Below are 144,179 nucleotides of genomic sequence, written 5' to 3' on the forward strand. Positions count from 1 at the left end.
GAGCGTTATTACCTTGTTCCCATTCTGAAACGGCCAGGTCTATGGAGACCTAGTACCATGAGCGCCTCCTAAATAGAAGCCTCCCATCCTGACTGGAAGCAAGAAGGAAGCGAGATGCTGGTGCAGAGAGGGTGACGAGGACGAGCGGCAAAGAGGCCCACAGGGCTCCGAAACCTAGCAAGATGACCACCTCGTCCTGGAGCTGCAGCAACACGAGGTGTGATCAGAATCTGCAAGCCATATTTTCTTCGATGCGCAAGTCTTGGAGCAGATTTGATGATTTCGCATACAAAAAAAAAGAGGCCGCGCTGCTACCAACCAGAAGAACCAACAGGTCGCGAGAGGACTTATGACAGGGGCAGGCTGCTAACGGCAAGGGTGCTGAAGGCCGTGGTGCTGCGCCATCCCGTCGCATCGTCTTCCTAAGCTGGGAGCTCTGGCGCTCAGCCACCTTCGGCTCAATGGTCGCGGCGTTGCCGAGCCGCCAGTCACCTGCGTGGGAGAAATCGTGTCGGTGACTTGGCAGGACCCACCATGCACCACCTGAGGCCGCCGTTGTCCACCAACAGCGGCTGCCGAATAGATGAAGAGAAAAGGCTGAACAGAGGCCACTAATGCTCTTCAGACCTGGAGAATTTAACATCTGAATCAGAGACATCACTAAACCCTATAAGTGCAGCAATGGATAAATGTTGCATAAAGTACCATCTGTAACAACGGGGAACCTGACAATTTATTCTTCCTCGAATTGATATACGTTGTATAGTAAGGAGGAGTAGGAATGAAGTAAACTGGCTAGTTTACAGGGTGTACAGCTCTTACATTGTTTTCCTGCAAAATCCCCACCCTGAATCATGAAATCATTTGATGATTCGGTGGAAGTAGCAGCCCTTGTATACATCCCCTTTTTCTCCTGCCCCAACCAAAACAGAGAGAAACGATGCATGAGTCCAGATACATACTACTGGACACACTTACTGACATAAGGAATGGATTTGCTCTCAAAATTGGGGCGTGGGGAGAGCTAATTTGCATAGTATCAATTAGCCTGATATACCAGTGCACAGGGCACGGAAGTTGTCAATCATCTTTGGGACGACCTCGCCGAAGAGCCCGATGACCACCTTGCCCACACGCTTCCCGCCGATCTCAACCTCGAAGAAGAATTTGCTCGTTACCTTGGCCTGGAGCTCCACGTCACCCTGCAGCAGCATACCAAGGCAAATTCAACCACCAAGCAAAGGCTAGCGCCGAGCACAGAACTGCAACAGCTGGTACACGGTCTCATGGAGGGCGAACAGGTGCGCATACCGAGCCTGAGCGACCCCGCGGAGCTGATAAAAGAAGAGAGAAAATTAACCTGGAGTCATTGACCATGTTTCTTGCCATGGAAGCCCCCCTGGTCTTGCTGGAGAAGATCTCGAGGCCCAGGATGCGGTGTAGTCGATTGGCGTGCCACCGCTGATGCCCTCTTCTGGGACGTGCTCCTTGAGCTCCTCCTTCGCCCGCGTGCCACGGTGGCCACCCCATCCGGCTCGATCCGCACACCTCCACCTCTTCCAAGATGCGCTCCACAAAGGCAATTCTATGTAAGGCTGAATGAAAGGAACCAAGCATCAAAGTGCAGAATCGAAGTATCCAAGTATTAGAAGTAATGAGCAGAGGAAACATAGCTTAAAACAAACTGAGTTCAAATCAAGAAAACAATTATCAAAGTGCAGAATCAAACAAACCAAGTATCGAAGTGCAGAATCAAAGAAAGGATGAGCTGAGTTTCATAGTCATGAAAATTAAACACACACATAGCACTCGTCCTCTCCCTATGCTTTTAGTTCAGGATAATATCAGCATGCTATTTCTCTCGCGTGGAACATTCTTCAGTCCAAACGGTCTTGCTAATCATTTAGGTGCAACGGGAGAAAACAGAAGTGGCACAATTAACACAGCTAAAACTAAAGAATAATAATGCTTATAGAGCTAAGAATAGGTCTATACAGTCCCTCTAATTATTCAACTACAAAGAGAGAAAATAACAGTGGCACAATACCCAGAACTAACCACATTCTGAAACTCATCATCTTTAGAACCAAAATGACAAGAATCCAAATTGATCATGTGTACATGCAAATATTAAAGCACGCAAAATTTAGCAAATAAAAAATGCAGCTGACTGCAAATACATGATCAAACAAAAAAATTCTCTAATTCATTTTATAGAGTAAAAAATCAAACAGACTTGATCAAAGATTCCTTTGATCTTTTCAGTTTGGTTACACAGTATAAATGAGCACGGTGATGGTGATATTAAATGAAGCTTGTATGCCCACACCAATAGGGTATTATGAGTGGAACTCCAAATACTTCAGGACAATACAATACAATAGGTCATGCAGTATAGTAAAGTTAATTATAACAGTAATACCTTTGTTTCACTCATGCCCAGAACTGTCTTGGTGATGCTACTCCTTTTTTTGAGAGTGCAGTAAAGCTACACCTAAGAATAGCAGAAACCATTGTTAGTTATTGCCACTGACACTGAAAATCTGGGATTGAGCATTATTTAGCAGACCACATACTCATAAACAATACTGCTCACACCGCATCTCTCTTATCATCTTTGAGACAATAAATCTGAGGTAGAGGCACTGTGGTGGAATGGATATAGCATATTAAAAAAAAAACAAATCTGCACCAGGATCCGAAAAACTCACAATCGAACAAATTAATACATTTTGAACTGAGACTACAAACGGAGAGTGCAAGGCAGATTATAATATTCTAATAAGCCATCAATGCTATTGAATATTTAAGTAGGGATTGGTAGAGCACCCCTCCCTTCTACTAAACGAACTGATTGCTGTCCTTTTTTTGTAAGGCACACATCTGCTTTCATCTATATGAAAGCGGAACAAATTTTAAGAGAAGCACCCAATAAAAGAGAACTGCTACAAGATGGGAAAAAACAAATCAGAAATCTGCAACTCACAGTGCTTTGCCCCTTTCATGCTAGTGGTCGCCTGGGAACTGGGATGATGGTCAGCGGCAACCTTCTTGCTTTTGAGCGGAGTCGTCCAGCCGTCGCAAGTGCCGCGCGAGGTCGCGTGCGGCCGGCTTACCTGCACTCCCGCCCCACAAAAACCTGAGTAAGGAGAGAGAAGTCAGACCATGGAGGCAAATCGAGACGAGGCCGTTGTAGCTTCAGTTCCTGACCTCGGCCAGGCGCGTCTCCACCTTCGCGTCCGCCGCGGCCGGCATCGCCGCCGCTGCCTCGACCTCAACCTGCTGCTGCTTCACGCGGCCTCGGGCGCCGCTGCCACGACCCTCGTCGCCCTCCTCCGGACGAGCACGGCTGCTCCTCCAAACGAGGCCGGCCGCCGACCAAATCGAGGAGGGACGGTTCCCCTCGCCGCCCGCTCTGCCGGCCTCCTCCGGGACGTGCTCTTGCAGCACCTCCTCTCACCCGGCACTGGCTCCTCCAAGTTGCTGCTCTGCTGCTTCGGCTTTGACCCCGGCGTCGGCCTCCACACGCTCTAGGTTTGCGGAGGAAGAGGATTGGGCAGGAGGGAGGCAGCGGGTTGGTGGAGAATTTCACCGATCTAGGTTTTCACCATCTCCTGCCCTCACGCGCACAGAAACGAAGGAGACGCGAGGGAACCGGCTTCGCTGCCTCTGGCTGTGGCTGCCCCACACGCCCTCGGACCCAGCATACAGGGACTCAGAACGAGCAGCAGCGGGTGCAAAAAAAATGATTGCATCGAACGGCTGTGGTGAAAAGTGGGGAACGAATTTACTGTGGCAAGGCCAAACGAACGGATCAGATGATTTTGCCCCTCTCAGACCCCTGGCTGGCCGAGTAGTGTTGGAACATTTATAGGAAGAATACAACAGAAGATGCAATCTGGGGGGGTCTCGCACGCGAAACCACGGCGACACATTCCGGCAGGTAAATTGATCTTAACGCTTTCCACATCTTCCAGTATTCTGCCTGTGTAACAGAAAACAACTTATTATTCATATTAGTCTCGGTTGACAAACTAAGTAGATTCATACAACAACATACAAGTACACAATCACTCAGAAGAGGTGGAAACGAGAGTTGGTTCCTATAACTTGTTCATGGAGAAATTACGTCTATGGCAGAGTAGGTTTTCTGAGAGTAGGTACTTTCTGAGAGAGGTATACACCCAGCCCAGCAATCGACTTGGGGTAATCTGAAGCACGAATTATTGTGGCGGCAACAATAGATCATCACCACAAACGTTACCAAAATAAGCCAAATAAATTATACCCTCCACTTTTTTGCATTACTAATTACCGAAGGCTCCAGCCCTGGATCCCAGGAATCAGCCCCATGTCTCTCATCCCCAAAAATCTAGTATTGCCCAAACAGGCCATGGATCGACAAACAGCTCTGAAGAAAGACCGAAAAGGGAAAAAAAACGCCAGAAATCAAGAGCTCTTACCTGACGAAGGCACCAGCGCGGAGAGGGCGAGGAGCAGCGCAATGGAGGCACCAAGGCGCAGGAACAGCAGGCCCGGTCTGAACGCCATGGCCGATCGAGAGCTTGCTCAAGAACCAGCTGCTCACCCTGATCACTCCCTCCTCCAGTATGTGCTTAATTTGTGCAGGAAATTTCAGAGAAGTGAGTCAGAGAGGAGGGCTTTATGGGGTACGCTGATATGCAGACATGGTTGAGCTATTCTCGTGCAAAGCTTTTCCCCTCTCGCTTCCGCGGGAGTGCAAGAAGCTAGCCGCTACCTTCTGGATCACCATTACTGCCATCTGTGTTTCCTGTTTCATTTTTCCTTTCATTGTTGCGTCTCTGCCTCCCTGTTTCCACGATTGTTTTAAAGCTTTGCTGTCATATTATTTTCATGAAAGATTTCTGGTCCCATTCAACCACTGCATTGAATCTAATTTTACTGAGACTTTACTATTACGTAGGGACCGAAATGGTGGTACATTGGCACCAGTTCAACTATCTCCGCTTAATAAACTAATTAAGCAATTTGGTAAATCTAATATTTGTGAATCCACATATCTAAATGAGCATGATGAGAATTTACCCACACCGCCTTGGCTGTTCCTCAATCCTCACTAGTAATTAGTGATCCCTAACATCATTCTTTTTTTTCAATAAAGCGTAACACCATACTTGTGCCCTAACAACAAACTTAGAGCATCTCCAGCCGCGTTCTCAAAGCGGCCCCCAAACGACACCGGATTGATCGTTTAGGGAACGCGTTGGCGTGGTGCCGTGCTTGGGGCGCATCTCTCCCCAGTCAGCCCCCATTTAGAGGCCCCAAAATAATAAAGATTCACAAAAATAAAAGTTTTCATTCAAATTTGATTATATTTACAAATTTGAATGAAAATGGCTAGGATCATCCAAACCCTAGCCTACTGGCCGCCTGGTGGTGCGTTCCACGGCCCCGCCCCGTCACCGCCTCCCCTCTGCTGTTGCTCGTTCGCCGCGCGCCGCCTCTCCCTCTGGAGCGTGACGAACATGTCGTTCTGCCGTATCCTCGAGGAGCTGTCGCCACTCGTCCGCGAAGAAGCCACGGCCCGCCTCCTCAACCAGTGCCCGTTGGATCATTGTCCTCCTCGCGGGCACGGGCGTCGTCCTGCAGCTTCTTCTGCGACTCGAAAGACTCGATGATCGCCCGCTGCTGCGCCACCTGCTCCTCCGGGTCTAGTCCGTCGTCGGACCAGTCGATGTCATCCTCATCCTCCACTACCGCCTCCTAGACCGCCAAATCCGCGGCCGCTACCTCCTCCCGCAGTTGCTGCTCCAACTCCTCCTGTCGTTGCCGATGCTGGAGCTCCTGACTCCGCAGCCGCTGCTGCAGCTCCTCCGCACGCCGCCGCTCGTGTAGCTCATCCCGACACCGCCGCAGCTCCAGCTCTCTACCCTCTACGCCTTAAGGCGGAGACGCGACTCTTACGCCGCGGTGGAGTTTGCCGCTCGAGCGCGACAAACTCATCGATCGGCAACAACCGCCTCTATGGCGGCCGCTTGCGCCGACTCCTCGCACTCCTCGTTGTCCACCAGCTCCGGGTCAACGTCGAACTCCACCGGTGGTTGTGGTGACGGAGGTGCTGGTGGAGACGGTAGTTGAGGCAAGTAGCCGCCGCCGGTGCGGCTCGGCATTGCGTAGATGGTATGCAGGTGACTGATGGCGTGTAACTCACACGTTCGTTGGGAACCCCAAGAGGAAGGTATGATGCGCACAGCAGCAAGTTTTCCCTCAGAAAGAAACCAAGGTTTATCGAACCAGGAGGAGCCAAGAAGCACGTTGAAGGTTGATGGTGGCGGGATGTAGTGCGGCGCAACACCAGGGATTCCGGCGCCAACGTGGAACCTGCACAACACAACCAAAGTACTTTGCCCCAACGAAACAGTGAGGTTGTCAATCCCACCGGCTTGCTGTAACAAAGGATTAACCGTATTGTGTGGAAGATGATTGTTTGCAGAAAACAGTAAAACAAGTATTGCAGTAGATTGTATGCGATGTAAAGAATAGGACCGGGGTCCACAGTTCACTAGAGGTGTCTCTCCCATAAGATAAAAGCATGTTGGGTGAACAAATTACAGTCGGGCAATTGACAAATAGAGAGGGCATAACAATGCACATACATGACATGATAAATATAGTGAGATTTAATTGGGCATTACGACAAAGTACATAGACCGCTATCCAGCATGCATCTATGCCTAAAAAGTCCACCTTCAGGTTATCATCCGAACCCCTTCCAGTATTAAGTTGCAAACAATAGACAATTGCATTAAGTATGGTGCGTAATGTAATCAATAACTACATCCTTAGACATAGCATCAATGTTTTATCCCTAGTGGCAACAGCACATCCACAACCTTAGTACTTTCACATCGTCCCAGATTGAATGGAGGCATGAACCCACTATCGAGCATAAATACTCCCTCTTGGAGTTAAGAGCAAAAACTTGGCCAGAGCCTCTACTAATAACGGAGAGCATGCAAGATCATAAACAACACATAGGTAATAACTTGATAATTAACATAACATAGTATTCTCTATCCATCGGATCCCGACAAACACAACATATAGTATTACAGATAGATGATCTTGATCATGTTAGGCAGCTCACAAGATCCAACAATGAAGCACAATGAGGAGAAGACAACCATCTAGCTACTGCTATGGACCCATAGTCCAGGGGTGAACTACTCACTCATCACTCCGGAGGCGACCATGGCGGTGAAGAGTCCTCCGGGAGATGAATCCCCTCTCCGGCAGGGTGCCGGAGGAGATCTCCGTAATCCCCGAGATGGGATTGGCGGCGGCGGCGTCTCGCAAGGTTTTCCGTATCGTGGCTCTCAGATCGGGGGTTTCGCGACGAAGGCTATTTGTAGGCGGAAGGGCAGGTCAGGGGGCCACACGAGGGGCCCACACTATAGGTCGGCGCGGCCAGGGCTTGGGCCGCGCCGCCCTATAGTCTGGCCACCTCGTGGCCCCACTTCGTCTCCTCTTCGGTCTTCTGGAAGCTTCGTGGCAAAATAGGACCCTGGGCGTTGATTTCGTCCAATTCCGAGAATATTTCGTTACTAGGATTTCTGAAACCAAAAACAGCAGAAAACAAAGAATCGGCACTTCGGCATCTTGTTAATAGGTTAGTTCCAGAAAATGCACGAATATGACATAAAGTGTGCATAAAACATGTAGATATTATCAATAATGTGGCATGGAACATAAGAAATTATCGATACGTCGGAGACGTATCAGTGACGAGACATGTTTTGCGATGGAGAAAGGAATGTCGGTGGCTATGGTGACGTCCATTAGTGGAGGCAGCCTTTTATAGGCGGCGACGGCGTGAGAAGAGGCGCGAAGAAAGCGCATGAAGAGTGAGAAGGCACGGGAAGAAAGCATGCGAATTAACGGTGGCGTGCGAACGGCAGCGACGCGTGGAGGAGGCGCAGCACCGACGAGACGTCTCGCCTGCCCCTCCGTGGTCATTAAGGCAAAGCTGCAGCGCTTCGTTTCGTGTGTCAATGAGAATTTACCCACACCGCCTTGGCTGGTCCTCAATCCTCACTAGTACTTACGGATCCCTAACATCATTCTTTTTTCCATAAAGCCTAACACCATACTTGTTCCCTAACAACAAACTTAGAGCATCTCCAGCCGCGTCCCCCAAAGAGGCCGCCAAATGATGCTAGATTGAACGTTTGGGGGACGTGTTGGTGTGGTGCCGAATTTGTGCGCGTCTCTCCCCAGTCACACCCCACATTTAGAGGCTCCAAAATAATAAAGATGCACGAAAATAATAGTTTTCATTCAAATTTGATTATATTTTACAATTTTGAATGAAAACGGCTAGGATCATCTAAACCCTAGCATGCGGGCCGTATGGTGGTGCGTTCGACGACCCCGTCCCGTCGTTGCCTCTCCTCCACCGCTGCTCGTTCGTCGCGCGCCACCTCTCCCTCCGGAGCGTGACAAGAACACGTTATTCCGCCGCGTCCTCGAGGAGCTGCCGTCGCTCGTCCGCGAAGAAGCACCTGCCTCCTCAACTGGTGCCCACTTGATGGAGAGTTTGACGGTGCGGTGCCACCTCTCATCGTTGCCCTCCTAGCGAGCACCGGCGTCGTCCTGCAGCTTCTTCTGTGACTCAAAAGACTCGATGATCGCCCGTTGTTGCACCGCCTGCTCCTTCGGGTCTGGCCCGTCGTCGGACGAGTCGATGCCGTCCTTGTCCTCTTCCTCCGCTTCCGCCGTTGCTTCTGCCATATCGGGTCCTGAACATTACCATCCCCGGTACAAAGCCAGGAAGGAAAAGAAGAAAGCCCACGAAGAAATCCAGATGAAGCAGAAGATATCACGTTAGGAAAGTTAAGCCTATATCGAGTAAACCGACTTGTAATGTAACTCGACATCGAGGTGGACTCTGAGACCTAGCCCACCATGTAAGGGCTAGGAGGATCCACCGAGAGGAGACATATTCAACCAGACGAGACACCTTGTAACGCTAGTTCGACATAATACAATCTCGGCGATTTTCTCTTGATCAGAATATTCGGCGGCTGCCTAGTTTGGTTGACCGGTTTGTTGATCTGTCACTGTCCTCCTTCATCGAAATCCAAGTCCATCATCATGGACATTGATAAGGTTAACCCTTTGTCAGCTTCCGCCTCCTAGGCCACCAAATATGTGGCCGCCGCCTCCTCCCGCAGTTGCTGCTCCAACTCCTCCTGTCGTTGGCAATGCTGGAGCTCCTGCCTCCGCAGCCGCTCATGCAGCTCCTCTGCACGCCGCCACTCGTGCAACTCATCCCGACGCCGTCGATGCTCCAGCTCCTCCACCCTCTGCGCCTGGCGGTGGACACGCGACTCTTCCGCCGCGACGGCGTTTGCTGCTCGAGCGCGACAAACTCATCGGCGACAAACGCCTCTATGGCGGCCGCTTGCGCCGACGCCTCCCTCTCCTTGTTGTCCGCCAGCTCCGGGTCAACGTCGAACTCCACCGGTGGTGGTGATGGAGGTGCCGATGGAGACGATGGTGGAGGCAACTAGCCGCCGCTGGTGCAGCTCAGCATTGCGTAGATGGTATGCAGGTGACGAGGCATGTTTTGCGATGGATAAAGGGATGTCGGCGGCTATGGTGACACCCATTGAGTGGAGTCGCGAGAAGAGGTGGGAAGAAAACGCGGGAAGAGGCGGCGACGCGTGGAGGAGGCGCAACACCGACGAGACGATCTCGCCTGCCTCTCCGTGGCCATTAAGGCAAAGCTGCATCGCTTCGTTTCGTGTGTCAATGACGCATCAAGCCCGCCACACGTTTCGGCGCTCTGTCCAGCGCGCCCGTAGCATCCACTGTAGAGCGAGAATGGCCTCAAGGCGCCGGACACCGTATTAGGCAGCGGGGACGAAAATGCCCTTTGAGGCGCGCGATTGGAGCTAATTATATGTCCGGCCCGCGCCTAATAAGTTTTGAGGACCGCTTTGGGAGACGTGCTGGAGATGCTCTTAGGCATCTCCAGCGGGCCGACGCATTTCGGACGTCCGAAATGTCCGTTTGCGTCGGCCCGCGGATGCGTTGTGGCCCAGGGCGACCGTTTGCGTCGGGGGTACCTCCAGCGGTGCGGACGCATATTTTATCCGGGGACAGCGTCAAGGTCGCTAATGGCGTTTTACGTCCCGTCGAGGACTGCCGCCGGCGATTAACTGTTCCCGCGCAACTACGATCGTTCCCGCGCGCGCCCAATACATTGGCAAGTTTCGCCGGCGTTTCGCGCGCGCGGGAAACGCCCTGCGCGCCAACGCCGTTTCCCGCCCCGCCGTGGCTATATATGGTGGACACCGCCGGGGGCGACGGGCACACCTCAAGCTAACCCTACCATCCATCCATGGCGGACCACATGAGTTGGGAGCACGTTGTTCACATGTGCCGCCAGCTCCACCCGGAGGAGGAGGAGGAGGACGAGGTAGCCGCGGCCGGCGTTGAGGCCCAGCAGTTTTAGGTTAACTCGACTAACCATCTCTGTAAAGATGGTCCTTTTGGCCAATCAATAGTAATGAAAAAATGTTTTTCTTATCTACACTCACTGCTGACCGGGCCCAGATGTACCCAACGCGGACAGATTCCGCGACCGCCGAGCATCCGCACAGACACAAACCTGGCGCATATTTGGGCCAGGTTTGCGTCTCCACGGACGGCCCGGTCACTTTGCGTCGCCCCGCTGGAACAGGTTCCAGACGCATTTCCGGTCACGGCGGACGAAAACGGTCGCTGAGCAAACTTGAGTGACATTACCCAAAAGGAAAACAAGCGCCTGTACACTAAACATCAAATAAAATTTGATGCCACTCTGCACCAGTGCAGAATAAACCAGAGGTACCATATAGTTTAGCAATAATATATTCTAGCAAACGAAAACTACGCCTGTTGCTCCAAAAAAAAAAAAAAACTACGCCTAACTGAGAGCGAAAGCCAGAAAGAAATCTGTACTACTTAAAAAATGGGAACGTGTTCCGTCGTCAACCAGTCCTCGCGGTACGTCGTTACTTTGGTCACACTCTGTCCTCCATCGCTAGCACCCAAATGGGCCAAAGCCCAACAAATCATGCACGCGATTACACCGCCTTCCCTACCAGACGCGACTACGATCTGATCCAAAAAAAAAAAGACGCGAGTACGCCGCCGCCCTCCATCGCAGCGCCGCCACCCTATCCAACTTGAGGACGCCGCCTCGAGCGAGCGGGACGCCACCTCCGCTACGTCTGCCGTCCGTGTCCAAGTCGAGTGCAATCGCCCTGCCCAACTCGAGGGCAGCATCCGGCAACACCACCCTCCCCGAGACCTCTCCGGAACCGCCCAGGCTCGCCCAGGTGCCTCTCACGTCCTGCCCCACCTGCCCTTCCCTTTAGATTGACATATGCAAAGAGTTGATTCTTGCTTCAGTACTCCCTGGTTCCAAAATCTTGCTTTGCTACAAGCGTTGCGGCTAGGAAATCCAGACGGTTTGACTCAATATGCAAATCTGGGTCATGCTCTAATGCAGCCGCCTCTGGCAAACGTCACCAAGCAGAGTTGTACCAACGGCGAGATTTTTCTCACGGCACTTGGTACTGTTCACGGAAGGATATTATTAGAGAGAGCCTGCACCGGTAAGCAAATGTCCAGTGAACTCTAAAGGTCTATTTCTTCTGGGTATTATCATGCAGGATGATTTCGTGGGCAGTGGGTGCAATACTAAGTTATGTTCAGTGAACTCTAAAGGTCTATTTTGTTGCTCCTAAACTGAAGATCGCAAGTGATCGAGTGTGTGTGTGTGCGCGCTAGAACTCAAGAAGAGAGGCACTGAGGTTTTGTCCTACCCTAAATTCCGCAGCTTTTCTGATTGTATTTCACTTCCTTTTATTCTCGGTTACAGAAAGGAAAACGTTCCCACCACCCACATCGTTCATGCCATCCCACGAACAGGTTATGCTCCATGCGACTCACTCCGATCCGTTCCAACAGAACCGGAGCTAAACACTAACCAGAAAACGGCTAAGTCTAACCTGACGAAACTGACGAAAAACAACAGCTAACACTGAAACTAAAGACAGTGGCAAGGTTTATTCAACATATTTCTTGTGGGTATTAACATGCTGTCCGATTTCGTGAATGCAATACTAAGTTTCGTGAATGTAATATTTTTCCCGAAGCTAATGGAATGCCTTGTGATCAGACTTTGTTGGTTAATTTTTTACAAGTAGGTGTACGGAAATATTTATAGGGTCAGATAACCGCATAATCTGTTCTTGCAAGATATTAGTCATAACAAAAATCATACCCCTGGTATATTTTCAGAGTTACTTTTCTTTTGTAATACTACGCATTTCTCGTCTTCAGCTAATCCATGGGTTCACTAGGTCATGTTAGTTTGTTTAACTTTCTACTAAACTGATTTAGCCACTGAATAGGGAAGGAGAAGTGCATGGTCATATGATTCTACGCGACCTCAAGTTCCACCTACAATAATAAATGCAGAAAACTTATCAAAACTGAGGCGTTGGAAAGAGAGGAAATCAGGAAAGTCGTTTTAGTGCTATTCACCTTCTTAGAGTTCTTGTGTGGTTTCTGAATCGGCTGTTAGAGAACAGAGGATAGTTGTAACAAAGAAGTATGGGACAAACTTGTGGGGCTACTGCATCCATGGTTTCCAATAGATTGTAGTATTCTGCCATGGGTTTAACGCCTCCAAGGTACATAAATATGTTATCATCAGATGAAATTTGCCTTATCCTCTTTAAGATAAGGGCATGTAAGTTTCATGTTACTGTGTCAGATGTTGTGAAGTAAACTGTCGCAGTAATAATTTCTATCACCTGTATAATATTCTGTCATGCCTTCCATTTTCTACATAAGTATGTCATCACCAGATGAAATTTGCCATGCACAGATAGGAGAATTTCATATGTTCTTACTGATGCTGGTAGTTGTGGTTCAGAGTTGGTTGCTTCTCCAAGTGAATTCTTGGGATTACATAGGATTATTTCCAACATGCGCAGCGACAACGGGCAGCCCTGTCATTGGTATGTAAGACGTTGGAAGCCTTTGGGATCATATTTATCTTCTGAACTAGGACCTGTCGATTACAGATTTTTTGGCATGTTCCTCAGGGACATCTCAAGAATATTTTTTTTGTACCAATTTCCTGATACTGAAGTCAAATTGGGAAAAAACCTGCACACCTTTTCTCTGAAAACTTGGTTGTTTGAACTTTGAAAACATTTACTATTGATTTGGCATTGCAAAACGTGGTCGATTATCAGAGAAGTATGTCCAGGGTAGAGATTGAAGCTCATTTAGAAGCCATGTGTGAGGCTTTAATGAAAAACTATTCTATTTTGCTGTGAAAAAGTGCTTCTCAGTGATAGTTTGTTCTAATAACCAATAGCAATATAAGTTCTCAGGAAGCACACCTATCTTTTGTCTGTGTGTATAATTTTGTTTGTCGGTTTATTTCATGCATTGCTATAGTACACGGATTTGTCTTGGAGGATATCATTCAGTTTTTATGCTTCATTATGGTCTGAGAAGATGCAAGATGTCATGGTGCGGGGGCAACACTAGAGGTGTGCACGTAGCACTCTGTGTTTTAGTTCACCTTCTCACATACTGAATTCTTTGTTGAGCTGTAGATTCATATCATACTGAATTGTAGTTTGTTTCACATTCTTGGCTCGAGCGTAATGCAGGGTCTTCGATGGCATCACATCCAACTTGCACAATAATCTCTTTTGTGTTTTCTGTTCCACTACCGTCCCAAAGCACGTGATAGTGTTGTGGTCTGCCTCCTTCAGGTCTAATTAATTCCAGACGTGGACTTTGTTTTCCCTCTTAAGCTTAATGAAATAACACCATTTAACTCCCTTTTGTTTCATATGTGTTATCTTATTTCATTGTGGCCTGTCCATGTATAACTTAAATGTTTTTATCACCTTCAAAAACAAAGATGGGTTGCTTTGCTTTCTTTTATCTAAGAAAAAGTATGTTTCTAAATAAAAACTCTAAAGCCAATCCAAATTAATTCTAATGGAGGCTGGTTCTTGGTGTTCTAATTAATATTCTCTTGGTTCCAATGCATTCGGTCTATTAGAACAAATGCATCAATGCAAAGACACTTCATTAATGTATCAAAATGGTGCAAAACTTGCGCTCTATTCTTGGAGATTGTTGGATTCAGTGCAAAGGAAGAGTAATTTTATAGGAAAAGTACATTCAAGATCGAAGGCAAAGACAAAGGTAGATGCTTATTACTGCTTCTCCCTCACCCCTGGCGCCATCTACAGGCAGAGTTTGTGTTTGTTGGCTGGAACCGGGCAAGAAAGACGACAAGTTGCAGTTGGGTCTCCATGCACTGATGCGCCCACGTCCAATTTGTATAGTATTTCTACGCATACGAGTGATCTGTTTTGAAATATTATGCAATTATATATTTCATATGTGTGAATTTTCAGATGCATCATATTCACCAGTGAGGCTGGAGGAACATAATTTGAGTGGCAATGGCAACGCACGACCACTAAACTTATTGCCCCGGATGATTCATATTTGGTACACATTCGATTGAGTATCAGTTTATATTTGATGAAAAAAGTTTTTGGTTCGCAATGGAGCTCTCCGCTTCTCAAGCCTAAATTCGTGAAATAAGGCCTGTGAGATAGACTAATGCACATGTTTATGTTTGCTTGTCTACTACCACCCGTTGTCTGCTCAAGTACAGCTCATGCCATACTTGTCTGTTACTTGTCTGTTGTACAAATAATGTTATAGGTGGCTGATGTGAAGTTCATATTTTAACCATCTTTTTAATGTGTTCACGTGTAATATTGCCCGTAGCAACGCACGGGCATTTAACTAGTATATATAGATAGTAGTATCTCGTCCTGCCGTCTAGGTATTGAAAGCCTCCTCCGATTCCAAGCCCGATAGGAGTGATTCCTGGAGGAGGTTCCTGGAGCCCCTGCAGAAGGAGAAAATGTAGAGATAAGCATTGACCCACAATAATAATAACAGAGGGCGCTATCTTTTTAATGTGAAGCACAGTTCCCACACCTGATCAAGTGATGGCAAGCAGCCATGCCACATTGATTGGCTTATCGCCTGCTTGTCTTTCCGATTCCTCGTTTCCCAGAGAAGAGATGCTTCGGTCTCAAGGTGGGGATGACACGGTCCGCCTCTCCACGGCGAGCCTGCTTAGAGCATCTCCAGTCGCGTCCCCCAAAGGGCGCCGGATCGAGCGTTTGGGGGACGTGTTTTGTTCGTGCCGCGTTTGGGGGACGTCGCTCCCCAGCCGCGTCCCCCAAACGCCGGCTCCAATCAGAAATTCAAATAGATGCATTCAAAAGAGATCGTTCCCGCCGATTCGTCGCGATCAGAGTAGCGGCGATCGATCAAAGTACTGGGATCAAAAGAAGGGGTTGGTCGACGGCGTCGTGTCCTGAGTCGACGCAGGCCCGTCGAGCACGACGACCTCGTCGCGATCTGCCTGTTCCTGTGCATGGTGCGTCTGCTCCGTCGCCGACGCGGAGGCCGCCGCCATTTTGGCTTCGATCTCGTCGAGGATCTGGCCTTTGAAGAAGTTGTGCGCCGCTCGCGTCCGGGGAGACATTCCCTCTGTCGACGTTCTCAGCAGGGACATGTCGTCCCTGCGTTTCTTGAGCTCCAGCTTCTCCTCTTGCCTCTTGAGCAGCTCGGCCCACCTTTGGTCGGCCTTCTTGTCGCGGGAGATAAAGGTCGAGGAGACGTCGGCGAGGCATTTCGTGATCGACGCCTGCGTCTTCTCAGACGACGCAGCGTCGGCCAAGGCGGCCTTGGCAGCCTTGTTGCCAGTAGGACGCCCTGTCGAAGTTGCCAGCGGCGCGTCCAGATCAATGGCGTCCTTCCCCTTGGACAGCGACAGGCGCGTCAGCCGCCATTTCTCATTCACTTTGAGCTTGCCATAGCAATGCATCAGCGCGAACGGCTTGTGACCTTCCGAGTTCTTGGCGTACATTTCCATGGCCCGATCAAACTAACCAAAGGAAGCAGAGTCATTTCATCGAACACAATGTGGGCGCTACGGATTATGGAAGAAACAGTCGTACCAGTTGGGCGACGTCGGCGTCATTGCCGCCTCTGGTCTCTAAGTCCTGATGGTACCCATGGAAGGAGTTCACCGACGCCTGGATGATGGCCCATCGCGTCGACATTGCCTTTTGGCTCCTCTTCATTGTCACTTTCTGGTAGTCGCTGTTGATGAGCTTGCGCTCATCGAACTCGGTCTTGATCCTCGCCCAATACTTCCCGCCTTTTTGGTTGGCGCCGATGATGGAGTCATGGCTCACCGTCGCCCACGACTCGCACAGGCAAAGATCTTCCAGAGGCGTCCACTTCGGGCCTCGTGTGCCCGACGCCTTCTTCTTCTTCTTCTTCTTCGTCCTCACGCCGTCCGCGTCTACCTCCACGAGATCATCGTCACCGGCACCCTCGTCGTCCTCTTCGTCGCCGCCCTCTTCGTCCTCATCGTCGTCCTCCTCGTCGTCCTCCACCCCCTCCTCTTCCTCGTCGTCCTCCTCAACCCCGTCGTCCTCCTCAAAGACCGGCGCCGTCGTATTCGAGCGGACCCCTGCGGCCGATGAAAGGGTCGCCGTCCGGACCGGGGCCTGGCTCGCGCTGCTCGTACGCCGGGGAGTAGAGGTTGTTGGGGTTGAAGCCGCCGTGCGGCAGCGCATCCTGGTAGTGCGGCGACAAGTTAGGCGTCACGCACCCGGGAGTGGCGGAGGGGCCGTCGTTGTAGAAGGCGGCTTGCGACGGAGAGATCACTCCGGGAACGTACACCGGCATGGACGTACTCCATGGGCTCGCGTTGGTGGCGGCGATACACCCGGCCATTACGTGCTGGTGCTGGCGCGCCGCCTGAGCCTTCTTCTCCAGCTCCACCGCCCTCCGTCCTTTCCGCTCCGCCGTCGATAGCTTCCGGCGCAGGCAATCTTGCTGCCATTCATCGTCGGTCATTCCTTCAGGCTTCTTCTTCGCAGCCGGCGCCTTCCGCGGCTTCGCGAACGGCGCTTTCGCCCCTATCGTCGCATTGCCCGGCGGCTTCTTGGCCGCTTTCTTCGCCATCTTTTTGGGGGCTGTCGGCGGCACCATGGAATGGGGAGAGGGTAGCGGCGGCGGGTGGACGGCGGGAGGGAGAAAGAAATCGGCGGGATAGGAGAAATGAATCGGTGGCGGGATGTGTTTTGGGAGGCCTGTGCGCGGCGGTATAGGCGCGATTTGGCGGGAGCGGCGGGATTTGGCGGGAGTGTGAGACGAATTTTCCCTGTGCCGCTGACGCGTCGGCCCCGCGCCTCCTCGCCTCTCATTTCGTTGTGTCCGGCGTCCCCGGAGCGTCCCCTGTGGGACGGGGACGGGCTCGGGGCGCCGGACACCGTATGGGGCCGCGCCGGACAAAAATGGGATTTGGGGGACGCGGCTGGAACGCTTTTTTTGTCCGGCGCGCCCCAAATCCCTTTGGGGGACGGTTTGGGGGACGCGACTGGAGATGCTCTTATTCCTCTTCTTCACAGAGTCCCTTGATTTCTTGATGGCCTTCTTCTTTTGAGCAGAGTCCCTGAGCCCTTCGCCTGGTATGACCTCCTCCATCGGTCGCGATTGGAACCTAGACCGAGACCTTGTTCGCAGTTTCTTGTCAGAGTGCTGGCCATCTACCTCCATGTCGTCACCATCAGCTCTGCTCAGTGACCTCTCACGCTTACGCCCTCTTGACTGGCTGTGAAGTCGGTTCACAGCCGCAGTAGGATCAATGCCCATGGATGAAAGTTGCCTGCCCATTCTCTTGGTTGTGAATTTCCGATCTTTGTCATGCTTCCTTGGAACAATAGGACGGCTCTCTGCAGTACTCTTGTTCATCCTATGCTCTTGGATGAGCATTGCCTTCTTCTTCCTGATCTTGCCCAATATTTCACGCTGCTCTTCAGTTAATTCATCATGGCCATCGATCATGAAAGCATCCTGAGCAGCTTCCTCTTCAAGACAGAGACCCTCCTCCCTTTCCAGCTCTTCACACCTTTCCAGGATATCTGGATCCAGGAAATCAGCAACATTATGTCCATCCAATATCTCAGGGAGAATGTCTTCCTTCCATTCATCACTGGCCAATATGTAATGCTTCTTGATACTGGCAGAATAGACACCAGCACCTCCATTCTCATTCTCAAGGTCCCTCTCAAGTTTCTCCTCCTTTGCAGCAGCAACTGCTTCAGCTTCCAGGACAGCCTGAGGGATGCAAGTAGGCCTCTCCCTGTTGTCACGAGCCTTGGGCAAAGCAACATGGAACCTATTTAAGCACTCATTGATCTTCTTTGATTTCATCTTGATCTCCACCCTCTGCTCAAGAAGCCTCTCACATGCAGCATTTTTAACAGCCATCACACCCTCATCTGTTAAAGCACTCATGGTCAATAGAACACCCTCCTCGTTAGGATCTCCGCCTTGAGGTATAGTCTTCATAGCCTCTGCCTTCATCTCCATTACAAGCTTCATGTCCTCTTCAGAGAGCCCATCAAGCGGCTGCAGATCAGTCTTGTTGCACACAATGACTAGAGGCTTATTCATGAACAAGGATTTTATACTGTGGAAGAGTGCAGCTTGCTGAGCAATAGTGTACCCACAAGACCCAGAGATATCCAAGAAGAAGAGCACAGCGGCCCTCAAGTGGGCAAGAGTAGTGATACTGCACATTTCTATGATGTTCCTGTCCTCAAAAGGCCGATCAAGGATACCTGGAGTGTCAATCACTTGGTAACGCAGATACTTGTAATCTGCATGGCCAACAAATAGGGATTTTGTTGTGAAAGCATAAGGCTGTACATCCACATCTGCCCTTGTAACCTTGTTCATGAAAGAGCTCTTCCCAACATTTGGATAGCCACAAATCAATATAGTACGGGTGTTTGGGTCTATTGATGGAAGTCTGGCCATGTGCTGCCTGATCTGCTCCAGGTACGCCAAACTAGGAGTGATACGCTTCAGAACAGTACACATGCGACCTAGTGCAGCTACCTTGAGGCACTTGCAACGGTACAGGGTATCTCCATACTTGAGCAGCCTCAGATAGTCCATGGAGATCTTTGCAATGATATTTCTTGCAGTATAGATCTGACCCAAGGCAAGTTTGTAGTGATCCTTGTTATAGAGCACATGAAGGAGATCGCCATAGAAAGGGTGGATGTCATCCAGTCGGGGAAACTCGTCAGTGATGGTGGACAGCTTTTCATAGAAGTTCTGCTGGGTATACCGAACTTTCCGCAGATAGAACTGGCGAATGCGTTTGATAGCATAACCCTTGTGGACAACAGTTGGTGTTTGCCTCTGAGTGCGGGACAAGATTATGTCAATGAAGTCCTTACCAGGAGGGACAACAGTGATCTTCTTGAAATTATACTGCACCATCTTGATGATATTAACCTTGGCTACCTATTCCTGTATACAGATATAAAATATCATGTCAAACCAGTAGACAAAAGGAAGAGATCACTGGACTTGAAGAAAACAACGAGATTTCAGCAGCATATATGGCAGTTAAGAGCTGCCAAGCAAAATCAGACATGGAACACAGTGAAAACATTTCATCATGAAAGATTAAGAAAAAATAGCTGCTACCTCAAGTGGATAGATTACAACGGCAGCTCAAGAAGGCTAATAAACCCACAAAATACACTGCTAGAACTATTTCAAGCGATAAGAGGAATACAACATCAGCTAAGGAACAGAAGTCGTTAGCAGATCAATAGTCCGCAATAACTATATTAACGGTAGCAAGTATTATCATGTATGCACTTCATGAAGACCCAGTGGAAAAGGCCAAACCCCTTTATCTAGGCAAGGCCACGATGCCTTTTATCAAAGTTCTACACCATCACTGTTTTGAAGATTAAAAAAAGTAATTGCCTACGTGAAGAGGAACAATTGCGATTTACATCGCCCATACAACATATTCAAACCAGGTAACTTAACATCATATAAGCTAGCAAAACATGGCTACAATCCAATGGAGTGTTCTGAGTATACGCTACAAACAAGACAAGTAACCAGCTACACCATCTTCTTTCTAAAAGCAACAAAAAAAAAAGATTAAAATAGCATGCTGTGATTTCCCCGCAGGTTTGGCAACATGAAACATGCAGATGAACTTATGAACAACCCACGTGCAGTACAAGAAAATGACAGCATCAGCAAAATAGCAGTGAAATTATAACAAATTCACAGACCGCCTTAAGACCAAATTTATTCCACGAGATGCACTCAGACTATGCACAAGATTGAATGATCAACCTATGCATAAGATTGTATGATCAACCTATGCATAAGATTGTATGATCAACCTATGCATAAGATTGTATGATCAACCTATGCACAAGGTAGACCTGACTGGAAAAGCATGCAATGATTTTTCCTACAGTCTTTTAGAAGAAAAAGGAAGGCAGATGGAACTAGTGAGTAATGACGAGCCCACGCAGTACATACAACGGATGAAAACTTGAGCAAAACATAACGTCTCTTTGTAGCAAATAAAATGGACAGGCTGTCATAAATCAAACAAAATTACCCAAGATCGATGAACTAGCTAACCTATGCATAGGGCTGTGCTGATCAGATGCTCGTACACTACCGAATTCCCAGTTGATAAGGATCATAGTCTTAAACTTAGCAACCCTTAACTACCGATGTGCAAAAAATCTCAAATACCACCTACGACTACAGGAGAGCGGAAGCAGAGAGCGGAGGGGAAATTCTGGCGCAGCTTACGTCGGGAGCGGCGGCGGCTTGAGGAGCAGGAGACGGTGCGTCGGCTCGGTGGCTGCGTCGTCCCCTCCGCGGTGGCGGCAGACAGTGGGGGAGGAGAAAGATGAGGGTTTAGGGGTTAGTTTCGTAAAGGAAAGAGGAGGGTCCGGATGGGCTTTTTGTCGGCCCATATAACGGCCGTTTTTAGCCCATTTATCTCTGGCCCATATTGGAGGCGGCGGTGGTTCGAGACTCCACCCTACCGCCGCTTCCAGAAGGTTCGTCTCCTCGGGGCCTCCCCACTCCAGTCGCCGTCGCCGTCGTCGTCTCCCTCTCCCCTTCCCGCCGTCGTGGAAGGTGACCGGCGGCTCCCTACCGCCGCTTCCGGAAGGTTCGTCTCCTCGGGGCCTTCCCATATCCGTCCCTCGCTGACTATGTGATCCGACCAGCTTTTTAGAAAACCTAACAGCTCATTCACCTGACACCCCAGCCCGAGTCCCCTCCAGCCTGAGCACGGCCAGGCCCTCCACCGAGCTCGCCGCCCTCCCCAGACCCTCCACCGACGCTCTCTCCCTCGGTGAGCTGCCGGCCTCCAGTTTACCCTTTTTTTCTGCTACGTATCCCACTGTGAAATAGCTTAGCCACTGCTGCTGATTTGTACGTATATTCCCTGCTAGGTGAGGTGATTTATAGTGTTGTATAAACAAAGTTATCCTCCTGATTTGTAACCAATTTTTATAGAAATTAAGATGGCATGAATGTTTATAGACAACAGAACCCTAATTCTCGGCGAAATGCGCAGGCCGCACGCACCAGCGAGTGGAGCGTTGTCTCAAGCAGCGGGAGGTGACCAGGTTTGCCCCCTCGGATCATCCATCTCATCTCTGAATCGAATCTTGGAATGTGAATGGTGACTTGATTTCAGACCAATTCGCAGATCTCGTTATGTCATTCGCCGGTGTATCTGTCATCACCGACGGAAAGCACTGCACAACGTCGGCCGTCGATACCGGCACGGACAGTGGGTACCACTTACTTGTGGTCAAAGACTACTCTCGTACCGTACAAGAGATACCCAACGGCGAGATGATCTCGTCTGGGCCTTTCATGGTAGGAGGCCATCAATGGTGCATCCAGTACTTCCCTAACGGTTGTGATCAGAGTTGTACCGACTATATTTCCTTCTGTGTTTTCCTTGACGATGCCGATACTGAAGAGGCTGTAAAGGTGCGCTCCAGGTTTATGATTGTTTCACCATCCGGTGGGACGTCATGGTTTGCAAGGACCCCAGTACCCAGGATGTTGGTGCCACCATATCTGACATAGGCCAGCATCTTGACTATCTCCTTCAAAGTAAGGTGGGTGCTGATGTGACATTCGAGGTTAGTGGTGAGACAATCCCTGCACATCGCTGTGTGCTTGCAGGCCGATCTACAGTCTTCATGGCACTACTCTTTGGCCCCATGAAGGAAGGCACTACGTCAAGTGTCATACAGATTAAAGACATGGAAGCAAAAGTGTTCAAGGATTTGCTTAGCTTCATCTACACAGGCTCATGCCAAGATCTGGAAGATGGCAAAGAAGAGGAAGACGTAGAGTATGTAATGTGGCTGCACGACTTGTTTGTAGTAGCAGACAGGTATGATCTCCCAAGGCTCAAATTATTATGTGAAGAGCACTTGTCTGAGCATATAGGTGTGAGTTCGGTGGCGTCCACTCTTGCTCTAGCTGAGCAACACCACTGCCACAAATTGAGGGAGACATGTTTGAAGTTTATCCAAGTCCAGTCTCCCCCATGTTTGGAAAAAGTAATGGCGACTGATGGCTGGGAGCATATAACTACAGCCTATCCCTCTGTTTTGAATGAGCTCACTGCCAAGCTTGCATCCAATCAGAAGGACAAGAAGAGGAAGCGGTAGAGGATGTAATGTGGCTGCAAGTAACACTATTATGTTATCGCAAAAAAAAAGTAGCACTATTATGTGATTGGATCGTCTAGGTAGATGGTAGTTTGCGTGTCTGTAATGCATGCAAGACCTGAACTAACACTTATGTTTCACCATGTCGTTTGCCTATATGTTGGATCTTTGTTGAACTGGAAAGGTCGAACATATGGCAAATATTGAATCGGATGGTCTTCAGTTTTAGGCGATCTGTGCAAAGTCCCTAGCTAGTCTTTGTTTTGTTGCTTTGTGTCTTCCCTGTCATGTAAAAAAACCTTTTCTAGTGGTTATCAAGTACTATGCCAATGTTATCTTCGGGGGGAAGAATTTGGAATACTTGACCGTGCTTGTTTTGTCTCCTCGGGTGCTTGATTTATGTAGGCAATTGTTCCTGCTGCTCTGTCCTTTCTCCTTGGCTGTTGAAGCTCTACACTCATTTATGCAGGATGAATCCGAGCTCAGGTAAGCACCATTTATATATGTTGGCAGATGGTTCTGCCGCGGTTTGTTTTCTATGTTGGTTATCAAATGTGCTTATCATAGAAGGGAAAATATGATGATGATCTGATGTGAAAGTCGTCATGTTACTCATGCAAATCTGGTCAGTGCAATGCATCATGTTGTATTTATTAGTATGATATGCGTTAGATTGGTCCAGTTCATCATTGTAGATAACTGAATTGTGTTCTCAAGAGAAAGTGTCATGTTGGTCATTAAACAACATCAGCTCACTTCTGTGACCTCTTACGTTATTAGCGTGAGAAGCTGAGAACTGCTGGGCGATCTTGTATTTCCATGTGTATTAACACATTTTTTTCTTCACTCGTTAGTAATGACCTATCAATCGTCCTAATATTTTTCATTCTCTTTAAAAATATATTGCAGGCATTAACGCATTGTCTCTGCTGCCAAACCTTTTTGTCAATTTAGTTGGTTTCTGCTGCCTGGTTCTTTCCAAGCTATGCTCGTATTAGCATCAGTATGAAGTAGTTGGTGTCTACCTTGCTGAAGTGTTAATACAGTGCACGTTATAAACGATGATGACAAGTCCATTAGGTAATTGTCACAGAAGTCTTCGATTAATGATGACTAACTGATAAAATTGCTAATTGGGTTATTCTTCACCACAGCATTGCTAGGTGTACTATCTTACTGTCCGTTGAACCTCTCCCAAGTTGTTGGGTGTATGATAGCTACTGCAAATCTCCCTGTCACTACAGTAGCCTCACATACACTTTTTTTTCGTCTCAAGAACTTATATGTAGTAGTAGTACTCCATGGGCCATGGCTACTGGTATGGTTGTGACGTGGCTCCGTGGTGAGCAGTGCTGTCCGCTGTCTGAGTTGAATGTGTGAGAAGATATCATCAACATTCGCAAGATATGTCTGACAAGGCGCAAGAAGAGGTGAGACAACACTCCTCGGCAAACTTGTGTGAGAAGATATCATCAACAAAGAGACGCCCATGTACATGCAAACAATGCAGCAGGCAGTGGTTAATGTCATATCTTGTACAGTAGCTGAGTTCTAATCAATTCTCGTTGACACTGGATATATATCTTGGTATACATCCGAACGAGCATCTCTCACCGTGTCAGGTTCTGCTCCTCCATGCTATGTGCTCATCAGGCCTAACCAAAACGTTGACAATCATACACAGCGAAACAACAAGATCAAGCTAATCTGTGCAAAAACGAGCAAAGTTTCCAAACATTCAGGTAGGAGAAAGAGGGGTCCATATGGGCTTTTTGTCGGCCCATATAGCGGTCATTTCCAGCCCACTTATCTCTGGCCCATACTGGAGGCGACGGTGGTTCGGGTCTACTTCGGGACTCCACCACGGCTCAGCCGCCTCCCACTCCACTCGTCGTCTCCCTCTCCCATTCCCGCCGCCGTCAACTGGCCGTCGTTGAAGGTGACCGGCGGCTCCCTACCGCCGCTTCCGGAAGGTTCGTCTCCTCGGGGCCTTCCCATACCCGTGACCCGTCCCTCGCTGACTATGTGATACGACCAGCTTCTTAAAAAAAACTCACCTGACACCCCAGCCTGAGCACGGCCTCCACCGAGCTCGCCGCCCTCCCCAGGCCCTCCACCTCCGCTCGCTCCCCCGGTGAGCTGCCGGCCTCCAGTTTGCTGTTTCTTTTTTCTGCTACGTATCCCACCGTGAAATACAGAAATAGCTTACCCACTGCTGCTGATTTGTAGATCTCCTGTAGGTGATTTATAGAGTTGTATAAACAAAGTTATCCTCCTTATTTGTAGCCAATTTTATAGACAATTGCTATTTTCCTGATCTATAGTGTAGTATTGTAGAAACTAGTTGGATGCATGTGCGTTGCTACGGTCTTTTTTTAATCCGCAATTCATATAATGCATGTGAATATTCACGTGTATAAAAAGATAGCACATAGTATTTTAAAAATATCAAGATTCCACTTTACTTAAACTCTCATCGACACACTTTAGATATTCTTGTACAATACTATATATGATGTCTTTGCCTTCATTTGCTCGGTTATTAAGCAATTGTTTCCAAATTTTATTCCTTGTCTTGTAACCACCCTACACGAGCACTATTTGTCATTAATAAGAAGATTCCACGTGGGAATACAAAAAAATGTGCAATATAGAATGTTCACCTTGCAAACTGAATAAGCCACCCTTTAATTATGATCATTTATAGAAGGATGATTCTCTCTTGGATTCTGTAAAACCCGCTAAGTCTTGATTCCCTTCAAGTCAACCATCATCGGCGTCAGGATATTTTTCTCCATAACCAACTTTGATCTAAAAAAACTATATGGTAAATGAAATTTTTTTAAAAAAATCCTTGAATTGCTACAGAAAGAATAAAACTTCGAACAATTAATTAATCATAAGAGCTAGAGGCCGCTTGTTGCCTCGTCTCCAATGGCCTAGCATGGCATCGCCCCTCTGTCTCCTCTCCCATACCTTGTCTCTCAAGTTTTATGCCAATGCTGCCGGTCTCCCCCAAATCGACGGCATCTCGCTTTGACCAAACGGGCATCCGACACGTCCCTCATGGGTCGGGCGACAAGGTAGAGGGTTCGATGTGTGTGTGTGTGAGGGGGGGGGGGGGGGGGGGTGGGGTCGCTGTCTCCTCACATTAATTTGTACGGCAAGGTTTACAGGTGCAAGTTTGAGTATCTATCTCATTTACTTGTACAAATACGTTGATTAAAATAAGATACGGCACTGTTAGAAATAGGAAACCAAGGAGAGACATATTAACCCAATCGTGAAACTTTCTAGAGATTCCCTTATACGCCCAGCAAGTAACAAAACCTTGGTTACGGGGATTATAAGGCAGATGCAATATGATAAATTGATAATAAAGTTATAATTCACAAGCATTGAAAAATATGATAATAAAAATTAAATGAAAATTTTAAAGACCTAGGCGCCTGACCCGCTACACCTGACTAAGGACATATGAAACATTTTTTTACATAATTGGCGACCGAACGGTGCACCTTACGAAGCATACATGAGATGCCTTGTTGATAATTCATTACTTGTTCATCTGCAAATAACAATAAACATGTTTAACGTAGAAAATCAAATTTTGTAATGCTAATAGAAACATCATGTATGCTATCCTTCTGTGTCCAATTAAAAAAATTGTAGAGGAAAACAAAGAAAGAGCAGAAAAAAAAATCCGGAGCAAAAAATAAATTATATTATGCTATCTCCACTGTTTTGGATCACAAACCAGATAGAAACCAAAGTGAGCATACATGTTTATGGTAGTACTGTATGATACAACTTACATGGTATATTTGATGAAACAAATTTGCAAAATGGAAATCATTGAAGATTATCTGTAGAGGCTAGGGTGCAAGAGGATCGAACAATTGAACCTATAGATTTGAACACAGACTCCACCCAATTATGTAGTTCTGCTTTCGTCTTTCCTCCTGAATATGTAAAGATAAAAAAAAGTGCAAGAGTCTCTGAGAAAATGGAGTAGCTGCACCGTGCCAAGCAACTGAAATGTTACATAAACATCATGCCAAATGGCTTTCATATATAGCTGATACAAAAAAGTAGAAAGACATTGCGGTACCTCCTATCTCAACCTTCTCCCATGACTGAATGAAAATGTGTATGTGAAGTAGCAGCACAGGTTCGAGCTTCCACTTGGATTGAGCGTTTTCTTTGCCCACAAATTAGATGCCGAGATGGATTAAGAAATGGACAGAGAACTCGAAGTTCAACCACAAAGGACTGAAAATCAAATTTAAATGAGCATCCAGCCGAATGGGCTTGCTGTGGCAGCAGAGCGCCAGCATGCAGGCGGCGCACATCTGGTGCCCGAAGTCTTGCACCTCGATGCTGCACACCTCCAGGCTGTCCTTTTCCACGTTGTCGATGGTGTCGTAATCGGAAGAAGAGGATGGGTGCACGCCTGGACGACGACAGCGGCGATACCCCTTGAGGATCTTCTCGCACCCCATGTTTGCCTCCATGAGCGCCACCTCCAGGAACGCCATGGCTTCCGTCTCCAGCTCGCCGGTGAACTTCAGCTGCAACGGCCACACCATGGGCTCCGCGGTCGCCAGGTTTAGCAGCGCCGTGCACGAGTACGAGGAGCCCGCTGTCTGGGAGAGAAGGTAGAGCTCTTTCCGTAAATTATTTCCATAGGTGTAGCATTATCGGAGCTAACCCTCGCTCCGGTCTGTGTCACAACACACATTCATTGGAAGAATAGGAGGATGGTATGTGTAAGGAAACCAGATCTCAGTTGAGTATACGGGGAAAGATATTATGCACCACATAAATTTTGTATACCGGAGTGACATACACGGCAAGAAAATATCTCATGTTTAATTTCTATTGATTGCAATTCAATACCATGATTAGAGGCAATAAGTGGAGGATCGTGACTTGCCTTGAAAAGCGATTGGACGAATAATGTTAATCAGACCGTGAGATTAGATCGACTTAGATTGGACGGGCAAGATGATTCAAATGACGACAATCAAACGCTTTGAGTGACAAACGACCAACTCCAATATAATAGTATAGACTAATGTTGATAGAATCTTGTTACGGGAGCAATTAATGCAAGCAAAAGATGGCATGAATTTTTATAGAGAACCGAACCCTAACTCTCGGTAAAATGTGCAGGCCGCACGCACCAGCGAGTGGAGTGTCATCTCTCAAGCAGCGGGAGGTGATCAGGTTTGCCCCCTCAGATCATCCATCTAATCTTTGAATCGAATCTTGGAATGTTAATGGTGCCTATGTTTCGGATCAACTTGCAGATCTCGCTATGTCGTTGTTCACGGGTGTTTCTGTCATCACCGATGGAAAGCACTGCACCACGTCGGCCGTCGATACTGACACGAACAGTGGGTACCACCTGCTTGTGGTCAAAGACTACTTGCGAACCCTACAAGAGATACACAACGGCGAGGCGATCACGTCTGGGCCTTTCATGATAGGAGGCCATCATTGGTGCATCCATTACTGTCCTAATGGTTACGAGCAGAGTTCTACTGACTATATTTCTTGCTATATTTGCCTTTGCGATGTCGATACTGAAGAGGCTGTGAAGGTGCACGTGGGGTTTAGTTTCGTCGACCAGGTTGAGTATCAAAAACCGATGTGCATTCGTGCATCTGAGCCACGCAGTTTCTCCACAAAATTTTATAGTTGGGGCTCTGAGAACTTCATGAAAAGAGATGCCCTTGAACGATCAACTCATTTGAAGGATAATTGTTTCACCATCCGGTGCGACATCATGGTTTGCAAGGACCCTAACACCCAGGATGTCGGTGCCACCATGTCTGACATAGGTCAGCATCTTGACTATCTCCTTCAAAATAAGGTGGGTGCTGATGTGACATTCGAAGTTAGTGGCGAGACATTCCCTGCACATCGGTGTGTGCTTGCAGCCCGGTCTACAGTCTTCATGGCACAACTGTTTGGCCCCATGAAGGAAGGCACTACGTCAAGTGTCATACAGATTAAAGACATGGAAGCAAAAGTGTTCAAGGATTTGCTTAGCTTCATCTACACAGGCTCATGCCTTGACCTGGAGGAAGACGGCAAAGAAGAGGAAGACGTAGAGCGTGTAATGTGGCTGCACGACTTGTTTGTAGCAGCAGACATGTATGATCTCCCAAGGCTCAAGTTCTTATGTGAAGAGCACTTGTCTGAGCATATAGGTGTGAGTTCGGTGGCGTCCACTCTTGCTCTAGCTGAGCAACACCACTGCCGCAAATTGAGGGAGACATGCTTGAAGTTTATCCAAGTCCAGTCTCCGCCGTGTTTGGAAAAAGTAATGGCGACTGGTGGCTGGGAGCATATAACTACAACCTATCCCTCTGTTTTGAATGAGCTCATTGCCAAGCTTGCATCCAATCAGAAGGACAATAAGAGGAAGCGGTAGAGGATGTAATGTGGCTGCAAGTAACACTATTATATGTGATTGGATCATCTAGGTAGATGGTAGTTTGCGTGTCTGTAATGCATGCAAGACCTGAAGTAACATTTTCGTTTCACCATGTCGTTTGTCTATATGTTGGATCTTTGTTGAACTGGAAAGGTCGAACATATGGCAAATATTGAATTGGATGGTCTTCAGTTTTAGGTGATCTGTGCAAAGTTTCTTGCTAGTCTTTCTTTTGTTGCTTTGTGCCTTCGCTGTCATGTAAAAAACCTTTTCTAGTGGTTATCAAGTACTATGCCAATGTTATCTTTGGGGGAAGAATTTGGAATACTTGATCGTGCTTGTTTTGTCTCCTCGGGTGCTTGATTTATGTAGGCAATTGTTCCTGCTGCTCTGTCCTTTCTCATTGGCTGTTGAAACTCTACCCTCATTTATGCAGGATGAATCCAAGCTCAGGTAAGCACCATTTATATATGTTGGCAGATGGTTTCTGCCGTGGTTTGTTTTCTATGTTGGTTGTCAAATGTGCTTATCTTAGAAGGGAAAATATGATGATCATCTGATGTGAAACTGGTCATGTTACTCGTGCAAATATGGTCAGTGTAATGCGTCATGTTGTATTTATTAGTATGATATGCGTTAGGTTGTCCAGTTCATCATTGTAGATAACTGAATTGTGTTCTCAAGAGAAAGTGTCATGTTGGTCATTAAAACAACATGCGTGAGAAGCTGAGTACTGTTGGGCGATCTTGTATTTCCATGTGTCTTAACACATTTTTTTCTTCACTCATGAGTAATGACCTATAAATCGTAAAAAAATTGTTGTCATAATATTTTTCTTTCTCTTTAAAAATATATATTGCAGGCATTAACGCATTCTCTCTGCTGCCAACCCTTTTGGTCAATTGTGTCTGCTGCCTGGTTCTTTCCAAGCTATGCTCGTGTTAGCATCAGTATGCAAGTAGTTTGTGTCTACCTTGCTGAAGTGTTAATACAGTGCACGTTATATATGATGATAAGTCCATTAGGGCATCTCCAACCCTGCGACCCAAACGGACGCGTTGGGCCATCCGTTTTGAGCCGTTTGGGTGGCCGCGCAGACACCCGGACAGCGTCCCGCGTCCGCGTGTCCGTTTGGGTCGCCACGCTGCACCCAACGCGGTGACCCAAAAAGCCGCCACGTGGTTCGTCTTCAACGCGCGGCTCTGCGCCATGGCAGGCCTCGACGGGACAGCAATGGCGGGTGGGAGAACACGCAGGAAAGTTCCCGCGCGCACTAGGGTTCCTACGCGCCAAGTTTCCCGCCAAGGCCGCCGGCTATAAAAAGACGGCGCCGGCCTCACAGACCTTCACGGCTTCTCCGCCGTCCTCTCCCCCTCTTCCTTCTCCGACGCCCTCTACACCTCCATCGCCATGTCGCGCACCCTGCAGGCCACGTGGGCCAAGCTCTCCCTCGCCGCCCGGGCTAGGTTCCCGCGGACGGAGGAGGAGGAGCGGGCGAACGTGCGTTGGGTCGCCGACGACGAGGCACTCCGCGTCGCTGCCGAGGGGACGGCGAAGAAGGAAGAGGACGCAGAGCTGGTGGAGGCTACCGCGGACGGATGGCACGAGAACGCGGACGGCTGGTACGAGGCCGTGGAGGAGGAGGCGGAGCCCGCCGCGGAGGAGGAGGCAGAGCCCGTCGACGCCGACGACTTGTTCGACGACCTCGCGCTGACGAACATCAACGTCGCCATCGAGGAGTGTCTCGCCGACCTCACGCGCGTGACGAAGGAGCACGAGGCCACCTGCCGGGCCGGCCGCCACCGTTTAGGAGACCTCCTCGGCCAAAAGAACCAGCTCCTTGCTATGCGAGCAGCCCGCCACCTCATGCGCGCCCGGGAGGCTACTGCGTCGGTGGAGCGCGGCCGCCAAGAGCGCATGCGCCGTCGCGAGGAGAACCACCAGGCCCAGGCCGCCGGCCGCGTCCACCTGGAGGCACGGACTGTTGTGGAACGCGCCGCCCTTCAGGAGCTCGACGTGTGCGGGAGGCGGATGGTGACGCCGCAGGAGGCGGAGCGCGAGCGCGCCAAAGCTGCGCGGGCGGAAAAGAGGAAGGCGGCCGCGGAGGAGCACCGCAAGAGGGTCGCCGCCGAGCCACCCAGCTGTTAAAGCTGGAGTGGAATCCTCACGCGTACAGACCGCCCGCGTCGAGTGAAATCCACAGCCCCGTCGGCGAGTCGCCGGTGAGGCCGCCAGCCCCGTATGTAGCTAGACTAGTAGTAGTAGATTTAAGAAAAACTGTAATGGTTAACTTTAATGCAGAAAAATTCTATCTCTCTATGACACGTGGGCCAGAGGCGTACAAGGGCGGACGCGAGCGGCCAACCATCGGCGTCCGCAGCCACGCAAACTCGTCCCAGATTTAGGCTGGGTTTGGATCATCCCGGACGGCGCGGCCATCCGTTTTTGGGATGGATCCACGTGCTGGGCCGCGTTTTTATCCGGTTGGACCCATTCGGACGCGAGGCCGCGGGATGGGTCGCCGCGTTGGAGATGCCCTTACAGCATATGTAAATGTAGCCATGAATTAATTTGATATATATGTTCTTACAAAATATATCTTTTCGGAAATTAGCACACGATCATAGGCGGAGCTACTTGAGCACACAGATGTACACCCATTATTTTTGAAAAAAAAAAAGGCTATGAGCCTATGGCTAGAGCAATGCACATTAAATAAATCTAAAAAAACAATGTAAAAACGTGATATCTTAGAGACCATGTACACCCATTCTCTGGCTGCCGCCTCCGCCACTGCACACGATGGACGCAAATCCAGGGAAAAGTATAGGGGGGAGATGAAGGGCGCGTTTAGTAGTGTGGATACCCATTGGCTCGCATCGGCCCAACCAATTTCGGTCCGTTTGGTTACCTGCAGGTCACCGCGTTCTTGCATGAACCGGGTTTTAAAGCACCTTCGAAACAGGTCTGGAGGAACGCTCGGAATGGCAGTTTCTTCGGGGCTAGGCTCGTCGCGGCCAGAAGACTGCACGCGTGAGGAAGGGAGGCGAAAACTCCGCGTCCCTTCGGAAACACGCGTCATAATTAGCCTCACCGCTCCCCTCTCCTTTCTCTCACTCGCGACCGCACTCTCACCTCCCCCAAACTATCACATCACCCAGCGGTTCCCCTCCCGCCGACCAATCCGCCGGACCGCCACACGGAGGAGCACCGGTACCGGAGGAGGAGACGTCGGCGAGCAGCACCGCGACATCGGCCGCAACCTGATCTGCAGTCTTCATCGGCATCTCGAGTTCGTCCGTGACCTCGAGCTCGTCCTCGGCCGGAACAATGGCGGTAACGACCTCTCTTTCTCACCTTCATACTCGTTCTGCCAGAACATGCCATTCTCGGGCATTTGCGACGACATGCACATTATATCTGCTAGGGTTTCCATTAGGATAGGGTTTTGATTGATGTTTGCAACGTGCTCATCGCCATTGCTTGTTGTTCTTGTCCAGTTCTTGTTGTTCACAGTCCCGATTTTCTTAGATATGTTACTCTAATCTCCAATCGCGGTAGATCCTTCATAGACCGGGCTTTGGATTGGTGAAACTGCCAGATTGTATTGTGCATGCATAGAGGGGAAGTTTTTTATGTTCGGGTTTAGCATGTTGTGATTGTTGTGCGAAAGATTAAGCTAAATCGCGCTAGTTTGTTCAGACGCAAGAGGAGTGGGAGGACTTGAAGAACGAAGTTGCTATGCTCAAGAATCTACAGAGAACACAAGCACAAGTGATGGGGCTAAGAAACAAGAATGGGATGAAGGAAAAAAGGCTTTGGAGACTGAGAAGAGAAAGCTAGAGTATGACATATACGATCTGCTTCAAGTGAACTTTGCAATCAAGGATAAACTTAAGAGGATCAGGGCTACTTATGAGGAGTGATGAATGTGTTTTAGATGTACTGTAGGAGAATTTGTAATGTGACCTAAGTAGAATTTGTAATGTACCCTAAGTACCACTCGTAATGTACTTAATTTGAACTGCTACTTGTGTTGTTTCTTGATTGAACTAGGCCAATGATTATAACCTGGGATCATAGTATGAGCAGATGATTGATCAGAACCTATGACATGACTTAACATGACCATGCCATTGGTTCTGGTCAAACATCTCCTCCATATGTCCTAATTGTATGAGGCCTCTGATACCCTGCTTTGCATGTTTCTGCTTCTTCAGTTCTGCATTGGCCAGTGATTTAAGAAAGGCACAATGGAAGGCAAGGTGCTTTCTTCAAACTTAGTCGTGTTTGCCATATTCGTTGCACACTAGACTTAGTTTGGGGACAGTCCCTCTGCCTGCCATGTGACAAAATGTATGAGGCCTCATTTGTGTTGGCCAATGATTCAACAAAGGCACAATGAAAGGCTAGGTGGTGGCCTCAAACTTAGTCATGTGTGCCACAGTTGTTGCACACTACACTTAGTTTATGGCCACTCCATATGCCTGTCGTATGAGCAAATGTATGAGGCCTTACTAATGTTATCAATGTCCATTTTCAGGCCTTACTACTCGTGAGCTGGCACACCTCTAATGGCGTCTGTTCTTCTGGCAGACTGAGAAGATCATGCTTGGGTCACCTACTGAGGTTCCCGCCGAGGGACCAGCGAAGAAGCGTCGTCGAAGGCCGGCTAAGGTCGGCTGATACGTCTCAAACGTATCTATAATTTTTTATGTTCCATGCTACTTTTATGATGATACTCACATATTTTATACACACTTTATGTCATTATTATGCATTTTCCGGCACTAACCTATTGACGAGATGCCGAAGAGCCGATTCTTTGTTTTCTGTTTTTGGTTTCAGAAATCCTACAAAGGAAATATTCTCGGAATTGGACGAAATCAACGCCCAGGGTCTTATTTTTCCACGGAGCTTCCAGAAGACCGAAGAGCATACGAAGTGGGGCCACGAGGCGCCGCCACGCCAGGGTCGCGCGGCCAAGGGGGGCCGCGCCGCCCTAGTGTGTGGGCCCCTCGTCAGCCCTCCGACTCTGCCCTTCCGCCTACATATACTCCCCGTTGCGAAAACCCTATTACCGAGAGCTACGAGACGGAAAACCTTCCAGAGACGCAGCCGCCGCCAATCCCATCTCGGGGGATTCAGGAGATCGCCTCCGGCACCCTGCCGGAGAGGGGAATCATCTCCCGGAGGACTCTACATCACCATGATCGCCTCCGGATTGATGTGTGAGTAGTTCATCCTTGGACTATGGTGTTGGAGATATGCCCAAGAGGCAATAATAAAAGTGGTTATTATATATTTATGTTTATGATAAATGTTTATATACCATGCTATAATTGTATTAACTGAAACATTGATACATGTGTGATATGTAAACAAACAAAGAGTCCCTAGTATGCCTCTTAACTAGCTTGTTGATTAATGGATGATTAGTTTCATAATCATGAACATTGGATGTTGTTAATAACAAGGTTATGTCATTGTATGAATGATGTAATGGACACACCCAATTAAGCGTAGCATAAGATCACGTCATTAAGTTATTTGCTATAAGCTTTCGATACATAGTTACCTAGTCCTTATGACCATGAGATCATATAAATCACTTATACCGGAAAGGTACTTTGATTACATCAAACGCCACTGCGTAAATGGGTGGTTATAAAGGTGGGATTAAGTATCCGGAAAGTATGAGTTGAGGCATATGGATCAACAGTGGGATTTGTCCATCCCGATGACGGATAGATATACTCTGGGCCCTCTCGGTGGAATGTCGTCTAATGTCTTGCAAGCATATGAATAAGTTCATAAGAGACCACATACCATGGTACGAGTAAAGAGTACTTGTCAGGAGACGAGGTTGAACAAGGTATAGAGTGATACCGATGATCAAACCTCGGACAAGTAAAATATCGCGTGACAAAGGGAATTGGTACCGTATGTGAATGGTTCATTCGATCGCTGAAGTCATCGTTGAATATGTGGGAGCCATTATGGATCTCCAGATCCCGCTATTGGTTATTGGTCGGAGAGAGTACTCAACCATGTCCGCATAGTTCGCGAACCGTAGGGTGACACACTTAAGGTTTGATGTTGAAATGGTAGATTTTGAATATGGAATGGAGTTCGAAGATTTGTTCGAAGTCCCGGATAGGATCCCGGACATCACGAGGAGTTCCGGAATGGTCCGGAGAATAAGATTCATATATAGGAAGTCATTTTATACGATTTAAAATGATCCGGAAGTTTCTACGGAAGGTTCTAGAAGGTTCTAGAAAAGTCCGGAAGAAATCACTAAGGAAGGAGGAGTCCCGGAGGGACTCCACCTCCCATGGCCGGCCAACCCTAGGAGGGGGGAGTCCACCTTGGTCTCCACCAAGGGGGCCGGCCACCCCCCCACATGGAAGGGGGGAATCCCACCCCAAGTGGGATTCCCACCTTGGGTAGGTTTCCCTATCACATGGAAGGTTTTGGGTTCGGGTCTTATTCGAAGACTTGTAGTCCAACACTTGGGGCTTCCATCTATATAATGAGGGGCCAAGGGGAGGGGGCCGGCCACCCCAAGACCATAGCCTGGCCGCACCCCCTTAGTGGCCGGCCACCCCCTCCCAAACCCTAGCCGCCCCTCTCTCCTCCAACGCTCCCGCACGCTTAGCGAAGATCTGCCGGAGTTCTCCACCACCACCGCCACCACGCCATCGTGCTGCCGGATTCAAGGAGAAGCTACTACTTCCGCTGCCCGCTGGAACGGGGAGGTGGACGTCGACTTCATCAACACCGAACGTGTGACCGAGTACGGAGGTGCTGCCCGTTCGTGGCGCCGTGATCAAGATCTTCTACGCGCTTTTGCAAGCGGAAAGTGAACGTCTACCGCAGCAACAAGAGCCTCATCTTGTAGGCTTTGGAGCTCTTCAAGGGTGAGTCTCGATCATCCCCTCGTTGCTACCATCTTCTAGATTGCATCTTGGCTTGGATTGCGTGTTCGCGGTAGGAAAATTTTTGTTTTCTATGCAACGAATCCCTACAGTGGTATCAGAGCCGTGTCTATGCATAGATGGTTGCACGAGTAGAACACAATGGTTTTGTGGGCGTTGATGCTCTTGTTGTCTTTAGTTTGAGTACTTTGCATCTTTGTGGCATAGTGGGATGAAGCGGCTCGGACTAACTTTACATGACCGCGTTCATGAGACTTGTTCCTCGTTCGACATGCAACTTGTATTGCATAAGAGGCTTTGTGGGTGTTTGTCTCTCCTACTATAGTGAAGATTCAATTTACTCTTCTATTGACAACATTAGTATCACCGTTGTGGTTCATGTTCGTAGGTAGATTAGATCTCTCTCGAAAACCCTAAACCACGTAAAATATGCAAACCAAATTAGAGACGTCTAACTTGTTTTTGGAGGGTTTGGTGATGTGATATGGCCATAATGTGATGATGAATATGTATGAGATGATCATTATTGTATTGTGGCAACCGGCAGGAGCCTTATGGTTGTCTTTAAATTTCATGTTGAGTAGTATTTCAAAGTAGTTGTAATAGTTGCTACATGGAGGACAATCATGAAGACGGCGCCATTGACCTTGACGCTACGCCGACGATGATGGAGATCATGCCCGAAGATGATGGAGATCATGTCCGTGCTTTGGAGATGAAGATCAAAGGCGCAAAGACAAAAGGGCCATATCATATCACATATGAACTGCATGTGATGTTAATCCTTTTATGCATCTTATTTTGATTAGATCGCGACGGTAGCATTATAAGATGATCCCTCACTAAAATATCAAGATAATAAAGTGTTCATCTTTAGTAGCACCGTTGCCAAGACTTGTCGTTTCGAAGCATCTCGTGATGATCGGGTGTGATAGAATCAACAAGTGCATATAACGGGTGCAAGCCAGTTTTGCACATGCGGATACTAAGGTGGCCTTGACGAGCCTAGCATGTACAGACATGGTCTCGGAACACGTGATACCGAAAGGTAGAGCATGAATCATATGGTTGATATGATGAACACTTTGAATGTTCGCCATTGAAATTACACCTTGTCTCGTGATGATCGGACTTAGGTGTGGTGGATTTGGTTCGTGTGATCACTAAGACAATGCGGAGGATATTGTTTTGAGTGGGAGTTCACCTAGATTTTTAATTATGTTGAATTAAAATTTGAACTCAATTTGTCATAAACTTAGTCTAAACTATTGCAAATATATGTTGTAGAGATGGCGTCCCCAATCAATTTTAACCAGTTCCTAGAGAAAGAAAAGCTTAAGAGCAACGGTAGCAACTTCACCGACTGGTTCCGTCATGTGAGGATCTTCCTCTCTGGCGGAAATCTGCAATTTGTGCTTGATGCACCGCTAGGTGACCCTCCTGCAGAAACTGAAACCGATGAAGTAAAGAATGTTTACGCGACTCGGAAAACTCGGTACTCTCAAGTTCAGTGTGCCCTTCTGTGCAGTCTGGAAGCCGATCTTCAAAAACGTTTTGAGCACCACGATCCTCATGAGTTGGTCAATGAGATGAAAGCTATATTTGAAACTCATGCAGCCGTGGAATGCTATGAAGCATCGAAACACTTCTTCAGCTGCATGATGGAAGAAGGCAGCTCCGTTAGTGAGCACATGCTCGCCATGACCGGGCATGCGAAGAGACTCAGTGACTTGGGAATAGTGATTCCTAATAGACTGGGGATTAATCGTGTCCTTCAATCACTGCCACCAAGTTACAAGAACTTTGTGATGAACTACAATATGCAGAACATGAACAAGGAGTTACCTGAACTCTTTGCCATGCTAAAAGCTGCTGAGATTGAGATCAATAAAGAGCACCAAGTGTTGATGGTCAACAAGACCACCAGTTTCAAGAAACAGGGCAAGTCTAAGGGAAAATTCAAGAAGGGTGGCAAGAAAGCTGCCACGCCTCCTATGAAACCTAAGAACGGCCCTAAGCCTGATGCTGAGTGCTATTATCGCAAGGAGAAGGGACACTGGAAGCGTAATTGCTCCAAGTATCTGGCTGATCTGAAGAGCGGCCTTGTCAAGAAGAAGAAAGAAGGTATATCTGATATACATGTTATAGATGTTTATCTCACTGGTTCTCGTTCTAGTACCTGGGTATTTGATACTGGTTCGGTTGCTCATATTTGTAACTCGAAACAGGAACTAAAGAATAAATGAAGACTACTGAAAGATGAAGTGACGATGCGCGTTGGAAACGGATCCAAAGTCGATGTGATCGTCCAAAGACACTTCCTCTACATCTACCTTCGGGATTAGTTTTAAGCCTAAATAATTGTTATTTTGTACCCGCGTTGAGCATGAACATTATATCTGGATCTTGTTTAATGCAAGACGGTTATTCATTCAAGTCTGAGAATAATGGTTGTTCTATTTTTATGAATAATATCTTTTATGGTCGAGCACCTGAAAAGAATGGCTTATTTCTGTTAGATCTCGATAGTAGTGATACGCATATACATAACATTTATGCTAAGCGAATTAAATTGAATGATAATTCTACTTATATGTGGCACTGTCGTCTTGGTCATATTGGAGTGAAACGCATGAAGAAACTCCATACCGATGGATTACTTGAATCACTTGACTTTGAGTCACTTGATAGATGCGAAGCATGTCTAATGGGAAAAATGACTAAGACTCCATTTTCTGGTATGATGGAGCGAGCTACTGACTTATTGAAAATCATACATACCGATGTGTGCGGACCAATGAGTGTAGCATCGCGCGGTGGTTATCGTTATGTTCTAACCTTCACAGATGATCTGAGTAGATATGGGTATATCTATTTCATGAAACATAAATCCGAAACTTTCGAGAAGTTTAAGGAATTCCAAAGTGAAGTAGAAAATCAACGTAACAAGAAGATTAAATTTCTACGATCTGATCGCGGAGGTGAATATCTGAGTTATGAGTTTGGCATGCATTTAAAGAAATGCGGAATACTTTCACAATTGACACCGCCGGGAACACCACAATGAAACGGTGTGTCCGAACGTCGTAATCGAACTCTCTTAGATATGGTTCGTTCTATGATGTCTCTTCGATTTGCCGTTATCATTTTGGAGTTATGCATTAGAGACAGCCGCATTCACTTTAAATAGAGCACCATCAAAATCCGTAGAAACGACACCGTATGAATTATGGTTTAATAAGAAACCTAAGCTGTCGTTCCTTAAAGTTTGGGGTTGCGAAGCCTATGTAAAGAAGTTACAACCGGACAAGCTAGAACCCAAAGCGGAGAAATGCGTCTTCATAGGGTACCCTGAGGAAACTATAGGGTACACTTTCTATCACAGATCCGAAGGCAAAATCTTTGTTGCTAAGAACGGAACCTTTCTTGAGAAAGAATTTCTCACTAAAGAAGTGACTGGAAGAAAAGTAGAACTCGATGAGATTGATGAATCTATACTCATTGATCAGAGTAGCGCAAGATCGGAAGTTGTACTGTACCGCCTACACCGGCAACAGAGGAAGCTAATGATAATGATCATGAAACTTCGAACGAGGAAACTCATCGAACCTCGCAGATCGACAAGGGAACGTACCACTCCTGATTGGTATGATCCTTGTCTAAATGTCATGATTGTGGATAACAATGATGAGGACCCTGCGACGTATGAAGAAGTGATGATGAGCCCAGATTCCAACAAATGGCAAGAAGCCATGAAATCCGAAATGGGATCCATGTATGATAACAAAGTATGGACTTTAGTAGACTTACCTGATAGCCGAAAGGCTGTCGAGAATAAATGGATCTTCAAGAGAAAAACAGATGCTGATGGTAATATTACTGTCTATAAAGCTCGACTTGTCGCAAAGGGTTTCCGACAAATTCAAGGAGTTGACTACGATGAGACTTTCTCACCGGTAGCGAAGCTAAAATTTGTGAGGATTTTGTAAGCAATAGCTGCATTTTTCGATTATGAGATTTGGCAGATGGATGTCAAAACGGCGTTCCTTAATGGAGACATTGAGGAAGAGTTGTATATGGTACAACCCAAAGGTTTTGTCGATCCTAAAAATGCTGACAAAGTATGCAAACTTCAGCGTTCAATCTATGGACTGAAGCAAGCATCGAGAAGTTGGAACCGACGCTTTGATAAAGTGATCAAAGACTTCGGGTTTATACAGTGTCATGGAGAGGCCTGTATTTACAAGAAAGTGAGTGGGAGCTCTGTAGCATTCCTAATACTATATGTAGATGACATATTGTTGATTGGGAATGATATAAAACTATTAAGCAGTGTAAAAGGTTATTTGAATAATAGTTTTTCAATGAAAGACCTTGGTGAAGCATCGTATATATTAGGCATCAAGATTTATAGAGATAGATCAAGACGCCTAATAGGGCTATCACAGAGTACATACCTGGACAAGATTCTAAAGAAGTTCGTAATGGACGAAAGTAAGAAAGGGTTCTTACCTATGTTACCAGCAAGGTCTTGAGTAAGACTCAAGGACCGGCTACTACAGAAGAAAGAGAAAAGATGAGTAATATCCCCTATGCCTCGGCGATAGGATCTATCATGTATGCCATGCTATGTACTAGACCGGATATAGCACATGTCGTTAGTTTGACTAGCAGATATCAAAGTGATCCAGGAATGGAACATCGGACAGCGGTCAAGAATATCCCGAAGTACTTGAAAAGAACTAAGGATATGTTTCTTTGTTATGGAGGTGACCAAGAGCTCGTTGTAAGCGGTTACACAGATTCAAGTTGGAACACCGATCCCGATGACTCTAAGTCACGGCCTGGGTACGTGTTTATATTGAATGGTGTCAAAGAAGTCGGGCAAGCTCGAAGCAGTGCACGGTGGCGAAGTCTTCAACAGAACCAGAGTACATAGCGGCTTCAGAGGCTTCATCAGAAGCGGTATGGATGAAGAGGTTCATTGTAGAGCTTGGTGTGGTTCCTAGTGCATTGGACCCACTAGTCATCTACTGTGACAACATGGGTGCCATCGCCAATGCACAAGAACCAAGGTCACACAAGAGGCTGAAGCATATCAAGCTGCGTTACCACTCGATTCGCGAGTACATCGAAGATGGAGAAGTAAAGATTTGCAAAGTACATACTGATCTGAATGTAGCAGATCCGTTGACTAAAGCTCTCCCTAGGGCAAAGCATGACCAACACCAGAATGCCATGGGTGTTAGGTACCTTACAATGTAATCTAGATTATTGACTCTAGTGCAAGTGGGAGACTGTTGGAGATATGCCCAAGAGGCAATAATAAAAGTGGTTATTATATATCTTTATGTTTATGATAAATGTTTATATACCATGCTATAATTGTATTAACTGAAACATTGATATATGTGTGATATGTAAACAAACAAAGAGTCCCTAGTATGCCTCTTAACTAGCTTGTCTATTAATGGATGATTAGTTTCATAATCATGAACATTGGATGTTGTTGATAACAAGGTTATGTCAATGTATGAATGATGTAATGGACACACCCAATTAAGCGTAGCATAAGATCACGTCATTAAGTTATTTGCTATAAGCTTTCGATACATAGTTACCTAGTCCTTATGACCATGAGATCATATAAATTACTTATACCGGAAAGGTACTTTGATTACATCAAACGCCACTGCGTAAATGGGTGGTTATAAAGGTGGGATTAAGTATCCGGAAAGTATGAGTTGAGGCATATGGATCAACAGTGGGATTTGTCCATCTCGATGACGGATAGATATACTTTGGGCCCTCTCGGTGGAATGTCGTCTAATGTCTTGCAAGCATATGAATAAGTTCATAAGAGACCACATACCATGGTACGAGTAAAGAGTAATTGTCAGGAGACGAGGTTGAACAAGGTATAGAGTGATACCGATGATCAAACCTCGGACAAGTAAAATATCGCTTGACAAAGGGAATTGGTATCGTATGTGAATGGTTCATTCGATCACTGAAGTCATCGTTGAATATGTGGGAGCCATTATGGATCTCCAGATCCCGCTATTGGTTATTGGTCGGAGAGAGTACTCAACCATGTCCGCATAGTTCGCGAACCGTAGGGTGACACACTTAAGGTTTGATGTTGAAATGGTAGATCTTGAATATGGAATGGAGTTCAAAGATTTGTTCGAAGTCCCGGATAGGATCCCGGACATCACGAGGAGTTCCAGAATGGTCCGGAGAATAAGATTCATATATAGGAAGTCATTTTATAAGATTTAAAATGATCCGGAAGTTTCTACGGAAGGTTCTAGAAGGTTCTAGAAAAGTCCGGAAGAAATCACTAAGGAAGGAGGAGTCCCGAAGGGACTCCACCTCCCATGGCCGGCCAACCCTAGGAGGGGGGAGTCCACCTTGGTCTCCACCAAGGGGGCCGGCCACCCCCCCACATGGAAGGGGGGAATCCCACTTGGGTAGGTTTCCCTATCACATGGAAGGTTTTGGGTTCGGGTCTTATTCGAAGACTTGTAGTCCAACACTTGGGGCTTCCACCTATATAATGAGGGGCCAAGGGGAGGGGGCCGGCCACCCCAAGACCACAGCCTGGCCGCACCCCCTTAGTGGCCGGCCACCCCCTCCCAAACCCTAGCCGCCCCCTCTCTCCTCCAACGCTCTCGCACGCTTAGCGAAGCTCCGCCGGAGTTCTCCACCACCACCGCCACCACGCCGTCGTGCTGCCGGATTCAAGGAGAAGCTACTACTTCCGCTGCCCACTGGAACGGGGATGTGGACGTCGACTTCATCAACACCGAACGTGTGACCGAGTACAGAGGTGCTGCCCGTTCGTGGCGCCGTGATCAAGATCTTCTACGCGCTTTTGCAAGCGGAAAGTGAACGTCTACCGCAGCAACAAGAGCCTCATCTTGTAGGCTTTGGAACTCTTCAAGGGTGAGTCTCGATCATCCCCTCGTTGCTACCGTCTTCTAGATTGCATCTTGGCTTGGATTGCGTGTTCGCGGTAGGAAAATTTTTGTTTTCTATGCAACGAATCCCTACATATGGGTCCATAGCAGTAGCTAGATGGTTGTCTTCTCCTAATTGTGCTATCATGTTAGATCTTGTGAGCTGCCTATCATGATCAAGATCATCTATTTGTAATGCTACATGTTGTGTTTGTTGGGATCCGATGAATATGGAATACTATGTCAAGTTGATTATCAATCTATCATATATGTGTTGTTTATGTTCTTGCATGCTCTCCGTTGCTAGTAGAGGCTCTGGCCAAGTTGATACTTGTAACTCCAAGAGGGAGTATTTATGCTCGATAGCAGGTTCATGCCTCCATTGAATCTGGGACAGTGACAGAAAGTTCTAAGGTTGTGGATGTGTTGTTGCCACTAGGGATAAAACATCAATGCTTTGTCTAAGGATATTTGTGTTGATTACAATACGCACCATACTTAATGCAATTGTCTGTTGTTTGCAACTTAATACTGGAAGGGGTGCGGATGCTAACCCGAAGGTGGACTTTTTAGGCATAGATGCATGCTGGATAGCGGTCTATGTACTTTGTCGTAATGCCCTGATTAAATCTCATAGTAGTCATCATGATATGTATGTGCATTGTTATGCCCTCTTTATTTGTCAATTGCCCAACTGTAATTTGTTCACCCAACATGCTATTTATGTTATTGGAGAGACACCACTAGTGAATTGTGGACCCCGGTCCATTCTTTTACATCTGAATACAATCTACTGCAAACATTGTTCTCTACTGTTCTTCGCAAACAAACATCATCTTCCACACTATACATTTAATCCTTTGTTTACAGCAAGCCGGTGAGATTGACAACCTCACTGTTACGTTGGGGCAAAGTATCTTGATTGTGTTGTGCAGGTTCCACGTTGGCGCCGGAATCCCTGGTGTTGCGCCGCACTACACTCCTCCGCCAACGACCTTCACGTGTTCCTTGACTCCTACTGGTTCGATAACCTTGGTTTCTTACTGAGGGAAAACTTGCTGATGTACGCATCACACCTTCCTCTTGGGGTTCCCAATGGACGTGTGCTTCACGCGTATCATCGGCCACTTCCACGAGGATGCGGGGTCGGACCACTTTCTCTGCATCATCTTCAAGCCCGCCTTCGGTCGGCTCGTGATCCCTAAAGCTTTCGTCAAGTGGTTTGGAGAAAGTCCTTCCAACATCATCGTCACCACCAACACTGGATGCAACTGGAGGATGACTACGATGAGAGAAGGAAATGATGCATTCGTCGACCAGGGATGGACGGCCTTCGCCATCGCCCATCAGCTCAAGGTAGGCCAGTTCTTTACCTTCAGTAATTAAGGTGTCCTCCTTTGAATTTGAATACAGTGTGGTCATCTTCGACCACACCTGCACTGAGGTGGTGAGCAGGTGCCCGTACCATGGCGATGATACCAGGTGTGTCATTTCCGAGCATCATGTCTGAAGCTAACCTGGCACCATGTCGTGTCTAGTTGCTATTCGTGTCTAGTGTGTTGAACTATGATCTTGTATGCCGTGTCTAGACCTATAATCGTGTCTGCAAAATGGTGTGTCGTGAACTTGTATTGTCTACGATCATTGCTACGTTCTCTGTCGTATGATTGTGTTCTTGCGTGTGTTGTTGATCGTTGCAACTAAACAGTACTGGCGCCGTTCTAGGATGCTACAAGGCCTGAAAACCGACCTACCAAATAGGTAGAGCCCACATCTCGACGGGGCCGAAAAAACTCTGTGCAGGTCACTAAAGAACGTGGTTTTTATTGCCCATGGCCCGTTTTGGACGCGCAGGAGGCTTCTTCCCACTATGTCAATGATGCAGGAAATAGCTACAGGTTACCAAACACGCCCGAACAGTTTCCGTAAATAGAGAAGCAGGTGCGAATAACTCTGTTCAAGCTTGATTCTCAAACCCAGCATAAAATTACAAGGTTTAGAAAAAATGACTTTGCCCGTTTATACTGCATCTTTAAATCGATGTGTGGACTTGGCCCTTTAGGTAATTGTCACATAAGTCTTCGATATAATGATGACTAACTGATAAAATTGCTAATTGGGTTATTCTCCACAACGGCATTAATAGGTGTACTATCTTACTGTCCGTTCAACCTCTCCCAAGTTGTTGGGTGTATGGTGTTGTATGATGCTACTTATTTTCGTCTCAAGAACTATATGTAGGTTCCTGGTATGGTCGTGACGTGGCTCCGTGGTGAGCATTGCTCTCCGTCTAAGGGCATCTTCAGTGGCACGACGGAAACGGATGTTGAGCGACCGTTTGTATCCGCGTGGATCGGAAATGCGTCTGGCACCCTCACCAGCGGCGCGACGCAAAGTGATTGGGCCGTCCGCGGAGACGCAAACCTGCCGCAAATATGCGTTAGGTTTGCGTCTCTGCGGACGCTCGGCGGACGCGCAAAGTGTCCGCTCGCTTCCCCACCGGGCCCGTCTGGCAGCGAGTCTGCATCGAGGGCATCGCTTCGGCGGTCAGCGCTTCGGCGTCTGCGTCGCAGCCTTCACCTTCAATGACGCGGCTGCCTGTTCTGCACGCGCACTGGCGGGCGGCGGCTGGGCTTCTGCGCCGCCTTCAATGGCATCGTATCCCGCGTGTGGCCGCCCTTAAAAGACCACCGGCCGCGTTCCTCCTTCGCCCACACCTCCACTCGCACCACCACCGCCGCAGCGCCATGGGGAAGAAGAACGAATTCGAGGCCTCCAGCAGCGGCAGCAAGAGGGTGCCGCTCCCCGTCACGCTGGGGAGGCTAATGCACGGAAAATGGATGCCGTGCGAGGCCTGGTCGGGCGTGCAACTGCCTGGCGGCTGGCGGCTCAGCTGCCGCCGGGTGCCCATCCCTCCAGTCCCTGCGCGCGAGCCTGACCGGACCGCGGAGATCCGGCGAAGGAGGCAGTACTTGCCGCCGGACCTCCGCGCCGATCCGGCGTACACCATCGACTCCGACAGTTGGCGTACGTATCTGTTGACCGAGACGGATAAGAGAAGAAGGGCGGGCTTCATGGGCGACAGGGATTTTCCCTTCGGGGTTGCACCGCCGACTCGTCCACGAAGATAGGAGGCGCCGACGCGTCGTCAGTAGGCACCGACGCGCGCGCAGTACAACGACGATAACGACCACGGCGACCACGACGACGCCTACGCCGCCTACGACGACGAGGACGACTACATCGAGGCGCTCGCGTACCATAACGAGGAGGTGAAGGACGACAGCGACGACTACGTCGCGGCCGTCTTCCACGAATGGCAGCAGGCCGCGGCGGAGGGCCGTGTTTTCGAGTTCCCGGAGAACATGACGGACGACGAGATGGCGAAGCTCGGCGTCCTCGTCTCCGAGAACGACGCGCCTGTGCAGCCGCCGCTGCCCCGCTACGTCACCGGCGTCATGCCGCCGGGCCTGTCGGAGGATGAAGCCCTTCGACTGGCACTACAGGACTCGGCGGCGCCAAAACCGCAGCCCTGGGCGCCTCCTCCACCGCCGCCACAGCCGCAGCCCTGGGCGCCTCCTCCACCGCCGCCACAACCATATCCCTGGGCGCCTCCACCGCCGCCACAGCCGCAGCTCTGGGCGCCTCCACCGCCGCCACAACCGCAGCTCTGGGCGCCTCCACCTCCAGCACCGCCGGCGCGCCCGACGTACGCTCCCCCGGATGGCAACTGGCCGTGGGCGATACCCGGAGCTCATCGTGCTCGATAGCGACGAGGAGCAGCAGTAGGCGTTAGGGTTTTTTTCTTCATGTTTTTTAGCTATGTAAATTATGTTTCATGTATAAAAAAATGATTCGGGCAAAAAAAATACGTCGTGCCGCTGGAGCCACCCCCGACGCAAACGGATGCGCTGTCGATTTCAACCATTTCGGGCTGAAATGCGTTGACCGGCTGGAGATGCCCTAAGTCGAATGTGTGAGATATCGGCAACAAAGCGACGCTCATGTACATGCAAACAATGCAGCAGGCAGTGTTTAATGTCTGAGTTCTAAGCTATACTCGCTGACACTTGATATATATCTTGGTATACTCTGTAACTTCGTACTTGCGTTCGCCCCGGCTGGAGATGCCCTAAGTCGAATGAGTGAGATATCGGCAACAAAGCGACACTCATGTACATGCAAACAAGGCAGCAGGCAGTGTTTAATGTCATATCTTGTACAGTAGCTGAGTTCTAAGCTATACTCGCTGACACTTATATATATCTTGGTATACTCTGTAACTTCGTACTTGCGTTTAATAAGAAAAGAGTAAAATACATGGTTAGTCATTGAACTTGAATAGCTTACTCGCTTTAGTCACTGTACTCTGAAATATGTAATTTACGATCATCGAATACGCGCGAGGGTTCCGTCGATGGTCACTGGCAGCGGTATAGCACTGTATTTGCTGACATGGCGTGCTGTGGATCCCACATGTCAGGTCTCCACTGTGTTTCACTTTGCAAACGAAACCTCAAATATAGTTTCCCCTCAACAGAAAGGTACTCATTAAATTCGGAAGAAAAAAACATCCTGGTAAAGTAGAATGTGTTGATCATACTAGCCACCCACCTTCTTCCTCCTCTCTCTCTCTCCACGGATGCACGCCGGCGCGACGCCTAGCACCTCCTCTACCCCTCCCTAGTTGCGGTGCCGACCCCTCCTGCCCGTTGTCAGGCGCGGCGCTCACCCCCTCTTCTCCACCCCATCCATGTGCGGTGCGGGCGTGTCGCCTCCGCCGTGTACGACGTCGCCGATGGCGGCGAGAATGGAGCGCGAAGCCCGTTCTCGACCTCGACTATAAGCGAGGATCCCGAGCTCATCTGCCCGCCCGACGAAAGAGGAGGAGCCCTCTACCCTACGGTGCAGCCCTCCCCTCCCCTGCATCTTCCCGGCCGGCGGCGCCCCACCCCTGCCTTGCGATGGCCCGGACGCGACACCCAGCTAGTGGATGAAGCACCGGAGACGTCCGTCGGCTGCAGCTCCCTGCTGCTGCGCCGGAGCTTTGACGTGGTCGTCCCCTACGGCACGGCCCCACGCAAAAAGTCCCAACCCCTCTCCCGCCGGGCTCTCCAGGAGGACTCCCTGCCGCCGCTGAAGGCGACGACGACATTGCGCGTCCGAGGCGGCTCACGTCCGCTTCCTCAAGGATGAAGTGTTGAAGGATGGTGTCGACGCATCAATCGCGTCGGAGCTCGCCGTGGCATCTGACGCTGCCAAAATCCACCACCACCCATTCGCAGATCGTGAGCGGCTGGAGGAGGAGGGCTTCGAGCAGCAGTCGTTGCACCGCGGCGGTTGTGGGTCAGGGCCATGCGGAGAGAGGAGAGGCCGTGCACGACCGCGCAGGCAAACGAGGCGGTTCCGGGCGCAGCAGCAGGGCACATGGCTGGGGTCGTGGGGCAGCGGGGCAGAGAGCGGAGCCGCCCGAGGCCGGTGGCGGTGATGGCAGAGGAGGGAGGCTGGCGGAGACGGTGGTGCTCAGCCACACAAGCCTTTTTTTTATATCTTCTTTGTTTCCTCGACGTTGCGTTTCATCCCTTTTCTTTCTATTAAAAACTAGTCCCTGCAGATGGTACGGGGCTAATACGAGGCTCTACCACGACGAGTGACCGTAGATGAACCCTTGCGCGTATTCGGTGACCGTAAATTACGTATTTTGGAGTACAGTGACTAAATCGAGCAAGCGATTCAAGTTCAGTGACTAACCATGTATTTTACTCATAAGAAAAAGCCGTGTGCATCTATTAATGCAGATGCAGAGGCTAAGGCGATGCTCCCATATCTAAAAAAAAAATCTTGGTATACATCTGAGTGAGCATCTCTCACCGTGTCAGGTTCTGCTCCTCCATGCTATGTGCTCTGTGCTCATCAGGCCTAACCAAAACGTTGACAATCATACACAGCGAAACAACAAGATCAAGCTAATCTGTGCAAAAACGAGCAAAGTTTTCCATACATTCAGGTCAAATAACATTCAAAACACCCCCTCACAGCTCCACTATACAAGTTTCGTTCCAGCACAGCCCAAAACACACATCACCACCTCTTCTTGCGCCTTGTCGCCATATCTGAGCTCCTCTCCAAACTAAAAGGGGCGAAACCGCCCCGACATTGCCAAGGAGAAAAATAAATAGCAAAACTGGGGACACCGGTTTATTGCAGCTTTCTCCAGTCCCCGGTTAGTGCGGGTCCTCACCCTCCACCGCGTTCGCTCCGCGGCTTGAGTTCTCTTGGTTAGGTGAGGTTGACAGGCTCGCGTCGCCGGCTCTAGTATCCGAGCTATGGAGCGGCCTGTTTCGGAGAGTCCTAGGACGAATGTTGTTCCCCACGGGGAAAGGTTCCTGGAAAAGATGCATGAAACTCCAATGTCAATATTCAGATCATTAGATGAATCTGTTAGCAAGTGTTTAACTAATGGAACCATGAAACAGGTGCATAAGAATGATGCTAAGAGCGCAATGGCTCGTACCTGATCCCCTGCATTTGGTCCGTCCTTGTGGAAAAGTATAGGACGACACCATTTGTCTTCGGTCATCAGACTAGAATTCCGGAAATGGGAGATCAAATCGCTCCTGCCCTGGATTCTGCCATACGCAAGAGACGCCACCTTTTCGCTGTTGAACTTTTCCCATCTCTTGCCATTAAACGTCTGCACAAAAAGTTTGTCCCTCTCCAGTTAGCTGTTAACATACTTTCACTTGGAAAGAGCAAGTCATAGTAGCAAATCTCCTAAAGGATAAAAGCAAGACATAAAAAATGTGAAACACAATCAGAAACTCAAAACTGATCCCGGGTGCATATGCACCTGGTATGTACAAAACATATTTTAAAAGGTTAAAAATTTAGGAAAACAATTTCGCATGTAGGGGGCATGTTCTATGTACGCACGTAAAGTTTCACATAAAACCGACATTTTTTGTGCCCTGTGTAAAAAAAGACAAAACATATCTCGAGAAATGGATTATTTTAGCAACAAAAAATTTCTTTTTACATAGGACACAAAACATGTCGGTTTTTGCTAAAACAACTTTGTGAGCATGTAACATGTCAAGATACACACGAGACTTTTTTTTGTATTTATTTAACATTTTTAAATATGTTCAAAATGCACCCAGGTGCAGAAACAGCCTGTCCGAAATACAATGCAATATTTAAGTACTATTCAAATGTATAAGCTTTCATGTTTATTATCTTGGAAGATATAATAAACTGGAAAGCTGGATATAGCTCTTCTTAGATTACTGGATATAGCTCTTAGTGTTAGCTAGTAAGGTCAGGGTGTACATACCTTGTAAAATGGAATTATGTGCTGCGGATCAGTCATGTTGATGAAAGCATACCCCACGTTGCATTTATTCTGAGGAAAGCAACCAGTCAGTGCCCAGAAATTCTACCGCAAACTCCAGACTTCATGCTGGGACAGTGAACATACCTTGAAGTCAATCGGAAGGTACACGAAATCATAGGTTCCGCGGTGGTTCTCGTCGATGACGGCCAGAAGAAGTTTACAGTTATACCTGTGGAATGAGCACATCAAGCGTGAGTCCACAGAAGAAAAACAGACCCTCAGTGACGTGAAAGAGAAAGGTGCAAACATACTTGTTAGGAATGTTCTTGATCATCAGCGTAGTGCGCGAGTCTTCGCCCTTCGCTATGCGGTCAATGTCGAGCTCAAACTGCCTCTTGTTTTCTGGCTGAACACTGTTTCCACCGTGTCTGTGGCTCCTCATGCGGTCATTCGTAGCATCATACGAAGCGGAAACCTGGACCATAGGGTTCCTTCCGTTGACTGCATGGCACATTTGTCGCAGCGATGGAAATCCAGCACCAGCAGGAGAGAACATGGTCTCCCTGTGATTTCCTCTGGCAGGTGGAAAGACACCAAGGTCTGATGGATACAGCTGAGGGCTACCAGGGAACCCTACGCTTCCAAGAGACCCTGGATGAACAGAGCACACGTTTTCAAAACTGCCTCCGTTGCTCGGAGCCGAACCCATGTGGTGTCTAGTGTTCAGTGTGTGTGGTGGCACACCGGGATAACCATGCATGCGCGCTGGGTGCTGCGGATTCGACCACATCATGGGAGGGGAGGGGCTTTGAGGAAAACCATTTGAATGATTCCTACTGTAGTGCTGTCCATGAAGGGGGAAACTTCCAACTCCGGCAACTCCAATTCCTGCAAAGTGAACTTTTATGTTGAGAAAGTTCCCAAAAGAAAAGAAAAGAAAAATCTTCAAAGTAGTCCATGCTTCAACAAGTTTATAACATGGTATACCAAAGCCTTAAAACAGTGCAAATGTGTAACATGATGTTGCTCTAGTGACGAAACTATTTGGTGTTATCAGTCACTGTGGAAAGCAGTGATTTTACAAATCCACATTAAGGTAAAAACAAAGGTTTATGGGTGACAAATGAAAAGCAGTCCAAGCCGAGAAGTTTAACCTCCAGTATACTGATTGAAGGAACGCCCATGGAGGCTATCGGAACCCACTTTCTGGAGATGACTGTAATCCACTCCATCTCCTCTAAAACTAGCCCTCCTGCCACTTGATGTCATAGACTCGGAGCTATTACAGATGCTATTGTGACACTCCGGCAGTGAGTGTGGGTGGAACATATGCATTCCACGTCCAATGTTTCCTTGACCAAGTGACCCACCAAGTTCATTAATAGCAGCTTGATTATTGTACTGATGCGTAGGTTCTATTCTGATAGGCGATGACAACTTCTGAGGACCACTTGTACAGATGCCACGGGGTGATCTGTCCAGTTGCGGGCTAACTGGAGAAAATATATTTTCCTAAAGAAGTAGCAGCCATATCAGCATGAAGACATTTGTATAGATGTCCAGTGCTAAGAAATTGAAGTCATAAAGTGAAGAGATCTTTAGGTATGTTTTAGCATGATAGCAGAACTAAGCATATGCTAAAACAGTCCACAGCTTCAACACAAACACTGCATCAAGCATGCGCATATTTTCATGTAGCTGTAATTTTTCTCAATTCAAGTTGAGAGGGTAGTACCGGTATAGAATCACAAACATCACAAACAACTAACCATATGTTGTGAGAGACAATACATAAAGATGCTAAATAAATCTAGGAAAACAAGACTCAACTTCATACCAATTTCTAATCAATCAGGTCATGATGATAAATGCCCTTTTTTTGAGAAATGCTTCTAGTTTCGAGGCGTAACCAAGCAAGCTCTAAACCAGTAGATGCAGAAATTACAAACTACTTAGTTACAAAAATACGGGAGTATAATCAGGTTTCTTGACTTGCAGATAAACATCCATGATAATAATCCTTCTAGTTTTCTAGACATAACCCTGGCCTCTGCATCAAGTGATGCACACAGCCTTTCTGAGCCCTTAACTAGTAGATACAGAAATTACAAAGAACTACAAAAATACATAAATATAACCGGGTTTCTTGACTTACAAATAAGCCTTGCAACATAACCTCTAAGAGCAGGACAGACATATTAAATTTGAGGTGAAAGGCATGCAATGCTGACACTACTTTCAGCACATGTCATGTCATTGAGTAGATTCTTGCATTGCATACAAGCAGGTTAATTTCACAGATTAAAAGAGGAACACACATGAACTATTCGCATGACTATCTGGTAACATGTTTACCTTATGAATGGAGAATTGTACATCAAGCTTCATCAACCCCAGAGGCTTGTCATGGAGTGCTCTCATTGCATTTTGGGCAGCTCTTATGTCATAGTAAGACACTATTACATACCCACGGTCCTTGCAGGTGTAGAGCTTATGTACGTCCCCATATTGCTGGAGTAAAGAAATACATTATATACAAGTTTAAAAGGGTAGTGTAAAATAAACTAAGTGAACTTCAAGACGTAAGAAGGAAAAAAGTGGAAAACCTGAAATAGAGCTCTTAGCTCAGAATCGACAATGCTTGCGTTAATGTTTCTGATAAAAAGAGTCCTTGAAGGGCATTTATTGACATAATCCTCGCCAGAAAATTGGCACTTCAAGGATCCTTCCCGATTTTTTGCAACTTTACTAATGGAATCATCACTCTCAAGCTCCATCCCTCCTCCAGTGCCGAATATATCTTCATCGGCATCATCCTGGTTGATGGACAGGCCAGCAAAATCAAAGCCATCGACAACGCCCGATATCAAATCATCATCGGTTGGTAGAAGATCACCAATAGTTTGAGCTTCAACTTCTTCCATGGACCCTAGAGATTCATCTCCCTCACAGATGAAGCCAAGTGTATCAGCAGACTGACCATGAACACCATGTGCCCTTATTCTCGCTGCAAAACGACAAGACAAAAGATCATCAAGGTAAACAAAAAATCAGTATACCATCTTGGATGCATAATACCTTCAAATTATCGTAAGACAACCAAGTTTCTTGCAAAAAATAAAATGTATAGTTGAGAGCAAAGCAAACTCACAGTTGCCACTAGCTGTTTCAGCAATATCCGTCTCTCTCGCAGACGAGCCAAGCCTAGATCCAGGAGTCGTGATCATATCACCCCAGGACATCGATGGTAAAGTCAAACCATTTCCTTGCCCCGTCAGTTTACCTATGCGAAGGATATCTAGGCCCCCAAAGCCTTGACCTCTTGAACGTTCCAGATCGCCTTCTGGATTTGCTCCCATTGGGTGTATCTTTTCAAGTTGAGAAGCAAAAGCTGAGTTGCTCCCTGCCATCAATGGAAACAATCAGTTCTTGAAGGGCCATCAAATTTATCATCATATCACAAAAGCTACAAAGCATGTGTTGAATGACAAGTTGAGTATGGCATTTATTTGCTAACTGCCTAGTTAGCCTCCCAACTAATTCCTACCAGACCGTCTTCAGCAAACATTCCATAAATGTTACTACACTGTAAGAAAAGAGCCCACTCATTCCCTGCCAAACCATACCACCCATATTTTTATGCACCAAAATGCTTACAAAAATCGGATGGATGCTTACACAATCTGGTACCCTGTCTAGTCCAGACTGGAATTCCTTGGAAAAGAAAACTTCACGACTAAATCGATGCAACAGCCTAGTCATTTTTCCGGTTTATAGCTAGTTAATTAGATTAGCCGCAAACAACTGGTGTGATACGTATCAGGCAGCATATCTCCACACAAACATGAGACACAGGTTTCCAAATTGTTAACCAAAGCATGAGTTGGATAAGGCAAGTTAGGTATGTATCCCTGTCTTCTTTAGTAGTGGATTTTACAGGAGCATCAACATTTCCAGCACTCTACCAACTACCAACACTGAGCACGAAGGAGAACCAGAATGTTTACATTAGGCCGCAGCCAGCATGAATTGGAAAGAGGACACCTAACTGGACAACTCCCAATCATGCATGCAAGAGTCAACAACAATAATCAAAGATTTTTCAAATGGAGGAGCATGGTACATACCTCTCTGATCCACCATTGACTCCGATTTCCAGAAACCAACCTGCCTCTGCATTAAGAGGAGCATGGGAACAAACGAATTATTTGGTGCAACTTCTACTACTATCCTGCATTATTCAACAACAGCAATCAAACCAAGCCTCTCTCATTTCCTTTTAGTTATCTGCTAACCTCTGGTGGGACGACGAGATCCTCAGAGAAGAACGAGGATGAGGAGTCGGCCGTCGGGCCGCTGAACGGGGACAGGTGCCCCCTGTCGATGACTCCAGATGCTATCACCATAGGTGATGCTGGGCTGGAGCTTTTTGTCGGCGTTTCTTGTTGCTTATTCACCTCAAGCCCTCAGACTGCCTGATCAGGAATTAGTTAGTGGAATAGTAAGGCAAAAGGAACAAGCAGAGAATGATGTACCCTGAAACAGAAAGCCCTAGTGCTTCAGAAACTGCACGCTTATTCGACATGCTTAAATTTGGATGTGCGGAACACAATGCCTTACAAGAAATAAATAGTCAACCAAATTCAAGAGATGCTACTGTTTTGCATATGAATTCATCCTAAAGTGAAACAGAAACCCCCCTCCTTTTTTCCTAATGTAGGACCATAGATAGCACCGTGTGACCCAAAATTTCGAAGCGAAGACAAACCTGTGAACCAACAAACTGGAAAAAGGAGTCGCAAAAAGGGGAAGGAAGAACTGGAACCGCTCCCCACCTCAAGAAACAGAAACCCTCCCCCTTTTCTAGAAGGAATCTAGCGAGAAAAGGTCAGAAATGGGAGGAGGAGGCCAAAAGGGTTAGTCAGCAGCGCCACGCCAAAATTAATGCTCCCCACTTTCTCAGTCGTAAAATTAAAAACAAAACAATTTTCGTCTTGTTGTACCTGGTAGATAGAAGTGGAACTATTTAATTGATGCAGTACTGCGCTTTTTTTTAAGAAATTTTATATACTGGATTAAACCAGTCCTAGTGGATGAGTAAGGCGGCCAAAAGATCCCCAAATTGTAGACAACATGGTCGGTCGGGTTCAGAGGGAGTAAAATAACGAGGTCTGTATGATTGTCTATGGCCAAGAAAATGGGGAAGAAACTGCAAATCGAACTGGGGAAGGAACTGCAAGCAAGCTTCAACTGCATCTAACTTTTCTTTCTGGAAAAGTGTTTGGTGAATCCACATTTGGGGCAGGACGGAAATAAAATCCAATTGAAAGCGACGGACCGGAGGGAGAAAGAAAGGAAGAAATCAACTGAAGCAACTCACCACCACCCTGCCACCAGGAACAAGAAGAGGAAGAAGCTATTGCCCCCAAAGCAGAGTCGAGTAACCGCGAAAACAAGAAAGCAGAGCCGAGTAGGGTTGATTGGACTAATGAGGGTAAGCATGCGGCGGCAGCTTATATGGTATGGTATGCTAGGGATGCTGCCATGAACTCGGAGGTAAACTAAGCCAAGCAGGGAGGAGCCGTGCAGGTTGCTTCTCCATCGCCGCAAGCTAAGAGGCAGGAAGGGGGTGGAGAGGAAGGAAGGGGATGCGCCTACGCGATTCCAAACCCCGTAATTACACTAGCCAAATCCATCTCCCTCAATCTCTCCTCTTCCCCCACACTGCAAGCAACCCTCCATGACCTTGCCGCCCCAAGCAAACTGCTTATCTCGAGCTTAAAACACGGATCACGCGCGAACCGGGGAGGGGGGAGGAGTGCGGGGGTTACCTACGCTTCCGATCTGTGTCTCCCACCCCATGCGGCAGCGGGGCTCGCCGGGGGTTGCCGCCGGAGTTGGGGGAGGGCACTGCTCTCTTGTTTTCTTCTTCTTCTTTATATTTGCAGCCAGCCGCTTCGGGAAATATGGAGAAGAAAAAACAGTAACGGACGGGCTTTGGGGGAGAAAAGAGAAGAAGACTTCGCGCTCGCCTTCCCCCAAAAACAACACACCGCGCTTGCTTGTGTAGGGTGGATGTGTGTGCGCGTAGCAATATCAAAAAATATTTTAATCTTTTTTTACAAAGAAAAGGATATTTCTATTGCAGTACCTAATAATTAATATAATAATACTTTTGCCATGGTTACATTTATGCTAGCCTAGGAAGAAAAAAAAAGGCTAGAGACGACACAAGTCAACTGATACATGCAAAAAAGGCCCATTAACAGAAGAATACAACCCTGCTAGGGATACAACATTGTGTATGGATATTGATTATACACGTCGTCTTAGTGTCCTAAGAACATGTATGTGCGATATCATCATCTTGCAATACACTTGACGTGCAAATCGCAGCATAGAAATGACCCTACGAAAACATAGTGTGTGTCGACCAGAAATATGAGAAGGATATATAATGCTTTTGGTTCGCGTCATGATAGGTTAACTTTTGCGCCGAGAGCAAAAGGCTAGAGACGGTGTGAGAAACTGATATAGAGAAAACTCTATATTACGAGAACATGGGATGTGGCTTGGGACACAAACCACTCTATTTTGTTCCTTTTTGGGCAAGAAATAATTTTAACTAGGAATTGCTCCATGGATATGTGGTCTATCTCTCTTGATGCAACAAAAAAAGAGAACTATATATAAGGGAGTTGTATATCTCTATTAATTAATAAACTTGACTTCAAAACAAATATCACGCGCAAATTGGGGAGAGAAGAGTATGTCATGTTTGCGCATAGTGATTTCACACATCATTCACACACACAAAATTAGCTACGAAAAGCTATATATTGTCTTCCTCTTACGGATAAGACAATATCAGAATTTTAAGAGTAACACTAATAACATGACAAAAGATAGATTACGTTTACGCCTGTATCGTGCCAGATTGGTTACATTTGTTACCTGGAGGAAGAAAACAAAAGCTAGAGACGACATGAGTCGAACGTTACGGGCAAAATGACTCATCACAATAAAATACAACATGGCTAGCGAAACACCACAGTGTGTGCTCGTAGCAATTTCACACACACATTGCTCTCGTGTTCTAATAACACAATTGATTATCGTCGTCTTATCTACTACATTTGATGACCAAAGCTTAACGTGGAAATGAGCTGGCAAAAACATATTGTGTGTACCAAATGCTACGACAAAGCTAGGGTCGATGAAACATGTCCGTAGGACGCATAATATTCTATGCATGTGCCATGTCAGCACACAAAAGGCGAGAGATGATGTGAAGAAAGTGGTACGGAGGAAACACCACAACGAGAAGATGCAATGCAGCTCAGTACCTTTTTGTTCCTCCTTGGGCCACAATCCTTGTTCGGACTTGAGAACTAACCCTCTCCTTTTCTTCCCTCCCCCTCTCTATCTCGCACAACTATCTCTTTATTGCAATATGTTGCTCTGTCTAAAAAATTTGATTAGGATGGAAACTCTCCCACTAACAAAAGAACACCATATGCCCATTAGCGGTTCTAGAAATTTATGGTAGCTTGGGTAGACTATCAAAGTGATTATTATGCTATCGTTTGTTTAAGAAACCCGCTCAAGATATAGTGTTGCGTCATCATCAAGCCCAGACAATCATGCTTCCGGGGTGAACGTGTGTGCTTACAACAATTTTCGAACACAGATATTGTACTCTCCTTTTCGAACAATAAGTATGATGACTTACATGGCATGGGAAATAAGGTACTTATGGTTCTCTTCCTTTTTCTTCTTTGTTACAAACTGGACTACCCCTCGAGAAATGAGAGAGAGAGAGAGAAAACAGTATGGACGGTGTGTGCTCTCCTTTCCCAAAAAACATACACCACACCCATCTTATTCTTTTTGGCTAAGAATGGAAGATATATTTACCATCCTCTTTATAGTCTTATGGACAAGGAGGAATAAATGCTAGAGAGGCCGAGAGTCAAGCACTATGGGAAAATTAAAGGACTCATCGCATATCATGTGCATCTCTCTTGTTGGGAGTTTCTTATCTCCTAAATAATAATTTTGATTTGAAAACGCATATCACGACAAGCCGGATAGACATGAGTGTGGCACTTACATACTCCGCCAATTAGTGTCTCGGATGGGGGACCAGGGGGTGTTAGTGCTTTCCCAGGTTGAGGAGGAAACCGCCCTTTTCCATCTTCCTTATTGCGGTATGCAATAGCTTACTCTAGAAAGAAAAAGTAGGAGACTTGAAATTTTGCTTGGGCTCACTCCTTACCCCAAAAAAAAAACACCACCACTCCCGCTTGGGATGGCACGATAAATTTGTGTGCTTATGGAAAATCAAATCTTAAAACAAGTCAGCGCCTCAACTCGTCGACATGGACACATCATCTGCTGGAATCCTCGTTCATGGGATTAAGGCCATGACCAACTCCTTCACTTTGATATCTTTTATCCATGTGAAGCGCAATCTTAATGAAGCAGCGCATATCTTAGCTAAATCTTGCTTTAGTGTTTCCTCTAGCAAGGTTTTTTTATTCTTTTCGAGAGTGCATCCAGGGAACTCTGTGTATTGATGTGATTTAATCAATAAAGCGGTGTTTCTGTAAAAAAAATCTTAAAACAATTAAACATTGTAGGGTCTTATATTCAATGGATAAAAATGAGGAGATTACTTGATAATAAAAAAACCATTCTTGTGTTTTTTTCTAGAGAAAACATGTGTTTTATTAGGTGAAAGGACATCTCTCACATTATGTTTTATGTGTTTGATGTCAATGTATGTGATACACTAATGTTTGTTTAAGTGGCACAGGGATTACATAGATACATTTTCATGTGTGTTGGATGTGGTCAGTTCTGTCAAAAAAAAGCAGCAAAAAGTTCATCAGGCCGGATAATCCGGGCCGGATATTGTGGAAATATCCGGCCCCCAGTTTTCGGCTAAGTCTTTGAGGAAAAACAAGTCAGTATAGGGGCCGGATATTTGCCCGGATATTGTCCCGGTTTTGTCCCAAGGCCGGAATATCCGGGCCGGACATTTCGGAAATATCCGGCCCCCTCGATTTTGGCTAAGGACCTGAAGAAAAACAAGTCTAGCATGGGGCCGGATATTTGGCCGGATTTTGTCATGGTTTTGTCCCTGAGGCCAGATTATCCGGGGGGGCGGATTATCCGGCCCTTACTTAGGCCGGAATATCCGCCAACCCGGAAGCTGCAACGGCTCATTTTCTGGGGGGTATAAATACCCCCATCTTCTACCTTGGTTGCTTGCTCAATCATTGCACAAGACATCTGCCAAGCCACCTCCATTAGAGCCACCTCAAGAAACACAAGATTTGCAAGATCTCCTTCCTCCCCCAACCAAAGCTCTTGATCTTTGGAGATTCGAAGGAGAAGACACCGATCTACATCCTCACCGAAGCGTTTTTCATTTCCCCCTCTCTTGTTTGAGGGATCTCATGCTAGTGTTCCTATTTGGTTCCCTAGTTGATTTGTGTTGATGTGTTGTTGTTGATTGTTGTATTGTTACAGATTTGGGAGCCTCCAATTCAGTTATGGATGTGTGCCCCAAGAACCTTGTAAAGGCCCGGTTTCCGCCTCGAGGAAATCCCTTAGTGGAAGTGAGCTAGGCCTTCGTGGCGTTGCTCACCGGAGATCTGAGTGAAGCCTTCGTGGCTGTTGGTTTGGCTTTCGTAGCAACCACACTCCTCCAAACGTAGACGTACCTTCTTGCAAAGGAAGGGAACTACGGGAATCATCTCCGTGTCATCGCGTGCTCCACTCTCGGTTACATCTATTTTCTATCTCTTATATTGCTTAGCTATATCTTGCTTAGTTGATTGCCTTGTCATATAGGTAAATTCACTTAGTTGCATATCTAGAGAATTTACCTTTGTGTCAAGCCTAAATTGAAAAAGAACTAAAATTTGGTTAGCACCTATTCACCCCCCCCCCTCTAGGTGCGGCATACGATCCTTTCAATTGGTATCAGAGCCTCGGCTCTTATTTCGGGCTTAGCCGCCTAAGAGTATGCCGGAGGATGGACCTAAGGATGGGGAGGCTCAGATGGTCACCATGGATGATATCAATTCATTGAGGTCATCCATGGATGCTCAAATGGCAAGCATGAGACAGATGATTTCTGAGCTTTTGGCTCCGCCCCGTCCCGTGGCTTCCACCAAAGAGGATAATGCCACAGATGCGTTAGGAGTGGGTGATGCTTCGGTATTACCCTCCTCTACCGCACCCGTGGATGATGATAACATAAACACTATCAAATCTACCATTGCATCTCCTAGGGGAACTAGTGGTGATGAGAGCTACAATCGAGTACCTCCACCTTTCCAATCACCCGATATACCGGTTCCCCATCCTCATATAAACATCCGGGGAGACCCACCTAAGTTTTCCGTTAATGATTACGATACTTGGCAATTTGAGTTTAGCTCTCATGTTCGCAGTGCCTCCAATCAACTTTGGAGAATCATCGAGGAAGGCTTCAAGCCTTACAACCCCAACAAGTTGACTAGAAGAGAAGCGGTTGATAGTCAACTCAACAACACCGCCTTGCACATGATTCAAACTGCCGTGGGAACAAAGGAGTTGTCTCGTGTTCGGCATTTCACCACCGCCAAGGATGCTTGGGGTGGTTTGGCCGCGAGTTGCATTAGAAGTGAGAGCACAAGAAGGAACAAGTATAATGCTCTTCGGAATAAAGCCGAAGGATTCATGAGGCTTCCGGATGAAGATCATGAAGACATGTATGGAAGACTTCTCACCGTTGCCGGCTCCTTCCGGAATGTTGGAGCCACTCACATTGATGACTCTTGGATCAAGGAGAAGTACATTGAGTGCATGATGCCGTTTGAGCCTATTGATGTCAAGACTCTTGTCGGAAGAGAATGCTATGCCTCTCTCACCTCTCAACAAGTCGTGCACGAGATGCAAGCTCTCAAGGTGCTTGAGCAAAACTCTCATGATTCCCGCAATCGTGCCATTGGGATGACAAAAGGGTCCAACCTTGCCTTGGTGGTCAACCCCGTGCAAGAAGTGATTCCTCAAGAATCTTATAGGGCATCTTGGAGCATGACCTATCCGGAAGATTTGGAACACCACTACCATGACCACATGGCGTTCCATGCAAACACCTTTTGGATTGATCCTTCCAAGGCCAAGGAAGACAACATCAAGAGAAACAACTCAAGGGGTCCCTCAAGCTCGGGCCCAAGAACAAGATCTTGCTACAATTGCAATGACAAGCGCCATTTCATTGCCGAATGTCCCTATGAGAATAGGGAGACTCATGGTGGAAGGCTCATTCCCAAGGACAAGAGCAAAGACTCAAAGGGCAAATATTCAAAGCCCCCCAACAAGAAATTCTATAACAAGAACAAGAAGGGCAAAAGGCCCTCAAGGATTGTGCTAGTGGCTAATGAAGAATACTCTTCCGATGAGATTGAAAGTGCTAGTGATGATGAAGAGGAAAGCTCAAGATAAGTGGCCGCCATTGTCACCACCAACATTCCCTCTTCCTCTCTCTTTGATTCACCCAATGAGAACCCTCAACGCAAGAATGCACATTGCTTCATGGCAAGGTCCACCTTGGACACATCTATTGTGCTATCAACTCAAGAAGAGTATACCTCCGGAGATGAAGATGTTGATGATGAAGAAGATGCAACCTCAAATGGATTGGTTGCCCATGCATCCCTCTCTACTAACTCTTCATCAACAAGTGAATCTCCCAATGAGGTCATTCATGTGGAGGAAGAAAGTTTCCTCATGGCTAAATCTTCCGAGGTATCATCTCCCAACCCCTCTACGCCTAACATTTCTAATGATCTAGGGGTTGACCCCGCTAGTCTAAAAGTGAAACAAGAAATGCTAGAGTTTGATGATTTCATTAGTAACCTAAAAGGTAACACTAAGAAGCATGTTTCAAGTCTCATGGTTCGTATAGCTCAACTAAATGATACTCTTGAGAAAAAGTGCCAAATAGAGAGAGAAGACTCTCTAGAAATACATGCTCTTAAAAATGCTCTTGAGGAATGTCAAGAAACTATAGCATCTCTTGAAGAGAGACTAGAAAATCTTGAAGAACCTCAAGATAAACTTAACAAGCTCACTAAAGCTAGAGATCTTGCTAGAGCTAAGACTAAAGTGCTTATAAAGGAAAAGGCCAAATTTGGTGTTGATCATGAGAAACTTGTGAAGGATCTAGATGAACTAGACAAGGCTCACAAAGCCTTGAAGAGTGAATACTCTCTCCTCTCCGAGTCTTATGAGCAACTTCAAATTAGGCTTGCTTCATATGACATACCTAGTACCTCTACTCCTTCATGTGATCATGCAAATATTATTGAGGAAAATGCTAGGTTGAAAGATGAACTTGCTAAGGCCTCCTCTCCCCAAAGTAAACTTTCCTTGGATGATCTTTTGAGTAAGCAAAGGTCAAACAATGGGAAGGAGGGACTTGATTATAATACCAAGGCTAAGAATGCAAACAAGAAAAAGGCCAAGCCCACACATGAGAAAGCTAATGGTGAAACCCGAAAGGGCAAAACCATTAATGATGATGGTGCGGGAATAGATAACCCTCACTATGTTCTCTTTAAAGATTATTATGGTGGTGTTTATGCTAAATATGTTGGTCCATATGATGGTTATGTTGCTTGGTCTATTTGGGTCCCAAAGACCCTTGTTGCTAACAAAAGAGGACCCATTGAAAAATGGGTACCTAAATCCAAGAATTGATCTCATGTAGGACTATGCCGCCGGAGGTTCAAATGGGTACTTGATAGTGGATGTACAAGTCATATGACCAGCGGCAAGAACCTCGTCAAGGAGTTGAGGCCCAACATAAATCATATCACCGTCTCCTTTGGCGATAATTCTACATCCGAGGTATTGGGTTTTGGCAAGGTTGTGGTTGCACACAACATTACTCTTGTGGATGTCATGCTTGTCAAAACCCTTGGTTACAATTTGCTTTCCGTTTCCGCCCTTGGCAAGATGGGTTTCGCCGTCTTTATTGATAATGATATTGTGGTCCTCTTGTGGAGCAAGACTCTAAAAGGCGCATTTGTTGGGTATCGCGAACACAACTTGTATGTGGTGGACTTTTCGGGACCACCACGACAAGTGCGATGTGCCTATTCGGAAAGGCGGACGTGGGTTGGTTGTGGCATCGCCGCCTAGCCCATGTCAACATGAGAACTTTGCAAAGTCTTCACAAGGGGAACCATATTGTGGGACTAATGGAAAATGTGTCTTTTGCCAAAGATCGTGTTTGTAGGGCTTGTGTTGAAGGCAAAATGCATGACTCTCCGCATCCAAGCAAGACCATCATCTCTTCCAAGAGGATCTTGGAGCTCCTTCATGTGGATCTCTTTGGTCCCGTTACTCATGCAAGTCTTGGTGCGAAGAAACATTGCTTGGTGATTGTCGATGACTACTCAAGATACACTTGGGTCTACTTTCTCAAGACGAAAGATGAGACTCAACAAATATTCATTGACTTTGCTACCGAGGTGCAACGCCAACACAACCTCCTCATTATGGCAATAAGAAGTGACAACGGCTCCGAGTTCAAGAACTACACACTCAATGATTTTCTTAGTGATGAGGGTATTCGCCATCAATATTCCGCTGCTTACACCCCTCAACAAAATGGTGTTGCGGAGAGGAAGAACCGGACTCTTATGGATATGGCAAGGTCTATGATGGCGGAGTATAAATCCCGCTATAACTTTTGGGCCGAAGCCATCTCCACCGCTTGTCACTCCTCCAACCGGCTCTATCTCCGCAAGGGCTTGAACAAGACTCCATATGAAATACTCACCGGAAACAAGCCTAATATCTCATACTTCAAGGTGTTCGGGTGTAAGTGTTTCTACAAAATCAAAGGGGTTCGTTTATCTAAATTCGCTCCTAAAGCTTTGGAGGGTATATTTGTTGGTTACTGATTTAGTCTCACACTTATAGAATCTTTGATATAGCCTCCGGGATTATCATTGAATCGTGTAGTGTGAGGTTCGAAGAAAATGATGGCTCCCAAGTGGGGCAAGTTGATGTATGTGCAGGTGATGAAATACCTCAAGATTCCATAGTAAGAATGGGTGTGGGATTTTTCCGCCCCGTTGAGGAACACGGTGTGGCGTCTCGGGAAGGACTATGCTCTACCACGGTGGAGCCCTCATCTTCTCAACATCAACAAACCCCATCAAGTGAAGCAAATGATGCACCAACCCAAGAACAAGAACAAAACTCTCCCTCTTGTGTGCAAGATCAAGGACAAGATCAAGGACAAGGTCAAGGACAAGATCAAGGTCAAGATCAACCAAGAATTCATGATGGCTCCGACAAGTATCCATTGGATATTTGCTCCGCACCAAATGATGTCCAAGATCAAGCTCATGAGGTTGAGCACTCTCAAGAAATTGAAGTTGCTCAAGTTGAAGGTCAAGACGGGGACCCAAAAGATCAAGTTGATCAAGTGATACCTCCAAGGCCAAGAAGGACCAAGGAGGAGATCGAGGCCCGTCGTCTAGCAAGAAGAGAAAAGAACCTTGAGCTTCGTGATCACACTCATGATAAGGTTCTTGGTGATATAAGGGCAAAGGTTTCCACAAGAAGGCAATTGGCCAACTTTAGCAATCATCATGCTTATGTCTCCTTAGTGGAACCCAAGAAAGTATTTGAAGCCCTTGAAGATTCGGATTGGTTGGAAGCTATGCACGAAGAACTCAACAACTTCAAGCGCAACAAAGTGTGGACCTTAGTAGAGAAGCCAAAGGGGTGCCGCAATGTTATTGGCACCAAATGGATATTCAAGAACAAGCAAGATGAGTTTGGAAATGTTGTGAGGAACAAGGCAAGATTGGTGGCTCAAGGGTTCTCTCAAGTTGAGGGAATTGACTTTGGAGAAACCTATGCTCCCGTGGCTCGCCTTGAGTCCATCCGTATCATTCTTGCTTATGCATCGCATCATAACTTTAAGTTACAACAAATGGATGTGAAAAGTGCATTTCTTAATGGTCCTTTGCATGAAGAGGTTTATGTTAAGCAACCCCCGGGGTTCGAGGATCTCAACTTCCCTAACCATGTCTACAAGCTTGATAAAGCTCTTTATGGTCTCAAACAAGCTCCTATAGCTTGGTATGAGCACCTTAAGGAATTATTGGTAGACCGTGGGTTTGATGTTGGGCTAATCGATCCCACTCTATTTACTAAGAGGGTCAATGGGGAGCTTTTCGTTTGCCAATTATATGTTGATGATATTATCTTTGGCTCTACTAACAAAGATTTCAATGATGAATTCTCAAAGCTTATGACCGATAGGTTTGAGATGTCTATGATGGGAGAGATGAAGTTCTTCCTTGGTTTTGAGATCAAGCAATTGAGAGGAGGAACCTTCATCAACCAAGCAAAATATCTCCAAGACATGCTCAAGAGGTTCAAGATGACCGAGATGAAAGGTGTTGCCACTCTTATGGTTACCAAATGTCATCTTGCACTTGATCCCAATGGTAAAGAGGTGGATCAAAAGGTATATCGCTCCATGATTGGATCCTTGCTTTACCTTTGTGCATCTATACCGGACATAGTGTTGAGTGTTGGTGTGTGTGCAAGGTATCAAGCTTCTCCTAAGGAGAGCCACATGATAGCTCTCAAAAGAATCTTTCGATATTTGGTTGATACCCCAAGATATGGTATTTGGTACCCCAAAGGCTCAAGTTTTATTCTCAATGGATACACCGATGCGGATTGGGCGGGAGACAAGGATGATAGGAAATCAACCTCCGGGGCTTGCCAATTTCTTGGTAGGTCCTTGGTGTGTTGGTCATCTAAGAAGCAAAATTGTATATCTCTCTCCACCGCCGAAGCCGAATATGTTGCCGCCGCAAGTGGATGCACTCAATTGTTATGGATGAGGCAAACTTTAAAGGAATACGGTGTCATTTGTGACAAAGTGCCTCTATTATGTGACAATGAAAGTGCCATCAAGATTGCCTATAATCCGGTGCAACATTCAAGAACGAAGCATATTGAGATCCGGAATCATTTCATTAGGGATCATGTTGCCCGTGGTGATATTGAGCTTATCTATGTTCCTACCAAAGATCAACTTGCCGATATATTCACGAAGCCTCTTGATGAAGCAAGGTTCACTTATTTGAGGAATGAGCTAAATATCATTGATTCAAGGAGTATAGCTTGACCATCTTGCAAACACGCCTTCGTCTCAAAACTTTATTTGGTTTAGATGTGGGCATGGAAATAGGGGGAGTGCGGTTTAAATTATTGAGCTATCCCTCCCCCCATAATGCCAACATTAAGAAATCATTCTCTTTATATCATATGTTGATATGTGAGCTTCAATGATGAGTAGTGGCTTGGGCCCAAGATATATCTTCGCGGTGCCATGCCACAACACTCATATATGGTGGCCTAGGCCACCACACTCTTCTTTGTGAAGATTTGGAGTTATTTGGATCTTATCGCCTTTTATTTGACAACTCCATGTTCTTATGGGAAATCACTCTAGTTTGCCCTTATTTGCTCATATCTTGCAAACTTGAGTGATCATGTACCATTAACAGTTTGAATATTCTAATCCTAAGCCTACTCTCTCCTATAAGCCACTTCCATCTTGCTCATTTGTCATGTTTGGTAAAAACTTGGAGTTTGAGGATTTTCGGTCGGATGATCTAGGTTGCCCCATCTTATTGGTAATATGCATCTTATATGTGACGTGATACATTATTGCATCACATATGGGAATATGCAAATAACCAACTAAAGATAGGCAGGATTTCCGGTGTTCTGGAAATTTCCAGAACACCGGATAATCCGGCCCCAGAGCAACCCGGAAAATCCGGCCCGGCCGGATTATCCGCCCTAAACTAGGGGAGGAATATCCGGCCTGGGCAGGTCTTGAAGGGGTTGAGGACGAGGCCGCGGGGGCAAACGGTTCAGAACCAGCCCCCACGCGCCTCTCTCTCCTCTCTCTCCCCTCAAGGTCGCCGAAACTCCTCCTCCTCGCCGGAGACGCTCCGTCCGCTCTCTCTCGGAGTTTTTGGGTGGATCGGGTGCCTCTCCTCCCTAGCTACCTTCTCCTCCAAGCGGTTTCCACAATGGATGTGGGTATGATTCACAATCTCTAACCCTAGATGTTGTGTTTTATATGTGCTATTTTCTTGGTGGAAATGGTGTCTAGTTGTTCCAAATCAAGTGTAGTATACTCCTCTTGCATGCTATGAGGCCGATCTGGTCTTAGACAAGTTTTTGATTGGAAGAACTGCAAGTTTCGCTGGGCCGGATTATCCGGCCCCCGCGCAGACCGGATTATCCGGCCTGGCCGGATTATCCGCCCCCAGGGGACACCGGATTATCCGGCCTGGAGCTTCATCGCCGCTGCAGTTTTGTTTCAATCTATCATATCTAGATTTGTACCGACTTATAGTATGTTTCTAGAGTATATTACTGTATCTTACATGACTTATGAGCATTACCTTCTCTTTGCTACCCGCCTTTGCTTCTCACAGGTGGTGCTGAAGGAGATATGCCCTAGAGGCAATAATAAAGTGGTTATTATTTATATCTTTATGTTTATGATAAATGTTTATATATCATGCTATAATTGTATTAACCGAAACATTAGTACATGTGTGATATGTAGACAAACAAAGAGTCCCTAGTATGCCTCTTAACTAGCTTGTTGATTAATAGATGATTAGTTTCATAATCATGAACATTGGATGTTATTAATAACAAGGTTATGTCATTGTATGAATGATGTAATGGACACACCCAATTAAGCGTAGCATAAGATCTCGTCATTAAGTTATTTGCTATAAGCTTTCGATACATAGTTACCTAGTCCTTATGACCATGAGATCATGTAAATCACTTATACCGGAAAGGTACTTTGATTACACCAAACGCCACTGCGTAAATGGGTGGTTATAAAGGTGGGATTAAGTATCCGGAAAGTATGAGTTGAGGCATATGGATCAACAGTGGGATTTGTCCATCCCGATGATGGATAGATATACTCTGGGCCCTCTCGGTGGAATGTCGTCTAATGTCTTGCAAGCATATGAATAAGTTCATAAGAGACCACATACCACGGTACGAGTAAAGAGTACTTGTCAGGAGACGAGGTTGAACAAGGTATAGAGTGATACCGAAGATCAAACCTCGGACAAGTAAAATATCGCGTGACAAAGGGAATTGGTATCGTATGTGAATGGTTCATTCGATCACTAAAGTCATCGTTGAATATGTGGGAGCCATTATGGATCTCCAGATCCCGCTATTGGTTATTGGTCGGAGTGAGTACTCAACCATGTCCGCATAGTTCACGAACCGTAGGGTGACACACTTAAAGTTGGATGTTGAAATGGTAGAACTTGAATATGGAATGGAGTTCGAATATTTGTTCGGAGTCCCGGATGAGATCCCGGACATCACGAGGAGTTCCGGAATGGTCCGGAGAATAAGATTCATATATAGGATGTCATTTTATGTGAATTAAAATGATGCGGAAGGTTCTATGGAAGGTTCTAGAAGGTTCTAGAAAAGTCCGGAAGAAACCACCAAGGAAGGTGGAGTCCCTCCGGGACTCCACCTCCATGGCTGGCCAACCCTAGTGGGGGAGGAGTCCCAAGTGGACTCCCCCAAAGGGGGCCGGCCACCCCCTCCATGGAAGGTGGAACTCCCACCTCTAGTGGGAGTCTTAGCTTGGGTAGGTTTCCCTATCATATGGAAGGTTTTGGGTTCGGGTCTTATTCGGAGACTTGTAGTCCAACACTTGGGGCTTCCACCTATATAATGAGGGGCCAAGGGGAGGGGGCCGGCCACCCTAAGACCACAACCTGGCCGCCCCCCTTGAGTGGCCGGCCACCCCCTCCCAAACCCTAGCCGCCCCCCTCTCCTCCATAGCTCCCGCATGCTTTAGCGAAGCTCCGCCGGAGTTCTCCACCGCCACCGACACCACGCCGTCGTGTTGTTGGATTCAAGAGGAGCTACTACTTCCGCTGCCCGCTGGAACGGGAGGTGGACGTCGTCTTCATCAACAACCGAACGTGTGACCGAGTACGGAGGTGCTGCCTGTTCGTGGCGCCGGTGATCAAGATCTTCTACGCGCTTTTGCAAGCGGCAAGTGAACGTCTACCGCAGCAACAAGAGCCTCATCTTGTAGGCTTTGGAATCTCTTCAAGGGTGAGACTCGATAAACCCCTCGTTGCTACCGTCTTCTAGATTGCATCTTGGCTTGGATTGCGTATTCACGGTAGGAATTTTTTTTTTTCTATGCAACGTTATCCTACAGTGGTATCAGAGCCGTGTCTATGCATAGATGGTTGCACGAGTAGAACACAATGGTTTTGTGGGCGTTGATGCTCTTGTTATCTTTAGTTTGAGTACTTTGCATCTTTGTGGCATAGTGGGATGAAGCGGCTCGGACTAACTTTACATGACCGCGTTCATGAGACTTGTTCCTCGTTCGACATGCAACTTGTATTGCATAAGAGGCTTTGCGGGTGTCTGTCTCTCCTACTATAGTGAAGATTCAATTTACTCTTCTATTGAAAACATTAGTATCAATGTTGTGGTTCATGTTCGTAGGTAGATTAGATCTCTCTCGAAAACCCTAAACCACGTAAAATATGCAAACCAAATTAGAGACGTCTAACTTGTTTTTTGCAGGGTTTGGTGATGTGATATGGCCATAATGTGATGATGAATATGTATGAGATAATCATTATTGTATTATGGCAACTGGCAGGAGCCTTATGGTTGTCTTTAAATTTCATGTTGAGTAGTATTTCAAAGTAGTTGTAATAGTTGCTACATGGAGGACAATCATGAAGACGGCGCCATTGACCTTGACGCTACGCCGATGATGATGGAGATCATGCCCGAAGATGATGGAGATCATGTCCGTGCTTTGGAGATGAAGATCAAAGGCGCAAAGACAAAAGGGCCATATCATATCACATATGAACTGCATGTGATGTTAATCCTTTTATGCATCTTATTTTGCTTAGATCGCGACGGTAGCATTATAAGATGATCCCTCACTAAAATCTCAAGATAATAAAGTGTTCATCTTTAGTAGCACCGTTACCAAGTCTTGTCGGTTCGAAGCATCTCGTGATGATCGGGTGTGATAGAATCAACAAGTACATACAACGGGTGCAAGACAGTTTTGCACATGCGGATACTAAGGTGGCCTTGACGAGCCTAGCATGTACAGACATGGTCTCGGAACACGTGATACCGAAAGGTAGAGCATGAATCATATGGTTGATATGATGAACACTTTGAGTGTTCGCCTTTGAAATCACACCTTGTCTCGTGATGATCGGACTTAGGTGCGGTGGATTTGGTTCGTGTGATCACTAAGACAATGCGAGGGATATTGTTTTGAGTAGGAGTTCACCTAGATTTTTAATTATGTTGAATTAAAATTTGAACTCATTTTGTCATAAACTTTTTTTGCAAATATATGTTGTAGAGATGGCGTCCCCAATCAATTTTAACCAGTTCCTAGAGAAAGAAAAACTTAAGAGCAACGGTAGCAACTTCACCGACTGGTTCCTTCATGTGAGGATCTTCCTCTCTGGCGGAAATCTGCAATATGTGCTTGATGCACCGCTAGGTGACCCTCCTGCAGAAACTGAAATCGATGAAGTAAAAGCTGTTTACGAGACTCGGAAAATTCGGTACTCTCAAGTTCAGTGTGCCATCCTGTGCAGTCTGGAATCCGATCTTCAAAAACGTTTTGAGCACCACGATCCTCATGAGTTGATGAAAGAGCTGAAAGCTATTTTTGAGACTCATGCGGCCGTGGAATGCTATGAAGCATCGAAACAATTCTTCAGCTGCATGATGGAAGAAGGTGGCTCCGTTAGTGAGCACATGCTCGCCATGACCGGGCATGCAAAGAAACTCAGTGACTTGGGAATAGTGATTCCTAACAGACTGGGGATTAATCGTGTCCTTCAATCACTGCCACCAAGTTACAAGAACTTTGTGATGAACTACAATATGCAGAACATGAACAAGGAGTTACCTGAACTCTTTGGCATGCTAAAAGCTGCTGAGATTGAGATCAAGAAAGAGCACCAAGTGTTGATGGTCAACAAGACCACCAGTTTCAAGAAACAGGGCAAGTCTAAGGGAAAATTCAAGAAGGGTGGCAAGAAAGCTGTCACACCTCCTATGAAACCTAAGAACGGCCCTAAGCCTGATGCTGAGTGCTATTACTGCAAGGAGAAGGGACACTGTAAGCGTAATTGCTCCAAGTATCTGGCTGATCTGAAGAGCGGCCTTGTCAAGAAGAAGAAAGAAGGTATATCTGATATACATGTTATAGATGTTTATCTCACTGGTTCTCGTTCTAGTACCTGGGTATTTGATACTGGTTCGGTTGCTCATATTTGTAACTCGAAATAGGAACTAAAGAATAAATGAAGACTACTGAAAGATGAAGTGACGATGCGCGTTGAAAACGGATCCAAGGTCAATGTGATCGCAGTCGGCACACTTCCTCTACATCTACCTTCGGGGTTAGTTTTAAGCCTAAATAATTGTTATTTTGTACCCGCGTTGAGCATGAACATTATATCTGGATCTTATTTAATGCAAGATGGTTATTCATTCAAGTCTGAGAATAATGGTTGTTCTATTTTCATGAATAATATCTTTTATGGTCGAGCACCACAAAAGAATGGCTTATTTCTGTTAGATCTCGATAGTAGTGATACGCATATACATAACGTAGATGCTAAGCGAGTTAAATTGAGTGATAATTCTACTTATATGTGGCACTGTCGTCTTGGTCATATTGGAGTGAAACGCATGAAGAAGCTCCATACTGATGGATTACTTGAATCACTTGACTTTGAGTCACTTGATAAATGCGAAGCATGTCTAACGGGAAAAATGACTAAGACTCCATTTTCTGGTATGATGGAGCGAGCTACTGACTTATTGGAAATTATACATACCAATGTGTGCGGACCAATGAGCGTAGCATCGCGCGGTGGTTATCGTTATGTTCTAACCTTCACAGATGATTTGAGTAGATATGGGTATATCTATTTCATGAAACATAAATCCGAAACTTTCGAGAAGTTTAAGGAATTCCAAAGTGAAGTAGAAAATCAACGTAACAAGAAGATTAAATTTCTACGATCTGATCGTGGAGGTGAATATCTGAGTTATGAGTTTGGCATGCATTTAAAGAAATGCGGAATACTTTCACAATTGACACCGCCGGGAACACCTCAACGAAACGGTGTGTCCGAACGTCGTAATCGAACTCTCTTAGATATGGTTCGTTCTATGATGTCTCTTACTGATTTGCCGTTATCATTTTGGAGTTATGCATTAGAGACAGCCGCATTCACTTTAAATAGAGCACCATCAAAATCCGTAGAAACGACACCGTATGAATTATGGTTTAATAAGAAACCTAAGCTGTCGTTCCTGAAAGTTTGGGGTTGCGAAGCCTATGTAAAGAAGTTACAACCGGACAAGCTAGAACCCAAAGCGGAGAAATGCGTCTTCATAGGATACCCTAAGGAAACTATAGGGTACACCTTCTATCACAGATCCGAAGGCAAAATCTTTGTTGCTAAGAACGAAACTTTTCTTGAGAAAGAATTTCTCACTAAAGAAGTGACTGGAAGAAAAGTAGAACTCGATGAGATTGATGAATCTATACTCATTGATCAGAGTAGCGCAGTACCGGAAGTTGTACTGCATCGCCTACACCGGCAACAGAGGAAGCTAATGATAATGATCATGAAACTTCGAACGAGGAAACTACTGAACCTCGCAGATCGACAAGGGAACGTACCACTCCTGATTGGTATGATCCTTGTCTAAATGTCATGATTGTGGATAACAATGATGAGGACCCTGCGACGTATGAAGAAGTGATGATGAGCCCAGATTCCAACAAATGGCAAGAAGCCATGAAATCCGAAATGGGATCCATGTATGATAACAAAGTATGGACTTTAGTAGACTTACCTGATAGCCGAAAGGCTGTCGAGAATAAATGGATCTTCAAGAGAAAAATAGATGCTGATGGTAATATTACTGTCTATAAAGCTCGACTTGTCGCAAAGGGTTTTCGACAAATTCAAGGAGTTGACTACGATGAGACTTTCTCACCTGTAGCAAAGCTAAAATCTGTGAGGATTTTGTTAGCAATAGCTGCATTTTTCGATTATGAGATTTGGCAGATGGATGTCAAAACGGCGTTCCTTAATGGAGACATTGAGGAAGAGTTGTATATGGTACAACCCAAAGGTTTTGTCGATCCTAAAAATGCTGACAAAGTATGCAAACTTCAGCGTTCAATCTATGGACTGAAGCAAGCATCAAGAAGTTGGAACCGACGCTTTGATAAGGTGATCAAAGACTTCGGGTTTATACAGTGTCATGGAGAGGCCTGTATTTACAAGAAAGTGAGTGGGAGCTCTGTAGCATTCCTGATATTATATGTAGATGACATATTATTGATCGGGAATGATATAGAACTATTAAGCAGTGTAAAGGGTTATTTGAATAATAGTTTTTCAATGAAAGACCTTGGTGAAGCATCGTATATATTAGGCATCAAGATTTATAGAGATAGATCAAGACGCCTAATAGGGCTATCACAGAGTACATATCTGGACAAGATTCTAAAGAAGTTTAGAATGGACGAAAGTAAGAAAGGGTTCTTACCTATGTTACTGTGCAAGGTCTTGAGTAAGACTCAAGGACCGGCTACGGCAGAAGAAAGAGAAAGGATGAGTAATATCCCCTATGCCTCGGCAGTAGGATCTATCATGTATGCCATGCTATGTACTAGACCGGATATAGCGCATGCTATTAGTTTGACTAGCATATATCAAAGTGATCCAGGAATGGAACACTGGACAGCGGTCAAGAATATCCCGAAGTACTTGAAAAGAACTAAGGATATGTTTCTTTGTTATGGAGGTGACCAAGAGCTCGTTGTAAGCGGTTACACCGATGCAAGTTGGAACACCGATCCCGATGACTCTAAGTCATGCCACGGGTACGTGTTTATATTGAATGGTGCTGCAAAGCAGTCGGGCAAGCTCGAAGCGTGCACGGTGGCAAAGTCTTCAACGTAATCGAGTACATAGCAGCTTCAGAGGCTTCATCAGAAGCGGTATGGATGAAGAGGTTCATTGTAGAGCTCGGTGTGGTTCCTAGTGCATTGGACCCATTGATCATTTACTGTGATAACATGGGTGCCATCGCCAATGCACAAGAGCCAAGGTCACACAAGAGGCTGAAGCATATCAAGCTGCGTTACCACTCGATTCGCGAGTACATCGAAGATGGAGAAGTAAAGATTTGCAAAGTACACACTGATCTGAATGTAGCTGATCCGTTGACTAAAGCTCTCCCTAGGGCAAAGCATGACCAACACCAGAATGCCATGGGTGTTAGGTATATTACAATGTAATCTAGATTATTGACTCTAGTGCAAGTGGGAGACTGAAGGAGATATGCCCTAGAGGCAATAATAAAGTGGTTATTATTTATATCTTTATGTTTATGATAAATGTTTATATATCATGCTATAATTGTATTAACCGAAACATTAGTACATGTGTGATATGTAGACAAACAAAGAGTCCCTAGTATGCCTCTTAACTAGCTTGTTGATTAATAGATGATTAGTTTCATAATCATGAACATTGGATGTTATTAATAACAAGGTTATGTCATTGTATGAATGATGTAATGGACACACCCAATTAAGCGTAGCATAAGATCTCGTCATTAAGTTATTTGCTATAAGCTTTCGATACATAGTTACCTAGTCCTTATGACCATGAGATCATGTAAATCACTTATACCGGAAAGGTACTTTGATTACACCAAACGCCACTGCGTAAATGGGTGGTTATAAAGGTGGGATTAAGTATCCGGAAAGTATGAGTTGAGGCATATGGATCAACAAAGGGATTTGTCCATCCCGATGACGGATAGATATACTGGGCCCTCTCGGTGGAATGTCGTCTAATGTCTTGCAAGCATATGAATAAGTTCATAAGAGACCACATACCACGGTACGAGTAAAGAGTACTTGTCAGGAGACGAGGTTGAACAAGGTATAGAGTGATACCGAAGATCAAACCTCGGACAAGTAAAATATCGCGTGACAAAGGGAATTGGTATCGTATGTGAATGGTTCATTCGATCACTAAAGTCATCGTTGAATATGTGGGAGCCATTATGGATCTCCAGATCCCGCTATTGGTTATTGGTCGGAGTGAGTACTCAACCATGTCCGCATAGTTCACGAACCGTAGGGTGACACACTTAAAGTTGGATGTTGAAATGGTAGAACTTGAATATGGAATGGAGTTCGAATATTTGTTCGGAGTCCCGGATGAGATCCCGGACATCACGAGGAGTTCCGGAATGGTCCGGAGAATAAGATTCATATATAGGATGTCATTTTATGTGAATTAAAATGATGCGGAAGGTTCTATGGAAGGTTCTAGAAAAGTCCGGAAGAAACCACCAAGGAAGGTGGAGTCCCGAAGGGACTCCACCTCCATGGCCGGCCAACCCTAGTGGGGGAGGAGTCCCAAGTGGACTCCCCCAAAGGGGGCCGGCCACCCCCTCCATGGAAGGTGGAACTCCCACCTCTAGTGGGAGTCCTAGCTTGGGTAGGTTTCCCTATCATATGGAAGGTTTTGGGTTCGGGTCTTATTCGGAGACTTGTAGTCCAACACTTGGGGCTTCCACCTAGATAATGAGGGGCCAAGGGGAGGGGGCCGGCCACCCTAAGACCACAACCTGGCCGCCCCCCTTGAGTGGCCGGCCACCCCCTCCCAAACCCTAGCCGCCCCCCTCTCCTCCATAGCTCCCGCGTGCTTTAGCGAAGCTCCGCCGGAGTTCTCCACCGCCACCGACACCACGCCGTCGTGCTGTCGGATTCAAAAGGAGCTACTACTTCCGCTGCCCGCTAGAACGGGAGGTGGACGTCGTCTTCATCGACAACCCAACGTGTGACCGAGTATGGAGGTGCTGCCCATTCGTGGCGCCGGTGATCAAGATCTTCTACGCGCTTTTGCAAGCGGCAAGTGAACGTCTACCGCAGCAACAAGAGCCTCATCTTGTAGGCTTTGGAATCTCTTCAAGGGTGAGACTCGATAAACCCCTCGTTGCTACCGTCTTCTAGATTGCATCTTGGCCTGGATTGCGTGTTCGCGGTAGGAAAATTTTTGTTTTCTATGCAACGTTATCCTACAGGTGCTTCTCGGGGTGGTCGGAGACGCCCTAGGCATGATCGATCAAGTGACGAGTTTGCACCCAATGCACCTCACAAGTCCGTCGCTTCAAGGCGGAAGAACAAGGAAGTGAGGGAGAACTACAAGACCATGGACCCTATCTCTTATTCCGCTATCCGCATGAAGAACTGGTATGAAGACCTCCCAAGGGATGAAGAGATTGAGGGCAGGAGATACTGGTGCATGGAGCAGGAGTTCATCTACAAGGACATCTATGAGCCCATGAAGAATCTGAGACCCATGCAAGCTATAGATGTGGACCTTCTGGCAGTCAACAATCACTTTGAAGATGCAATCTGGGTAGCTGGCAGGTTGGGCTTGAAGGATATCATGAAGATTCAATGTGACTATAGCCCAGAGTTGGTGAAGCAATTCTTTGCCACATTGGCAATCAAGAAAGATGATGACCGCACTATGGAATGGATGACTGGCTCCACTCACTGTAGTGCTACTCTGCGCCGATTTGCTGGTATTCTTGGAGTTCCTGCAGAAGGTGGTCGTCGCCTTCATGGACCACAGAAGACAGATAAGAATGCACTGCTTCATCTCTATACATTAGCGGGTACAGTTGGTTCTGCCAAGGGACTGCTTCCCATCTACAGTCAGTTGCTCCGGTTCTTTCGGGCCACCATTTGTCCAAGTGGTGGTAACAATGATGCTCTCCGGGGAGCTCTTGTGGATCTTATGCACCTCAGCTTTAAGTGTGCTCGTGATGTTGATGAGGAACAGAACTACACTCTTGATGTCATGGACTTCATCTTCCATGAGATCCATGATGCCATGGTCTCCCGGACCACCATACCTTATGCACCCTACATCCAGCTTCTCATCAACAACTCTGTGGCTTTGGGTGGTGAAGACTTGAGCGGGTACCCTTTGATGAAGCACAATGTCAAGAAGGCTTACAGACTTAAGCCAGTTTCTTCTGCTGTACCTGCACCTGACTCTTTCATGGGTGATGCTCGTTCTAGTGGTTTTGCTCCTGCTCGCCATCCTTACGTCCCGGCTATGAGGAAACAAGTGAGCAGGCTTAGTTGGTTTCAGCGCCACATCCTTTGCATGAACATTGAGATCCATAAGGAGAACTATGCGGCCAGCCGAGAGCGTTCTGAGATTAAGCATACTCAGGCGGTTATTCTACACAAGCTCAGTGGTGATCAAGGACCCCCGCCTCAGCCTCCAGCTCACCAAGGTTACAATGGATGGCATTCTGCACAGGTTCCATGGAGTGATCTTGATGATTGCCTTCAAAGGTCCAACCTCACTCGCCGCTCTCCGGATGCCCCTGATACTGAAGATGAAGATGAGGAAGCGGCGTACCAGTCCGATGATGAAGATGCCTCCGAGTGATTCCCATGGGACGTGTAGCATCGCGCTTGTCCCCTTTTTGGCGTCTCGATGCCAAAGGGGGAGAAGTGTTCTATTAGGACTCTCGGGGATTTGCATGGTTTGGGCACAAGCATATGTGTTTATCATTCTTCTATTGCTTGTGTTCCCTCTTATTTGAACTATTTGGTTTGCTTGTGTTCCGTTCAAAACTATGTGCTATGTGGTGTGAGACATTGTTATGGTTTTCGGATTTCTATTTGTTGAGATCAAGGCTATTATATTATGTGTGATGCTATATCTCCGTATTATATATCTACACATGGGTATGATTTCTTGCATCCTATCTCAACTTCATATTTGTCGATGTCTATGGTTAGAGCTCATGTTGGATACCTCTTGTGTTGAGGCACCTCACTCCTATGTGTTGTGTATTTGTATTCAAATGCAAATTACTTATATGCACACATGTAGGGGGAGAGCCTCTATGTTTTGCCATCATGCTTGTCTCTATAGTGTTTCTCTTGCAAATCCGTATATTGTCATCAAACACCAAGAAGGGGGAGATTGAAAGAACATCTCTCACATTATGTTTTGTGTGTTTGATGTCAATGTATGTGATACACTAATGTTTGTTTAAGTGGCACATGGATTACATAGATACATTTTCATGTGTGTTGGATGTGGTCAGTTCTGTCAAAAGAAAGCAGCAAAAAGTTCATCAGGCCGGATAATCCGGGCCGGATATTGTGGAAATATCCGGCCCCCAGTTTTCGGCTAAGTCTTTGAGGAAAAACAAGTCAGTATAGGGGCCGAACATTTGCCCGGATATTATCCCGGTTTTGTCCCAAGGCCGGCATATCCGGGCCGGACATTTCGGAAATATCCGGCCCCCTCGATTTTGGCTAAGGACCTGAAGAAAAACAAGTCTGGCATGGGGCCGGACATTTGGCCGGATTTTGTCATGGTTTTGTCCCTGAGGCCGGATTATCCGGGGGGGGGGGGGGGGGGGGATTAACCGGCCCTTACTTAGGCCGGAATATCCGCCCCCCGGAAGCTGCAACGGCTCATTTTATGGGGGGGGTATAAATACCCCCTTCTTCTACCTTGGTTGCTTGCTCAATCATTGCACAAGACATCTGCCAAGCCACCTCCATTAGAGCCACCTCAAGAAACACAAGATTTGCAAGATCTCCTCCTCCCCCAACCAAAGCTCTTGATCTTTGGAGATTCGAAGGAGAAGACACCGATCTACATCCTCACCGAAGCATTTTTCATTTCCCCCTCTCTTGTTTGAGGGATCTCATGCTAGTGTTCCTATTTGGTTCCATAGTTGATTTGTGTTGATGTGTTGTTGTTGATTGTTGTATTGTTACAGATTTGGGAGCCTCCAATTCAGTTGTGGATGTGTGCCCCAAGAACCTTGTAAAGGCCCGGTTTCCGCCTCGAGGAAATCCCTTAGTGGAAGTGGGCTAGGCCTTCGTGGCGTTGCTCACCGGAGATCTGAGTGAAGCCTTCGTGGCTGTTGGTTTGGCTTTCGTAGCAACCACACTCCTCCAAACGTAGACATACCTTCTTGCAAAGAAAGGGAACTACGGGAATCATCTCCGTATCATCGCGTGCTCCACTCTCGGTTATCTCTATCCTATTCTATCTCTTATATTGCTTACCTATATCTTGCTTAGTTGATTGCCTTGTCATATAGGTAAATTCACTTAGTTGCATATCTAGAGAATTTACCTTTGTGTCAAGCCTAAATTGAAAAAGAACTAAAAATTGGTTAGCACCTATTCACCCCCCCCCCCCCCCTCTAGGTGCGGCATACGATCCTTTCATTAGGACATTTCGTTCCACACAAGACTAGTAGCGGACATTGGTACTTCATACACCCAGAAAAGCACATTCTATCTAGATCACATGACTACCCCATCCCCGTTAGTTTATGGGCAGGCCATCTATTCAATTTACGTTTACATGCCACAACATCATGAAGAGAATTTCACTCTTGTCTTAATATGGTGATAAACACCATGGTGTGGAAGAATTAATACATACACAAATTATTTGATAAATACGATGGGCACATAGAAACTGCGTAAGTGTTGGTGGCAGATGAATAGCTAAACGTAGAGGACAAATAAGCCGTATGCGTCCAAACAATTCATACGTGTGGCTAAGGTTTTTTTTGAAACATTACGTCTAGAAGTCCCCGGGGGAGATTATATTCGAAACACGTGGCGGGTACAAGTTTACAAAGAGGCCCCTTACAACACTTGCCTTAAAGAACCTAATATTTGATGATAAAGCCTCTTTTTTTCAGAAAACACCCTGACTGAAGATGAAAGAATGCAATCGAGTACATCGGGCTCTCCACCACCAGGACGCCGGCGACCTCCAGGCTTTGCAGCCGAGATCAGAGAGATTACTCGTGAGCTCTTCTCCGGCGAGTGGATCCAGCCGCCAGCAACACCAAGGACACCGGGGATGCACCACTTGGTTTCCTGGGCGTGGCAAGCTCTGGCGACGAATCCAAGGTCCTCCACTTGGGAGGTTGAGATCAGACCGCTAAACCGGCTATAGATCGCTGCGACGACGACGGTCTCCATGTGTTGCGCGCAAGGACTCCCAGGGCACCTCCTCCTCATGGTCGCCAGCCCAACTGCCGCAAACTCCCATCCCTCGCCACCAGGGCCGGTCGAGAGGAGCATCGACAGTGGTTGGCCTCCATCGAAGAAGAGGCGGAGATGCTTATTGAAGGGGGCCTCACATCTGCGGAGAGCTTCCCCATCTCCCACCTAAGGAGCACAGGGAAGGACCTCACCTGCGATTGCCTGGCACCGCGTCAAAGCGCCAGGGAAGAAACTGACCCCCGGCTGACTCTAGATTCCGTTGAGCTAGCCACCGACTTCCTCTTTCCCTCGCCTCCATGGCCGGCCGGAGGAGGAAACCAGTGCAGCAGAGCACAAAGAATCAAGAAGCAGCAGGAGAGGATCTTATTTGCGGAGATCCCTGTGGTGGAGGAGCTCGCCATTTCCGGCCGCCGGAGCTCGACGAGGCAGGACCACCAACCCAGGATGCACCATATCTGATCCCAGAGATCTCGTGCCTTACTCCAAACTACCGGCAAACCGCCGAGAAACCTAAAACTAAGCCTATCTACAACTCCGGCGCCTCCCCTTTGCCATCTCCGGCCGGCAGCGCCACCGGAGAGGGCTCGGGGTCGGCCCGGTCTCACCTGGTGGACTCTCAACTAGGAGGGGGAGAGGAGAGCGGTGGGAGGAGGGGGTCTAGCTATTCTCATTGTATGTGTGGCTAAGGTTTGAAAACATTTTGCCCATCTACGTAACATACACTTGAGCATAAAGTTTAGATGTCATGATGCTTTGCTCCTTTCATGCCTACCTCTATTTGCTCATCAGGCTAAATACAGATGCAGTACAAGCACACCTTGCCCCGGGTGTTTCTCCCAATTACCAATCTTCCCACGTATGTATATTATAAAATCCATGCCCTTGCCCCGGGTGCGCCTAGCAGTTTCGCAGGATGGAGCGGCAAGCTTCGGGCGCATGCGAGAGAACTCAAATGACGAGACTGCCCCCCTGCGGATGCACACAGCAACGTGTAGCTCAAGCCGAAGTGAATAAATTATTCAAAATAATCGGTCAGCCATAGTCAAATCTCCACTGGCATCCTGACATCACTCTTTCTTTTCCCTGCCCTCATAACTTTTTTACGGTAAGTCATAGTCAATCTGTTGTACTCACTTTGGGAGTAATATAGATTACTAGTAGTACGAATTTTGTGGCATATCCCGTCACCGTGCAGCGTAGCCTGAACAGCGTAAAAAGGAGCTTGGTTTTTATATTGTTTAACGTGGAAGATATCTTTGAGCTAGCTTGATCGACCGTATTGTCTCTCCTCTTGATTATTGGATAAGGAAGAATAAGAAATATTCACGTGATTCCCGTTGATTGCAAACACGCGTATACTTGCAACAGCAAGCAACCGATCTATATGATCGGTGTAGGTACGAGTAGTATTCTTCTTATCAGTTGCTACTACTAATTAATTAGTTGAGTGACACAATAAAAAGGAAAATCAAGTAGTAGTGGCCATATAGGGAGAAACCATGCAAGTGGATGAATGTTAGGTACTTTATTCTCTTTGGTGCAAAAAATAAACAAATTTAATGATAATATCTTAAAATTTAGTTTATTTTGTGTTAAACTAGATAGGGTAGTGGTAGGATACATATATGTGTAGGGGTTAAAGTTAAACTAGAACTCTAGATTAGCTTCTTGTACTCCAATTCTATTTCCTTCCTCTTTATATTTATATACCCTTTCGCATGGGCGGAGCCAGGATGAGAATTAAGAGGGGGCAAGAATGTGCTTATTGAAGAAAAAATATTTTTTAAGTGGGGGCGAAGCTCTATTTAAGCTAGACTTTACAAAGAGATTACAAATTTAAGTGGGGGCAGCTGCCCCCCTTGCCATAAGGCTAGATCCGCCCATGCCCTTTCGTTAAAATGAACATGAAACAAATATTAGGGTTCTATAATTTCTACATATACCTTAGAGCGGTCACTTTCGATCGTATTTTAAAGACCCATCTTAATCTATTTTACTGAGGTGGAGCTGTAATTAAGAGAGATAAAAGTGAACTATTGTCTCCTATTTGCCACAACAACCAATGCAAATTAACTAGCATGTTGATCCGTATGCGGCACGAGGGCATCTCTAGCGGCCCAACGTGTTTCGGTCATCAAAAGTGATTGCGCGCATCTATTTGCGTCAGGCTGAGGGTGCGAATTAGCCTTCGGACCATAATTAATCATTTGCGTCTCGGGGGCTGAGGGCGCTCAGCCGCCCGACACATTTCATAGTTTGCAAGCATCTTTTCCATTGATAGATACATACATATTACATATATTTTGGAAACTAGGAAACCTAACTAGTGGGTTCGCCTTGCTCACGCTTTTTTCATTGCGAAGAAAAAACACCCCGTCACCAAAACAAGACAAGGGTGTTGTGTGTCCTTGGTTATCACGGAAGACCATCTAGAAACCTACACTAGTGGATTTAAAGGCGCTCGACATCTTTGTTGCAAAGAAATAATACCCTATACCTACAGTTGCTCGTTGTTGTTGGTGTCGTCTTTGTTGTGGTAGTGTATGCGGTAGGATGAGTCATCGAACACCTTGACGCCCATATCAACAATCGCCTTCGTAGAGGCAATGCAGTCTGTTTCTGCCGAAAGGGTCCCGATGATGTGGATGACGAACTCGAAGTACATGTCGTGTAGCCACTCTGAGTCCGCAGGGGAGGGCGAGCGTGCATGCGGTGCAAATCTAGCACGACCACCCTTTCCTCGACCGCGGAGTCCGCGACCTCGGCCACTAGGACCAGCCATGGAACTCGTGGGGAGAAGGTAAATGGAGGGAAGGTTGGTGGCGACGCTAGGGTTGAGGATTGGGGAGGTGGCTAGGGTTGTGTGAGAGGGTGGATGCGCCAACGCTCCATTTTATACTCTGGAGCTCAGCCGAGGGGACGGGTCACGTACATTAAGATCGGCACAGATGGCTAGGTTTGGGGAACTGCAACGATGTGCTAGGATGTCATTAACTTTGTGCATAATGCAGAAGCGAGGTCGCGCCGCTAGTATTGCAACATGCATAGATGACGAAACGGATGTGATCGCTGTCAAGCGTAACCAATGCAAAAAGGTTTGCGCAGACGCATTTCAACACAAAATTTAGACCATGTTTGCATTCGGCCGACCAATTTTCTTAGAACAGGTGCCTTTGTGCCGGGCCGCTCGCTGCAAACGCGGCTGCTCCTTCCGTTCTTGCCGAGTGAATCACTTTCTAAATAAAGAAAAAAAATACCTAAATTACCTGTGGAAATGATCAAATTCCAAATAAAATAATTTGAAATAATTACGCCTCGTCTCTCCCACAAGAGATCCTTCCCGTCATAGTCACCGGCAAGCGCAATGTATGAATCAGAGTATACAAGTAGCCGGGGACACGGATACGGTACATGGGGGTGTCAGTTTCGAATTGACCACAACGACTTCTGGTGCTCTGCTCAGCTACGACTACGTACACATGAAACCAATGCACGACACGCAGTCTCTTACCGCTCTGTCCACTTTTCACATCCTTGTACAGTTGCCCTTCATTGTTTAGAGGTTGCACATCAAAGAAATATCATTTACTACAGTAGTTCATTTCAATAAACAATAGCGTAGCAAATCGAATTACAGCAGTGAAAGGAAATGGGTGTCCATGCTGTACCGGAGGCAGCACCGCAGCAGCGATGCAGAGCTGATTGACTTGCTTGTCTTACCTCGTGATCTGTGCCTGCCACGCGTCGACTGGGGAAAAGAGCAATGACCTGGCTTGCTTATCCATTCCGTATAGCTGTCACCAAATTATTTTGACTTGATCATCAAGTTGCATCGTTCGTTCATTCGGTCCCCAACCATCGGCATTTCCAGCCATCTGCTCCTTCTGGCGCTCTTCTTCCTACTCCATCCGATTAAAAATAATTACCTAAAAATAGTTTTATTTGTTTACATACGTTTATTTTTTGAACAATTAGTTTAAACCAAAGAGAGTAAAAGAATGGATTATATTATTTCCATTTTGATAAATCTAGCACTTTAGTCAAACTAATGCCTAATCTGGACCTGGTGAACCTAACCCGTGGGCTCAACATCAATGAAAAGGTACTCCCCCATTAAAAGGATGTTGAAGATTTAACTAAATATAGATGTATCTATGCACTAAAGATTTTCAAGATACATTTTAATTTTGATGAACGTGGGACATCTTCTTGCGGATAGAGGTAGTAGTTGAAATTGTGCATGTCAGCGCTAAGGAATTTTGGCACAAATTTATCTCCATCTTTGTTGGCTTGGAACTCAGGGTTTAGATTTCGAAATAGTTTTGCCGGACCAAAATGAGGCATTAGTTTTTCCTCGTGGGTCAGAATTATCAAGAAAAAAAGTTTACTCCTACCAAAATGAATGACTCGAAATGAAGTTGGGCCAAGTAGGTGGCAACACGTGGGCCCTGTACATTTTTTTTTGAGACTAATGGGCCCTGTACATGGACCAGCAAGAAATCTCTACTTGGTCAATGGGCTGGGCCAGGTAGGACACGACAACATGGGCCTCCGTAATACTCGAGTCTTGCATCAATCTCAGGATGCAAACAAAACTATGGGCCAAACAGTGCCGCAAACGACTAACAAGGCCGAATGAGAAGCCCACGATGATCTAGGCCGGGAGCTTCGGATGATACACAGCCCGGAGGATCGATTTATGAATTTTCGCTCATGAATTTTCTGCAAAGCAATCATATAGAGTGGAGCCATCAGCCATGCATGATATGATAAGGTCTCTGATCTGCTAGAGATGAATAATAATTATAGCATCTTAGCTTCTCTCGGGTAATCCCACAAACTAAAGGCACACACACGGTCTCTCAAAAGCTAGTAGCTAGCTACTAATTGAGCGAGCATGCAAATGTATTTTGACCAGCCGAGGCCCACATGCAAGCAGACATGGCCAAGAAAATTCCCCATGAACATGATCACGTCTATTGCAGCCTACTTGTACCATGGACTACTCTATAAAATAGTCAAGGAGCGAGATGTTTATGAATTATCTCTTACTCGAAAAAGGATGAAATCCTAGGCTAAATTTGCTTAGCTACAATGGAGTTAAAGATATAATCTACAGGTCTATGCATGTTCCTCTTCTTAAAGTTATTTGTAGTCATCAGTTTGTTTTGTGCAAAGAGCCAAAGAAAATGTGCACTCTTTGGTGGTATGTGCAACTTTCATATCGTAGGTGTTCTGTGTTCAAACTAGGGCAGCAATAGCCAGAAATTCAATTCGGCACATGGGATCATATGCTCCTGTCACCAGAAAAAACATTTTGAAATGTCAATAAATTCGAACAAAAAATTTCTCGCTTACGTACTGACATTTTACGTGCGCACATCAAATTTTGCAAGAAAACCGATATTTTTTGTGACTTGTGTGAAAAAGACAAACAAAACATCTCGTGCACAACCTTTTTCTACAGAAAAATTGTCTTTTTTGCAAATGACACTCAAAATGTCGGTTTTCTGTGCAACCACTTTTTGAACGTGTAGAATTTTGAGATGTACCCACTAAATTTTGTGTTCAATTTTTTTAACATTTTGAAAGTGTATTTAAAATGAAGTTTAAAAACCGGAAGCTTCCGGGTGCCAAAACATCACTCCCAGCAATAGCAAAGTTAATTACGACATGAAGAGACGGTGGAGATTTCGTGCACATGGGCAAGAGTGATCCAGTTTTTACGATTTTTTTTTTTGGAAATCACATTCTTGAGTTTCATTTTTTTAAACCAGATATAGGCAATGTTGTAACCCATAAACATGCAAAATATCAAATTCAAGTACTTTGTATTCTAAGGTACATAAATATGAAAAAATTTGTAGATCTAGTATGCTCATTTTCATATCTCAAAAAATTATCAGATTTAGTTATTTTTGCTTAGCCCAAAATTAGAAGAATTTTGGGTTGATATTTTTTATGCCTGTAGGATGTATCATTGGCAAAGTCCATGATTATTGTTCAGATTTTTGTGAAACTTATAAATATGTATTTCACTTTTAAAAAATAATAGAGAGAGCACATGTGCTCTGGAGCCAAAAACACTTTCGGACGAAACGAAGAGACATTATTTTTTTTAACTCTCTATGAATTCTGAGCATCCGTGATTCCTTTATGTTAATAAATTTTAAAACCATATCTACAAGCTTCAAAAAAAATATGACAAAAAATCGGCATATAGTAAATGATGTATCCTACAAGCATGCAAAATCACATCGCCACTTTTATTTGAATTCTAGCTATACAAAATGGCTATTGTAGTAATTTTTGGAGTTCAAAAATATCGACCATTCACTATACTCGGATTGATTTTTTGTGTGTATCTCATAATACAATGTATTTCAAATTGATTTTTTATGTTTGTAGAATACATCATTGGGTACATCTATTTTTTACAAAATTTTAAAACTTGTAAACATTATTTTTTTATTTTGTTTTTAAAATAATGGGATCACTAAAACTCAGGATCGAACAAGAAATCCTACTCTCATATTCTCCCTTACTTTCATATTGCCAAACCAAATTGTGAATTTCATCAAGAAACACAATTCCATTAGCAATTTCTTCTAGTTCATAATATTTCAACATATGCAATGGTTAAATTTCCTTCTTAAGGAAATCCTCAACAGGGCGTCATCACAAACTTCTAACTTTTTTTTTCAGAAACTTCATAGAATCTAACATGATTTAAATGTCTGAGTTAAATTTATTTTTCAACCGTGTACACACAATAAGTGATATGTACAGCTGCATTTTGGGAGATTAGGTAGGATATATATCCAATAAAAGCATTTTCTCCTAGAAAATAGATGATCACCGGTACGAACTAGCTCAAAGTTCATAAAGAAGAACATACAGTGAATGGAATTGTTTGAGATCTGCTCAAACTTAAAGCTACAGAACACAAAGAAAAACATAGGAGGAGCGAGGAAGCAACTACATTGTCATTACCCAACAAATTATTTAGGTCCCAGCCCTAACAATTATTCGGGTCCCTAACCTGCTGCCCCACGCACTGAGTGCGACGTGGGCCACATGCTTTGGCACACCGGCGGAGTACAAACAAACAAATCAAACAGGGCTTTGCCTACATTGTCTTGACACCTTTCCAACAGTACACAAAGTAATGGACCATCTGCCATGCCCGGTCTCAAACAAAGGCCAGAGTAGGTTCACTAGTGCCACTTTATGATCAAATTAAAACCTTAGCTAGCTCTTTCATCGGCGTGGAAATGCTAGTTAACCAAGGTGGAGTGGCAGGTTAGACCAAAGAAAGGAGGGGATCAGGGAACATGACAAAATCACAATTCCCAAACGATTCTCTTCTTCCTAAAAATCTAGCTTCATTTTTAAAGTGCAAGAGAAAGATATACATATCTGAAGGTGGCATTCCGCAAAGAATATACCCCGCCGCAAAATCTTCCAAAGGGAATAGCGAAAAAGGTGCCATGCATCACCTAATGCGGCATAGAATACACATGCAGTGTGGAGTACCAAGACAGTATAAAATACTATAGTTGCTTAACCAAGTAAAATAAATCCCATACGACTTCCTACTGCAATCGAATCAAAGTAACGTAAAATACCTCTATAGTACACTTGTACTAACTTGAGCTACCGCCTACCGGTGGTTGGGAGCCACGAAGTAGTAGGAAACAAAACCAATTTAAGGAGAGAACGAAACGAGAGAAGGCAACGATCGATCGCGTCGCCACCCGCAGACACATCGCCATTGTTCGCTTGGAACCTTGTACAGTAGGCAGTAGTCCTATGACGCATGGAGGAGAGCAACACCCGGCGGGCTCCATGCTTGTTTGTTTCCCGGAATGAATAGGACGGATGATGGAATTATATTGTTTGTGTAATTGCAGGTTTCTGAATTTATGGTGCTGGGGAACTTAATTATTTTCCTGCGCCATGACCACTCCCATGAAGTAGAATAATAGCCGCAATAAACCTTTGCAGGTGAGGTGGAGTAGAATGGCATGGTCCACGATCTGGGCCAGGAATTTTTAGTTTCTCGTGAAGTGCACCGCCTGGTGAAAAGATGGCAAGCAGTTGTAAAATTTTCTTTTACTCTAAGGAGAGGACACATGGAACTTCACTTTACCAAGCAGATTTTACACGCAGCGGACGATAATCTAAGAGGAAGTATGATGCAATAAGCTATACGAATTAAAATAATATATTTTCAAAGAGTTAGAGGAGAGAAAAAGAAGCGAGCCCTAGATTGTGTCATGTGGACCATATATATATTCATAAAATGGTGCATCTTTCTAACTATCCATTGTACATGTTGGTTATGTTGATTATAGAGATGACTAGATATGATATGGCAATAGGTTGTAGTCAGAATTTGGTTGGATAGAGATTTGGTGTACATGGGTGCCAGTGATCCCATTAAAAGAAAGTAACTAAAAATCAAATTGCTAAGTTTCAATTTTTTTAGAATTTTTTTTATGTTGTAGCCAGTATTGTATCCCACAAACATGTAAACTTTCAACTTAAAATAATGTGTATTTTAAGCTACACAAAATAACAAATGTGTAGATCTGAGTATAGGGATTCAAATCTCCAAAAGGAAATCAGACTTTGCTATTTTCGTGTAACTCAGTAAATAAAACTTCTGTAATTGAGATTTTGTAGCTTAGTAGGATACATAATCGATCAGCTCCTTTTAGAATTTTGTTGCATAATTTTTTATAACACATAAATATAATTTTCAAATTTTTTAATACGATAAGAGCACTGGTGCCCATGATCCAAAACGACTTTTTGAAATTTGGTTCTACTATTAAACTTGCTATAAAGAAATTGTCATTAACTGGCTAGATTTTTAGGCAAAAATAGTGTGTCGTAGAGTCAGGAAAAAAATAACAAGACAGGGTAAACAAAAATCTTGAAGTAGGATTATCATTAGCATAGGACCCACTCGTTCAGAGAGAAGCTTGTGATATGAAATACTCAGAAAACAATCGAAACACAAAAATAACATGAGTTAAAGTGTCATGTATCTTGTATAGAAACCAAATCCACAAAGAATATCAGAACTACGTTTTGGATGTCAAGGAAAATACACACCTAAATGGTATACATAAAAAATGGTGAAAACATGAGGTTCAAAATCCGCACCGAATAAGCAATTGCATACAATTATCAACGGATCCAGAAATACCCATTCTTTTGTTTCAAACAATATCAAAAGAACTCTTTTCTACTAGATTAAATCCAAATCCTTCAATATTTCTATCCTTTCGCTTAAAATAAATTAGACCAGATTAAATTGCATGGGAATATGTTGATTGTGTCGTTTGGAACAATGAATAGCTTACCTAGATGACTTCTTGGGGTTTGTTCACCTGCTACAGATTTTGCTGGAGGGGTGTTATTTGGAATTAATAATGGTAAGTATGATTTTCTTGAATATTATTGTGTATTTAATATGTTAGAAGCTTAGTTAAATATAATTTGATAGGAGAATTGCGGAATATTGTTTCTAACTTTCTAAGTATGAGGCGTCTCATAATAAGGATAAAGATATTTTTGTAATTGAACTTATACATGTCCTCCAAGCTAGTCTTCTTTTCATATATAGTACGGGCTATATTAATATCATTAGGAAATTAATTAAATCAATAAACCTACGAGACTTTCTAAATGATCAACTTTATATAATGCTCTTTTCAATAATAAAAAATAAAAAGAACTAGAATTATCTGATGCAAGGTTTATGTGGTCTAATAATCGAGAGGATCTCGTAATGGTAACATAGGATATAATTTTAGTTAGTATGGATTGGTAGAGTTTTTTTTCGTTAGTCATTGTTAGTTCTTTCCTACAATTATTTCTCAACACACTGATTTGATAGTGGACGTTTGGGAGGAGAGGTATAAATCTAATAGTTTATTTAGATTTGAGTTGGGTTAGTTCTTGACGAAAGATTCGAATAATGTAGTGAGTAAAGTTTGGGCTAAAAGGTATCCTGGTAATAAAAATTTATATTTTTGGTAGAATAGAGCTAGGTTGCTAAGTGACGAGGGATCACGTCGCCAATGCCTACAGATTGTAGACTTGGATTTCGGGAAAGTGTGACGATGGAGATTCCGGGAGCGAGATTGGACACACGATATACCCAGCTTCGGGTCTCCTCGGCGGAGGATCCCTACGCGCTGCTAGCAATCTAGTATATGATCACAAGTATGTTTACAGGGGCTTCCGTAGGCGGAACTATGTTGTCTATCTTGTTTATATTGCTCCCCCTCTATATGGGTGTCCTGGCTGGCATTATATATGCAATCAACCTAGAGTTTTACAAGAGTCCTAGTTGACTACTTCATCGTGTTGTCTTGGGCCTTCTCCATATTGAGTCGAGCCGGGTAAGGTAATAATAGGTACCCGAAAGGTATGCCTAGGGTGGGACATTAATTATAACAGTGCTTGTAAAAAGGATTAAAAATCTAACATAAGAGATAGAGAGAATAGGTAAATAATGTTAAGTGATAAGTTAAAATTGTATGAGTTTTTACTTACAAAATACTTGGAGAAATGCTGCAATATATCAATAAAGAGAGGGAAATGAAATGGATCCTCGTAGCTAAAGAAAAATACATTTTTAGAAGGAGATACTATGACTCTAACTTTATGGAAAGAGCTACTAGTAGGAAAGGAGAGAAAAAAGTTTGAATCTAGAACAACAAGAAGGTTTTAGTCACTAAGATAATCATACCCTTTTGTATGCTACGAGTTTATTTTTTTTTGTTAATTTCACATGCTGCTCATAATGTTAGTGTTTCTTTGGATATCCATGTGGAGTGTGCATTTAGATAGTTATGATAGAGATTTTGTGACAAGAACTTTATTTAGATTTAATAAAAGTAGATTGTTCAGAATGATGCATAATAAGGGAGCTGGGCCATGTGGCCAGCCTACTGAATTTTATCAACACTTTTGGCATTTTATAAGTAATGATATATTGTTTTAGTTCAATGAATTTTACCATAGAAGAATAGATATTTATGAACTCAACTGTGGTATTCTTACTTTGTTACGAAAAGTTAGTGTTTCTAGAAAAATTCAAATGTTTCACCTATTTTCTTAATTATTGTGGTATTTAAACTATTAACTAAAGTTATAAATTATAGGACCATAGTTGATTTGATAAAGTTGCAACTCCAAGTCAAATTACTTTTATTAAAGTAAGGTTTATTTTTAATGGAGCAATAATTTTGCATGGAACATTGCACGAAATTCATAAGAGAAAAGTTGATTACGTTTAAAGTAGGTTTCAAAAAATCATATGGCAAAATAAACTGGGATATTTTGCTAGAATTGCTTATGATAAAAGGGTTCCCTGAAAGAGACATATGCTTGATCAGGCCAGTGATAGTGGTGGCAGTGTTCCATTCATGGTTAATGGGCAAGTAGGAGCTTATTTTAGAACAATGAAAGGGCTGAGGCAGGGAGATCCCCTTTCACCTATCTTTTTTGATATTGCACAACGTATGTTTATAAATGGATGTCTTAGATTTGTCAAAAATTGAATGTATATGTTCAAAGGCATCTATTTATGGACGGAGATGTTTTGCAAATTTTGATAAGAGAGTCGGTCAAAAAAAATTTGACAAAAGAGCTCAAAATGATGATCTGATTAGAGGGACGTCATTTTGTAGAGGGAGGCTTGTCTGATTAGGCTGACGTTATTTTCACGAATAAGAAAGACACATGTTGATGGATGGCAGAAAAAAGTAAGGTAGTTTTTCAGTGAAATCCCCATATAATGCTCTGGAAGTAAGTCAGGTTAGAAGTCATTAAAAACATATTAATGAAACCCTCAAAATTAAAGCTTTTATGGCTTCTGGTTAAGAAAAATATTTTGAGCAGAGATGTTCTGAAATACAAGGGGTGGTAATGAAGTAGTAGATGTCTAGTGAAGATGAAAGCATATCATTTATTTATTCGTTGCTCGATGTCCAAATATGTATAGGGAGTGGCACAGTGTGCATTTGATATAAAAACCGAGATTATTCGATATGTTTTAGATATTGTTGGTTGGATTCTTCATTTCTCACAAAGCATGAGAAGTTTAGTTGCAGATAGGTGTAGCGGGTGTTATTTGGTCTTTATGGAAAACATGTTTTTAGTGGCGTTTTTTTGTATGAACGGTTTAATATTATCACACAAACTTCTTATTGGATGACTTTATCCAAATATGAGAACATCAAGGTTTCTAACGTAGAGGAGCAAAAGTAATGCCGTGAATATTTAGTACTCTCCCTTTTCACTATTGTAAGACCTTTTAGATATTTTAAAGTGGACTAGATATAGATGAAAATGACTGAATCTAGACATTAATGGGCTTACATTAGTGAACGGAAGGAGTATGGTGAAAGGCTGGGCATGAATGATTCTCAACTCTCAAGGCTGATGAGGAATAGAAAGAGCTCCAATTTCTTTCAGTTGTTTGTGGTTCTTTATCTGTTTAAAGTTCTAGAAAAAAGTGTTTGTTATGTTTCTCTGGTTTTAGTAGTTGTTGGAAGTTACTCTCTCCGTTCATATCACTTGTCACAGATTCTAATGTATCTAGGCGAATATAATATGAAATAAAGGGAGTATGTTACTTTTGGTTAATTAACTTTCTTTAGCCTGGAGCATATTTTGATTTGTAATTGGAGTACAAAACGAAGATTGATTGGCCATGTTTATCGGTTTCATTATTAATGAAACCAGGCAGATTTGCTCTTTAATTTTAAAAAGAATAGTTAACCAGACTTTCTTATGTCAAAGTATAGTGCATATTGATTGTGTCTTAAGTCAAACTTTGTAAATTCGTAAGTATTCTAATGACAGTGATTTGGTACTATATATGCTGGTACTCGCAAATTTACCAAGTTTGATTTAGAACAAAAATAAAATATTTTACATTTTTATATGAAGGATAAAATATGCACTAAGAACATATAATCAAATTTGTTAGTTCTGGATATAATCAAAGTCAAATTTATGAAATTTAACTAAGAATATAGAAATAAATAGATTTTATATTGATGATGCTTTTTTTTTTCTTTCGGCAAGGTTAATAGAAACATGGAAGGAGCACCTGTTACACTGCTCACTGCTGCATCCTGCGATAGAGCTATAGGCCTATAGTTTATACTCCAAACTTCCAAAGATTCTTGGCTTCGTTCATTGATCGATGTTGCGTGCATACCTCGTCTAACGAGTAGATTATTCGGTCGATCGGGGGCCACGCAAGAGATCTCTCAGCTCCCTGCTGCCAAAAGCGGTAGTTTCGCGAGCAGTGCGTGATTCATTCTGAACCACCTGATCCATGCGGTAGTTTCGTATACATAATCTAGCACCTAGTATTTGTTACTGATATCAGTGCAACACCAAAACCGTAATGCAGACGAACATTGTCCATTTTCTTGAGGGAAAAATGTTTTGTATCTTAATCATCATGTCGGTAGAGCATATACAAAAAATAATAGGGTGTGCCGTGTGCAGCAGTACGTGACGTACGGCTCTTTTGTACGCGCCTCGGTTCGCCACGCGCCGACGCGTGAGAGCACGTGCGTTAGGGCCCACCTTTACTACGTTCCCTCGGGCCGTATGGTCGCGGCGATTTGCACAAAAATAACCCTTTTATGAAAGAAATACACAAAATAACCTCCCAGCCAAACTATTTCACATTGCTAACCCTTTTGTGTGGCGCCTACGCGAGGGGAGCCACACTTCACTGTGTGGCGCCCATCTCATGGGCGCCACACATCTTGCCTGCGTGGCGTGCATGAGCGTGCGTGGCCTACAGCTGCCAACGTGGAAGCATGTGTGGCGCCCATGACAAGGGCGCCACACTACTCTTTATAAATAAGCGTTGTCTAGAGTTGACAAAACATAGTGGTAGCTTAGCTGGGTGAACTCTTTGGTGTGAATCTATAAGTCTTGAGTTCAAACCCCCAGACCACTTGATTTTATTTTTTCTTTTTAAAATTATGCTAGACATTGTAGTATGTTTTAAAATATAGAACCCAGCTCCGTATTGTTTTTGTAGTGCCACACTCAGTTTTTGTAGTGCCACACTCGGTTTATCATAAGATGCATATATATATATGAAGTCAAACCAAACCTTTGTGAGGCAAATCTTTGTATACAGAAATGTGTCCCCGTGCCTTGGCGAGCCGTGGATGGACAGTGTACAGATTTTGGCAAGCTTAGTGCGTACAGAAATGCATATTGTGGTTCAGCGGATCCTACAACATACCGAGTTTGCTCAAAATGTGTATATGTTGTGGAGAAGGAGAAACCCAAAACCGAGTAGTTCTGTCTCCCTCTCACGGTGTATGGTTCTCTAGTTCAATCTTGAGATATTTTTGTAGTGCCACACTCAGTTTTTCTCCCTTAACCAATTTGTGCGGTTTACCATGTAGGACGTACCACACTCAGTTTTTATTGCTCCAGAACGTATGTATTGATGTATAAAACCTTTGTGAAGCAAACTAACGTTAGTGTACATCAATATATACTTCTAATTGCAAGATTTTAATTGATCCTGAAACTATAACTTAACTTCTAATTGCAAGCATGGGTGTAAATTTTATGTTGGTTCTATTGACATTATGTGTTTGCACAAGCTTGTTTTTTGGAATCCTTTCATACTGTGTGGCCTCCTTACAGATTTAATTGTACATGACTGCACACATTGTACACCAATTTCTTATGAGGTTCAGGAGATATGCGATTTTCCAATATACTGGATGGTTTTATTCTTGCATGTATAAATATGAAAATTATATTGTATCTTGCATTCTGATTACCGTTTTTCAGATGGCCATTTGGACCTTAAGGAAGAGACTGTTCCTCAGAAAAATTGTCCCCATTTCTACATGCTCTATTATTTTCTATTTAGTGTTTATTTCAAATCATTACACCAACCATGATCAGCTACTTCATATTTTGTTTTGCATCAGTGAAATGAGGAGATGGCGAGATTCAGAGATTTGCAAAACTAAGTTAAGTAGTTTATAATCTCATTACCATGTATTTTTAAAAATCGTGCATAATTTCTGACCTTTTTGACCATCTACGTTAATTTATTATACTTAGCAAATAGAGGCTCCTTTCAAGCCTCCAAAAATTACTAGAAAATCTTTCTTTACGTTCATGTCACTTTTGTATACATAATTTTGTGGGAATTCACTTTCAACTAAATTAGCTAAACAGAAGTTTGTGGGAACTCACTTGAATACATTAGCCTCAATAATTTAATTGAGCTGGTAATAATTTTTAAATTTTAGGTTTTTTTTTAAACGAGGCAAAAGCTTTGCCTTTCATTGATATAGGAGAAAAGAGTTGGCCCGTTTATGAGGAAAACTGGCCGAAAACCGTACAACACGACACCACACGCCAGCCCCGAGGCTGCGCTCCACACGGGTCGACGACCAGCTAGGTCGACACCACACCTCAATGCAACAGGCGGAGGCGAAAGACCGGAGCCACCGCTCCAACTACCACACCGGCCCCGAGGCCGCGCCCCGCCTGGCCGAAGACGAACCCGCCTCCGCCGAAAAACCACCAAAACACTCCACAAGTCCCCTAGTCCGGTGGACATCCAAAGCGAGGCCCCAAGAGGCAAAGTGACGTAAGAGCGCCGCCCACGCCCGATCCCGCGAGGGATCTAGGGTTTCCCCCGGAGAACCCGAGCGGAGAACAAGAAACACCCGCTTCGACGACGCCTTCAAAAAGGTAGCGGCACCCACATGCGTCACCGTCGTCGGCCCCGGCCGTCCGCCAAGACAGAGCTTTCGCCCAGCAAAGAGTTCCAAGACCTCGCGCCCGCCAACAATGACCGGCACAAAACCACCATCAGCAACCGCTAACCCGTAGCCGCCGACGCGCAGAGGGCAACACATCTCGAAGCCAACAAAGAACCGCCGAAGATCACCGTGGGCGCCGCCGGAACGCCACATAGAAGGGACGCCGACAACACCGACACGGGCAATGCGCCAGATATTGATCATTTACTACTGGCATATTGAGTATACATACAAATGAAGTTCATGTGAAGTGGCCCAGAGTTAAGCATTGTCTTTCAACGTAGTCAATTTGTTGGTAGCCTTCAAGCCTCAATAATTTAATTGAGCTGGTAATAATTTTTGAATTTCAGGTTTACAATGCGCCAGATATTGATCATTTACTGCTGGCATATTAAGTATACATACAAAATGAAGTTCATATGAAGTGTCCCAGAGTTTAGCATTGTCTTTCAACGTAGTCAATTTGTTGGTAGCCTTCAAGTCTCATACACGGATAATGTTTTTATAGACTGCATATACATTGTCTACAATGATTTAAAAATGATAAAAAGTTTTAAAAACAATACGGAGCTGGGTTCTATATTTTAGAACAAACTACAATGTCTAGCATAATTTTAAAAAGAAAAAATAAAATCAAGTGGTTTTGGGGTTTGAACTCAAGACCTACAGGTTTGCACCAAAGAGTTCACCCAGCTAAGCTACCACTATGTTCTGTCAACTCTAGACAACGTTTATTTATAAAAAGTAGTGTGGCGCCCTTGCCATGGGCGCCACACATGCTTCCACGTTGGCAGCTGTAGGCCACGCACGCTCATGCATGCCACGCAGGCAAGATGTGTGGCACCCATCTCATGGGCGCCACACAGTGAAGTGTGGCTCCCCTCGCATAGGCGCCACACAAAAGGGTTAGTAATGTGAAATAGTTTGGTCAAGAGGTTATTTTGTGCATTTCTTTCATAAAAGGGTTATTTTTGTGCAAATCGCCTATGGTCGCAGGCGGATCTTCCTGCGGCGCCGTCCGATGCGCCTCGAGATGTGCGCGCGTGCGAGGCTCAGCATAGTGTCCACCGTCCGCACGGCGATAGAGAGGGCCTCCCGTTGCTCACTCCCATGACGCTCTCAGCTTTTTCATCTGTTTTGCATTTTTTCCTGATTTGCTTTGCATGGAATTTTTTGAAGGACGTACTGGTCTGGTAGGTCACGAATTGTGTAGCAGCAATCGTACGACAAATCCACCAGGATCTACCAAATGGCCACAGCCGGATATGCGCGTTGTCAGCGGAACGTTTGAAATATATACGTCCCTTCATGAAAGTTGTTGCGTTTGCGGAGCCGACGCCACTTGGTACGGGTGGATGGTAAGGGCGGGCTTCGCCCCTAGCGCTGGTCGTCAAACGCTCTAGAAGCGTTTCATTGACCACAACTTTCATGGATGAGGAGGCATCGTGATATTCTTCCATAAATGCTCCTAATTTCTTCTTTATAACCCGATTTCCTGCACAACATAAATTAAAACAAGGGATTGCATATCTTTGCTATAATTAGTCATTATAACAAGGCTAGAGAGGTTCTTAGTCATTTTTTGACTTAAAATATGATTTAAACGCGGAGAATGAGGGCTATTTTCACACCCATCAATTGTGTAGAATTTTGCATAGAAAGGAAATCCTACACAATTTATGTATAAATCCTATGAATTAAAAGAGGCCTTAGAGCATCTCCAACAGCCGCGATAAAACACCTCGAGCTGGAAAAACAGCTAATTTAGTGCGCACGGGGGATCAATGCGCTCTAGCAGTGTAACATCCCAAAAATTTCAAAACAAAACAAATGAATTTCCCTAGTTCCAAATTTTGGAACCAACAAAAACTTTTATTAAATTAAGTATGATACCTAGTGATCTTGTTTAATTCTTGTGCTATTGCCATGATTGCTTGTCATTAGTATTTTGAAGTGATCTTAAACCCTAAACCTCACCCCTCTTTTCATCACCCAAGTTAAAATAAAATAAAAGAAAATTAAATAAGAAAAAGGCATATGTGCCTATGGCTATTTTTACAAAACTTTACCCTAAGCTTTTCTACCTTGCTTAGAGATTTGGAAAACCTTCATACACCTTACCTAGTACTTATCAAACCAAATCCAAGTTGTTTCCAAAGAAAATAAAAAGAAACTAAAAATGCCATAGAGGCATATGAGAGTAAAATAGCAAATATGTGAATCTAAGAATTTTGACCCTAATACATGTTGTGAATGGTTGGATCACTCCTATATACCATTTCAACACTCAACAACACCAATTGGGTCAAGCCAAGTCAAAATTAAATCTCAAATGCAACATATGCATAGAGGCATATGTGACACATAGCCATAACACCCAATTCTTGCCCTATGACTCTAAACCTTGACCACTTGATGTAAAACCATCTCTCAACCTAATATAATACTAAATTGACCCTAACCCATGCCCAAGTGAAGCAAGATGAACAATTAACAAGAATAATGAAATTTGACACATCACCTCTTATGTGTTATGGCCATTTTTGCAAATCTTTGAACAAGACCATTGGAAATGGGTTTCAATGGTTGAAAAATGTTTCTAAACTAATAAGAATCACATTAGAGTCAAGAAAAGTCAAATCAAATGGAGGGAAACCAAATAGTGAGAAAATCCCAATTTCACTCACATACACATAAGGCCAATTTTGCAAATCTTCACCAAAGGCCACCATTGCTTGATCTATGGTTTGTAAAACACTTATATATGATAAACAAACACACTTGCATCAAAGAAACCAAAATCAAATCAAAGCAAAACTCAAAACTATCACACATATGATAATGGTCATATGTCACATTTATAATTTGTTCCCCACTTTGCACCCACCTATCTTTTGTTTCTGCAACCAAACTTGGTCAACCATTGCCATGTCATCCAAGACCAAGTGATGGTGAACAACTTTCATGTTGACCATTAGTACTGATGTTGACCAGGTTGACCAGTAGAGAGGTGACAAGTGAAGACTTTGAAACTATGTGAAGATTAACCCCATTTTGAAATCTTTACAAAACAACTCTAAAATGAACACCACCACCACCAATCTTTCACATTATTTATATAATTGAGTTGCACCAAAAAGAATTTCAAAATTTGAAAAGAATTTTCATGCGGCCATTTCATCATACACCTGGCAGGCACAAATCTGAAAATGCACACACCCAAATATCCAACAGATTTTAGCCTCCACCACTTTAACCTTGTGATCATCAACCTCTCTGTACCCTTCCTGCATCATCCTATGACCTGCAGCCCTACTAAAGTCGAAGCAATGATCAAGAACTCACCATGCCAAGCTCTCATGCCGGCCACCATGCCACCCTACCTCAACCCCTCTCTCTGGTCCAAAGAACCATGTCGCCTAGACTCACCAGGAAGTACTGGACACGCTAGACACGATGCCCCTCCAAAACATGCACGACAACGCCCTGGACGCGTCGTGATCACCGCGCCAAGACACGCCGCGCGCATGGCATGACACTGGACCCGCCAGTACACCTCCTCGCCTGGACTCGCTCGACCTCCTCTCCCTCTCTCCCTTTGCACGCATGCTCACCACCCCTACATCTACCCGCTAGACATGCTCACTAGCCAGCGGAGGACCAGTCGCCGTCGCCATTATCAAACTTCTGCCGCGCCCGTACCGCGAGCACTCGAACGACGCCAGCCTGCCATCATCCTCCCCTCGCTGCCCCTTCACGCGCATCGTCCTCGCCATGATCGCAGCTCCCTAGCGCACCCCCTAGCTTGCCCCTTCACGCCCTGGAGCGCCCTCGCCGTCGATGACCTCTCACAGCACCCGCCGGTCACCACCTCACCTATAAATAGAGGCAGTCCCAGCACGAGTTCCTCACACCAATCGCCTCACCTCCCTCCTCTGAGCATTCTCGACCACCCCCCCTTCCCAATTTGGCCGGAGTAGCGCCAATTGCATCGTTGATCACCGCCACAGTAGCTCCTCACCACCGTTGATCTCGACCACCTCCGCTCCTCCCACGGCTACCAGGCGGTTCCTCGTCGTCGACAACCTCGCCGCGCACCCAGCAGAGCCCCGCGGGAACCTCCGTCACGCCGCCGACCCCCTACCTCCGCCGTGCTCGCGTCTGCTTCTCGCCATCGACAACGACGACGCTCGACCGTCGATCGTCCATCTAATCCAACCGCTCTCAGTAACAGGTACCGATTCGGTGTTTAAGAGTCACTGACGCGCAGGCCCCACTTCGTCAGACGGCCCGCGGCGTGGGCAGCGCTAGTTGGGCCAGCCCAGCTCGTCTCCCCTCATCCTGGCCCATTCTGTTTCCCGCGTGGCCCAATAATTCAAATATGATTTAATCCATTTTGTTCAAATCCAATACTGATGCCCAATTCAAAATTGAATAGCTTTAAATCTACAAATCCAAATCTGGTGATTCAAAATGCTATAGAAAGCTTATGAAATTATCTAGCTAACCTCACTGGATTCAACCCCATATGTTGTGTAGTTTTTGAGTAGCAAAATAAACAAGACATATACTTTTCTGACTTAGAATAATTATTAAAAATCAACCCTTTTGAATTTTGAGGTGATTCCACCTCTCATAATTCACATTTCACAAACTCTAATTGTTTATTTAAAAAGATGCTATGGGTTCTGTACATGATCATGGGCTAGAAGCAAAATATTGGCTATGTAGTCAATACTAGTCCATTTAAACTATATCCAAATTTTAGAAATTTAAATCTATGAGGTGTAGCACCTCATTTAAATCCTTTCTCAAGTGATATGAAGTAGTGAGTTGACCTTTGTTTACTTAGGCTCATACTTGCTCACTTGTAGAATTTAAATCTAAATAGTATTTAATTTTCCAAAGGTTAATTACATCACATGAGATGATGAATCTCATTTAAATCACTTTTCTCAAATACTAAGTGTGAAGTGTTGACCTTGGTCAACATGGTATCATCCCTGGTTATTTGAGAATATTAAATCACCTCAATAGTAGTTTTAAATTAGTTACAACTATGTGTTAAATCATATGAGAGGTTTTCCTCTCATTTAAATCTTGTTCTCAAGTAATTCAACATGAGGTAGTGACCATGGTCTATATAATCTCATATTGAGTTATTTGGTGGCATTAAATCACTACCATGTTAGTATTAAATTGCATGAGGTATGGAACCTCATTTAAATCGTTTTTCTCAAATGATAAGTATGAAGAGGTTGACTTTGGTCAACCTAGGTCATATATTATTCATAAGAGAAATTAAATCTTAAGAAGAATTCAATGAGAGGAAATTATTTCTCCAAACCAAAGAGAAACCCTATTTTCAACTTTCAATGAGAGGAAATTATTTTCCTAATGTTAAATAAAGAAACCCTAGCATAATTTGAGAATAAATGTTAAGTAGTGATGCTAGATCCTTTGTGTGAGCCAATAAGGCTAATTAAGACTACTTAAGTGTTGTTTGGTGATTGTATCCTCGTATTCGTTTATAGACGCTAGTACCGGAGACTATCAAGAGGAAGAGGTCTTCTACCAAGAGGAAGAGCAAGAGAACTTTGATCACATCACCAACCAAGGCAAGCTATTACCAATGCAAGCTAGACTAATGCAAACTATTTTGGTTGCAAGTTTATATTCTTGCAAAGTGCAAAGCTCTACAAGAGCAAGGCATCATTACATTTTACTTTATGAACCTATCCCAAGATTTTACTTATCAAGCTTTACTTGATTTTATTTATCAAAGTTACTTTTTGGTTTATGATCCACTGGGTTGAATTATAGAGTAGTACAAGAGCATCACACTTAGATTAGCAAGCTCCAAGATACTTAGCACCCCTCATAACTAGTTGCTAGTGCTCAATATTAATAGTGACTACTCTAATTGGGAACTTGTGAATTGAAATGACTTTGAAAACCTTGGAATGAAGAGTCATTCTATTGAGAGATTTTTTTTGAGGTGAATATGACCGGTGAATGACTTGGTGAATTATACAAAAACACTGATGGTTGGGTTCGGATGCGATACCATTCCAATTTTACAAGTACCCCCACAATACCTGAATCTGGGTAAGGCTTAGCTGGAAACTTATGTATTTTAGTATGGGTTCCCTCTAAACAAGCGTCATAGGGGTTATGCCGAGGCTGCCTCCGTACTGGTGAAGTGATGTGAAATGACGTGAAATGAGGTGAATGTCCGGCCCAAGCCTGTGCGATTCCCAGTGCCGACCGCGTGTCTTCACCGGGAGGCCAAGCTCATGGGGAGAGGTGCCTATACTAGAGTATGTAAATGAAAGGTTAGGATTGGTAGTTCGCGTATCGCGTACGATAAATCAGACGATTACCCCTGACGAACTATTGCAATTGTTGTGGCACAAATGTACACCCTCTGCAGAGTTAAACCTATTCGAATAGCCGCGTCCGCGGTTATGGACAGTTGGAAAGGCCATACTGTTCCGTCATCAGAAATTTTCTAAAAATATGAATGGTGAATTGTGACTTGAATTGAAAGGTGACTTTGACTTTGAATCACAACTGAGTTGCGGGAATGACACTAATGTTCCCACTTGAGTTAGTTAATTGAAAAGAGTTTTTGATTATTAAAGTGTTTTATGAAATAAAACTGGCTTTATGCAAATGAAACTAGAGCTTAGAATTCCCTTACTATAGTTAATAGTATTTTACCTTAGTATTAGTTTGCGAGTACTTTAAAGTACACATGGCTGTGTCCCTGGCTATTCAAATGGCCAGACTATGAAGACGAGTACCAGAACCCGGAAGAAGGACAGCAGGACGTCTACGACAACTAGGATCACTCCTGACGTCAACAGTTGCCTGTGAAATAGATGGGCTACTACTACGCTACTTTCGCTTCCGCTATGTGTTATGTAATGAATAAATAGAACTTCTATTATTGTAATGAGACTAGATCATGTGATCCTTTATTTGTAAGACGATCATGGTATGTAATGAATGATGTGTTGTGATATCAATCTATTATGTCTCGCAAAAACAATATTCCTAGGATTGCGAGGAATGGCATAATAGGCATCTGGACTTAAAAATCCGGGTGTTGACAAGCAGCCGCGCAAAAGTTGAGGACACAAAATTTTCTTTGACGTGCGTGGCAAAATAGAGGTAAAGCGCGCGCTAAATTAGGTGGTTGTATCTTTTTTTTTCGTCCACCGCTTCAAGCTCATTAGACTCCGACATCACGCCTAGCCATGGGCAGCCCGGCCCGAACCTCGGGCCTGGGCTTGAAAAAGTTGGCCATACAGCCAAGCCATGCCGGGCCTGGATAGCCCGAAAACTGGATTTAGCTCTATGGTCTGGCCCGTGGCCTGACGTGCTTCATGGGTATTTTGTCGGGCTGGGCTTGGGCCTGGCATTTTTACTGTTGGGATTTTCTCGGCCTGGCCCGAGGCCCAGCCCGACACATGGCTAGGTATATCTGACATCGAGTTCAATGACTAGATGTTCCAGTTTAGATTATTGTATTTCACTGTTTTAGTTTATCGCGTTTGTATCTATTTGGTCTACGTTTAACCAAAATTTACACCAAAAATTATTTACGACCCTGTATTTTAGTGTATTTGGTGGAGCTCTCTTTTTCGCAAGTGGTATATTTGGGCGTGTAGTGAAGCAGGTCACTGAGCGGCCCGACGCTAGAGAGACGAATGAGGCGCTGTAAATGTCTTTAGCTCGCGTTGAGAGGTTATTTAATGGCGAGATGCTCTTACCGAGGAAGAATCTCTGGCAAATCCTCGATGGACAAAGCAGTGGTACGAATTTGGACCAAAGACGTCGGAGTCTAAGTGCAACAATCAGACAAAACCGCATGTACGATTAGATTACGGCGTGGGATCTCGTATCGTACTCGCAGGAGCGCCTGAATTATTTCAACGGAAGGAAGTGCCGTACAATACAATAGCTTTCCTTTTCTTTCTACTTCACAAAAAAAAAAGCTTTCCTTTTCTTTCTGTTGATGAGAAACGGGAAGAAAAAAACTTGTAACAGCAGGTACTAATTATTTTGCAGCAGGAGATGGTCGGTGCCCCACCGAAAAATAAAAAAGGAGGAATCCCAGGCAGGGCCAGTGTCGGGGCCAGTGGCAGTCAGCTTTGTGAATGCCGGGCCATTGCTGTCCCCGTAAAGCGGTGTGCCCAATGGGCTCTCGCTGCCCGGCGGGCCCTACCTCTCCGGGGATTCTTTGCGCCAGCTCACAGGTCACAGTCTCGTTGTCTCGCTAGTGCTTGCACCACATGGTAGTGGCATAGATTGACGCGTGCAGAGAGAATCCTGCATAGGATTACACAACGGAGTTAACCGTCCATGCGTGGGTTACCGCGCGTGCGTGCGTGCGGATGCGCAGAGTTGTGTCCAAACCTGGGATTCCGTGGAGAATCCAGGAAATTTGCGTCACGCGTCGGGTCTGGCATCCTCTGCCATCGCCTCGACTTATTTTTTCATTCATTTCCAGCTTTCGAATGAGGTTGCTGCGCCGCGATTTAGGGCATCTCCAGCGGGCGATACATAATTATGTCCGTCATGCGTCTGCCCCTTCTCCAGCGGCAGAGACGTATTTATTGACCGCATGCGTGATTAGAGAGGAGAGAGATGAAAAGATTCTATTTGTGTGCCTAGGAACGAACGCATGCGTGATTAAAGGAGGAGAGAGGGCTACATGCAGCCCAACCGGACACAAACGGACGCGCGGACGCGTCCGCAGAGACGCATTTCTGACGCATATTTGGTCCACGTTTGCGTCAGGACGGACGCTGCGGACGTTTTGCGTCTACCCGCTGGAGCGCATTTTTTGTCCGCGCAGACGCAAACGGACGAAAAATGTCCGTTTGCGTCGCCCCGGTGGAGATGCCCTTACGTAAAAATAACCCTTTTGTGAAAAAATACACAGACTGACCCTCCGTCCAAACTATTTCACCCATAATCCTTTTGTGTGGCGTCCTCCCATCGGCGTCTGATGTCTACGCCCCCCTCCTTTTCCTGTAGACAGTGTTGGGCCTCCAAGAGCAGAGGTTTGTAGAACAGCAACAAGTTTTCCCTTAAGTGGATCACCCAAGGTTTATCGAACTCAGGGAGGAAGAGGTCAAAGATATCCCTCTCATGCAACCCTGCAACCACAAAGCAAGAAGTCTCTTGTGTCCCCAACACACCTAATAGGTGCACTAGTTCGGCGAAGAGATAGTGAAATACAGGTGGTATAAATATATATGAGCAGTAGCAACGGCACCAGAAAAGTGCTTTGCCCAGGACAGTAATCAAGCAGTAGTAATGCAGCAGTAGTAACGCAGTAAAACAGTAAACAAGCAGCGATAGCAGTATTTAGGAACAAGGCCTAGGGATTAGACTTTCACTAGTGGACACTCTCAACATTGATCACATAACAGAATAGATAGATGCATACTCTACACTCTCTTGTTGGATGATGAACACATTGCGTAGGATTACACGAACCCTCAATGCTGGAGTTAACAAGCTCCACAATTCAATGTTCATATTTAAATAACCTTAGAGTGTAAGATAGATCAACACAACTAAACCAAGTACTAACGTAGCATGCATACTGTCACCTTCATGCTAAGAAAGGAGGCATAGATCTCATCAATACTATCATAGCAATAGTTAACTTCATAATCTACAAGAGATCATAATCATAGCCTATGCCAAGTACTAACACGGATGCACACACTGTCACCATTACACCGTGCAGGAGGAATAAAACTACTTTAATAACATCACTAGAGTAGCACATAGATAAATAGTGATACAAAGCTCATATGAATCTCAATCATGTAAAGCAGCTCATGAGATTATTGTATTGAGGTACATGGGAGAGAGATGAACCACATAGCTACAGCGGAGCCCTCAGCCTCAGGGGTGGATTACTCCCTCCTCATCATGGAGGCAGCGATGGCGGTGAAGATGGCGGTGGAGACGGCGGTGGAGATGGCTCCGGGGGCAATTCCCCGTCCCGGCAGGGTGCCGGAACAGCGACTTCTGTCCCCCGAATTGGACTTTCGCGATGGCGGCGGCTCTGGATGGTTTTCTCTGTTTCCGTCGAACTGGTCGATGTTTTTAGGTCAGGGACGAATATATAGGCGGAGAGTCGGAGTCGGAGGGGCCACGGGGTGCCCACACCATAGGGGGGCGCCCCCCCCTTGGGCCGCGCCGCCCTGTGAGGTGGGGCCCCCCTGGCACCCCTCTGACTTTTCTTCGGTGCTCCAGAAGCTTCCTGAAATTATAAGATCTCCGGAGTTGATTTCGTCCGATTCCGAAAATATTTCCTTACTAGGATTTCTGAAACCAAAAACAGACAAAGAAATGGCCTTTCGGCATCTCGTCAATAGGTTAGTTCCGGAAAACGCATAAAAATGATATAAAGTGTGAACAAAACATGTTGGTATTGTCATAAAACAAGCATGGAACATCGAAATTATAGATACGTGGGAGACGTATCAGCATCCCCAAGCGTAGTTCCTACTCGTCCTCGAGTAGGTAAACGATAAAAGATAATTTCTGAGGTGATATGCTACCAACATAATCTTAATCATACCATTGTAAAGCTTATGAGATGAATGCAGCGATTCGAAACAATGTAAATGCAATGAGTAAACAATTGAATCATATAGCAAAGACTTTTCATGAATAGTACTTTCAAGACAAGCATCAATAAGTCTTGCATAAGAGTTACTCATAAAGCAATAAATTCTTAGTAAAAGGTATTGAAGCAACACAATGGAAGATTAAGTTTCAGCGGTTGCTTTCAACTTGTAACATGTATATCTTATGGATAGTTGTCAATGCAAAGCAATATAACAAGTGCAATAAGCAAGTATGTAAGAATCAATGCACAGTTAACACAAGTGTTTGCTTCTAAGATAGAGAGAAATGGGTAAACTGACTCAACATAAAAGTAAAAGAAAAGGCCCTTCGCAGAGGGAAGCATTGATTGCTATATTTGTGCTAGAGCTTTGGTTTTGAAAGCAAGAAACAATTTTGTCAACGGTAGTAATAAAGCATATGTATCATGTAAATTATATCCTACAAGTTGCAAGTCTCATGCATAGTATACTAATAGTGCCCGCACCTTGTCCTAATTAGCTTGGATTACCGGGATTATCGCAATGCACATGTTTTAACCAAGTGTCACAAAGGGGTACCTCTATGTCACTTTGTACAAAGGTCTAAGGAGAAAGCTCGCATTGGATTTCTCGCTATTGATTATTCTCAACTTAGACATCCATACCGGGACAACATAGACAACAGATAATGGACTCCTCTTTTATGCATAAGCATGTAGCAAAAATTAATTTTCTCATATGAGATTGAGGATATATGTCCAAAACTGAAACTTTCACCATGGATCATGGCTTTAGTTAGCGGCCCAATGTTCTTCTCTAACAATATGCACGCTCTAACCATAAGGTGGTAAATCGCCCTTACTTGGACAAGACGAACATGCATAGCAACTCACATGATATTCAACAAAGGGTAGTTGATGGCGTCCCCAGGAACATGGTTATCGCACAACAAGCAACTTATAAGAAATAAAATGCATAAGTACATATTCAATACCACAATAGTTTTTAAGCTATTTGTCCCATGAGCTATATATTGCAAAGGTAGAGGATAGAAATTTAAAGGTAGCACTTCAAGCAATTTACTTTGGAATGGCGGAGAAATACCATGTAGTAGGTAGGTATGGTGGACTCGAATGGCATAGTGGTTGGCTCAAGGGTTTCGGATGCATGAGAAGTAATCCCTCTCGATACAAGGCTTAGGCTAGCAAGGTTGTTTGAAGCAAACACAAGCATAAACTAGTACATCAAAACTTACATAAAAGACATATTACAAGCATTATAAGACTATACATCGTCTTCCTTGTTGTTCAAACACCTTACTAGAAAATATCTAGACTCTAGAGAAACCACTCATGCAATCCAAATTTTAACAAGCTCTATGTATTTCTTCACTAATAGGTGCAAAGTATATGATGCAAGAGCTTAAACAAGAGCACAACAATTGCCAAGTATCAAGTTATTCAAGACATCATACCAATTACTACATGTAGCATTTTCCGTTTCCAACCATATAACAATTAACGGCAGGTTTCAACCTTCGCCATGAACATTAAAAGCTAAGAACACATGTGTTCATACGAACCAGCGGAGCGTGTCTCTCTCCCACACAAGTATTTATTCAAACAAAAACAAAAACAAGAAACATACAGACGCTCCAAGTAAAGTACATAAGATGTGGACGAATAAAAATATAGTTTCAAGAGAAGGAACCTGATAATTTGTCGATGAAGAAGGGGATGCCTTGGGCATCCCCAAGCTTAGATGCTTGAGTCTTCTTGAAATATGCAGGGATGAACCACCGGGGCATCCCCAAGCTTAGAGCTTTCACTCTCCTTGATCATAGTGCATCATACTCCTCTCTTGATCCTTGAAAACTTCCTCCACACCAAACTTAGAACAACTCATTAGAGGGTTAGTGCACAATCAAAATATACATGTTCAGAGGTGACATAATCATTCTTAACACTTCTGGACATTGCACAAAGCTACTGAAAGTCAATGGAATCGAAATATCCATCGAACATAACAAAACTGGCAATACGAAATAAAAGGCAGAATCTGTCAAAACAGAACAGTTCGTATTGACGAATTTTATCGAGGCACCATACTTGCTCAAATGAAAATACTCAAATTGAATGAAAGTTGCGTACATATCTGAGGATCACTCACGTAAATTGGCATAATTTTCTGAGTTATCTACAGAGAAAACAGGCCAGATTCGTGACAGAAAAGAAATCTGTTTCTGCGCAGTAATCCAAATCTAGTATGAACTTTACTATCAACGACTTTACTTGGCACAACAAAACACAAAACTAAGATAAGGAGAGGTTGCTACAGTAGTAAACAACTTCCAAGACACAAATATAAAACAAAATACTGTAGCAAAATAAACACATGGGTTATCTCCCAAGAAGTTCTTTCTTTATAGCCATTAAGATGGGCTCAGCAGTTTTAATGATCCACTCGCAAGAAATAGTATTTGAAGCAAAAAGGAGCTTCAAGAGGCAAATTCAAAACACATTTAAGCCTAACATGCTTCCTATGCAGAGGAATCTTGTACACAAATGAATTCATGAAGAACAAAGTGACAAGCATAAGAGGATAAAACATGAGTAACTTCAAGATTCTCAACATAAAGAGGGGAAACTTAATATTATTAAGATGCATATAACCATATTTCCCTCTCTCATAATAACTTTCAGTAGCATCATTGATGAAATCCACAATATACCCATCACTTAAAACATTCTTATCATGGTTCATATGCATAGAAGTATCATTAATTTTGGCATAAGAAGAGTTATTCTCATTAATAGTAATTGGAGCAAGATTATTATCAAGAATTTGAACATGGTAAACAAGTTGCATATTAAAATAATTGTGTTTGGTAATCCAATCATGACTATGACAAGTTTCATAAGGGTAGTTATAAACTATATCATAGCATTCTTTATAATAATCATCAAAGATCGGAGGCACAGTGTCATCATAAGAAATAGAATAGTTATCTTTCACAGTCGGTTTATCTATGACCATACCATCGTTGTTATTAGAAGGAGATGTATCAAACACATAATGATCAGTAGCAAAAGGATTTTCAAACACCTCTTCCCCAAGCTTAGAGCTTTCTATATCATTATGGGAGGAAGCATGGATAGCACTGACACTATGGCAATTATTGTCATCATCATTTTCAGAATTAGTTTCCCAGAGATTTGCAATATCAAAAGTAGTGTGCTCATTCAAATCATGATTGCTAATGTATGTAAAGGGCATAGGAAGATCATCGTATTCAGATTCATTATCACAATAATCATTAGGAGCAACATACTTACGGTTACCTAGCGTTATCTCATTCACGCGGGGATACGCCGTTACCTCTTTCTTTTTATTCTCCTTCTTCTTCTTCTTCATTCCCTTTTTCTTCTTCTTCTTCTCTTCCTTCTCCTCGTTCCCTTCGTTAGGAGGAAGAGGCTTGAAGGGTGGCTTGTCCGCATAACCTGATTTACTTTCAGAAACAATAGAAGAAACTTGGGAGGATCCCTCCTTTTCATTAATTAGTTGAAAACACACAGCGGTCCTATCATATTTTGGCAAGGTGTCATCTTCTAAAATATTTTGTATATAAGTATTTGTATGGCTATTATCAATGCAATAAGAAAAACACCCATGCAGGACATCATCAATATCAAGATCACTCATATGTAACAAAGAGATTTTTCTCGACAGTTCTTCACACCCCAAAAATAAAGTAAGTTCGTCATGCTGATTAGAAGTAATTTCATCATCACAATACAAATTTGCAGCACTCATTGGGTTCAAATTATCATTGGAGGAGCATTGAAAATTAAAATGACCCACTTCATGGCAAACTTCACAAATAAAAGGATAGAGGGCACAAACTTTTTTACCAAGATCATCTAAAGCCCTAGACCACTTTCTAGTTTTTTCATTAGTATGATGGATACAATATTCATCTTCGATTTGATTAATTCCACAAGGTCTATGCATTCCACAAAAATTAACATGCTTATAGGAAATAGCATTCTTAGGAGTTTGAGCATGCTTATTGCAATAATTAACAACAATTTCATTCTTCATGCAAGCCTCTTTAAAAGGTTCATGATACTTATCAAAATTCTTCTTAGGCAATTCAAAATGAGAAGCAAAGGATTTATAAAGATTTGCAGCAACTTGAGAGTCAAGACCATAAGTAGCACTCATATTTCGAAATTTATCGGTATCCATAAAAGCTTCAATGCATTCATAATCATAATTTATACCTGACTCTTTACCTTCATTGTTCTCCCATCCTTCAGCGTTCTCCTTAATCCGATCAAGAAGATCCCACCTAGCTTCAACCTCCTTGCTTGTGAAAGATCCCTCCGAACACGCGTCCAGATAGTCCTTGTGTTGTCCTGAAAGCCTCGCATAAAAATTATTAACAATAACATTACGGGGGAGCTCATGAATGGGACATTTGAGCATTAGTGATTTCAATCTCCCCCACGCTTGAGAAATACTCTCTCCATCACGAGGATAAAAGTTATAAATATAATTCCTATCAATATGCACTTCATGAGGAGGATAAAATTTAGAATAAAAGAGAGATGCAATTTCCTCCCAACCAAGAGAATGACTATTCTCCAACAATTTATACCAATGCGCCGCTTTACCAGACAGCGAAAAAGAGAATAGCTTCTTCTTCACTTCTTCCACAGAGATACCTGCACACTTGAATAACCCGCATAATTCATGCAAAAACTGTAAATGATCTCCAGGATGGACAGTTCCATCCCCTTTATAGCGGTTATCCATAACACGTTCAATAATTTTCATGGGTATCTTGAAAGGAGTACTTGCAGTTGGTGGGTTTAAAGTATCACAAGCATTATCAGAGTTATCACATATGGGAGATAAAGCATTATCAGAACAAATTTTCTCCCCTAAATATGGGAAGCTAAAAAGATCACAAAAACTAGCTTCCCCAAGCTTAGACTTATTCATAGCATTAGCAGTGATTGCGTTCATACTAATAACATTGCTAATAGCATGCAATTGAGGTTCCATAGGTTTTTAAATTTTCGCATCAAACAATTCTAAATCAGGGAAAAGATTAAAAAGCTCACCAATTTTTTTGTTGTTTTCCATTATGCCTAACTAGTGTAAACAAGAAACAAAAAGTTGCAATTGCAGGATCTAAAGGAAATAGCTTCGAGTACTTACAACGGCGCCGGAAAATAGCTTAGTAGCCGAGATCTGGAGGGTGAGTACCTTTTACCTTTCCTCCCCGGCAATGGCGCCAGAAAATAGCTTGATGTCTACGCCCCCCTCCTTTTCCTGTAGACAGTGTTGGGCCTCCAAGAGAAGAGGTTTGTAGAACAGCAGCAAGTTTTCCCTTAAGTGGATCACCCAAGGTTTATCGAACTCAGGGAGGAAGAGGTCAAAGATATCCCTCTCATGCAACCCTGCAACCACAAAGCAAGAAGTCTCTTGTGTCCCCAACACACCTAATAGGTGCACTAGTTCGGCGAAGAGATAGTGAAATACAGGTGGTATAAATATATATGAGCAGTAGCAACGGCACCAGAAAAGTGCTTTGCCCAGGACAGTAATCAAGCAGTAGTAATGCAGCAGTAGTAACGCAGTAAAACAGTAAACAAGCAGCGATAGCAGTATTTAGGAACAAGGCCTAGGGATTAGACTTTCACTAGTGGACACTCTCAACATTGATCACATAACAGAATAGATAGATGCATACTCTACACTCTCTTGTTGGATGATGAACACATTGCGTAGGATTACACGAACCCTCAATGCCGGAGTTAACAAGCTCCACAATTCAATGTTCATATTTAAATAACCTTAGAGTGTAAGATAGATCAACACAACTAAACCAAGTACTAACGTAGCATGCATACTGTCACCTTCATGCTAAGAAAGGAGGCATAGATCTCATCAATACTATCATAGCAATAGTTAACTTCATAATCTACAAGAGATCATAATCATAGCCTACGCCAAGTACTAACACGGATGCACACACTGTCACCATTACACCGTGCAGGAGGAATAAAACTACTTTAATAACATCACTAGAGTAGCACATAGATAAATAGTGATACAAAGCTCATATGAATCTCAATCATGTAAAGCAGCTCATGAGATTATTGTATTGAGGTACATGGGAGAGAGATGAACCACATAGCTACAGCGGAGCCCTCAGCCTCAGGGGTGGATTACTCCCTCCTCATCATGGAGGCAGCGATGGCGGTTGATACGTCTCCGACGTATCGATAATTTCTTGTGTTCCATGCCACATTATTGATGTTATCTACATGTTTTATGCACACTTTATGTCATATTCGTGCATTTTCTGGAACTAACCTATTAACAAGATGCCGAAGTGCCAGTTGCTGTTTTCTGCTGTTTTTGGTTTCAGAAATCCTAGTAAAGAAATATTCTCGGAATTGGACGAAATCAACGCCCAGGGTCCTATTTTGCCACGAAGCTTCCAGAAGACCGAAGAGGAGACGAAGTGGGGCCACGAGGCGCCCAAACCCTAGGGCGGCGCGGCCTGCCCCTTGGCCGCGCCGACCTGTGGTGTGGGGCCCTCGTGTGGCCCCCTGACCTGCCCTTCCGCCTACTTAAAGCCTCCGTCGCGAAACCCCCAGTACCGAGAGCCACAATACGGAAAACCTTACTGAGACGCCGCCGCCGCCAATCCCATCTCGGGGGATTCAGGAGATCGCCTCCGGCACCCTGCCGGAGAGGGGAATCATCTCCCGGAGGACTCTACGCCGCCATGGTCGCCTCCGGAGTGATGTGTGAGTAGTCTACCCCTGGACTATGGGTCCATAGCAGTAGCTAGATGGTTGTCTTCTCCTCATTGTGCTTAATTGTCGGGTCTTGTGAGCTGCCTAACATGATCAAGATCATCTATATGTAATGCTATATGTTGCGTTTGTTGGGATCCGATGAATAGAGAATACTATGTTATGTTGATTATCAAAGTTATGTCTATGTGTTGTTTATGATCTTGCATGCTCTCCGTTACTAGTAGATGCTCTGGCCAAGTAGATGCTTGTAACTCCAAGAGGGAGTATTTATGCTCGATAGTGGGTTCATGTCTCCGTGAATCTGGGGAAGTGACAGAAATCTCTAAGATTATGGATGTGCTGTTGCCACTAGGGATAAAACATTGGTGCTATGTTCAAGGATGTAGTTACTGATTACATTACGCGCAATACTTAATGCAATTGTCTGTTGTTAGCAACTTAATACTGGAGGGGGTTCGGATGATAACCTGAAGGTGGACTTTTTAGGCATAGATGCATGCTGGATAGCGGTCTATGTACTTTGTCGTAATGCCCCATTAAATCTCACTATACTCATCATAATATGTATGTGCATGGTCATGCCCTCTTTATTTGTCAATTGCCCAACTGTAATTTGTTCACCCAACATGCTGTTTATCTTATGGGAGAGACACCTCTAGTGAACTGTGGACCCCGGTCCAATTCTCTATACTGAAATACAATCTACTGCAATACTGTTCTACTGTTTTTCTGCAAACAATCATCATCCACACTATACATCTAATCCTTTGTTACAGCAAGCCGGTGAGATTGACAACCTCGCTGTTTCGTTGGGGCAAAGTACTTTGGCTGTGTTGTGCAGGTTCCACGTTGGCGCCGGAATCTCTGGTGTTGCGCCGCACTACATCCCGCCGCCATCAACCTTCAACGTGCTTCTTGGCTCCTACTGGTTCGATAAACCTTGGTTTCATACTGAGGGAAAACTTGCCGCTGTACGCATCACACCTTCCTCTTGGGGTTCCCAACGGACGCGTGTTGTACGCGTATCAAGCTCTTTTTCTGGCGCCGTTGCCGGGGAGATCAAGACACGCTGCAAGGGGAGTCTCCACATCGCAATCTCTTTACTTTGTTTTTGTCTTGCTTAGTTTTATTTACTACTTTGTTTGCTGCACTAAATCAAAATACAAAAAAAATAGTTGCCAGTTTTACTTTATTTGCTATCTTGTTTGCTATATCAAAAACACAAAAAAAAAATTAGTTACTTGCATTTACTTTATCTAGTTTGCTTTATTTACTACTGCTAAAATGGCCACCCCTGAAAATACTAAGTTGTGTGACTTCACAACCACAAATAATAATGATTTCTTATGCACACCTATTGCTCCACCTGCTACTACAGCAGAATTCTTTGAAATTAAACCTGCTTTACTAAATCTTGTTATGCGAGAGCAATTTTCTGGTGTTAGTTCTGATGATGCTGCTGCCCATCTTAATAATTTTGTTGAACTATGTGAAATGCAAAAGTATAAAGATGTAGATGGTGACATTATAAAATTAAAATTGTTCCCTTTCTCATTAAGAGGAAGAGCTAAAGATTGGTTGCTATCTCTGCCTAAGAATAGTATTGATTCATGGACTAAATGCAAGGATGCTTTTATTGGTAGATATTATCCCCCTGCTAAAATTATATCTTTGAGGAGTAGCATAATGAATTTTAAACAATTAGATACTGAGCATGTTGCACAAGCATGGGAAAGAATGAAATCTCTGGTTAAAAATTGCCCAACCCATGGACTGACTACTTGGATGATCATCCAAACCTTCTATGCAGGACTAAATTTTTCTTCGCGGAATTTATTGGATTCAGCTGCTGGAGATACCTTTATGTCCATCACTCTTGGTGAAGCAACAAAGCTTCTCGATAATATGATGATCAATTACTCTGAATGGCACACGGAAAGAGCTCCACAAGGTAAGAAGGTAAATTCTGTCGAAGAAACCTCTTCCTTGAGTGATAAGATTGATGCTATTATGTCTATGCTTGTGAATGATAGGACTAATGTTGATCCTAATAATGTTCCGTTAGCTTCATTGGTTGCCCAAGAAGAACATGTTGATGTAAACTTCATTAAAAATAATAATTTCAACAACAATGCTTACCGGAACAATTCTAGTAACAACTATAGGCCATATCCTTATAATAATGGCAACGGCTATGGTAATTCTTATGGGAATTCTTACAACAATAATAGGAACACACCCCCTGGACTTGAAGCCATGCTTAAAGAATTTATTAGTACACAAACTGCTTTTAACAAATCTGTTGAAGAAAAGCTTGGGAAAATTGATATACTTGCTTCTAAAGTCGATAGTCTTGCTGCTGATGTTGATCTTTTGAAATTGAAAGCTATGCCTAATGAGAATCATCATAATAAAATTGTTACTACAGCAAATGCCATCCAAGTTAGAATTAATGAGAATATAAGATTAATGGCTGAATTGCGTGCTAGGTGGGATAGAGAAGAAAATGAAAAACTAGCTAAAGAGAAGAATGTAGCTAAAGTTTGGACTATTACCACGACTAGTAATGCTAATGCTACACATGTTGCTGCACCTCCTACTATTAATAATAAAAGAATTGGTGTTAGCAATATTTCCACTTCTAATGCAAAGCGCGAGAAACTGCCTGAAACTGCTAAAACTGCTGAAATTGCTTGTGATAAAACTGCTGAAATTTTTTCCAATATTGGGGATGATGATCCCATTGATTTAGATTATAATGGTTTGAATTTTGATGATTGCCACATCTCTGAAGTTATAAAGTTCTTGCAAAAACTTGCTAAAAGTCCTAATGCTAGTGCTATAAATTTGGCTTTCACGCAACATATTACAAATGCTCTCATAAAAGCTAGAGAAGAGAAACTAGAGCGCGAAGCCTCTATTCCTAGAAAGCTAGAGGATGGTTGGGAGCCCATCATTAAGATGAAGGTTAAAGATTTTGATTGTAATGCCTTATGTGATCTTGGTGCAAGTATTTCTGTTATGCCTAAGAAAATTTATAATATGCTTGACTTGCCACCGCTGAAAAATTGTTATTTGGATGTTAATCTTGCTGATCATTCTACAAAGAAACCTTTGGGGAAAGTTGATAATGTTCGCATTACCGTTAACAATAACCTTGTCCCCGTTGATTTTGTTGTCTTGGATATTGAATGCAATGCATCTTGTCCCATTATATTGGGAAGACCTTTTCTTCGAACTGTTGGTGCTATCATTGATATGAAGGAAGGTAATATAAAATATCAATTTCCTCTCAAGAAAGGTATGGAACACTTCCCTAGAAAGAGAATGAAGTTACCTTTTGATTCTATTATTAGAACAAATTATGATGTTGACACTTCGTCTCTTGATAATACTTGATACACACTTTCTGCGCCTAGCTGAAAGGCGTTAAAGAAAAGCGCTTATGGGAGACAACCCATGGTTTTTACTACAGTACTTTGTTTTTATTTTGTGTCTTGGAAGTTGTTTACTACTGTAGCAACCTCTCCTTATCTTAGTTTAGTGTTTTTTTGTGCCAAGTAAAGTCGTTGATAGTAAAGTTCATACTAGATTTGGATTACTGCGCAGAAACAGATTTCTTTGCTGTCACGAATCTGGGCTGTTTTCTCTGTAGGTAACTCAGAAAATTATGCCAATTTACGTGAGTGATCCTCAGATATGTACGCAACTTTCATTCAATTTGAGCATTTTCATTTGAGCAAGTCTGGTGCCTCGATAAAATTCGTCAATACGAACTGTTCTGTTTTGACAGATTCTGCCTTTTATTTCGCATTGCCTCTTTTGCTATGTTGGATGAATTTCTTTGATCCATGAATGTCCAGTAGCTTTATGCAATGTCCAGAAGTGTTAAGAATGATTATGTCACCTCTGAACATGTTAATTTTTATTGTCCACTAATCCTCTAATGAGTTGTTCTAAGTTTGGTGTGGAGGAAGTTTTCAAGGATCAAGAGAGGAGTATGATGCAACATGATCAAGGAGAGTGAAAGCTCTAAGTTTGGGGATGCCCCGGTGGTTCACCCCTACATATTCTAAGAAGACTCAAGCGTCTAAGCTTGGGGATGCCCAAGGCATCCCCTTCTTCATCGACAACATTATCAGGTTCCTCCCCTGAAACTATATTTTTATTCCATCACATCTTATGTGCTTTTCTTGGAGCGTCGGTTTGTTTTTGTTTTTGTTTTGTTTGAATAAAATGGATCCTAGCATTCACTTTGTGGGAGAGAGACACGCTCCGCTGTAGCATATGGACAAGTATGTCCTTAGGCTCTACTCATAGTATTCATGGCGAAGTTTCTTCTTCGTTAAATTGTTATATGGTTGGAATTGGAAAATGATACATGTAGTAAATTGCTATAAATGTCTTGGGTAATGTGATACTTGGCAATTGTTGTGCTCATGTTTAAGCTCTTGCATCATATACTTTGCACCCATTAATGAAGAAATACATAGAGCATGCTAAAATTCGGTTTGCATATTTGGTCTCTCTAAGGTCTAGATAATTTCTAGTATTGAGTTTGAACAACAAGGAAGACGGTGTAGAGTCTTATAATGTTTTCAATATGTCTTTTATGTGAGTTTTGCTGCACCGGTTCATCCTTGTGTTTGTTTCAAATAGCCTTGCTAGCCTAAACCTTGTATTGAGAGGGAATACTTCTCATGCATCCAAAATCCTTGAGCCAACCACTATGCCATTTGTGTCCACCATACCTACCTACTACATGGTATTTCTCCGCCATTCCAAAGTAAATTGCTTGAGTGCTACCTTTAAAATTCCATCATTCACCTTTGCAATATATAGCTCATGGGACAAATAGCTTAAAAACTATTGTGGTATTGAATATGTACTTATGCACTTTATCTCTTATTAAGTTGCTTGTTGTGCGATAACCATGTTCACTGGGGACGCCATCAACTATTCTTTGTTGAATTTCATGTGAGTTGCTATGCATGTTCGTCTTGTCTGAAGTAAGAGAGATCTACCACCTTATGGTTAAGCATGCATATTGTTAGAGAAGAACATTGGGCCGCTAACTAAAGCCATGATCCATGGTGGAAGTTTCAGTTTTGGACAATATCCTCAATCTCATATGAGAAAATTATTAATTGTTGTTACATGCTTATGCATAAAAGAGGAGTCCATTATCTGTTGTCTATGTTGTCCCGATATGGATGTCTAAGTTGAGAATAATCAATAGCGAGAAATCCAATGCGAGCTTTCTCCTTAGACCTTTGTACAAAGTGCATAGAGGTACCCCTTTGTGACACTTGGTTAAAACATGTGCATTGCGATGATCCGGTAGTCCAAGCTAATTAGGACAAGGTGCGGGCACTATTAGTACACTATGCATGAGGCTTGCAACTTGTAAGATATAATTTACATGATACATATGCTTTATTACTACCGTTGACAAAATTGTTTCATGTTTTCAAAATCAAAGCTCTAGCACAAATATAGAAATCGATGCTTTTCCTCTATGGAGGACCATTCTTTTACTTTCATTGTTGAGTCAGTTCACCTATTTCTCTCCACCTCAAGAAGCAAACACTTGTGTGAACTGTGCATTGATTCCTACATACTTGCATATTGCACTTATTATATTACTCTATGTTGACAATATCCATGAGATATACATGTTACAAGTTGAAAGCAACCGCTGAAACTTAATCTTCCTTTGTGTTGCTTCAATGCTTTTACTATGAATTATTGCTTTATGAGTTAACTCTTATGCAAGACTTATTGATGCTTGTCTTGAAGTACTATTCATGAAAAGTCTTTACTTTATGATTCACTTGTTTACTCATGTCATATACATTGTTTTGATCGCTGCATTCACTACATATGCTTTACAAATAGTATGATCAAGGTTATGATGGCATGTCACTCCAGAAATTATCTTTGTTATCGTTTTACCTGCTCGGGACGAGCAGAACTAAGCTTGGGGATGCTGATACGTCTCCGACGTATCGATAATTTCTTGTGTTCCATGCCACATTATTGATGTTATCTACATGTTTTATGCACACTTTATGTCATATTCGTGCATTTTACGGAACTAACCTATTAACAAGATGCCGAAGTGCCGATTGCTTTGTTTTACTGCTGTTTTTGGTTTCAGAAATCCTAGTAAAGAAATATTCTCGGAATTGGACGAAATCAACGCCCAGGGTCCTATTTTGCCACGAAGCTTCCAGAAGACCGAAGAGGAGACGAAGTGGGTCCACGAGGCGCCCAAACCCTAGGGCGGCGCGGCCTGCCCCTTGGCCGCGCCGACCTGTGGTGTGGGGCCCTCGTGTGGCCCCCTGACCTGCCCTTCCGCCTACTTAAAGCCTCCGTCGCGAAACCCCCAGTACCGAGAGCCACAATACGGAAAACCTTACTGAGACGCCGCCGCCGCCAATCCCATCTCGGGGGATTCAGGAGATCGCCTCCGGCACCCTGCCGGAGAGGGGAATCATCTCCCGGAGGACTCTACGCCGCCATGGTCGCCTCCGGAGTGATGTGTGAGTAGTCTACCCCTGGACTATGGGTCCATAGCAGTAGCTAGATGGTTGTCTTCTCCTCATTGTGCTTAATTGTCGGGTCTTGTGAGCTGCCTAACATGATCAAGATCATCTATCTGTAATTCTATATGTTGCGTTTGTTGGGATCCGATGAATAGAGAATACTATGTTATGTTGATTATCAAAGTTATGTCTATGTGTTGTTTATGATCTTGCATGCTCTCTGTTACTAGTAGATGCTCTGGCCAAGTAGATGCTTGTAACTCCAAGAGGGAGTATTTATGCTCGATAGTGGGTTCATGTCTCCGTGAATCTGGGGAAGTGACAGAAATCTCTAAGATTATGGATGTGCTGTTGCCACTAGGGATAAAACATTGGTGCTATGTTCAAGGATGTAGTTACTGATTACATTACGCGCAATACTTAATGCAATTGTCTGTTGTTAGCAACTTAATACTGGAGGGGGTTCGGATGATAACCTGAAGGTGGACTTTTTAGGCATAGATGCATGCTGGATAGCGGTCTATGTACTTTGTCGTAATGCCCAATTAAATCTCACTATACTCATCATAATATGTATGTGCATGGTCATGCTCTCTTTATTTGTCAATTGCCCAACTGCAATTTGTTCACCCAACATGCTGTTTATCTTATGGGAGAGACACCTCTAGTGAACTGTGGACCCCGGTCCAATTCTCTATACTGAAATACAATCAACTGCAATATTGTTCTACTGTTTTTCTGCAAACAATCATCATCCACACTATACATCTAATCCTTTGTTACAGCAAGCCGGTGAGATTGACAACCTCGCTGTTTCGTTGGGGCAAAGTACTTTGGTTGTGTTGTGCAGGTTCCACGTTGGCGCCGGAATCTCTGGTGTTGCGCCGCACTACATCCCGACGCCATCAACCTTCAACATGCTTCTTGGCTCCTACTGGTTCGATAAACCTTGGTTTCATACTGAGGGAAAACTTGCCGCTGTACGCATCACACCTTCCTCTTGGGGTTCCCAACGGACGCGTGTTGTACGCGTATCAGCGGTGAAGATGGCGGTGGAGACGGCGGTGGAGATGGCTCCGGGGGCAATTCCCCGTCCCGGCAGGGTGCCGGAACAGCGACTTCTGTCCCCCGAATTGGACTTTCGCGATGGCGGCGGCTCTGGATGGTTTTCTCTGTTTCCGTCGAACTGGTCGATGTTTTTAGGTCAGGGACGAATATATAGGTGGAGAGTCGGAGTCGGAGGGGCCACGAGGTGCCCACACCATAGGGGGGCACCCCCCCCTTGGGCCGCGCCGCCCTGTGAGGTGGGGCCCCCTGGCACCCCTCTGACTTTTCTTCGGTGCTCCGGAAGCTTCCTGAAATTATAAGATCTCCGGAGTTGATTTCGTCCGATTCCGAAAATATTTCCTTACTAGGATTTCTAAAACCAAAAACAGCAGAATAAAGAATCGGCCTTTCGGCATCTCGTCAATAGGTTAGTTCCGGAAAACGCATAAAAATGATATAAAGTGTGAACAAAACATGTTGGTATTGTCATAAAACAAGCATGTAACATCAGAAATTATAGATACGTTGGAGACGTATCAGCGTCACACCTCACTGGTGGTACCCATGCAGGCGGGGCCACTCGCCCATCCGATGTGGCGCGGTCGACGCTGATGTGTGCTCGAGTCTGACATGGCAGGATGTGTGGCGCCGCTCCAATCGGCTCCACAAATTGAAAGTGTGGCGCCGATACCAAGGGCGTCACACATCCACTTATGTGTGGCCGCGCGAGCCCGACCCAGCCATTCTTCTCTCTCTGTTTCTTCTTCCCTCAAGAAAGGCGGCCGACTCTCTCTCTCCCCCCTCAAATCCCTACTCAAATCTCTTGGATTTCGTCAGATCTGCCCGTGGAGATCGTTCCCAACCCGTTTCTTGAGGTAATCTCCTATGTTCCCCTCCTTTTCATCCTTTGATTATGTGTATTTGGTTGAATCTACATGTGAAACCCTAGATGTGAAACCCTAGGTTGATTTGAGGATGGATGTGGATTTGGTTGGATGTTAGGGTTGTTGAAGTAGGAGAAATGGTAGTGTGCTAGGTTGTATGGGTAGATTATGTTGATTATGGTAACTAATGAACACATGTATGTATGTGTTGTTCACATTATGCTAGGGGATGGAAAGAATTGTTCATGTTCATCAGGTGAACAAGGATGCTTTCTTGAAGGAAAACATAGAGGCGGACCCGGAAGAGGTTGACTTGGTGTTTGACCTTAGCCCTAGCTTTGCGGAGGTGGTAGCACAAGTGAGGGTTGAGTTGAATTGGAATGAGCCAAATAATGGTGTGGAGCTAGAGGGAAGACATAATGTGGGGTTTGGAATGCACACCCGTTGGAAGACAATGCGTATCAACTCCGAGCAACGTTGGTCCGTTTACAAGGAGACGGTGGCCGAGTCACAAGACAAGGCTTTGGAGTTGTTGCAACCAAGACGGTTGATGCTCGTATCGAGCTTGACCTTAACCGGCGCTCCTCCCCCGTTCAAGCTAGGAGTCCACCACCCATGAGCCAAGAAGAAGCCACCCAATCTCCCATTGTCCAATCTCCCATTGCCCAAGAACCTCCGTTGGAGAAGGAGTATGACGAGCATGAAGATGGTGATGATGGTTTCGAGATGAATGACGACAATGTCGGTGATTTGGATAAATATTGGACGCAAGAGGAGATGGACCACTCCATTCCTTATTCCCGATGATATGCGTCGGACTCGTATGATGATGGACCCGATGAGGAACTTGATGAGGATGGCTTGACGGCTAAGGAAGCCGAAAGAGCCGAGATATTCAAGAAGGTAACCGGACGGGATATTTGGATACAATTGTTCCGTGATGTTAGTCTTGCAGATGGAGCCGTGGTTGATGGTGGCAAAAGTTTACTTCTTGGAGCTAGGCCAATTTCCAAGAGAGATGTGGATGGTAGGACGGCTATGATCTCTAAAGGGCTCACTTTGATACCTTCTTGGAATTGAAGATATGGTTGAAGGAGTTATCGATTAAGCATCATCGCCCTTACATCGTTGTGCACTCGGACTTGACGAAGCGGTACACGCTAAAATGTGTGGATAAAAGGTGTCCATGGGTTGTCCGTGCAAGACCTTTCAAAAAGGGCCCTATTGGCACATAACAAGTTGTGTAGCCACTCACATGTGCTGGGGGCCGAAGTTTGATGGCAAGGATGCGCAGCCGGACCAACGTCAACTCACATCCGAGTTCATTGCATACAAGATCTCGGCTGAGATATCATCACTTCCAACCATGAGCATTAGGTCCGTGCAAGATACGGTGAAATCCTGATTTGACTACGACGTCAAGTATGGGAAGGCATGGAAGGCCAAACAAGCCGCATTCAAGATGTTGTACGGTGATTGGGAGGAAGCATACAACCGAGTCCCTAGGTTGTTGTTAGCGATGGCCGCTACTAACCCGGGCATGGTGCATGTGGTGGAGCATTCTAGTACCAAAATGACATTGCATGACGGTAAATTAGTGAGGGTATTTCACCGTGCATTTTGGTCATTCGAGCAATGCACGAGGGCATTCGAACATTGTAGGCCAGTCATCGTCGTCGATGTTACCTTCTTGACCGGGCAGTAGAAGGGCACACTATTGGTGGAAATAGCAAATGATGCGAGCAACCACTTAGTACCATTGGCTTTTGCATTGGTAGATGTTGAGAACAATGATAACTGGCAATGGTTTTTCCATACATTGAGGATGAGGGTCATACCACCCTCAAAGGAAGTGTGTGTCATCTCGGATCGTCATCAAGAAATTCTCAATGCGGTAGAGCTTGACATTCCCGGGCATGCTCCCTTGCACCACCGATGGTGCATGAGGCATTTTTGTGCAAACTTCTACTAGGCATGCAAAAGCAAAGAGTTGTCTGACCTTCTTCAAGATTGTTGCCTCGATTACTCCGAGCGCCACTTCGCAAACCTATACAACGGCTTGCTCAAGCACAAAGACCTCAGCCCGGGTGGTTTTGAGTTTCTTCAGAGGCACCTTATATTTAACTCAAAGTGGGCACGAGCTTATGATGAGGATGGGAGGAGATATGGTCAAATGACAAGAAACATGGCTGAGTGTTTCAACAATGTGTTGAAGGGTGTCCATATGTGTCTCCAATATATTAATTGTATTGTACTTTATATTTTCCTATTCCGTGACTAACTTTGGTTTTTTCAATTTTGTTTTCAGGTATGGCAACTCAACCCACCAAGGGGAAGGAGGCGTAGGAGGGCAATGTGAAGGAGGAGTCCGTTTGGGAGGAGGCTGTGAGGACGGTGCGGAAGAGGGACAAGGAAGAAGTTGCAAGGAACGAGAAGGAGGAGCACGAGAAGAAGATGGCCGAGCATGCCCGTATGCAAAGGGAGTATCGGGAATACATATGGCGCGAGAAGAAGAGGAATGAGAAGCTCCAGGCCGAACGGGACCGTATGGAGGGAAAATTTCCGGAGGAACTGGCAACTTGCTCAACTAGCGAGGGAGAGGGCCAATAGGATGCACCTAGAGGAGGTGGCTAAGGAGGCTGAGCGCATAAAGGAGGAAAGAGCTCAAGCGGAAGCTTCAAAGACGGAAGAGCGCCACCATTTCTTCGACTCGGTGGTTCAGTTGGCTCGTGACATAAGGGAGAAGGAAGAACTAGCTGAAGAATCTAAGAAGAAGAAGGCGAGGGGGAAGGGAGCCTTTGCCACGCAGTAATGTTCGTTTGGCTAGGTTCATGTTGTCAAACCTTTATGTTGTCGAACCTTGATGTTGTGTGAACCTTGATCTTCTCGAACCTTCATGTCGTCGAACCTTATTGTAATTGGAACCTTGATGTTTTCGAACCTTATGTGTTATCTGAACCACTATGTTGTGTCGTACATGTTGTGTGCAATGTTGTATTCAAAACTGTTGAAATATGGTAGAAATTTTCATGGTTTAGCACAAGTCAACGTGTGGCTCCCATGGCATAGGCGCCACACTGCACTGTGTGGCGCCCATGGCGTCGGCGCCACACATGTCAACTTATATCAACTTATATGTTGAAAACATCCAGGGGCTCCGGACGCTTAGTCCTTAGCCGTTTTGGCGACCATGTTTGTGTGGCGCTGATCCCATCGGTGCCACACTTAACAATGTGGCGCCCTTGGCGTCGGCGCCACACAAACAGGGTCGCCAAAACGGCTAAGTCCATGGGAATTGTCTTACAGTATGTTTTGGGTAATTATAAGTGGATGTCTGGCGCCCTTGGCATCGGCGCCACACTTTCAATGTGTGGCGCCGATGGGAACAATGCCACACATCCTACCACGTCAGAGTCGAGCACACATCAGCGTTGACCGCGCCACATCGAATGGGCGAGTGGCGCCGCTCGCGTGGGCGCCTGATACGTCTCAAACGTATCTATGATTTCTTATGTTCCATGCTAGTTTTATGACAATACTCACATGTTTTATATACACTTTATATCATTTTGATGCATTTTCCGGCACTAACCTATTAACAAGATGCCGAAGCGCCAGTTCCTGTTTTCTGCTGTTTTTGGTTTCAGAAATCCTACACAGGAAATATTCTCAGAATTGGACGAAACAAAAACCCACGGTCTTATTTTCCACGGAGCCTTCCAGAAGTCTGAAGAGGAGACGAAGAGGGGCGACGAGGCGGCCACACCATAGGAGGGCGCGGCCCCACCCCTGGCCGCGTCGCCTTATGGGGTGGGCCCCTCGAGCGTCCCCCGACTCTGCCCCTTCGCCTATATAATCTCTCCGTCGCGAAAACCCTAGTACCGAGAGCCACGATACGAGAAAAGTTACTGAGACGCCGCCGCCGTCAATCCCATCTCGGGGGATTCTGAAGATCGCCTCCGGCACCCTGCCGGAGAGGGGAATCATCACCGGAGGGCTCTACATCACCATGCCCGCCTCCGGACTGATGCGTGAGTAGTTAATCCTTGGACTATGGGTCCATAGCAGTAGCTAGATGGTTGTCTTCTCCTCTTGTGTTATCATGTTTAGATCTTGTGAGCTACCTATCATGATCAAGATCATCTTATTGTAATGCTACATGTTGTGTTTGTTGGGATCCGATGAATATGGAATACTATGTCAAGTTGATTATTGATCTATCATATATGTGTTGTTTATGATCTTGCATGCTCTCCATTGCTAGTAGAGGCTCTGGCCAAGTTGATACTTGTGACTCCAAGAGGGAGTATTTATGCTCGATAGTGGGTTCATGCCTCCATTGAATCTGGGACAGTGACAGAAAGTTCTAAGGTTATGGATGTGTTGTTGCCACTAGGGATAAAACATCAATTCTTTGTCTAAGGATATTTGTATTGTTTACATTACGACAGTACTTAATGCAATTGTCTGTTGTTTGCAACTTAATACTGGAAGGGGTGTGGATGCTAACCCGAAGGTGGACTTTTTAGGCATAGATGCATGCTGGATAGCGGTCTATGTTCTTTGTCGTAATGCCCTAAGTAAATCTCATATTAGTCATCATGATATGTATGTGCATTGCTATGCCCTCTTTATTTGTCAATTGCCCAACTATAATTTGTTCACCCAACATGCTATTTATCTTATTGGAGAGACACCACTAGTGAACTGTGGACCCCGGTCCATTCTTTTACATCTGAAATACAATCTACTGCAATCATTGTTCTCTACTGTTCTTTGCAAACGAACATCATTCTCGACACCATACGTTTAATCCTTTGTTTACAGCAAGCCGGTGAGATTGACAACCTCACTGTTAAGTTGGGGCAAAGTATTTTGATTGTGTTTTGCAGGTTTCACGTTGGCGCCGGAATCCCTGGTGTTACGCCGCACTACACTCCTCCACCAACAACCTTCCCGTGGCCTTCATCTCCTACTGGTTCGATAAACCTTGGTTTCTTAATAAGGGAAAACTTGCTGCTGTACGCATCACATCTTCCTCTTGGGGTTCCCAACGGACGTGTGCTTTACCTTCACAAGGAGCTACTTTCTGGCACCGTTGCACATCAACTGCACGCCAGTAGCAGCACTTTTTCTGGCGCCGTTGCCAGGGAGATTAAGACACGTTGCAAGGGGAGTCTCTCACATCCAATCTCTTTACTTTGTTTATTGTCTTGCTTTACTTTATTTTATTTTCTGTCTTGTTTGCTTTCTTTATATCAAAAACACAAAAAAATTAGTTACTTGTATTTACTTTATTTACCTTTTGTTTATTTCATCATGCTTCCCCCTAAGTTCACTTTGAAAGATATATCAGTAGGGCGTGGGTCTATCATTGTAAGAGATAATATAGAAGAATTTTTCACTCATGTCATTATAGTTAAAGACTTTCAAGATAGATCATTGGTAGAACTTGCTCCTACTTATGAAATTTCTACTGCCTCTTTAGTGCACATGTTGGAAGCTAGATTTGTTAATCTTAATCCTATAATGAAACATATGTTTCTTACACTCTGTGATATGGAAGAAGGAGAAAAGAAAGATTTTGTTTTAGAAACCCTTCTTAAAGAATTTAATGATGTAGCTAGAGAAGCTAGGAAAGTCTTTATTCAACATAAGATGCTTGGCTTTTATACCAATTTTGCAAATACCCTTAAAAAGATGGAAAAAGATAGACTAAAGTACACTAATAAAGTCAATTGTGAGGGGGAGACTAAATTACCAATACCTTATAAACTCATAGGAATGCATGAGGCACTAGAAAAGAATTTTGATTGGATTGTTCCTGAAAATTTATTTGAGGAGGATAGTAAGCCTAAAAGTAATGAAAGAGGAGCCTCTGAAACTTATATAGATAAGATACAATGCATCGTTGAGAAAACCCCCAACTCTGATAATGATGTTTCTTCTTTTGATAATACTTGTTTTGCACTTTATGCGCCTAGCTGAAAGGCGTTAAAGAAAAGCGCTTATGGGAGACAACCCATTATTTTATTTTCTGCAAAAAAAAATTATATTTGAGTCAAGGTGCTTGTTACTACTGTAGCAATACCTTTGTATCTTTACTTTATTGCATTTTTGTGCCAAGTAAAGTCTTTGATAGTAAGGTTGATACTAGATTTGGATTTTTGCACAGAAACAGATTTCTAGCTGTCACGAATTTGAGTAGATCTCTCTGTAGGAAACTCTACAAAATCTGCGAAAATTCATGAGTAATCCTCAGATATGTACGCAACTTTCATTCAATTTGAGCTTCTTCATATGAGCATGTTAAGTGCCTCGAAAAAATTGGTCTTTACGGACTGTTCTATTTTGACAGATTCTGCCTTTTATTTCATATTGCCTCCTTTACTGTGTTTGAGTGGATTTCTTTGCTCCATTCAATTTCAGTTGCCTTGGGTAATGTCCAGAAGTGTTCGGAATGATTGTGTCCTCTCTGAACATGTGAATTTTTGATTATGCACTAACCCTCTAATGAGATTGTTTTGAGTTTGGTGTGGAGGAAGTTTTCAAGGATCAAGAGAGGAGGATGATATAATATGATCAAGAAGAGTGAAAAGTCTAAGCTTGGGGATGCCCCCGTGGTTCATCCCTGCATATTTCAAGAAGACTCAAGCATCTAAGCTTGGGGATTCCCAAGGCATCCCCTTCTTCATCGACAAGTTATCAGGTAACCTCTAGTGAAACTATATTTTTATTCCGTCACATCTTATGTGCTTTACTTGGAGCGTCTGTATGTTTTTATTTTTGTTTGTGTTTGAATAAATTCGGATCCTAGCAATCCTTGTGGGAGAGAGACATGCTCCGCTTGTTCATATGAACTCTGGTGTTCTTAGCTTTACTTTTAATGTTCATGGCAAAGGTTGAAAGCCGCTTCATCTATTGCTATTTGGTTGGAAACAGAAAATGCTTCATGTGGTAATCGGTGTATTGTCTTGAATAATTTGATACTTGGCAATTGTTTTGAGCTCTCAAGTAGATCATGTTTAAGCTCTTGCATCATGTAGTTTAAACCTATTAGTGGAGAACTACCGTAGAGCTTGTTGAAATTTGGTTTGCATGATTGGTCTCTCTAAAGTCTAGATATTTTCTGGTAAAAGTGTTTGAGCAACAAGGAAGACAGTGTAGAGTCTTATAATGCTTGCAATATGTTCTTATGTAAGTTTTGCTGTACCGGTTCATACTTGTGTTTGCTTCAAACAGCCTTGCTAGCCAAAGCCATGTACTGAGAGGGAATGCTTCTCGTGCATCCAAAACCTTGAGCCAAAACCTATGCCATTTGTGTCCACCATAACTACCTATTATGTGGTATTTTTCTGCCATTCCAAGTAAATTGCTTGCATGCTACCTTTAAAAATTTCATTTCTTGTCTTTGCAATACATAGCTCATGGGAAAGTAGCCTAAAAACTATTGTGGTAAAGAATATGTCGCTTATGTATCTTATTTCTTATCAGTTGCTTGTTGAGCGGTAACCATGTTTCTGGGGACGCCATCAACTGTTACACCCTTGTTGAATATCATGTGAGTTGCTATGCATGTTCGTCTTGTCTGAAGTAAGGGAGATTTGCCATGAGTTGAATGGTTTTAGTATGCATATTGTTAGAGAAGAACATTGGGCCGCTAACCAAAGCCATGTATCATGGTGGAAGTTTCAGCTTGGATATTAATCCTCAAATCTCTTATGAGAATATTGTTGAATGCTTAAGCATTAAAGAGGAGTCTATAATCTGTTTTCTATGTTGTCCCGGTATGGATGTCCTCAAGTTGAGATCTATCAAAATCGAGAAATCAAATGTGATTTATCTCCTTGGACCTTTGTACATGTGGCATAGAGGTACCCCTTTGTGACACTTGGTTGAAACATATGTAATGCAATGATAATCCATGGAAATCCGAGCTAATTAGGACAAGGTGCGAGCACTATTGGTATTCGATGCATGAGGCTTGCAACTTATAGGATGTTTTATGCATAACACATATGAATTATTACTACCGTTGACAAAATTGTTTCCATGTTTTCAAAATAAAAGCTCTAGCATATGAGTAATCCCTGCTTCCCTCTGCGAAGGGCCTTTCTTTTAGTTTATGTTGAGTCAGTTTACCTACTTCTTTCTATCTTAGAAGCAAACACTTGTGTCAACTGTGTGCATTGATTCTTACATATTTTCTTATTTGCACTCATCATATTACTTTGTGTTGACAATTATCCATGAGATATACATGTTGAAAGTTGAAAGCAACTGCTGAAACTTATATCTTCCTTTGTGTTGCTTCAAAACCTTCTATTAAGAATTTATTGCTTTATGAGTTAACTCTTATGCAAGTCTTATTAATGCTTGTCTTGAAAGTACTATTCATGAAAAGTCTTTGCTATATGATTCAGTTGTTTAGTCATTATCTTTACCATTGCTTTGAATCACTTCATTCATCTGATATGCTTTACAATAGTATTGATCAAGATTATGATAGTAGCATGTTACTTCAGAAATTATCCTTGTTATCGTTTACTGATGATGGGTGAAGCACACGTCCGTTGGGAACCCCAAGAGGAAGGTGTGATGCGTACAGCAGCAAGTTTTCCCTCAGTAAGAAACCAAGGTTATCGAACCAGTAGGAGTCAAGGACCACGTGAAGGTTGTTGGTGGAGGAGTGTAGTGCGACGCAACACCAGGGATTCCGGCGCCAACGTGGAACCTGCACAATACAATCAAAATACTTTGCCCCAACTTAACAGTGAGGTTGTCAATCTCACCGGCTTGCTGTAAACAAAGGATTAAATGTATGGTGTGGAAAATGATGTTTGTTTGCAATGAACAGTAGAGAACAATGATTGCAGTAGATTGTACTCAGATGTAAAAGAATGGACCGGGGTCCACAGTTCACTAGTGGTGTCTCTCCAATAAGAAATAGCATGTTGGGTGAACAAATTACAGTTGGGCAATTGACAAATAGAGAGGGCATAACAATGCACATACATATCATGATGACTAATATGAGATTTACTTAGGGAATTACGACAAAGTACATAGACCGCTATCCAGCATGCATCTATGCCTAAAAAGTCCACCTTCGGGTTAGCATCCGCACCCCTTCCAGTATTAAGTTGCAAACAATAGACAATTGCATTAAGTATGGTGCGTAATGTAATCAACACAAATATCCTTAGACAAAGCATCGATGTTTTATCCCTAGTGGCAACAGCACATCCACAACCTTAGAACTTTCTCACATCGTCCCGATTCAATGGAGGCATGAACCCACTATCGAGCATAAATACTCCCTCTTGGAGTCACAAGTATCAACTTGGCCAGAGCCTCTACTAGCAACGGAGAGCATGCAAGATCATAAACAACACATATATTATAGATTGATAATCAACTTGACATAGTATTCCATATTCATCGGATCCCAACAAACACAACATGTAGCATTACAAATAGATGATCTTGATCATGATAGGCAGCTCACAAGATCTAACATGATAGCACAATGAGGAGAAGACAACCATCTAGCTACTGCTATGGACCCATAGTCCAATGATGAACTACTCACACATCAGTCCGGAGGCGATCATGGTGATGTAGAGTCCTCCGGGAGATGATTCCCCTCTCCGGTAGGGTGCCGGAGGCGATCTCCTGAATCCCCCGAGATGGGATTGGCGGTGGCGGCGTCTCTGAAACTTTTTCTGTATCGTGGCTCTCGGTAATAGGGTTTTCGCGATGGAGAGTATAAGTAGGCGGAAGGGCAGAGTCGGAGGAGGCACGGGGGCCCCACACCATAGGGCGGAGCGGGCCCCCCTTGGTCGCGCGGCCCTGTGGTGTCGGCGCCCTGTGGCCCCACTTCGTATCCTCTTCGGTCTTCTGGAAGCTCCGTGGAAAAATAAGACCCTGGGCGTTTGTTTCGTCCAATTCCGAGAATATTTCCTGTGTAGGATTTCTGAAACCAAAAACAGCACAAAACAGGAACTGGCTCTTTGGCATCTCGTCAATAGGTTAGTGCCGGAAAATGCATATAAATGATGTAAAGTGTATATAAAACATGTGAGTATTGTCATAAAACTAGCATGGAACATAAAAATTATAGATACGTTTGAGGCGTATCAAGCATCCCCAAGCTTAGTTCCTACTCGCCCTCGAGTAGGTAAACGATAACAAGGACAATTTCTGAAGTGACATGCTATCATAATCTTGATCAATACTATTGTAAAGCATATGAGATGAATGAAGTGATTCGAAGCAATGGTAAAGACAATGATTAAACAACTGAATCATATAGCAAAGACTTTTCATGAATAGTACTTTCAAGACAAGCATCAATAAGTCTTGTGATACGTCTCCGACGTATCGATAATTTCTTATGTTCCATGCCACATTATTGATGATATCTACATGTTTTATGCATACTTTATGTCATATTTATGCATTTTCCGGCACTAACCTATAACGAGATGCCGAAGAGCCAGTTGCTATTTTCTGTTGTTTTTGGTTTCAGAAATCCTAGTAAGGAAATATTCTCGGAATTGGACGAAATCAACGCCCAGGGGCCTATTTTGCCATGAAGCTTCCAGAAGACCGAAGGGAAGACGAAGTGGGGCCACGGGGCGCCGCCACACTAGGGCGGCGCGGCCCTAGCGTGTGGCCCCCTAACCTGCCCTTCCGCCTACATATAGTCTTCATCGCGAAACCCCCCCAGTACCGAGAGCCACGATACGGAAAACCTTCCGGAGACGCCGCCGCCGCCAATCCCATCTCGGGGGATTCAGGAGATCTCCTCCGGCACCCTGCCGGAGAGGGGAATCATCTCCCGGAGGACTCTTCACCGCCATGGTCGCCTCCGGAGTGATGAGTGAGTAGTTCACCCCTGGACTATGGGTCCATAACAGTAGCTAGATGGTCATCTTCTCCTAATTGTGCTTCATTGTCGGGTCTTGTGAGCTGCCTAACATGATCAAGATCATCTATCTGTAATGCTATATGTTGTGTTTGTTGGGATCCGATGGATAGAGAATACTATGCTATGTTGATTATCAATCTATTACCTATGTGTTGTTTATGATCTTGCATGCTCTCCGTTATTAGTAGAGGCTCTCGCCAAGTTTTTACTCTTAACTCCAAGAGGGAGTATTTATGCTCGATAGTGGGTTCATGCCTCCATTAAATCTGGGACAGGATGTAAAGTTCTAAGGTTGTGGATGTGCTGTTGCCACTAGGGATAAAACATTGATGCTATGTCCGAGGATGTAGTTATTGATTACATTACGCACCATACTTAATGCAATTGTCTGTTGTTTTCAACTTAATACTGGAAGGGGTTCGGATGATAACCTGAAGGTGGACTTTTTAGGCATAGATGCATGCTGGATAGCGGTCTATGTACTTTGTCGTAATGCCCAATTAAATCTTACAATACTCATTATATCATGTATGTGCATTGTCATGCCCTCTCTATTTGTCAATTGCCCAACTGTAATTTGTTCACCCAACATGCTATTTATCTTATGGGAGAGACACCACTAGTGAACTGTGGACCCCGGTCCATTCTTTTACATCGATACAATCTACTGTAATACTTGTTCTACTGTTCTCTGTAAACAATCATCATCCACACTATACATCTAATCCTTTGTTACAACAAGCCGGTGAGATTGACAACCTCACTGTTTCGTTGGGGCAAAGTACTTTGGTTGTGTTGTGCAGGTTCCACGTTGGCGCCGGAATCCCTGGTGTTGCGCCGCACTACATCTCGCCGCCATCAACCTTCAACGTGCTTCTTGGCTCCTACTGGTTCGATAAACCTTGGTTTCTTACTGAGGGAAAACTTACTGCTGTACGCATGACACCTTCCTCTTGGGGTTCCCAACGGTCGCGTGTTGTACGCGTATCAAGACTGTTTTCTGGCGCCGTTGCCGGGGAGATCAAGACACGCTGCAAGGGGAGTCTCCACAATCCAATCTCTTTACTTTGTTTTTGTCTTGCTTAGTTTTATTTACTACTTTGTTTGCTACACTAAATCAAAACACAAAAAAATTAGTTGCTAGTTTTACTTTACTTGCTATCTTGCACTCTATATTAAAAACACAAAAAAAATTAGTTACTTGCATTTGCTTTACTTATTTTATCATGTTTCCTTTTAATTTTACTGTAAAAGATATACCGGTGGGGCAAGGGTCTATAATTGGAAGAGATAATATAGAAGAATTTTTCACCCACGTTAGTATGCATGAAGATCTTAAAGATATACCCCTTGCAAAAGCTGTCCCTACTTATGAAGATGCCTCTGTTTGTTTGGTACACATGATGGAAGCTAGATTTATTAGTCTCAACCCCATGATACAACACATGTTTCTTACACTTTCTGATATGGAGAGGGGAGAGAAGAGAGATTTTGTTCTAAAGGTCTTAGTGCGAGAATTTGCGGATATAGCTAAAGAAGCTAGAAAAGTTTTTAGTAAGCATGAAAGGCTTGGTATGACCACCGACTTTAAAAGAACACTTGAAAAGATGGATATGGATAGAATCAAGTACACTAATAATGTTAATGATGGTGGGGAGATTAAAGCGCCAATACTCTGTAAGCTCCTAGCAATGCATGAGGCACTAGAAAATAACTATGCTTGGCTTGTTCCTGAAAATTTGTTTGATGAGAGTAGCAAGCCCAAGACTAATGAAAAGGGAGCCGCTGAAACTTATGTGTCCAAAATACTATGCATGGTTGAGAAAACTCCACACCCCGCTGTTGATACACCATCTCTTGATAACACTTGATATACACTTTCTGCGCCTAGCTGAAAGGCGTTAAAGAAAAGCGCTTATGGGAGACAACCCATGTTTTTACTACAGTACCTTTATTTCATATTTGAGTCTTGGAAGTTGTTACTACTGTAGCAACCTCTCCTTATCTTAGTTTTGTGCATTGTTGTGCCAAGTAAAGTCGTTGATAGTAAGGTTCATACTAGATTTGGATTACTGCGCAGAAACAGATTTCTTTTCTGTCACGAATCTGGGCCTAATTCTCTGTAGGTAACTCAGAAAATTATGCCAATTTACGTGAGTGATCCTCAGATATGTACGCAACTTTCATTCAATTTGAGCATTTTCATTTGAGCAAGTCTGGTGTCTCAATAAAATTTGTCTTTACGAACTGTTCTGTTTTGACACATTCTGCCTTTTATTTCGCATTGCCTGTTTTGCTATGCTTGATGGCTTTTTCTATTCCATTGACTTTCAGTAGCTTTTTGCAATGTCCAGAAGTGTTAAGAATGATTGTTTCACCTCTGAACATGTAAATTTTAATTGTGCACTAACCCTCTAATGAGTTGTTTTGAGTTTGGTGTGGAGGAAGTTTTCAAGGATCAAGAGAGGGAGATGATATACCATGATCAAGGAGAGTGAAAGCTCTAAGCTTGGGGATGCCCCGGTGGTTCACCCCTGCATATTTCAAGAAGACTCAAGCGTCTAAGCTTGGGGATGCCCAAGGCATCCCCTTCTTCATCGACAACATTATCAGGTTCCTCTAGTGAAACTATATTTTTATTCCATCACATCTTATGTACTTTGCTTGGAGCGTCGGTTTGTTTTTGTTTTTGTTTTGTTTGAATAAAATGGATCCTAGCATTCATTGTGTGGGAGAGAGACACGCTCCGCTGTTGCATATGGACAAATATGTCCTTAGGCTTTACTCATAGTATTCATGGCGAAGGTTGAATCTTCTTCGTTAAATTGTTATATGGTTGGAAACGGGAAATGCTACATGTAGTAATTGCTAAAATGTCTTGGATAATGTGATACTTGGCAATTGTTGTGCTCATGTTTAAGCTCTTGCATCATATACTTTGCACCTATTAATGAAGAAATACATAGAGCTTGCTAAAATCTGGTTTGCATAATTGGTCTCTCTAAGGTCTAGATAATTTCTAGTAAGAGTTTGAACAACAAGGAAGACGGTGTAGAGTCTTATAATGTTTACGATATGTCTTTTATGTGAGTTTTGCTGCACCGGTTCATCCCTGTGTTTGTTTCAAATAACCTTGCTAGCCTAAGCCTTGTATCGAGAGGGAATACTTCTCATGCATCGAAAATCCTTGAGCCAACCACTATGCCATTTGTGTCCACCATACCTACCTACTACATGGTATTTCTCCGCCATTCCAAAGTAAATTGCTTGAGTGCTACCTTTAAAATTTCCATTCTTCACCTTTGCAATATATAGCTCATGGGACAAATAGCCTAAAAACTATTATGGTATTGAATATGTACTTATGCACTTTATCTCTTATTAAGTTGCTTGTTGTGCGATAACCATGTTCCTGGGGACGCCATCAGCTACTCTTTGTTGAATATCATGTGAGTTGCTATGCATGTTCGTCTTGTCTGAAGTAAGGGAGATTTACCACTAAAATGGTTAGAGCATGCATAATGTTAGAGAAGAACATTGGGCCGCTAACTAAAGCCATGATCCATGGTGGAAGTTTCAGTTTTGGACAAATATCCTCAATCTCATATGAGAAAATTAATGGTTGCTACATGCTTATGCATAAAAGAGGAGTCCATTATCTGTTGTCTATGTTGTCCCGGTATGGATGTCTAAGTTGAGAATAATCAATAGCGAGAAATCCGATGCGAGCTTTCTCCTTAGACCTTTGTACAGGCGGCATAGAGGTACCCCTTTGTGACACTTGGTTAAAACATATGCATTGCGATGATAATCCAGGTAATCTGAGCTAATTAGGACAAGGTGCGGGCACTATTAGTATACTATGCATGAGGCTTGCAACTTGTAAGATATAATTTACATAACACATATGCTTTATTACTACCGTTGACAAAATTGTTTCTTGTTTTCAAAACCAAAGCTCTAGCACAAATATAGCAATCGATGGTTCCCACTGCGAAGGGCCTTTATTTTACTTTTATGTTGAGTCAGTTCACTTATCTCTCTCCACCTCAAGAAGCAAACACTTGTGTGAACTGTGCATTGATTCCTACATACTTGCATATTGCACTTGTTATACTACTCTATGTTGACAATTATCCATGAGATATACCTGTTACAAGTTGAAAGCAACCGCTGAAACTTAATCTTCCTTTGTGTTGCTTCAATACCTTTACTTTGAATTATTGCTTTATGAGTTAACTCTTATGCAAGACTTATTGATGCCTGTCTTGAAGTACTATTCATGAAAAGTCTTTGCTATATGATTCATTTGTTTACTCATGTCATTTACATTGTTTTGATCGCTGCATTCATTACATATGCTTACAATAGTATGATCAAGGTTATGATGGCATGTCACTCCAGAAATTATCTTTGTTATCGTTTACCTGCTCGGGACGAGCAGAAACTAAGCTTGGGGATGCTGATACGTCTCCGACGTATCGATAATTTCTTATGTTCCATGCCACATTATTGATGATATCTACATGTTTTATGCATACTTTATGTCATATTTATGCATTTTCCGGCACTAACCTATTAACGAGATGCCGAAGAGCCAGTTGCTGTTTTCTGTTGTTTTTGGTTTCAGAAATCCTAGTAAGGAAATATTCTCGGAATTGGACGAAATCAACGCCCAGGGGCCTATTTTGCCACGAAGCTTCCAGAAGACCGAAGGGAAGACGAAGTGGGGCCACGGGGCGCCGCCACACTAGGGCAGCGCGGCCTAGGGGGGGCCCGCGCGGCCCTAGCGTGTGGGGCCCCCGTGTGGCCCCCTGACCTGCCCTTCCGCCTACATATAGTCTTCGTCGTGAAACCCCCAGTACCGAGAGCCACGATACGGAAAACCTTCCAGAGACGCCGCTGATGACGCGTAAAGCACACGCTCGTTGGGAACCCCAAGTGGAAGGTGTGATGCGTACAGCAGCAAGTTTCCCTCAGTAAGAAACCAAGGTTTATCGAACCAGTAGGAGTCAAGAAGCACGTTGAAGGTTGATGGCGGCGGGATGTAGTGCGGCGCAACACCAGGGATTCCGGCGCCAACGTGGAACCTGCACAACACAACCAAAGTACTTTGCCCCAACGAAATAGTGAGGTTGTCAATCTCACCGGCTTGCTGTAACAAAGGATTAACCGTATTGTGTGGAAGATGATTGTTTGCAGAAAACAGTAGAACAAGTATTGCAGTAGATTGTATTTCAGTAAAGAGAATTGGACCGGGGTCCACAGTTCACTAGAGGTGTCTCTCCCATAAGACAAACAGCATGTTGGGTGAACAAATTACAGTTGGGCAATTGACAAATAAAGAGAGCATGACCATGCACATACATATCATGATGATTATAGTGAGATTTAATTGGGCATTACGACAAAGTACATAGACCGTCATCCAACTGCATCTATGCCTAAAAAGTCCACCTTCAGGTTATCATCCGAACCCCCTCCAGTATTAAGTTGCAAAGCAACAGACAATTGCATTAAGTATGGTGCGTAATGTAATCAACAACTGCATCCTTAGACATAGCATCAATGTTTTATCCCTAGTGGCAACAGCACAACACAACCTTAGAACTTTCTGTCACATCGTCCCAGTGTCAATGCAGGCATGAACCCACTATCGAGCATAAGTACTCCCTCTTGGAGTTACAAGCATCTACTTGGCCAGAGCATCTACTAGTAACGGAAAGCATGCAAGATCATAAACAACACATAGATATAACTTTGATAATCAACATAACAAGTATTCTCTATTCATCGGATCCCAACAAACGCAACATATAGAATTACAGATAGATGATCTTGATCATGTTAGGCAGCTCACAAGATCCGACAATGAAGCACAATGGGGAGAAGACAACCATCTAGCTACTGCTATGGACCCATAGTCCAGGGGTAGACTACTCACTCATCACACCGGAGGCGACCATGGCGGCGTAGAGTCCTCCGGGAGATGATTCCCCTCTCCGGCAGGGTGCCGGAGGCGATCTCCTGGATCCCCCGAGATGGGATCGGCGTTGGCGGCGTCTCTGGAAGGTTTTCCGTATCGTGGCTCTCGGTACTGGGGGTTTCGTCACGGAGGCTTTAAGTAGGCGGAAGGGTAGGTCAAAAGGCGGCGCGAGGAGCCCAGACCATAGGGCCGCGCGGCCAGGGCAGGGGCCGCGCCGCCCTATGCTCTGGCTGCCTCGTGGCCCCTCTTCGTTTCGTCTTCGGACTTCTGGAAGCTTCGTGGAAAAATAGGCCCCTGGGCTTTGATTTCGTCCAATTCCGAGAATATTTCCTTACTAGGATTTCTGAAACCAAAAACAGCAGAAAACAACAACTGGCACTTCGGCATCTTGTTAATAGGTTAGTTCCAGAAAATGCACGAATATGACATAAAGTGTGCATAAAACATGTAGATAACATCAATAATGTGGCATGGAAAATAAGAAATTATCGATACGTCGGAGACGTATCAGCATCCCCAAGCTTAGTTCTGCTCGTCCCGAGCAGGTAAAACGATAACACAGATAATTTCTGGAGTGACATGCCATCATAATCTTGATCATACTATTTGTAAAGCATATGTAGTGAATGCAGCGATCAAAACAATGTATATGACATGAGTAAACAAGTGAATCATAAAGCAAAGACTTTTCATGAATAGCACTTCAAGACAAGCATCAATTAAGTCTTGCATAAGAGTTAACTCATAAAGCAATAATTCAAAGTAAAGGCATTGAAGCAACACAAAAGAAGATTAAGTTTCAGCGGTTGCTTTCAACTTGTAACATGTATATCTCATGGATATTGTCAACATAGAGTAATATAATAAGTGCAATAAGCAAGTATGTAGGAATCAATGCACAGTTCACACAAGTGTTTGCTTCTTGAGGTGGAGAGAAATAGGTGAACTGACTCAACATTGAAAGTAAAAGAATGGTCCTCCATAGAGGAAAAGCATCGATTGCTATATTTGTGCTAGAGCTTTGATTTTGAAAACATGAAACAATTTTGTCAACGGTAGTAATAAAGCATATGCATCATGTAAATTATATCTTATAAGTTGCAAGCCTCATGCATAGTGTACTAATAGTGCCCGCACCTTGTCCTAATTAGCTTGGACTACCGGATCATCACAATGCACATGTTTTTACCAAGTGTCACAAAGGGGTACCTCTATGTCACTTTGTACAAAGGTCTAAGGAGAAAGCTCGCATTGGATTTCTCGCTATTGATTATTCTTCAACTTAGACATCCATACCGGGACAACATAGACAACAGATAATGGACTCCTCTTTTATGCATAAGCATGTAACAACAATTAATAATTTTCTCATTTGAGATTGAGGATATATGTCCAAAACTGAAACTTCCACCATGGATCATGGCTTTAGTTAGCGGCCCAATGTTCTTCTCTAACATTATGCATGCTTAACCATAAGGTGGTAGATCTCTCTTACTTCAGACAAGACGGACATGCATAGCAACTCACATGAAATTCAACAATGAATAGTTGATGGCGTCCCCAGTGAACATGGTTATCGCACAACAAGCAACTTAATAAGAGATAAAGTGCATAATTACATATTCAATACCACAATAGTTTTTAAGCTATTTGTCCCATGAGCTATATATTGCAAAGGTGAATGATGGAATTTTAAAGGTAGCACTCAAGCAATTTACTTTGGAATGGCGGAAAATACCATGTAGTAGGTAGGTATGGTGGACACAAATGGCATAGTAGTTGGCTCAAGTATTTTGGATGCATGAGAAGTATTCCCTCTCGATACAAGTTTTAGGCTAGCAAGGCTTATTTGAAACAAACACAAGGATGAACCGGTGCAGCAAAACTCACATAAAAGACATATTGAAAACATTATAAGACTCTACACCGTCTTCCTTGTTGTTCAAACTCAATACTAGAAATTATCTAGACCTTAGAGAAACCAAATATGCAAACCAAATTTTAGCATGCTCTATGTATTTCTTCATTAATAGGTGCAAAGCATATGATGCAAGAGCTTAATCATGAGCACAACAATTGCCAAGTATCACATTACCCAAGACATTTATAGCAATTACTACATGTATCATTTTCCAATTCCAACCATATAACAATTTAACGAAGGAGAAACTTCGCCATGAATACTATGAGTAGAAACCAAGGACATACTTGTCCATATGCTACAGCGGAGAGTGTCTCTCTCCCATAAAGTGAATGCTAGGATCCATTTTGTTCAAACAAAACAAAAAACAAAAACAAACCGACGCTCCAAGAAAAAGCACATAAGATGTGATGGAATAAAAATATAGTTTCAGGGGAGGAACCTGATAATGTTGTCGATGAAGAAGGGGATGCCTTGGGCATCCCCAAGCTTAGACGCTTGAGTCTTCTTAATATATGCAGGGGTGAACCACCGGGGCATCCCCAAGCTTAGAGCTTTCACTCTCCTTGATCATGTTGCATCATACTCCTCTCTTGATCCTTGAAAACTTCCTCCACACCAAACTCGAAACAACTCATTAGAGGGTTAGTGCACAATAAAAATTAACATATTCAGAGGTGACACAATCATTCTTAACACTTCTGGACATTGCATAATGCTACTGGACATTAGTGGATCAAAGAAATTCATCCAACATAGCAAAAGAGGCAATGCGAAATAAAAGGCAGAATCTGTCAAAACAGAACAGTTCGTATTGACGAATTTTAAAATGGCACCATACTTGCTCAAATGAAAATGCTCAAATTGAATGAAAGTTGCGTACATATCTGAGGATCATGTTCGTAAATTGGCTTAATTTTCTGAGCTACCTACAGGGAGGTAGACCGAGATTCGTGACAGCAAAGAAATCTGGAACTGTGCAGTAATCCAAATCTAGTACTTACTTTTCTATCAACGGCTTAACTTGGCACAACAAAACACTAAACTAAGATAAGGAGAGGTTGCTACAGTAGTAAACAACTTCCAAGACACAAAATAAAAACAAAGTACTGTAGGTAAAAACATGGGTTGTCTCCCATAAGCGCTTTTCTTTAACGCCTTTCAGCTAGGCGCAGAAAGTGTGTATCAAGTATTATCAAGAGACGAAGTGTCAACATCATAATTTGTTCTCATAATAGAATCAAAAGGTACCTTCATTCTCTTTCTAGGGAAGTGTTCCATACCTTTCTTGAGAGGAAATTGATATTTTATATTACCTTCCTTCATATCAATGATAGCACCAACAGTTCGAAGAAAAGGTCTTCCCAATATAATGGGACAAGATACATTGCATTCAATATCCAAGACAACAAAATCAACGGGAACAAGGTTATTGTTAACGGTAATGCGAACATTATCAACTTTACCCAAAGGTTTCTTTGTAGAATGATCAGCGAGATTAACATCCAAATAACAATTTTTCAGCGGTGGCAAGTCAAGCATATCATAAATTTTCTTAGGCATAACAGAAATACTTGCACCAAGATCACATAAAGCATTACAATCAAAATCTTTAACCTTCATCTTAATGATGGGCTCCCAACCATCCTCTAGCTTTTTAAGAATAGAGGCTTCGCGCTCTAGTTTCTCTTCTCTAGCTTTTATGAGAGCATTTGTAATATGATGTGTAAAAGCCAAATTTATAGCACTAGCATTAGGACTTTTAGCAAGTTTTTGCAAGAACTTTATAACTTCAGATATGTGGCAATCATCAAAATTCAAACCATTATAATCTAAAGCAATGGGATCATCATCCCCAATGTTGGAAAAAAATTCAGCAGCTTTATCACAGGCAGTTTAATGATTTTAGCAGTTTTAGGCAGTTTTTCGCGCTTTGCATTAGAAGTGGAAACATTGCTAACACCAATTCTTTTATTAGTATTAGTAGGAGGTGCAGCAACATGTGTAGCCTTAGCATTACAAGTGGTGGTAATAGTCCAAACTTTAGCTACATTCTTTTCTTTAGCTAGTTTTTCATTTTCTTCTCTATCCCACCTAGCACGCAGTTCAGCCATTAATCTTATATTCTCATTAATTCTAACTTGAATGGCATTTGCTGTAGTAACAATTTTATTATGATGATTTTCATTAGGCATAACTTTCGATTTCAAAAGATCAACATCAGCAGCAAGACTATCGACTTTAGAAGCAAGTATATCAATTTTCCCAAGCTTTTCTTCAACAGATTTGTTAAAAGCAGTTTGCATACTAATAAATTCTTTAAGCATGGCTTCAAGTCCAGGGGGTGAACACCTATTATTGTTGTAAGAATTCCCATAAGAATTACCATAGCCGTTGCTATTATTATAAGGATATGGCCTATAGTTGTTACTAGAACTGTTCCGGTAAGCATTGTTGTTGAAATTATTATTTTTAATGAAGTTCACATCAACATGTACTTCTTGTGCAACCAATGAAGCTAATGGAACATTATTAGGATCAATATTAGTCCTATCATTCACAAGCATAGACATAATAGCATCAATCTTATCACTCAAGGAAGAGGTTTCTTCGACAGAATTTACCTTCTTACCTTCTGGAGCTCTTTCCGTGTGCCATTCAGAGTAGTTGATCATCATATTATCAAGAAGCTTTGTTGCTTCACCAAGAGTGATGGACATAAAGGTACCTCCAGCAGCTGAATCCAATAAATTCCGCGAAGAAAAATTTAGTCCTGCATAGAAGGTTTGGATGATCATCCAAGTAGTCAGTCCATGGGTTGGGC

At 44.2% G+C, this 144,179-nt stretch overlaps 4 protein-coding genes and 1 long non-coding RNA gene across 11 annotated transcripts; 2 read left to right on the forward strand and 3 right to left on the reverse strand.

Moving 5' to 3' along the window:
• Nucleotides 1-3,876: 3,876 nt before the first annotated feature.
• Nucleotides 3,877-4,824, reverse strand: LOC127341658 (uncharacterized). The gene is made up of 2 exons (XR_007875695.1): nucleotides 4,464-4,824; nucleotides 3,877-3,985 (listed from the first exon to the last, which is right to left on the reverse strand). It is a non-coding gene; the product is annotated as an uncharacterized lncRNA (long non-coding RNA).
• Nucleotides 4,825-14,893: 10,069 nt separating this feature from the next.
• Nucleotides 14,894-20,977, reverse strand: LOC127341655 (nucleolar GTP-binding protein 1). Its single transcript, XM_071827975.1, has 4 exons — nucleotides 20,824-20,977; nucleotides 17,563-19,497; nucleotides 15,088-15,227; nucleotides 14,894-14,995 (listed from the first exon to the last, which is right to left on the reverse strand). Exons 2-3 carry the CDS (start codon nucleotides 19,465-19,467, stop codon nucleotides 15,129-15,131), a joined length of 2,004 nt encoding a protein of 667 aa, XP_071684076.1. The 5' UTR covers nucleotides 19,468-19,497; nucleotides 20,824-20,977; the 3' UTR covers nucleotides 14,894-14,995; nucleotides 15,088-15,128.
• On the forward strand, nucleotides 20,970-23,099 carry LOC127341657 (BTB/POZ and MATH domain-containing protein 2-like). The gene is made up of 4 exons (XM_071827215.1): nucleotides 20,970-21,156; nucleotides 21,269-21,376; nucleotides 21,737-21,909; nucleotides 22,038-23,099. The coding sequence occupies exons 1-4, from the start codon at nucleotides 20,970-20,972 to the stop codon at nucleotides 22,716-22,718; spliced, it is 1,149 nt and encodes a 382-aa protein (XP_071683316.1). The 3' UTR covers nucleotides 22,719-23,099.
• Nucleotides 23,100-24,558: 1,459 nt separating this feature from the next.
• Nucleotides 24,559-29,490, forward strand: LOC127341656 (BTB/POZ and MATH domain-containing protein 2-like). 3 transcript variants are annotated; one of them, XM_051367533.2, is made up of 4 exons: nucleotides 24,572-24,691; nucleotides 24,788-24,852; nucleotides 27,894-27,947; nucleotides 28,031-29,490. In XM_051367533.2, the coding sequence occupies exon 4, from the start codon at nucleotides 28,039-28,041 to the stop codon at nucleotides 29,158-29,160; it is 1,122 nt and encodes a 373-aa protein (XP_051223493.1). In that variant the 5' UTR covers nucleotides 24,572-24,691; nucleotides 24,788-24,852; nucleotides 27,894-27,947; nucleotides 28,031-28,038; the 3' UTR covers nucleotides 29,161-29,490. The 3 variants fall into 3 exon arrangements, with proteins under 3 accessions (XP_051223491.1, XP_051223493.1, XP_051223494.1); XM_051367531.2 differs by lacking the exon at nucleotides 24,788-24,852 and having other exon boundaries at nucleotides 24,559-24,691; XM_051367534.2 differs by lacking the exons at nucleotides 24,572-24,691; nucleotides 24,788-24,852 and adding an exon at nucleotides 26,283-27,376.
• A 19,543-nt stretch (nucleotides 29,491-49,033) lies between these two features.
• Nucleotides 49,034-56,392, reverse strand: LOC127341654 (protein MEI2-like 3). Of its 5 annotated transcripts, none has more exons than XM_051367526.2 (12): nucleotides 56,235-56,392; nucleotides 54,695-54,870; nucleotides 54,527-54,572; nucleotides 53,551-53,802; nucleotides 53,006-53,406; nucleotides 52,755-52,910; nucleotides 51,554-51,911; nucleotides 50,711-51,287; nucleotides 50,544-50,628; nucleotides 50,400-50,468; nucleotides 49,581-49,760; nucleotides 49,034-49,452 (listed from the first exon to the last, which is right to left on the reverse strand). In XM_051367526.2, exons 2-12 carry the CDS (start codon nucleotides 54,803-54,805, stop codon nucleotides 49,291-49,293), a joined length of 2,397 nt encoding a protein of 798 aa, XP_051223486.1. In that variant the 5' UTR covers nucleotides 54,806-54,870; nucleotides 56,235-56,392; the 3' UTR covers nucleotides 49,034-49,290. The 5 variants fall into 5 exon arrangements, with proteins under 5 accessions (XP_051223486.1, XP_051223488.1, XP_051223487.1 ...); XM_051367528.2 differs by having other exon boundaries at nucleotides 54,695-54,874; XM_051367527.2 differs by having other exon boundaries at nucleotides 56,231-56,392.
• Nucleotides 56,393-144,179: the final 87,787 nt, after the last annotated feature.

Source organism: Lolium perenne, chromosome 3 (genome assembly GCF_019359855.2).
Source record: "Lolium perenne isolate Kyuss_39 chromosome 3, Kyuss_2.0, whole genome shotgun sequence".
In the NCBI taxonomy this organism is placed as follows: domain Eukaryota; kingdom Viridiplantae; phylum Streptophyta; class Magnoliopsida; order Poales; family Poaceae; genus Lolium; species Lolium perenne.

What these genes read in the sequence shown, in the direction of transcription:
- LOC127341655 (XM_071827975.1), bottom strand. Translation starts at nt 19,467, where the DNA reads ATGGTGCAGTATAATTTCAAGAAGATCACTGTTGTCCCTCCTGGTAAG. An exon ending in CTGTGAAGAAGAGGAATAAG is followed by an intron (nt 15,228 to 17,562) that starts AGCATCTCCAGT and finishes AGATGCTCTAAG; the next exon opens with CAGGCTCGCCGTGGAGAGGC.
- LOC127341657 (XM_071827215.1), top strand. Translation starts at nt 20,970, where the DNA reads ATGGGCTTTTTGTCGGCCCATATAACGGCCGTTTTTAGCCCATTTATC. An exon ending in CACCGACGCTCTCTCCCTCG is followed by an intron (nt 21,377 to 21,736) that starts GTGAGCTGCCGG and finishes ACCAATTCGCAG; the next exon opens with ATCTCGTTATGTCATTCGCC. An exon ending in TCTCGTCTGGGCCTTTCATG is followed by an intron (nt 21,910 to 22,037) that starts GTAGGAGGCCAT and finishes GGTGCGCTCCAG; the next exon opens with GTTTATGATTGTTTCACCAT.
- LOC127341656 (XM_051367531.2), top strand. Translation starts at nt 28,039, where the DNA reads ATGTCGTTGTTCACGGGTGTTTCTGTCATCACCGATGGAAAGCACTGC.
- LOC127341654 (XM_051367526.2), bottom strand. Translation starts at nt 54,805, where the DNA reads ATGGTGATAGCATCTGGAGTCATCGACAGGGGGCACCTGTCCCCGTTC. An exon ending in AGCTAAGAGCTCTATTTCAG is followed by an intron (nt 52,911 to 53,005) that starts GTTTTCCACTTT and finishes TCTTTACTCCAG; the next exon opens with CAATATGGGGACGTACATAA. An exon ending in ATCAAGAACATTCCTAACAA is followed by an intron (nt 50,629 to 50,710) that starts GTATGTTTGCAC and finishes CTCATTCCACAG; the next exon opens with GTATAACTGTAAACTTCTTC.